The sequence below is a fragment of the Mastigoproctus giganteus genome, chromosome 10 (assembly GCF_048544385.1).
Source record: "Mastigoproctus giganteus isolate SK-2022 chromosome 10, ASM4854438v1, whole genome shotgun sequence".
Lineage (NCBI taxonomy): Eukaryota > Metazoa > Arthropoda > Arachnida > Uropygi > Thelyphonidae > Mastigoproctus > Mastigoproctus giganteus.
The window spans coordinates 182,011,608-182,145,160 of record NC_143584.1 but is presented as its reverse complement, the minus strand read 5'-3'; the positions used below and the strand labels follow the sequence as shown (position 1 = coordinate 182,145,160).

The window sequence follows — 133,553 nt, the reverse complement described above, 5'->3', positions numbered from 1 at the left end:
TATCTTTATGGGTTTTTTAATGTTTAGCTTCCACTTTCCACTCAGTTATCACAAAATCATTTAGCTCCCTGTTAGAGTTTGATAAACTTCTGGCTTTCGCCTCACTAAAGAATCTCTAATGGTAAATGCAGGTGCAAAATACCTATTCAATTTGTCCGTAACTTGAGCAGGATCATCAACATCAAGTGAAACAGTTGGATTCAACCTCTTCCTTCTACTGTCAATATAAGTAAAGAAGACTTTGCTGCTTTTCTTGGTACTCTTTTCCAGAGACTTCCCGTAATCTGCCGTAACTTGTCTAACCCCCTTTGTTACTTTATTAAAGACTAGTTTATACCCACCATTGGCTTCTGTATCACCTGATAATTGATGTACATCCCATGTATTTTTCTTCTCTACATCAAGTCTCACCAATTCATCTGACATCCATTTAGGTCTAAGCTTTGAATAGTATTTCTTAGTTGGTATGAAACGCCTAGTAGCTTCTATGATTACTTCCCTGAATGCTTGCCATTTAGAATTAGCTGTACATACCATTATTAGTTGGTCCCACTTCATAGAATTTAAAAACTCTCTGAAAACCACTGTAGCCACCTACAAAAGCAAAAGCAGCATCCTTCACCATTGACAGTAGTTATGTCTTTAAGTAAATCCCACTCAGCACACTATGATCACTATCACCCAGAGGGTCTTTTACCTGCAGATTCTTAATGAACGAAGAATCGCTGCTGATAATAAGATCAAGAGAATTGCTTCCTCTTGTTGTCTCCCTAATGTGGTGCAGTAGTAAACAGTCATCCAAGAAATCCACAAAAGCTTGCTAATGTGTGAGTGACCAACCCACAAGTTCCAGCTAATATCTGGGAAGATAAAATCCACCATTATAAGACAATCTGATTTAATGGCCCACTCTATTTCTCTAACCATTTGTTTGGTGTATTCATCGCAATCATTAGGCCTATAACACACTCCTACTCTCGTTTTTGTTTTTCCAGTGCTTATGTCACACCAAACTGATTCAACATTGCACTGATCACCCATGTCGACTGGATTTACTGGATTTAATACGCTTCTTAACTTGTTTAATACGCTACTCCCCATATTCAAATTCTGCAGCCCTTATATCTTGTGTGACACTATGTGTCTGATATCTCTACAATGTCTGCATTTGATGATTTAACCAGCATTTCAGATTCATCAAATTTATTTACTATGCTCATAGTAAATGATACATGTGATTATACTAGCGTTAGTGTACATGCAAGTATACGTACATCTGTTCTTACTCTTAGTTAACCAAATAGAGTCCAAGTATTTACCTTTTCCTTGATTGTCCAGAGTAGCACTTGAAATCCCGACTTCTTGCTTTCTGGACTCCAACATGTTCCAATAGAAGCAGTGCAAGAATCGCTTTCACCTCTGCCTATTGGTACTGTTAATCTATTAGTCTGTGTGTCCTTCCTTCACGCTATCAGTTTTCTGACCCACCTAACACTGTTTGTTAGCATCAGCAAATATTCTTGTCCCTTTCTAGTTAAGTGTATCCTATCCCTGTAAAAACAGCCTCTCTTGTTAACAAGCACAGACCACGCTGGAAAAATTCTACCCCATTAGCCTTCCATGGGGTAGGATGGAAGGTGCCTTCAGGGCCGAATTCATTCACAAGGCTCTCATCATATACTCCCTCCTATTGTGTCTGGGGCACGATAGGAGGGACTATATGAGAGCCTTGTGAATGAATTATAGACTCTTTAAAATGTAATCCTAACTCGCGACGTTTTCTCAACATTGCCCTGTACTTGTCATGCAAGTCCTCAGATATCACCATTCGTTCTCTTAAAAGATAAAAGTTGAGTGTTATTTCATCTTAAATAAGTGTTATTTCATCCCTGAAATAACACTCATCTTAAAAGATGAGTGTTATTTCAGGGATGGGTAAGATTGTGGAGTTTTCGATTGAGGATAGGACCATCTCGATAGGAATGGTACTCCTAAAGGGTCAAAACATTTGTTCGTGAGGGGGAAAGCTTGTCTGACTAACCAAGTTAATTTTAATGATGTCGCAAAATAGTTGCTTTTGCTTCAGAACGAATTACAAATTATTTTAAAAATGGCAACCGAAGTTAAATGGTTCTAAATGCAAGGTTTTATATCTAGAGAACAGAAATAGAGAGTTATTAAAAGCTAATGAAAGCGGAATGAAAATTGGTCCAGAACGAAAAGACTTTGGACTTACGATTCAGTCAGACATGAAATTTTCCACGCAATGTAAACATGAAGTCAGAAAGGCTAGTATCTTGTCTATGACCTTTTTAAGTAGAAAGAAGGATGCCATCATCTCTTTGTACAAGACGAAGATGAGACTGCATTTATAATAATGCGTTATGGTCTGGAGGCCAAGCTTGAAAAAAGACATTGAACTTCTAGAAAGGGTTCAGAGAATGGCAACTAGATTGGTGAGAGGTGCTAGTCGATATCCATATGAAGAGTAGTAGTAGGGGTTTAGGAGCATGAGCGATCAAGATCATATTGCTCCGTGTATATCGTCTGTAAATTGCGTGTGTTCCCTGGTCGATTTCTATTTGCTGGAGGCGGAGCCTGAGTTTCTGGGAAAAAACCATGCTGCCCCCGCCTGAGATCGACTAACTAAGCCACGTGTTGTGAAAAGGCCAATAAAAATTCTTCACGTCATCGACGGGACTCAAACTCACGTCTTTTCCATCCGGTGTGTGGAGGACGGCGACTCTACCAACTGTGCTACCCACGAGGGCCCATATGAAGAACGACTTAGAATGTGCGGGCTGCTTGGCAACTGGACATCTTAAGGAGACACCTGATAGAAATGTAAGGTCCTGAAGGGAATCAGTAAAATGAAAGAGGGAAGCATATTTTCATTGGCAAAAGAGAGAAAAACCGGAGGGCAAAAATAAAAAAACTGGGGAGTAACAGAAGGTTGCATCCAATGACGTTTTCCTCCGGCAGTGTATCAAAGATCATTGGGATGAACTGGCTGCCACGGTAGCCGAGATAAAGAGTTTGATAAAGTGCAATGTACAATTTGAACAGTCACTTTTCAGCGATGGGGATAGCACGAGTGATTGGAAAGATATTTTTCCTTTTTTTTTGACAGATGCAGTAAAATCCGTTTCGATGCATCATTTAGCATTATAATACTCAAAGGTCTGATGACGATAACCAACCTTCTCAAGCACATCAGTTCCTGTCATTCAGTATGTTACGCCTTCCCGATCATTTCTTGGACTCAGTGTTCCCTCTGGACTTCTATTCCTTCGCTTGTTGTTAATTGTCGATCTGAGGATGTTTAATTCCTGAGCAATAGTACCCAGGGACATTTCCCCATATGACATCCAATCATCAACCCCATTTGACACTCTGTTAGCTCTTTCCGTGTTCTCATATTTTCGTACTCATTTGAAATAGATTTTGGAATAACCATTGTTTACTTTTATACGGAAAATTGCGTGTGTTCTGTGGTAGATTTGCTCGTTGCAGGATTAAAAAAACCAAGAGTTTCCCGGAGGGAAAACCATACTACCCTCGCCCGAGACCAACTAATTCAGCAATCTTGTGCAAAAGGCCCATAAAAATTACTGTCATCATCATCTACAGATTCGAATTCAGGTCTTTTCCACCTGGTGAGGGGAGAATGGCGATCCTACTAACTGTGCTACTCACGAGGGGGTTTTGAGGAATGTCTGGAAAATTAGTTATGTGAGAGCATCATCCCAGAATGAAGGTTAGAGGAGTGGAAATCGTGGTGTGAGTCGCTCTTCATGGTTTGGATTGGTGCCTTAATTCATACTCAGAGTGGGTCTTAGGGCAGAGCGACTCGGTCGAAATCCTGGGAAGTTGAACGTGGAAGACTAGGCTCCAAATGCGTACACGCCCTAGGGGGGTAGCACAGTTGGTATAATCACAGTCCTCCCCACACGGGGCGGAAAAGGCCTGAATTCAAATCCCATCGGTGACACGAGGAATTTTTACGGGTATTTTTCCCAACGCGGCTGAGTTAGTCGGGTTTAGGCGAGGGTGGCATTGAGTCCTCCCAAAAACTCGAGTTTTCCGTTCAGCAAACAGCAAATTGAATAGAAAACACCCGCAAACGGACATTTTACATGTGGCAAAATATAGCCTAAGTTGCTGATGGGCCTAAAACTCTACAACCAAACTATACGTATACATCCACCATGTAAGTAAGGAGGACGAAATGCGTATGCGCTGTGTCCACTCGCCCTTGCGAAAAGCACAGTGATGGTGCCATAAAAGATCTTCGCGTCATTGACGAGATTTGAATCAAGTCTTTTTAACCCGGTGTGGAGAGGACAGTGATTATAACTATTATGCAACCACAAGGGCGCCATATTGGCATTCACTATTGGTCTGACATTATGACAGTTCCACGCGATTAGAATTTTACTTTCTTTGACCTTGAATATTGCTGCATTATGTTTTCATAGTTGATGGACTTTACGGAAGTTATGCAACGTACTGACAACAAATACTGTATATTCAATTGCTCATTGCAAAGACGACTTACTCTCAAGTCATAAAATTACACAAATGCGCAATTGATCAACACAATTATTCTAAAGTGGAAATCACACCACCATGAGATGGAAAGTCTTTTAATTCACACCCACGGATGAATTAAATATAGAAACTTACTACCTCTCCCTCCCTTCCCCAGCTTGGTATAATCTTCTGCTTAATGATTCTATAAGTAATAATGAAATATATCTTTATATGAAAAGATTAATACATTCGTTCCATTCTTAATGCTGCTTTACTGTTTAAACTCTTTGCAGAAATTGTAATAGATGGAGCTTTATATAAACGAACGGGAATGGAAGTAATTTCTTCTTGGACAGCAAGAACGGACATCATATTCATTGTCCAAATAACATTGCAAGAAAATTGCAAGAAAATAAAAACTTGGTCATAGACGAACAAACCCTGCTAGGATTTTAATTCAGTTTCCTGGAGCTTAAGTAGCTACTCACTGGTCAGGATGTTGTGATCTCCGCTATAGAACTGCTCTTCATTATCCTCTATCGATCAACGGGTCGATTTGTAACCGCAAGTAAACGAAAGCTCCCTTTTGTTATTGGTGAGGCAACAAATTACAAATAACGTGCACGAAGAGAATACAAATGACGGGAGAACACGCGCTTGCAACACTCCCTTAATCTCTTTGTACCTGAAAAGAAATTTTCAGGTTACAAAGAGAGGAAATGCGATTTTCGGGCAGCGAGGTTCCCATCACATTCGTCCCACCTGTGTTGCCAATGTTACTTGACAGATGGCTGAACACACCTTCAAAGCCCGGTCTGAAAGATTAATTGAAACCTATCTTAAAGGCGCCATGGAATCAGACACAGTCGTGCCCATATCATTTTTTTTCTGTGTGGTGTGAATAAGTTCTTCTATAACAAAAGATGTAATTTCTTTCGTCTGGAACACAGCTTAGTTCAAGTCTTGATATCAAGAAATATTAAAGACGTTCCCCAATGGGAAGATTGAACGAAAGAATATTCCGTCTTCGATTTCTGATTATTCGAGAGCTTTGAATTTCTTTGAATTTTTTAGCAATTTAAATTATTTTTATTTATTTATTTTGTTTTATAACTGATCGAAACACTTAAGGCCATGAGGCGTCAATATATGGTGATTGTAAATTGCGCTTAAATTATAGTAACTTTATTTCCCTTGCAGGATGAAAAACAATGCGACCATCACCAGAGAATAACTAAGTAGGTCATGGTGTAGAAAATTCCCAGAAAAGGTCCTTACAACCCAAAAGGGAGTATTTCTGAACTTCGACCAATGATAATTACCGGACCCAAGCCATTTCCACATGACAATAACCACACTATTCACTTTATCACCAGTGAAGACAACAATTTCATTTAAAAACATATACAACTTATGATAATAAGTTTTGTTAATTGTTCTATCCTAATAACGCATACAGCATATGCATTAAACCTACGTTCATCTTCTTTGGTTAAAATTATGGCAGCGCATCCTCTTAGAATGAAGTTTAGAGTTCATACCTTTTCGACAAGAACTCGTGATCGATTTTCCGGTTTTCTGTGAAGGAAAACCTGAGTTTCCGGGAGAAAAAATCATGCTACCCTTGTCTGAGACTTATTAACTCTGCCCCTTTGTGAAAAAGGCCCACAGAAATTCTGCGTGTCATTCACGGGATTCGAACTCGGGTCTTTTCCACCCGACTATCGAATATAGAAATAGCGCAACTGTCTGTATCAATGTGATGTATGGCATATATTGTTCTAGAAACGATGGCCAATGGTCTGAACACAAATCGCAAGAAATAACCCTCAGACGCAAACAGTACTTCTACCATGTTTCACAGTTGAGACGACATACTCTGCTGAATTTCGTTCTCCAGGCATCCGTCAGACCGAAACACAACCACCAGATTGATTCGACTTGATTCGTCATTTCACAACACTACTTTTAACCTTTGGAGAGACCAATTATAGGGACCGATGGGTTGTGTAGCAGGCTAGTCGGCGCTTGTTTGCAGTTCACCCTCTGATGTTTGGTTTGCGTGTTGCATCTCTTCTATTAAGCTATCAGTTCCTGTGTCCTCCCTGAACCCCTGATTGACAGTGTTCAATGAGAACTGACGGGATCTACGTACTACTCTTCCCCAATTTCTGCAGTCTATTCGAATGTTTTCCGTCTGTAGTAACACCATAACGTTTTCATTTGGTAATTTCCTAATCCACCTTTGATCTAGGGTGTTGTAGTTTAGCTGCAATGGTACAAGCAAATTGATTGCTAATATGACATTCTATGATGACCCTCCTCTTTTTGGAAATTAGTTGGTAAGCTCAAAGTATAGACCCATCTGCTATACGAGGGCAACCAGTATTCACCCTCACCGAGAAATATTTTTCATTACATTTTTCCCATCTTCGGATAAACGTTTTCAGACCTCTTGATAGAACTACTCACTTTGATCAGAAAACCAAGCGTTTTCTTCATTTTAGGGAAGAAGCAGACGTCTGAAGTTGAGAGATAAGGAGACTAAGGTGGATGCTGTAATTTTCAAAGCTACACCTGATTGCAAAGTCCATTATGAGAGCAGCCCCGTGAGCAGGAGTATTATCGATTAGGAGACTGATACCTTTGGACAGCTGCCAGCTTCTTTGAGATTTGAAAACCTATCTTAACTTTCTCAGGAGGTTTCTGTAATATTCCCCAATGATCCGGTTGTCTTTTGGGAGATAATTTCTAAGGATTATGCCTTTAGAGTCCCAAAAAACTGACAATATGACCTCGTTGACAGACAATTGAATCTTGGCTTTCTTGGGATTAGTGAAGTTGAGTGTTTCCATTGCTTGCTCATCTGTTTTGTTTCTGGGTCACACTGACGTACCCATTCATCCACCGTCACAATTCGGTCCAAAAATTCATCACCATTCTCTCTTCAAAGCTCCAAAAGTTCTGTGGAACAATCTTTCCTATGAAGGTTTTGAGGACTTATCAAAAATATTTGGACATTGAAAAGATATCACGGAGTTTCAGAAGGGCATGATTGTGGGAACTCGTGAATCCATATCGGAAGCGGAACGTCTTGTCGGTTACTCAAGTTCCACTATGGTTAAGGTGTACAGAGAATGGTGTCGAACGGGTCAAGACACCCCTGTGCCGACAGAATTGTAAAAGGTGGATGTTCCTGATGAGCGAAGGGTGCAGCGCGTTGTAAGCGCTGAATGGCAGGTCACAGTGCGACATTCACATCGCAATACAATATTCCAAATAACAATGTGCGCACCTCAAACATATGAACAGTATATGTAAGAGCGGCACCTAGAACGCTTGTTCAACTCCACCTCATCCCTCTATGAAGAACGGAATCAACTGTAAAAGGGCCAGAAGAGAGAGAGAGAGAGAGAGAGAGAGAGAGAGAGAGAGAGAGAGAGAGAGAGAGAGAGAGAGAGTGTTGTTCTGGCCGCTTGGTTACCCAGAAGCATCAGTCACCTGGAAAGGTGATTATTCAGGGTACTCGTCCACACCACTGGAAGGTGGGCCAGTCCCACGTACCATCTCAAAAGACTCTAGCCCACCTGGGATTGCTAGCAGGTGGGCCAGGATCCTCTGGGGACCCATTCCAGAGGGAAGAGAGAAGAGTAAAAGGAAAAAAAAAACATTCCTAGTGTAGATTGTGGAAAAAAAAAAAAAAAAAAGCTAGTGGTGCAGGTAAAAAAAAAAAAATAAATAAATATTATTTAAAAAATAATAAGTAAAAAAAAATTCAAAAACGGTCATAACCGTTCACGGGGGCCCAAAAGACGTATGGCAAATTTAGCAAGAAACAAAAAAATAAAACAATAATAATAAATAAATAAAAAATAAAATAAAATAACAAATTAAGGAACTTAGCCTTTCTTTTTACCAGTGAAATCTAGGCTGTAGAATTATGGGGCTCCACAGCAGACGACCCATGAGACAGCTCCTCAACGCTGATCATCGTCGATGGTGAAAGCTGTGATGTCAACAACACGCTGGTTGGCCACTGAAGGACTGGAAACAAGTGTACTGGGTGGTTGAGTCCAAATACCAGGTAAAACACGCCGACGGATGCCTTCGTGCGTGGCACAGGCAACATGAGTCCATAGGCTCAACGTGCATGTTGCCCACTGTCCAGGTGGCAGTGGTTGCTCAATATGGGGCATGTTTTGCTGGTGAGAGCTAGGACCCCTGTTGCGATGGATCAGCGTTTTCCTGGTAAGGTCTATTAAAACTAAACTATTATATTAGGGTCACCTGGAAATTAACTTTAAACTATCCATGCGTACTGTGTCTGTACATTGCGTGTGTTCTCTGGTCGATTTGCCTGCTTTGCCGGACGAAAAATTCCAGATTTTCCGGAGGGAAAAAACCTTGCTATCTACGCCTGAGACCGACTAACTCAGTCACGGAGTGAAAAGGGCCTATAAAAGTTCCTTGTCATGGACGGAATTTGAACCCGGGCCTTTTCCACCCGGTGTTAGGGGGACGGTGACTGTCCAGGTACCATGCTACCTGCACAGTCACTAGTGAGGTCTACCGGTAGCTCTAAGATCATGTGCACCTTTCCATGTTGCATTTTTTCCCGAATAGAAACGGGATCTTTCAAGACGGTACTGCGCCGTGTTATCGTGCCCGCACTGTGCACGAGTAGTCAGAGGAACACGGTGAACATATAACCCATCTTGATTGGCCTCAAAATTCGCCTGACCTCAATCTAATTGAACACCTTTGGAATGTTTTGAAACGGAAAGTGACGGATATGGATACGCAACCGTCATCTATTCCGACACTGTGCAAAGCTTTACAGCCATTTACAGCTTTACAGATTCCTGCGGACATCATCAGACATGTAGTGGAGTCAATGCCTAGGGGAATAGCGGCTGTTATCTGTACGAACGGTGGGCCAATATATATATATATATATATAAATCCCTAACTCAAATATTTCTAGGTCAGGGTGAATCCTTATTGACCCCTGGTATTTCTGTCGATCTTCTTACTGCTGGTATGAATGTAGTTCCTTTTGCACCTATTCCTACCATGTGGATTACACAAATTATGGTTGTCGTTTCCAAATCTTTGGAGTGTCTGATTACTTTTGAGAATATAGTTTATATAACATGTTGCTAAATTTAACGTAGTACTAAGTTAATTTTTAATGTTTAATTTTATTTCTCAAGCCCAATACGAAACTCCAATTTTAGCACAATCTAAATTTGTGGGATTTCCGATTGCACTAAAGTTTTTTGAATTAGATTACTAATCCTAAAGCTTTTCTAACAGAGCGAGGGTGCAGCTTATGGAAATGTTTCTAAAGGGAAAGACGAAAAATTACGAAAACAGGAGGTCTCATATCTGCTTTTCTTGTATTTCCTTCGATTTAAGAATTTTTATTTTTAAGGAGCAAAAATAAGTGCTGGCACGCAAATTCGTCATCTCACAGATATCCTCCAAGGAAGAGTAATCATCCGCTATTTTTTGTTCTTATGAAAAGGTGCCAGTAGACTGTACCATTGCGAATCGCAGGGGGAGAAAGAAAAGGGGGAGCAATGGAATTGAGCATGGTTGCTTTCAGGAAGGTGAGTTTAGACACATCTTTCAAAATTTCCTTTTTTATTTTTTAAAACGATTCGTTTGCATTTCTTTACTCCTTTAGGCGTATTTAGAATATAGGGTGCACTCGACACAGTATTCCGGGTAATGAGTTTCGGACACAACTGACGAAGAACAAACTACTGTACTCTTTATTCGTTCCTGCACTGAGCATTCATGATATTCACATACAGTTTTTCTTTCGTTCTAAACTAAATACATTTTATGCATAGGTAGACTTTGAAAATAAATTGATGTACCGAATTTTTCGTCAGAACTATTTCTTTCAAAAAAGAGCTTTTCCAAGCACTAATAGCGAGTGAATTCGAGCGGAAATATTTTCCTTATAGTGAAATTTCGGTTTAAAAAAAGATAATTTGTTATAACGGGATTTTATTGTATTACAATAAGTCGAGGAAATGAAGTCAACGCTTATTTCAAATACAATGACACATCAAATAATTTTGCGCATTTTTAACGAAAAATCCGTCTTTGTTTATTATTCTAAACAATTTTTTAATGTGTGTTGGCCTTTTTATCGATTTTTTTGCTTCGAAAATACGATAGCTATAACCTACATTTTTTCACCGAAAAACGCTTTGAAGTTTAATACATCTCAAACCGGAGGTTCTTTCGAAAAGTCTGCTTTATAAGTTTGAAATTTCCTAATAAACGCAACTGGCTAAAAAAAAAGAGCACCCATACTTCGTAAATAGATGCGAGATTTGAAAATTAAAGCAGTTACACAGACAGCATTAAGGGCAAACGCTTTCATGTTTTCTAAAAAAATTAAATTGTTGAAAAATATTACAACGTTTTTCCAAAATAAAATTAAGTCTTTATGCGCAAAACTTACTATAGACACGACATTACAGGAATCATTGAATAACAAGATTCAATATTTAGATGCTAATTCACGTTCTTGAAGAGTATTGTGAAATAAATCGTATTTCGTGGTAAATATTGTTTAGTACGCGATTTAAGGGCTACCCTCATTGGCGAAACTACCATATGCCAGGTCTGCCATTGCAGGAGGCGGACAGCTGTATTGGTATGATTATTAAAGATCACGTGGGGATCATTCGACAATCTAGCGGGGACCTAGAATTTTGTTTCACCACTGGCTACCTTACATTTCACAGGTGAATAGGATAATGCGTTTATTTCGTGAAAATATTTCATTAAAGGCGCCTTCAAATGGCAAATAAGAAACATTTTTGTTCTTTACTAAAATCTTGTTCAAGAACAGAATTCCAAATTAAACAAGACACCATGTTTGCTACAATTCAGTTACGTTGCCTTAGCTTTACTGAGCTGTCAACATTGATGGTGATCACCATCCGAAATTGTTATTAACGTAATGTTTTCAATCAAGTTAAAGATGATATCCGCGATTTCTTTTGGATTTAAGGCTATTAATTTTATAAATGTGCCACATAAAACGAATTAGCTCTTGGTACCTTCGTCGTAATTAGATACCTACATAGTTTTGCATATGAATAACGCTACAATATTCAAAATCAGAGATAAAAAACACCACTTTTCTTTAAATTATTCTTTATTGTTAACACAATAAATGCACCAGCCACACCTGAGTTACAATGAGCGATCTTCTACATGATTTTTTATTCATTAAGGGCGTTATTTACCGTACAACTTATTTGCCCTCTAATGTTGTAAAAATGTTATAATCAGGATTATGAAAACTTGCTGAACATGAATCATGAGCATTTCTTTGATCTCCTAAAATGTTTTATGGTAATGATTAAAGATCTGGTCTTTGGTTGGTTGGAATGGATTTGATAATTATTTCGACTATACGAGGGACTACAGAACCTGTGAAAAATAACAGCGGGTAATGGTAGATTACTTTTCAGCGTAAATATGCGATAGGATAGAGTAGACAACAGTTCCGAGGAACTACAGTTCTGCCTAGAAGTCAAGTTCAGTTTGACCAGCAGGGAAATAAGTGAAGACCAAATCAAGATGTCGTGATGAAATGCAATCAGTGGAGTTGAAGAGTCAGTAAAGTGTGGAGTCATGCAAATGATGTTATTCCAACTTAATGAGCCAATCTGATGAAAATGAGCTCCGATGGAGTTAGTAAGCTGATCGTAAAGAAAACCAGAACGCAAATCAATCCATGCACTAACTTTGTTTAGTAAGTAAACATGCATACACTCCCACAGCCGTGCTCAAGAATTCATTGATGTTAAGTTGAAATTCATTTTAGACAGTTCGAATGAAGTCGCTGATTACACCAATTTACGAAATAAGAAATTTATATTCTTATCAAACCCCTCCCCTCATTTTTTCCCATTTAAATCTTATTTCGTAATAAATAAATATTTTTTTCAATTAATTTCAATTGCATTCTTAAACACAGCCATATAAGTTTCTATAACTAGTACTTTACCTCAACGTGTTTATATGAATTGCATAAAACCAACTGCAAAAACGTACTGAAATATTTGTCAAAATATTTTATGTAGTCCATGTATTTCCCCAAACGGATCGCATGACACATTGCACGAAATTTCAAAGTGACGATCTCGCATGAGCATGCCTTCTCATCAAGCAGAAAAACGATGTTCCAGTGAAAACACTGGCGTAGTGTCATCCAATAGTTTTCTTCAATTCGTTTGAAGTCACCTCATAAATTATCCATTCATTTACCATTGAGCATCGGATGATTTTACATAGTTAGAAAGTAAATTATGTAAATTATATCGCGAGCTATAAACTTTATTAAAAAAAGTCTCTCGTTTACTTCACTTTTCAGTAAATCGATAAATCTGTTTTTTAAATATTGAAAAAATTCGAAAATTACGTGGTTTACTGTAAACAAAAAGTTCTAGTCTCTTCCTAATTAACATATCTATTGTGCAAGTATCCGTATATTGTATACGGTAGTACTATTATTTCTATTTATCTGTATATACGTATTTATGTATGGTCATCATAGAGAGGAATACGCGAACAGCTCTTGAAAATCAAAAAATGGAGTTCATAATACTCGTATCTATAAACTAAAGGTTAAGACTTCGTTTCGCAATTTCACCAAACAAGAAATTAAATTGAATTCATCCAACCTTCACTAATATGAATTAGCCTAGTCATTTTAAAACAAATGGATTTATCACTTTTACAAGTTTTGTTTTTACTTTCATCCTGCCTCCCAAAAAATCCTGAATTTTTGAAATAATAATAATTCGTAATGGTATTTTAATAGTTGAATCTTTTTTTTCTTTTTAAGAAATGCCCGAATTTAATATTTTTTTCATACCACCGTCATTAAGTTTTATAACCCCCTCACGTAACTTCAATTTTATGTTAATTTTGAAAGGAATGAAGGTGTTTATCCGTTAAGCTCGCTCAATCACCTTTGCTACCGCCACAGATCATGGTTCAGAGAAAATTAAAAAACGCTTTTCTGTAAGAAAACGATGAAACACATTTTCCTTGATAGAAAACTCTCCAACTTAGTTCGATATAAAACGAGTCCTCTTCAGCATCGTAGATGACAGTAATTTTAATCTCGCAAACATTAGTTCTTCGAAGTAACGATCTTCGGCTTCCAAAGAATGGAACCTGAATATCTTACTAATATTGGAATTTGCAAATATGCTTTGATTAATTTATCGATTATATGTAAGAGAATATTGCATACGTCGTCGGAGTGGTGTGACGAGCTTTCTCTTGAGTTTTTTGGAGAAAACGATTACGTAAGCAACTTTTATTTTCTTTCTTTCTTTCTTTCTTTTTTTTTTTTTTTTTTGTAAAAACCGGGAGTGGAGATTGGTGGCTTAGTAAGTCATGTGATTATATTATACCAGCGTCGTTATATACACCACCGAGGTATCCTACACAGAAAGGAATTATACAGTTCTTATTAACTGATTTTTTAAGGATATACCTTAAAGGAAATACAGTGGAAAAACGAAGAAATTTCGTTTGAAATGTTAAATGAATGGAAAAAAGATACCCACATTACGAACAAGGCGTAAGTTTAAAGACAATCACGATATTGTTTTATAAATATTAAATCTTCGATATTTGCAGCTATACACTGTCCATATAAGCTAATGTCAGGTGAACGCATAAATTTATAATACGAAATTATTTTTTACAACGCTGTTATATTTTATGCTGCGAATCATAGGCACTAAGATCCCTCGAAACGCGCTAGCATCCGTCCAAGTCCAAAGCTATAAAAGCCATTGCCTAGTTATCCTGGAAGGATTTAACGGACTCCAACTTAATCGCTAAAGATTAAGTTGGAGTCCTCTAAAGCCTTTTGTCCTAGCTTATTAAGCGAGATTCGCCAGACAGAACTCGTTTAAGTTGGGGGGAAAAAAATTAAGTTGTAGCGGAAGTCGCAATCCATCTATACCACCAGACCTTCACTGCATTCTTTTGTACGCTTCGTTTTATTTGTTCGGTAAATTTAATGAATTTGCGCAACTTTTAATTTTACTAATTTTAATTAACCTACAGCAAAGGAATAACTACAAATTCTGCCGCCAGGTTTTGAGCGGGACCCCTCTGCTCTTTAAGAATCGTACCAACTGTAGCCTTCCGGCGGTGGCAACGTAGTACAGTAGTTACAACCTGACCTAGTTGCCCCAAGAAACGTTTTTATCGATCTGAATAGAACGACCCTATACATTTTTGAAAAATTAATGTGGTTCCTGAATATATGTATATACAAAAGCTAAACATAAAAAGCAAACAATAACCAGGCAGTACAATGCAAGTTATTTAGGGGTTTACAATGCCCGAACCCGCAATTTTTCAGGGAACCCGGCCAAGACCTTAATATTAGCAACTGTTAAGTAATTAAATTCGTTTTTCATAATCGCCAAAAAAAAATCTATAAACTTAATAATATTTATTTTATTAATTTTTTATCGTATTGAACTATTATACGGATATGCGGTCACGCATCCACAAACACGTGTGCAAAGACATGGGGGCGGGACTGTTATGCACTTTGCACCCGAGGCCCGCATTAGCTCTCGACTTTCCTGTGGAAGAGCTATACTGTTTTTATAATCTGGATAAGGATCTTGATCTTCCCAGCAATTAAACATCGGTTTTTCCAACAGCTTTGCAGTTTTTGTTATTATTCTCGGTTACGTATTAGTCGTGCATGGATGAAACAAGAAAACAAACAAATGAAGGTTTAACGTTATTTTTTAACGTCGTTATATCGGAAAATACTGGACAAGTACAAATTATGGAATATAGGAAAATATGAAACATGGGAAAATACAGAACAAATACGAAATCAAATTCCAACAGCTTAAACAACCTACAATTTACTTTAAAATGAATTATTGTTATGTTATTTAATGAGAAACATGCGAACTATAAGCCTTGATGGTGCTTTAAGCATACGCTAGATGATAATTTAATAGATTATGACCAATAAGCTCTTAAAAACTATTATAGACTCCTATCTGACAATAACTAATAAATTATTTGTACTCGTACATAACATTACAGATAATTGTACTTTATTGGTGATAAATTACTGAGTATTGCGATATTTGCTTTTATTTCATAACTAATAACTTCTAGACATTTGCTAGATTTGTACTGTTTTTAAAAACAATTTTAGCAAGCGAACAAAATGACATTAATAGCAACATTATGGTTTGTTTCAGTGTATACGAAAACCGAGCAAAGAAATCAATTTCTTTCTTCTCGTTGCGCCACCTGGTTTTTCGTTTCTCTCTCTCTCTCTCTTCAGAATTATTTGAAAATGTTCACTCGCTTTAAAATAATTATTTTAAATTTCAAAAAAATTGTCGTAATTGAATTCAAGCAAGGAAAAAAATAAAAATATTGGGGAAATAATATTTACGCGTGAAATATTAATGGGCATTTTTTGTTTAGAAATATTATAATTTTTAAAAGCATTTCTAAATTAGAAAATAAAAGTAATTTGATTTTGGAATACCACGATGTTATAACTCATTGAAGTTTTTTTTTTTTTTTTTTTTTTTACTGTTAATGTCTTAAGTTAACAGCAGCGACCACGACTCCTTTAAAATCATAACATGTCGTCAAAGCTCACGTGTATCTTAATTCATTAGTCTGATGTTAAGACTGTATGGGTACTTCATGGTTATTTTTTTGGATTATATAAAAACAGTTTCAAATAAATATTTAAAACCGAATTATATTAAATACTCAAGTTATGCAAAGTAACGTGTCTGACAAGGATACGAAAAGTTTGTACTGTCATTCGACTAATCAATTCTCGTTACATTTCAAGTTGGAAGAACGATTAAAATGCCCTCCTGTAGAAGAATACGAAATACGGTAACAGCCACTAATAGAAATACAAAAATATAGCAACGGTGCTAAATAAGAATCGGAACCCGATGGAGTAAGTCTTCTGGAAAAATCCTGAGTGGTCACAAGTATTTTCTTGAGAAATTAGTCCCGTAGTTGAAAACAACTCATCCACTTTCACTTCGTCGTCTGAGATTCCGGGTTGAACCCTTCCTGACCGTAGGTTCTCGCATGTGGGCCAATCAGTGTGGCCACACGTTGGAAGGTGGTGAGTCATTATCCCTGAAATACAAATATTACATTGACTAGATTTGGAATTACACAATGCTACCGACGGAGATCGGTTCCACCAGTTCTTTGGGTCGCGTGATTGTAGAATACTGAACAGGCCTGGATATGCTGGTTGGTCGAGAATCATTTCCCTGATTACAATCGGTTTTACTGGAAAGACAAAAGTTACATCGGTCAGTAGACTCGTGTCAACAATATGAATGTATTGCATTAATCACTACATTATTATTAAAATGAATGTATTACATACAGTGAATTAGTCAAAATAGTTAACTGAAAAATACGAAGTGGCTGTAATAGTTTTCCATGGCACAAATAAATAAATAAATAAATTGTAATTCATTACGAGAACAAAGAATTGCGAACCATTCGTTTTATATCGTGCATCCGTGTTAATGATTTTTATATTTTTAACGTCAAGTTCATGTTAAGGGTTGCTGATCGGTTAAAAAATTTGTCATGTTAGGGGGGAACCCGCGGACAATGTGTATTATGTCTATAAATTGCGTGTTTTACTGGTCGGTTTGTCTAATTTGTTAGAAATAAAATCAGACTTTCTAGAAGAACAAAACCTTGATATTCTCGCTTGGAACCAACTAATTCAGCCATGCAGTGAAAAAGCCCATAAAAGTTCCTCGCATTATTTCAGAGGATTCGAACCCGTGCCTTTTACATCTGGTGTGGGGAGAACAGTGATTATATCGACTCTGCTACTAGCGAGGAACGGCTTTGCTGATCGGCTAGTGCCTTTCCTAATGAACAGTCAACTAGTCCCCCTGTCGTGCACAAATATTTTCTTGAGAAATTAGTCCCATAGTTGAAAAAAAAAAACTCCTCCACTTTCACTTCGTCGTGGGACGCCTCCGTAGCCAGGTGGGCAGGAGCAGCAGTGCGTGGCACACGCTTCTTGATTAGACCGGGGTTCGAGCCCGTGACCACCAAATACGGAGGAGGATGCGAAAAGGTCAGGGAATGACCACCGCATATTCCCGGAGCAATATGGTTTTAGTTGCTAATTCTCCTAAAAACCAAATAACAAACAACAACAAACAACTTCGTCGTCTCTGAACCCTTCCTGACCGTAGGTTTTCGCATGTGGGCCAATCAGTGTGGCACACAAATTGGAATTGGTTGATTAATACAAAACGTTAATACTACCAGTATACTCCGACAACCGAGTACTGGCGGTATGACCATAACATCTAGAATAGAGGAAATGCGATCCCTACATATGGTACGGTGAGAACCCACAAGGCCTTACGACCAAATTTACCTTGCGAAAGGAAAGTAACCTCTCCAGGGAAAGTCCCGAATTACTCGAAAAACTCTCGAGAAGGAAAACACAACTGCTTTAAATGGAACAGATCTGGCCAATGGAAACAGGCCGCTCTTTGGAAAATAAAATAATCCCTATCTGGAATGTTCGTGGATTCATCCACAAAATGAAATAATAAAAACATTGAACTGAAAAAAAGAGACGTATAGATATAATTGCAATATCTAGACTAAAAAGAAAAGGAAACGATTTCAGATCATCGACAATTACATTATGATTTACTCAGGGGTATCAGAGGACAACTGGGTTTATTAGGAGTGGTAGTAGTGATCACGACACAATAGCAATGCATAAAACAGTACATTATCTTGGATTTATACAGAATAATTAGAATAAATTAATCAATAAAATTTTTAATAATTTTGTAATATATGCACTAGCAGAGGGAAGAGATCAGAAGAAAGAATTCTATGAACTCTTTCGAGATTTCCTGAACAAAACGAACAAAAAACGGTGGCTATAACCTTGATGGATAACTTTATTGTAAGTTGGAAACGATCCGGTTCCAGGATGCGCTGGAACAAGGAGAAGCAATCAACAACAATGAAACATTATTTAAAGATTTCTGCTTTTCCAACAACTACCAATACTCTCTTTGCACACATGTTGCAATAGCAGTAGGGTTTTTAGGAGCATCTACGACTAAAGCCATATTACCCCGTATATACTGTCTGCAAACTGCGTGTCCTCTGAGGTCAATTTTCTGTTTGCTGGACGAAAAACCAGAGTTTCCGGGAAAAAAAAAAAAAAAAAAAAACATGCTGTCCTCGCCTGAGACTGACTAACTCAGCCACATTGTGAGAAAGGCCCCTAAAAATTCCTCACCTCATTGATAGGACTCGAACTCAGGTCTTTTCTACCCGGTGTGGGGAGGACAGCGATCCTACCAATCGTGCTACCCTTGTGGGTAGCATGAAATGAAACTGACAGAGGCCATATTTCAGTAGCAAGTAGAGCAGAATTTACAAAATATGATTTAGAAAATAAGAGAGAGTAGAAAATTTACTTTTTCGAAGAGAAAAGTATCAGAAACCTATATATCAACCATAAATACTGATTGGAAAATATAAGAGGCCCAATTAAGAGGCAACAGATGAAAGTTTGGGATTTAAATAAAAAAAAAAATAAATAAAATTTAGTCACGAACATGGTAATACGAAATAAAATTTTAATTGATAGAAAAAAAAAGCATTTAGAATTCACTAACAGAGCAGAAACACTAATGTTTAACAGAATATACGAAATTACTAGCTCAATTTAGAAAACTTTCGAGAGAAACACGTACAGAAATTTCGAATAAAATGTCAAATTATTAGAACATGATATAACTAGGTCACAAAGAAAGGGTGCCAAAGATTGAAACAATTTCAAGATGTGGGAAACTTAAGCGTTTCCAAAAGAGAATTGCAAATACATTACGAATTGTTATGAAACGAAGAATACCAAACAGGAAATAAATTATATCAGGAAATTGGCTTTCCTATATCTATCAAAGCATACCTTCCACATATACTGGAAAGCCGATTAATATGGGAAGGCGTTATGCAAGGAGTACTACTTAATACGGTATTTTTCCTTTTTTTTCTTTAAAAGGTATTCGTAATTTTATAAGTCGCTTTATTGCGTAGATCACAGAAAAGAAGTCGCCTTTACCATCATGAAATGATGAAAAACACCTACTTTGCTCAGCTTACAAGAAATACGTGACAAAGAATGGGAATAGCTGTAAGACCAAATGCCCTAAGCAAGACACCATAAGATGCAACCCATGAAACCCTCCAGTCAGTGCCTGTCACGAATGGTTCCGACCTGTTTCATGTGGTTTGACTTAGATGTCAAATGCTAATGCCTACTTGGTGTCCACGTGAGAATCTATGCACGAGAGCCCAGTATCAGCGTGACAGTATTCATTGTCACACAGTTTGGTAAATAATGCCCTGGTTCGAAAGAGCACCGTGGAACTAAAATCAACAGAAGGTCATGTTTGGGACGTGTTGGAGTAGCAAATAAAGGTCACGCTGCAAAATTCCAGACTTCTGGGAATTAATCGGACGATACTTGGATAATTACGACAAAATTGGACCACAAATCGTTCTCGAGAATGCATCTGCAGGGTTGCTGTGATCTTTAAAGTCAGTGAAGACAACGCAAATTTTGTTTTTTTGAAAACATTGGTTCAATTTTCTTCGTGTCCTGTTCGAAATCGGTATAACGTAAAGATAAAAAAAAATTACTCTAAGGTTTTAGTTAAACAAAACAAAAAGATTAATAAATACCCTTTGCAACTAAAAGTTGACATTTTCACTTCATTCTTCGTGGTCAGCGTGTCTTTCGTATCTTTAATTCCCGCTTCGATATCCGATTTTACAGTTAATAGAAGGTTCCTTAGTTCATCGTTAGAGGGCGCAAGTCGAAGTGCTTCCCTGATATCGAAGAGCGCTTCTGTATGATAACTGGAAAAAAAAGAAAAATATATGTTAAAAAAAATTATTCGTTATGCATTTTCATACATCCAACGTGTCGTTGTGCTTTGACAAGCTCTTTCAATTCATATACATATAACTCAAATAAGATGTAACCTTTACTTTTTATTTTCAAGTTAATTAATAAATATAGCAAATAAAATAAGATTACACCAATAAGTGAATAAAAATGGTTGTCCCAGCAATACGCATAAATATTCCTACTACTTGGAGTTAAAACCTGGCAGTAGTGGCGCGGCATCTCGCAAGTGCCCTCTCGTTAACTGTTATTCAATAATTAAAATTCTAAATTTTTTTTCTGCTTTCCTAAGTACAGTCAAACTTTTAATGCGATACTTTTTGAAATGGGTTTCTTACGCTTTTCGTATAAAAATTGGGCGTGAGAACCTATCAGGTTCCCCGATACCATTTAAAGGCATGTGAAAAATAACTACGCATTTGACTCCACTTTGAGGTTCAGTAATAATGCGAAACAGTTCCCCCAACAACCCACGCAGTGAGGTTAAAAGTCCAGATGTTGAAGAGCGAAGTCCTTGCTATGACGTCACAGATGGTCATTTTCGAAAACTTCGTTTTACACTTCACTTCCCCCTCATTTATTTAGAGAATTTCACGTTGCGCTCATTAAAGCTATTATAAAAGCATGCTAAAAGTATTCTTACCCAGCGTCTTTCCTGGCGCGTGCACTGGCGTAGTGGGCTTCAAAGGATTCCGACTTAATCTTCAGGGCGTTGTCAGCTGCCTGGATTGCGCCATCAAAGTCCTGCAGGAAACACGCGCGATGTATTATGTATAGCGTTAATCAACGAACACAATGCACCGATTGGTAGGAGAAAATAATTAACACTTCGTGAGATTTATTGATTAGTTAGCTTAGTTATCAGAGAGAGAGAAAGTAAAAAGTATGATATATACAAACATCGTTACGATCAATCCTACCATATAAAATTATATCAAATTTCATAATGGTATTTGGAGTTCGTATCAACAACACTCACCTGAAGTTTTCTTTTTCCTCTCGATAACCCTAGATGGAGCTGGAACTTAATATTACGAAACCTTTGGCTCTGTTCTCCTTGATCTACGTTAGGAAATTTCTTCAGCGCATACTGGTACCGGTAGATGGCGTCCTGAAGCCGACCTTTCTAAAAAAGGGAAGAAGAAGAAGAAGATTATGTCAATAAACTGAAGGACAGCCATGATGAACACGTACAATTCTTGTTCGGCACCAATAAGAAACGATCAACTTTATCGTTCCAGTACAATTATAATGACTTAAAAATTGAAATAATAATTATTTTTTCTTATTTGAAAAGTAACCCACAAAGAAAAAGCTAAGAATATTCTTCACTAACCTTATACAAGAGATTGCCATCACTAAGAAGTTTTTTAAGGAGGAGCATCTGTACTAGTGGCTTCCCTTCTGCCATTAACCAAGTCCGTGGACCTAAGTAGAATTAAATTTTTTTTTTCTAAATTAGATTTCTCTTTAACTGAAACTTGCTTTAATTAAACTTCGACCAATTTAGAGATAATTATTGAGACAAATTTGTAAATTAATTAAAAGGTTATTATTTTTATCAAGAATGCTTCTAATCCACTTAAAACGAGCCCATTAAAAAAAACCCAAAGCTAACTTAAATAATTCAAAGTAAAAATTCTCTGAATTGATTTATAAATAAAATCAGCGAAAGTAAAGCTCTTGATTAGATCAGCAGATTGTAGGAATAACTGAAACGTGGTGCCATCACTACGAAGAGTACGATAAAAGTTTCTTATCTCTTTGGGCAACTTGTGAGCAAGAGCGAGTTCATCATTATAGAGGAGTTTAATTTCCCTCTTACAGATTGGAAATCGCGGTCATGCTGTACACAAATTTCAACACGAAAGAGGAAGCACGAGGGGATAAAATATCCTTGACTCGGTTCTTACCAAGCAGTAAAATAATGACAGTCCAGGAAAAGATAGCGGGGAGTGATCATAATGTCATGAAATGAGTAGTATCCAAGCAAATTTCGATGGTCAAAGGAAAAAGTCAGAGCTTTAACTACAAAAAGGGGGAGACTACGGTGGACTCCGGTATTTGAGTGTTATTAACTGGAATTATTACTATATACTTTGATAATTATGCATTATGGGATATCCTGGAGACTAAAAACACATTCGTTTCAGTTGTTGAGAAGAACCCTTCGAGACTTATTGACAATGCAGCCGAAATGGAGTTGGAGTTGAATTTTGCAGCTATCTTTACTATTGTACCAACGAAATTACTACTATAACAAAACAACTATAAAACCTTATGTAATAACGATAGACAAATCTTATGAAGTTTACCTTCGGAAAATGTGTTGTGGTATGGTGGACTAAATTCCTACAAAGATCACCAAGGTAGAGAGTTAAGCAAGATACTGGGTAGAACTGAATAGGCACTTTTTGACGATGGGAATGATGGGAGTACTTTTTTATGTGAAAACATCTATGGCGGCACCTAACAATGGAATGTAACGGAAATGACGTCACATCCCAAATTACGCTAAATAAGTAACTAACGTTGATTTTATGATTGTGACGTCTTACTATTCTATAAATGAATTTCGTTAACCTCTTCCAAGCCAAAAGGATGTTTTCACATAAAAAAGGAATGACAACGAAGATCTTCACACCATTTTTCTGGACATGAAATCTGCTTTCGACTCAGTCCAAATAACACCCCTTCTTGCCTTACTTGAGAGATTCTACGGGATATCCGGAAATATGCTCGAGATCCTCAATAATTTGCTATCTAGGAGAATGCTTCACTTCAAAGGCGATGGCATTACAGTCACTAAAAGCGTCGAAGTAGGGATCCCACAAGGTGGTTTTCTCTCAGCCTTGCTATTAGCAGCAATATCCGTTCCACTAGTGGATCAAATTCCAGCTTTCCTATCGTATGCTGATGATATTGTTTGCTACTTGCCATGCAAACGCCACGTCGGGGATTCGCAAGAAAGACAAACCTCCTCTGAATCTGTAAACAGCTACCTAAATACATTCTGTAAGTATGCCAAATTTTTTGGCCTGTCAGTCAATCCAGAGAAGTCAAACTATCTCATCTTTACGCCAAGTCGGATGACTTCTACTGATACTGCATCTTCTCTACTTCCGGAATTGGCAGGAAACGTCCTGACTCCCACAGACAGTGTCAAATTCCTAGGAGTAATCCTCGATGCCAATCTCACCTATAAAAAACAAATCCAAGCTCAGCATTCCAAAGCCCTGAGAGCGTTCTGGGGAATGAAAATTGATCTGTGCAAAACGCACAATAAGCAAATAATCAAAAAATACCTCGCAACTTACTTCTGTAGTGTACTCTCCTATGCCGTGGAAGTTTGGTCGGCGGCACCACCCATCGGCCTCAGGAAACTATGGGGCCTCGAATTCTGGGTGCTGAAGTGGGTCAACTTGTGGTCGCAACATATCTACACAACATCTAAATCTACTCTCTGCTGCAACCTGCAATATACGCCCATAGTCCACAGAGCCTGTGTGCTAAAAATAAAATCATTCCTTCATATCTGTGCTCAGCTAAGCAGGTGGAACACGGTTGGTTGGCGTTTGGCAGGCAGACATCTCCGTAGTACCCCCTCCTTGTTCTCAAGGCTCCAGTGGTTACAGAATTTCAAGAGACACTTCCCTAATGTGACTCTGGACACTCTCAACTCGCTCAACATCGACATCGACCTGTGGACTATAGACAAGGCATATCGCGATGGCATCTTGTCCTGCCTTGCTGTTTGTAAGGGACATTTATATAAGTGCCGATCTTAGTTAGCCGATGTCATTTCATGTTCTGCTCAACTTGTAGTCCTTTTTCGGTGTAATTACTTATTCATTTTTACATTTTGATTATCATCTTTGCTTTTATATATTAATTATTATTATTATTTTTTTTTTCTATTATAAAACAAAATCACTTGTATAAACAACGAATTGTAAGATTCCTCTGGCTTTCTGTGTAAGGAATCACTATTGTATAAAATTTATGTTAATAAAGAATCTTATTATTATTATAAAACATCTTTCGTGCGTACAGGGTACACACGCTTTTATTTATTTTTTTTCTTTCTATTCGGAATGATGCCTAATATGTTCGTTTCCTTACATCGTATGTCATTTTAATACTACTAATAATAAGTTAAAATTATTTCTGAATTACTGCAAAGAATTTAGTCAAAAGATAAAATATCATCTCTTAACTTTTAAAATGAGATTCACGGAATTATACTGACTTTATTAGCACGCGCAACTTTTAATTTATATCTGTGGGGTTAAAGTATACGTACACTAAAATCCCGTTACATCAAACTTCTCAGGGGGTGCACAAACCGTTCTAAAGAATTACCGTCAGATATAATTTAAAGAGAATCATTTCTTCAAATTAATTCTACTGCATTTTTTTCGAATATAGAAATAGTAATTTCCGGTGTTTATTTTGCTTTCATATTTATCTTAAAATCAATAAATAAATAAAATTACTACAAGAGTATACGTAGATAAAGATTTCATACGGTTCAGGGCGTATCCTTTCGAAAGCATATTTTATTTATAAGAAATACAACGCATTAAGAACTACAGTACAGAAGATACAACTTATTGTTACTTTTTACATTTTAATATAATAATTTTTCTTTGTAACGTTTAACTCCCCCCCCCCCCACATTAATACAAAAATTCCACTTTGGCGCAATCAAAATTGAAATGTTCAGATTCCACCAACGAATTCGATATCTAATTTTCTGCCTATTCAGTGAACTTCTTTACGAGAATATTTCTAGAGGAAATACGAGAGCTCTTTTGTTATGGTTGCATATCTGCTTCTCTTTTATACTTTTTCTTCACTGGAACATTTTTTATTTCTTTTTTTTTTTAAAAAAAGAGAAAAGTAACCACCGATATCCAAATTCATTATACTATAATTTTTTAACATTTTTCTCTCTCTTTAGGCAATGTTACAGTGTAACATTGCCTAAAGAGAGAGAAAGAAAGAGAACATAACCAAAAAATGTACGAAGCGTGGAAGAGGATGCGATACCGAATTCTTTTGCCACATCTTTTAAAGCGGCCATTTTTTTTTTCCTGCGAGTGATTGCTTCTATAGCCGTATTAACAACACGGACTACACTTTGCCATTAATAAAATTTCAATGTTTTTATAAAAGTGGCATACACACCAAGTTTCGCCCCTCTCCTTAAGAACCTCGTCACTATAACGGCATTTCCACATTCTATGGCTTGATCCAGAGGTCGCAAGCATTTGTGGTCCTCGTGTTCCGTACTGGCCCCATTGTCCAGAAGCAGCTGAACCTACAAAAGAAAAGGAAAGGGATAAGCATATTGAAGAAACTAAATTTTTAAAGTAGAAAGATTTTTAAAAAACTGCCACTTTTTAAAATTTTGTAATTTTTAATGCAGATAATAATATGATCGAATATTAGAATTATAAATCGGGATGGCTGGGTTTACAACCGTCAATTTTCATACCATGGCCGAGCTAGTCGATCTCGGGCAAGATAGCAAAGGTCTTCCCCCAACCCGTTTTTTTTTTTTTTTGTTGTTGTTTTCTTGACAAATTTACCAGTCAATTTACATACGTACGTAATAAATGATGGTGCACGAATACTTGCTTGGATAACCCGAAATGGAAAATGTTCGTTTGTAGCTGCTTTCTATTCAAGTACAGCAATCAAAATATTTAAGTTTGCAGGATTACTATCTTGTTGGAAATTGGAAGGTATTGAATGAACGGCGAGGGACAGCATTATCCAGGATCGCTCCTTCTGCAAAATCCACCCACCCACAAATGCCATTACTTCACTATCATACCACAGAAAAGAAGAACAAATATGGGGGCGGGGAGGTGTAGTCCTTTTCAAGCTGTTTTCCAAAATGACGCTATTGTTTCATATGATGAAAACAGCGCATATCGAGATCAGCAATTTGTTTTTAAATAGACGATGACACACTCGTTTTTAATTAATTAACTGCTCACCTCAAATACAATAATGTCAAAACCGGACAACGATCATTTGAACCTGTTTGATGTCCAGTTGGCTTCCGGTTACGTATACGATGTTCCAGACAGAGTTCTTCGAAATGTTGAGAACTCCTCGTATGCTAAGTCCTACCCCTTTGGCATCCCGCGTTCCTTCGTGGGCAGTACAGTCGGTAAGATCTCCGTCCTCCCCACACCGGGTGGAAAAGACTTGAGTTCGAGTCCCGTCGATGACGCGAGGAATTTTATGGGCCTTTTTCACAACGTGGCTAAGTTAGTCGGTCTCAGGCGAGGGCACATGGCTTTTTCTCCTATAAATTCGGGTTTTCGTCCAGCAAAACAGAAAATTGACCTCAGAACACACCAGAAGCAATTTACAGACAATATACACGGAGCAACATGGTCTTAGTCGCCGATGCTCCTAAAATCCAGCAACCACCAACCATTGGCATCCCGCTGGATGTATACCTATGCGCTTTCCCCCTCTTCGCTATTTTCATAACTAACAATTTTCATAAAATATACTTATTCATAAGTATCCCAATTCCTCTCGTAACTATGTATTATCATAAAATTTTACGCACAAATGAAGAAAGCTCTCCAAGAACGGATAAACTCGCTGTAAGTCGTAGAAACCTTTGAATGGAAGATGCTCACCAGTTGTAAGTCTCCGTGGCTGACGGCCATGTGCAATGCTGTCTTCCCCTGTCGGTCCGTCATATTGATGTCAGCACCGTGGTCAAGAATACACTGGACTATCTGCAACTGACCTTTGACACAAGCCCAACGGAGGGCAGTTCTACCTTCCTTATCCTTCGCGGACAGAGAGCTACCTGAAATCGAGAAGACACAGCTTTAAACATTATTTAAACAAATATTTATTTAAATACATAAACATTATCACCACACACGCTCGAATTTTGTGTGCCGCAATACCTTTTTCGATCAGTAACTCCGAGATACCCAAATGACCCTCTCCGGCGGCTAACATCAGCGGAGTTCGACCCTCGGAATCCGTTTGCTCAAGTTCTGCATTATGATTGAACAACAGCTGCACCACTTCCCAGTGATTACCAACAACGGCACATGCCAGCGGAGATTCTCCTTTCACATTGCACACCGCTACAGAAGCACCGCACTGGAGAAGCGTTTTACAAAGATCCGGGTGGCCGGAGTGCGAAGCGGCAGTTAATGGCGTGTGCCCGCTAGCGCTGTCCCATTTGTCAATATTCACGGTACCCAGGCTTAACAAAAGCTCGCACACCTACAAATAAACAAAGAATGACGTCAATTTTAAATTTTTTGTGGCAAATTCATAAATCGAATTTTGGATCGTACAGTTGCGAGCTTTGAATCAAAGAGCAACTTTTGTGAACCAAAATTAAAGGTCACATTTTTGTAATTTTTGATCCAAAGACATATTAGGAGAGCAGTTCGAAGTGCACCGCGCCTCTTAAGTAAATTCCAATTGATGGAAACCTCATCGGGGTGCTTACTTATCACAGAGGTTTTCTGTGATGGCATCGAGCCGGCCCTGGAACACACTTATACGATCCAAAATTATATTAATTTTAACAAATTAAGCGTTGAATTTTATAAGGTCATATAAGCAGTGAAGAAACGAGCAAAAACTTCGTCGAATCCTTCATCAGAGGTCGCAGAAGAGTAACCACTCACCGACAAGTGACCTCCAACTGCCGCAGCAACTAAGGCCTCCTGGACAGCCTCATCCTTACTTTTCCGCATTTGATTCGCGACAGGCCAGTCGCACTGCATGAAATAATTGACCACTTCGTGATGACCTCTGGAAGCTGCCCACACGAGAGCACAACGTCCACTATTGTCTTTCAGATTGACCTGAAAGAGAAATAATAAATATAATTCGATAGAGCACGAGGATCAAAATTAAGCGATAGAAAATTCGATTTTTTTCAAAATTTACGTATTTTAATATTCATATAAAATACAGCGTCCAGTTGTTAGTTCTATTTTCTCAATAGATGGCAGCACGGTTCGAAGCGATTTCTGCTGAAAACAATATAGTATAGCGACTAGCTATTATTTTATAGCAAATTCTAAAATGATTTTGGAAGATGTTTAGGACACAAAGTGTTAACATAATACAAATAAGAATATTAAGGAAAATCTTCATATTTTTCACTAATTTTAATTGTTATTAATTTTATTCGACGTTGATATATTTATTTCTAGATCAATTATTCCTCGCGCAAGTTCGGTGTTTACCTTGAGCAGAGAAACGAGTACTTACGGTAGCACCACCGGTCGATAAAATCTTAACAATTTCCAGATGTCCTTGTTCGCACGCTAAAGTAAGCGCCGTCTTCCCGGAGTCATTGATAGCATCGCAGTCGGCTCCAAAATCGAGTAACATCGACACCATTGCCGTAAACCCACAGTGGGCTGCCACAGATAGCAGGGGGGCATTATCCAACTGATCAGTTCGGAAGTTAGCATCCGCACCGGCGAGTAGAAGTAATCGATTAACCTTTGGGGGTTTAAAAAAAGTGGTATAAGTTCGAGTGAAATGCAAATATTCGACAATATTTTTGACTCGCGTATTAAATAATATACAGGGTTATTCATTTATCACGCAACTCATCGGTCAATAGGAGGTGACTATGGCAACAGAGCCCGTGACGTTATGGACGTGTAAGATATTTTTAGACATGTCGCGGAAGAATGACAGTTTCATTGTAACAGCGATGGCATTTTAGGCGCATTACAGCATTTATTAGTGCGGTGCGTAACATGGGTTTTTCGAGAACGACTGTTTATTTTGAACCATTACCTCGCATTCAAAAAACAATTAGTTAAGAATGAGAACTTCATTTGCGTCATTAATGAGCATATTCTTAGTAGGGTTGCCACGAACACACTGTGAAGAATGGATGCATGCCTAGAACTAGGCAGGCATTTCCGGCACATGCTTTAACGCTTTTAATCAAATTATGCATTTGCTACGAAACAAAAAAAAAATGTTTTATTACAAAGCGAGTTGCATTTTAATTGGATAACCCTGCATTATAACTTCTTTGCAGTACACATTTGTAATGCCGGTAGGTGTTCTTTTTAAATATAAGTAACAACACAATGCCTCACAAAACCTCCTGACATATTAGGAGAGGCATCTAAATTCCAGGAATATCCTGTAACTTTCCAAAATACCTTAATCTTGTATGATAAGCGCCAAAGCAACTAAGGCTATGTGGCAACAATATTGCGTTTGTAAACTGTGTGTATTCTGTAGTCGATTTGACTGTTTGCTGGACGAAAAAAACAAGTTCTCGGAAGAGCAAAACCACGCAACCTTCTCTTGAGAATGAATAATCAGCCACATTGTGAAACAAACCCATAAAACTTTCTAGCATCGTTGACAGGATTCGAATAGGATCCTCTTCAACCTGTGTGGGGAGGACGGTGATTATATTCACTGTGCTAACTGCGAGGGCAAAACACTTTATAAGTTTTTCCTCTGTTCTTGCACCTGAAAACATATGCAATTCTTCATGTATTCCTTACTCCAAATGTCAATACGTAATCAGGATTTCAAAGTAAACCTCATTATAACGAATATTTCATAGTAAATGTTCGTTGTAACGAGGATTAAAAGAATCTTCGAAATATGTATCACTATAACATTTGGCTCACTATGCCCCCGTTAACGGGGGCATAGTGAGCCAAAATGGGTCCTGTGGCAATCAACCTCACTGAGCCGACCGCCTTTCTCCATAGGAAAGTCTCGATTCGAATACTGGGTTCCATCCACAATGTCCAGGTCCGTGGGAGGTGAATCTCCCTGTCCCACGCCCTCGTGGGTAGCATAGTTGGTAGAAACGGCGTCCTCCCCACACTGGGTGGAAAATACCCGAGTTCGAGTCCCGTCGATGACTGCACGAATTTTATGGGCCTTTTTCACAAAGTAGCTGAGTTAGTGGGTCTCAGGGGGGGTGCGTGGTTTTTTCTACCGGAAACTTGGGTTTTTCGTTCAGTAAAGAGAAAATCGACCACAGAACACGCAATTTTCAAACAGTACACACGGAGCAATGTGGCCTTAATCGCTGATGCTCCTAAAACCTTCTACAGCAACCCTGCCCCACCTTGATCCTTCTGCTTGTTAAGACTAAAGGGGTTTAACAAAAAGGATATTTGCCCATAACTATATCAAACGCGGTTTACAGACACAACAGTGTCGCCTCATAGCTTTAGTCGCTTTGGCTCTTAACACACAAACTAAGTAACTAACTAACGCACACACTAACTGTATCAAATTAAACTTGGGGGCATCTTTATCCAAACTATATTAAATTTACTGACGTTATTTCTACTACAACTTCTGATCCATACCTTTACATTGGGCACATACATGTTTCTATGGTAACCTAAGGCAGAACTTGTATCTTCGGCAGAATGGTGAAGCCAAACTGCATACAGGTCAGGAGGAGACAGCAGTGGCGTGTAGAGGACACTACTTTTCTCACGGTCTTTTTCCTTGTAAATGTTGGCCTTCAGAATGTGGTTCCCTAATTCGAGGCAGCGTTGTGCTGTCAGAGGACGTTCTAGACGAGTCAGACGCAGAGCAATCATGGCATGGCCAAGTCTGAAAGAAAATAAATTTCTCAAGAATTTCAAATAAATAACACCATAAGATATTTATGTGTGATTTAAAATTTGAATAACGCTGAAATAAAAGCGCGTTAAATACTCCTACTTTTATCTTTTATGTTACTACAATTAATAGGCCAGTGCTGCCATCTGTTGCGATTGATATAAATCACGCTATGCGTGCCCAATGATAAGATTCAAAGAAATTTGTTATTGTTTGCAAACCTCAAATCCTCCCTAATACGGAATATTGTTACCTCATCTGGGTTAGCGGCCGAAAAATTTCTGTTAAAACTTCTAGACGCTATCCAAAAGAGCGAAGTCAGGTTAATTAATAGTCCATAACACAAATACATCAAGAGTTGCTGCGTACCCTTCCCACAGATATGTCCTCTTTTGAATTAGCATCTAATTCCACCCTTTTCTCAAATTAGTCCTATCATGTGCCTAACTAGTCAACATTTGACCTTGACCATTTGGCCTGTGATTCAACTCCAAGCTCCCAGGACCCTACATTTATTCTTCCTTGTTCTTCCCTTCTACATCCGTTCTTTGAAATAACTTGCTTTCGCATGCATTTTCTGAAAGTTGCAATCTACAGAAATTCAAGTCCAATGTAGCGTTCCGCCCTATCAACCTTCAACCCACGCATTACAGAATAGCACGGATTTCAATTCCTCCTTCGTTTGAAGCCACACAATAAAACGGGTTGGCAGTTTTCTTCCAGTATGAGCTTCTTTTAACACACTTATGCAAAATTTAAGGATTTCAATAAATTTTCACGTTATCTTTCAGGACATATGCACAAAAGTCGAACAGAAGGTCCGCAAAATGTAAATTTCACAGTCTTCTACAAATAGACTTAAATGGCATTTTTTCACTTTTATTCCTGTTAGGTAACAGAGTACACACCTAATAGGTTTTTCTTTTACAGAACTGTACAACGCGGCATAAGTGATAGCGTCTGGTTGATTGTCAGTGAGGAGCAGTTGGAAGGATGATGGTCCAATCCCCCGCAAAGGTCCACGTTCTTCGATGTGTCCAAAAGTATCATCTCAAGGCTATGAAATAATTCCAGGAGCGGTGAAGGCCATCCACAGGCAATAATATAGAAGGGGACCAATATCTGGCCATAGCAGCGAAGTGCAACAAAAAAATGTTTTCACTCAGCTGACATTGGAGTTCTCATCGTCTTGCAGGCTGAAATAAAGGACGCTCGTGATAGGAAACCTGCCATTTCTGTTCCTCTGACGTAACTACAGAAGGAAGACCATTTACCAAATAGTACAGAGCATCACAACTGGAACACTGAAAGTGGATTAAGATTCTGTTCTTTGAGTCAAGATTCAGTCTGAATAGTGATTTTCTTTACATTTATAGACTCGGGTGCTCGCGATATCATCCCTCCAGAATGGGGGAAAAGAATAGTTTTGGTGGCGGGAGGAATAATTATGAGGGAAGGCACGATCAATAATGACCGCACCACCTTCCACATCTTCGAGAGCGGAACCTCGATTGCTCGACAATATAAACCATAACAAAACCAACTCCAAAAACTGCTGTTAAAGGAAGACCTGCAACTAGGTGGAAGGATGGGATCATGCAGTTGAGGAATTTGTTGGTGGCCACAACAGCTCCTCAGGGAACTATGTGACTGGAAGAAGAAGTGTGGTTGTTCCAGGGTGCAACTGGTTCTCTTTTTTTTTTTTTTTTTTTTTAATTATTCATTCGTAAATCAACTGCGTCTACTGGTTGACGAATTTCTGTAAATTAAATTATCAAACTCTTGAAGGCAAAATTTGTTCTGTTGTGAGTGATAAGTTCGTTGCATTACGCAGGCCGTCGCATTACATAAAATTTTCCATTCTTAGCATTGATGCTTTCCTTATCCTTTGCACATCAGTGTATATTATTAGCCGGGTGATCGACTGTTTCAAAAATCTGTGCCAATCTAAATAAAAATATCCAAAAAGTAACTTAACTATCAAAATATGTCATTTTAAAAATGACAAAACTGCAGATATTGGCAAAGATATTTAAAGCAATATTAATTGCGAATAAGAGAGTTTTTCTAAAATAGGCTAAGGACAAATTTACATTTTTAACAGCATTATGGACAGAAATGTGTTGATCAAGGCTGCTAACAGCGTTGCAAACCCTAGAAATAATTCTCAAAATTCGCAAGAATTAAAAAAACAAACTGAAAAGAATTCGAAACTGCTTCAATTATAATAAAACTAATAAATATATAAGCAACGGACACTTATTTTTGCTTCATATCTCATTTTCAAAGTTATTCAATACACCTCAGCTGCATGGAACAACTTTATTTATGACAGCAACAAACTCTGCAGGTTAGTTTATATCTTAGTATCCTAATTTCCTAAATTAATTTTCATTCTGTTGCAGCTTACCTCACATCGCAAACAAATTTATGATTTTCCATTCCCTCGTGCTTCGTCAGCCATTCTCGTAAAGATGGATGAGCGAACATAAGCGTTCCATCCTTCCTCAAAACAAGAAACTGAGCTCTGATCAATACGTCAACTCGCTCGAGAAAATCTTCCCACAGCAGAGGGTGAGATCTACAGCCTGCATTGATGCTGTGGTAAATCTCTAATGGCGAAGTAGGGCTGAGTGAAGCCAAGCATACTTGCAGTATGGAGTTCACCTAAAATCAGAAAGCTCAATTAATATATTACAAAACAGGCAGAAGTTTGAAGTATTTGGAATCATGGCTTAAATGTTAACGATATTTCTTTTTAAAAACTTCATTAAACGCAGAATGTAATTCTATAATTTTCTAGATTTCATTAAAAATTCGTATATTAACCCTCGATATCCATAAAAATTGCATGTCGGGAAATATGAAACAGTTAGTTAATGCAATATCGACTCACTCTGTCATACGCCTTTTTGGTTGTGAATCTGAGATTGAAGCTGAGTTGGAAGACCTCGTTCAGACTGACGGGAAGCACGTTGAAGTTGGTACTTTTCAACACTAGATGACCTTTCTGTAGCAAATCTAGAACCAATTTTGCATATAAAATGTTGCCTTCACTTATCGATGCCAAGTGTCCTGCAAAACTGTAGAAAAAAACTTTATTATGATAATTAGAGTAAACGTATAGGTATTAGCTTTATACATCACGATGCTTAGAGGATAAATTTTTCTTCACTTTTAGCTACTCAGTGTATACAAGCCATACAGAAAGTTACATCCAATCACATAAAATAGCGAATACATGTTAAGTTAGTGAGGCACTTGCCGGAACATTAATGGTACCAATGAGTACCAGTAATACCAACCTTTCGTAAGAAGATCCTTCCAGTCTGGAGAAGACCGCGAGGTTGATTTTTATCTCCCTGTTCGAAGTAATTCGACGCAGGACGTAATTCTCGATATCCTCTTGAATGTTTCTGTTGCTGGAGTAGGCGTCTAAAGAGATGCGGTGAAATGGCAGTGGTGACGTCACTTCCTGTCGGGATGTACGTACCGTGACCACCAGCTGGATATAAAAAAAAAATCTATTTTTAGAAGTCGCAGAACATCCAACAGGAATATAATACTTTATATGGAACAACAGCCATCAATGTTTCAAAAAGTAATTTTTAAGGGCTACATAGATAGATTCACCACGGAGATTCATCCTATGAAGTGTTATTGTGTCATTTCTTTAAATTTTGTGTTAAGACCACGAAAATTAAAAACCTATGTTTCAGAGGTGGAAAAAAACAAGGGCAACCGAACGTCCTCACTTGAAACCGATTAAATCGCCCCATCTTTTGAACAGACCTAAATAAGTCGCTCGCTTCATCGTGGGAATTCAAATCCGAGCTTATTCAGGCGAGTAGCAAATTCACTCAGCCCGAAACCCAAAGGAAGAGAGCAAGAGAAAAGGAGACAAAAACAAAGAAACCAGACAGAAATAATGATGCGTGAAACGTAAACATACAAACGCACAGTTAATCACCCTGCTTGTGCGGTGATTTAATTTGGTTGTAAACATTTTTGAAAGTCAACTGTATTCAACGATATTTGAGAATGAAAATTTCAAATGTTTAAAACGCAATACTATGATTGCACCTCTAGTATACTTTTACAATACAAATAACAAACATGTATCCACTAGTCGGTTTACTGGTTTTTCAGAACGTAAAAACCTTGCTGTCCTTTCCCGAAACCGACTAACTCGGCCACGAAGTGAAAAAAAGCCCACAAAAGGTCCTCGCATCATTGATGAGATTAGAATCCGGGCCTTTTCCATCTGGGAAGGACGATGATTACAATTACTTTGCCACCAGCGCGGACTTTACTCGAAGGCATGCCCAATTACGATTCTTCTTCTTCTTCTTCACTTTTAGCCACTCAGTATACACAAGCCAAACAGAAAGTTATAACCAACAACATAAAACAGCAATACATGTTAAAAAGTTAGTGAGGCACTTGCTGGAATATTAATGGTACCAAGGAGTACCAGTAATATTCCGGCGTTGGCGATAACTGTGATCCATGTGGATCGCAACACGTACATTTTGGACTGTGACTTACCTTTAGCCAGCTAGGAAATCGTGGAATGTGTCTATTCAGGAATGATGCTATGGTGTCACCATAATCCGGTCTGTGGCTTTCTGCTTCATGAAGACTGTCGATTACCAATAGACAAGGTCGTGCTGGAAGTTTCCCCAGTTTCCACAAAAGTTGAAGTGGTTCTAGAATCCCGTTGACCAATGCTGCTCCAGAATCGGCCTCGCAGGAAGCCATACTCAGTAACTGCTGGTACCTGACAATCACAGACGACATAATGTCACATTAAATAAATTTAATGTGGATGCATATGATAAAAGTTTCGGTTGCTTTAATTATTTAGTACCAATAAGTTGACTTACATTTTTATCTAAATTACGCTATTGTTAAATAACGGTTGTATAAAAACGTAACTTCAGTCCATTTAAGTTTATATTTTGAAAATGACTTAAATTACTAAGGTAATACTGTCCGCTAGCGATTTTCAAGTTCAACCATCCCCACTATCATCACTCCGATAGTCTGAATGCATAATTTGAATATACAGACTTTCACAGGCCAAGCGATTGTGGTCAGTATAATGAACAACTACACAGCCAAACAGAACGAGCCAGCAATTCAGAATGTCTTGTCATGGGCGATTCTAACTTCCCAGATATCGACTGGGACTCATAGTTTGGCAGCTCACTCAGTAATGGAACGTTTTCGATTTTATGGATGACTGTTTTTCAAGCCAACGTGCTAGAGAGGCAACGAGAGACAGAAATATTCTTGTTCCGGTTATCAGCAGTGATCCATCATGTACTAAGAATTTTTAACTGAAGGAACTATTGCTAAAGGTAAAGGTATGGGATTTGGTTTTCGCAAAGGTAATGGGCTTCGACATTTTTTAAACTCTTTTTCAGTTGGTCCAACTGATGTTAAAATTATAAATGACAAATGAGGTGTTCGAATAGGTAATTATAGAGGCCACTAAGCACTTTATACCAACTAAGAGGTATTGATCAAGATGTATTGATCAAATTGGGTATGAGATGTGCTCATAAGATTAGCAGCAGAGAACCAAAATGCACGAGATGATTATAAATTGCCCGGAGATACGGAGTCCTATAATAAGCATAAAATAGCCTGCAATCAAGTTACATATGGGATTAGGTAGAAGAGGATTAGGCATAGGAGAGTTTTTGGCCTTAGTTTGAATAAATTTAAAGACGGTTTGGTTACATTATTTTGAAAGGAATGGGCAAATGAATTTTTTTTTTTGTTTTTTTGTTTTGGTGCTGTATAAGCCAACACTAATACTAATTCATTGCTGTTGTTTTCAAAAGGGGCTGTTTCGTCCCAAGTCTTGATCATTTAATTTTTTTTTTCTTTCAAGCTTCCAAAGTTACAAAGATTCAGCATTTTAATTTCGGCACACCTATGGTCCTACAGACAACAAATTTTCGAAATCGATGAGAAATTTTTAGATTTTTTAAAAATTAATTAATTAGTATATATCTTTTTAATTTTAAAAAATTATATTTTCATATTTCCACATTTTTAAAATATACTAAATATAGTAAACCCTAAAACTTTATATAGAAAACCATCGATTTGTGCAAGGGATACTTTCTAAAAGGACCTCGGGATCGCGATAATTTTTTTCCGGTATTGAAATACCGGTATTAATACAAAAAATACCGGTTTTTCGGTACTAATTTTAAAAAAATATTGTTTACAATTTAATCACATAAAGGTTATAAAATCACTTTTATGTGATTATGACGTCGTTATCTCTACTAGCAAATGTTCGATAAATCATCGATAGGACACCATGCAACATTGCAACCTATCCACAATTCTCGGACAACTTCATGTCTGACCGTATCGTAACTCCCAAGTCCCGTTCCTCCACTACTGACTTTAGTTTAACTCCACCAAGTGAATAAGTTATTTTGGGGTTGCTGTTCCCCAGATGTAAGACCTTGCATTTTGCTAAATTTGAGCTGCCACTTTTCTGACCATCCCGGAAGTCTATCTAGGTCACCCTGAAGAAGCTCTGCTTGGCGGCGATCATTAACTACTCTACTGATCTTTACATCATTTGCAAGTTTACATCTCACGCCCTCCATCCCTTCATAGATGTCATTTAAGATAATCAAAAACAACAGTGGTCCCAATACTGATCCTTGGGGAACCCCACTTCTTAAATTAAACCAATCTGAGGAATAACCATTTATCACAACCCTCTGCCTAATGCCCTCAAGCCATCGTGCTACCCAAATAAGGATTTTCCCTATGATTCCAGCCTGTTCCAACTTATAAAGTAACCACTCATGTGGGATTGAGTCAAATGCTTTGCTAAAATCCAAAGAAACAACGTCGAAATTATTCCCTAAATCCAGCTCACGAGTGACCTGTCAAAATGGCTAACCAGATTCGTTAAACATGATTTTCCCTTTACAAAACCATGTTGTGTATCCTACAGAATTCCATTTCCATCTGAATGATCCCGAATTCCACCGTTGATCATTGCCTCCATGATTTTCCCTACTACTGAAGTTAGACTGGCCGGTCGGTAATTTCCCGTTACGTTCCTAGAACCGCCTTTATGTTCCAATTTACACCAATCCGACGGAATCTCTCCTGTGTCCAGTGATGCTCTCATAACTAGCCTTAATGGTTCAATGCACTCACTTGCCGCCTCCTTTAAGATTATAGGGTATATGCCATCAACCACAGGAGCCTTACTCGCCTGTAGGCGCGAAAGTTCTCATTAAATAATCATTTGAAATTTCAACATCATTAATTACATTTTTTTTCAACTTCACTTCCATAATATCTCATTGACACAAAGGGTTTTTTTAATGTAAATGTCGATGCAAAGTAACTGTTGAGTTCATCTGCAACTTCAGCTATGTTATCTAATACTGTCCCACGTTCATTACATAAGGATCCAATCTGATTTGTCCTTCTGTTCTTTGCATTTATATATGTGAAGAATTCCTTAACTGCACTCTTTGCTCTCTCCCAGACTCAGTAAAGATACTATAGTGAAAATTATACTTCACTGAATAAAACGTCTTTCTCCCTCAGAAAATGATGAACATAATTCAACCATGGAAGACCAACATGGAACAGAACATCAGTGTTCCGCAAAATCATTCCAAAATAAGAAATTGCCTGACTCCAACGAGATTTTAAAAGATGAACTTGAGTCGGAAATTAATGAAATACTTTTAACTATTTTTTCTAAAAAGTTCAAAGCCTAGAAAATATGGATTGAGTTCGTTTACGATTATCTCAGTACCAGAATAGAATCCGAAAGGGCGTTTTCTGCATCTAATCAAATACTATATGTACCAAAATTAGATCCATTTTAAAAGATCATACTATTGATTGCTTACGTTTCTTAAGAGCTCACTTTATTCGGACAGGTAGTGTGGATGCTTAAACATAACTAAACTTTGCAGTAACAATATGTATTTTTTTTTGTTTTTAGAATAACTGTATTTTAATGATTTTTTTCAGAATATTTATTATTGCAATAAACGTTACAATAAATCAAGTAATTACAGTACTTATTTTTTCCCTTACTTTATTGCACCTAATTGTTATCAAAATTTATTGAGAAAAACGTTTGTGTTTGGAATACCAGTATCCCGGTTTCATAAATTAAAAATACCGAAATACCGGTATTAAGATTTTGACCGGTATTGTAAGCCCTAAGTATAATAGACTCAAAAATACCTAAAATAAGGAGGGGGGTGAGTTTCAGACCACGGACTTCTGATGCCACCATGTTCTTGCCACCAAATTTCAAGTAATTTCAAATTTCTATTATAAAATTTGATAAATAAAAACAGTTGGCTGTTTACATAATTTTATTACTGTAAATACTGTAATTTTTTTACTGTAAATACTGTACTTCTACGGCATCTTTGGAGCATTTAAAATCGCCATGGGCACTGCCACAAAAGAAAAGAGTGAGTGTGCTTTAAATCCAGAAGTACTTTTCGTTAGAAATGTGTGGCCTGTTTGAGGTATCCAGGGAAAAAATACTTTGATTACTTTGATAAGATAGATAAAAGAAATAAATGAAGAATACATAGATTACAATTATGCAATTTTCAAGGCTTAGATGGTACGGACTACAAATGGTTGGCAACTAGCCATTGGGAACACCTGATTGAGGTATATAATTCCCTGGAGGGGATCAATAACATGAACAAGTTCAGTATATTTTCGCTAGTAGGAAAAACAAAATCAGAGGTCAAAAATTTAAATTCTTAAGGATGGTTCTCATGAGTTTACCTTCGGAAAACGTTTTATAAATCACCGGAATAAACTGGCTGCCAATAAAGGCGAAGTGGAAAAGGTGGTCAAGGCGAAGAGTTCAGTAAAATTCAAAGCCTAATTGAATAGTAACTTTTTGGGGACGGGGATAGTATGAGTGATTGGGAAAATTTTTCTTTCTTTTTTTAGTAGATGCAGAAAACGTCCACTTCCTTCCACCATTTAGCATTTATAATACTACTACGGCTGAGGATGCTTCATTTACCAATACCAATACTATTTTAATGGTGCGAAAGAAAAAAAAAATTGGGGAACCGTTGTTTGAGAAAAAGATCCACGATGCTTAAATCTGAAAAGATTCAAGCATCGTGGTTATCGTTTATCATTCTCGGTCCCTGCTGCATCAAAGTCTCGGATCTCTTTTTGTAAACAAAACGCTTCCATAATCTTAGTATTTCTTTAGTCATTTAGAAATTCATTGGCCTTGTATTTTAGTTTTTAGTAAAACTTTATGCAAAACAAAGAAGAGAGGGGAGTTGGTTAAGTTATTTTCTATACATTCGAAAATATATTATGACGTTAAATACAAGTAAAGGGTGGGATACTTGCAGATGATTCTATCATTAACGCCAGAACTTACTATTAGTAATTATATAATGTCACGCACACTTCGTTTCCTTGCTCCTTAATATTAAGCAATCTTTCGACCGAGATCAAAATTTTGCAGAGGGCGAAACAAAAATGAACTTTTTAAATTATTTACAAAAAACACCTGCCCGGGAATAAATGCTCCATTTACATGTTACTGAAGGACGAAGCAGTAAAATTCAGACATTACATAAAACGCAAAAAAAAAAAATAAAAAATAAAAAAGCTCACGTACTATAAGTTTCATATTACCCAACAGAGGCTTTAATAATTTTTCTTTTTATTATAGAGGGCACTTGTGAGCACTTAAAAGACGAAACAAAACACAAACGTTATTGAAAACTGCGCACATTAAATCATTTTTAATCAACAGCTTACGTCAAGATATTTTTAAAATTTCAAGTTCGCCTATAATTAAAGGGACGGCGCAATTTAATGCTAACATAAGTATGTAAACCATAACAAAAATTAAACGGTCTTGCGTCAGTTAAGATACTTGTTATACTGTATGTTACAGTATTATGCAAGATGACACTTTTTAAAATATCAAATAAAAAACTAAATATGTTTTAACTTTTTTTTGTCCAAAGTTTACTCCAAAATATTTTCAAACTTTCAAATATGTTCATAATTAAAGTCATATTATAATATCACTGTTTACAGTTGTAAAAAGATCGTTGCATCGGAGTGTGATAAGAATATTGGGGACCACTAGACCAGTGGGCGCCCCAATCTTTGCGAACCCTCGAATAAGTTTGGGCAGCGAATGCATTTAAACAGTTAACGATTTCTGTTAAAACTTTTGAAACTGGTTGAGGTACTGCTGTCATTTCAATTTTCCATTTGCTTCTAGCAACAATGGATATGACACTCCTTTGAGAATCAAACCTAAATTTATGACGTTGCATCTATGAAAAATCCATATTAATTAAAGCCATATTTTCCATAAACTCACCAAGACCTCGTGCTCGTATCTGGAAGTGAGAAACCCGTTTTTTTTTGTTTTTTTTTTTTTTTCCAAAAAGAACATTTTTAGTTAATGTGGAGAACTCTACTTGAATACAGAAATTCTGGTGACAGCTCCACGAATTGTATTTTCGAAGAACTAAATTTTGAGCTGTATTTTCCAAGAGTTCTCCAGATACCTTTTGAAATTTATATAATTAGAAGTAATAAAGGCGGTTTTATTTGCTACGTTCATAACCATGGTGTAATATGGCCTATGATGACGACCCTTCAAAACACATAACAACGTGCCGCATGAGCCTAAATTACCTATCATTATACACGCAACAGACCGAAACTAACCTGGTTTCCTGTAGTACAAGGTCCCTGAATGCTTGAAGATGCGGTGCTTGGCACAACTGAGCTGCTAAACTGTGTACAAATTCCGGAACTGAGCAGGTGGCGCTGAAATCTTCCTGGCAAAAATGATACGCAACAACATGGCTACCCAATATACGGACATTATCTTGGCGTAAACATGGATGGTGGTGATAGTCGTAAATATTGGATGATTCACGGCCAGCGGACACCTGTTCACACTCGAGGCGTTTTGAATCTGCAAAGAATCAGAATTGTTCTTAAACAATGATTTTTTCATGAAGTCTTCGTGAAATATAAATAATGGAAGAAGTCCTTATGAATAGCAATTATTATTTTGGGATCTCAATATCAACTTACACAGATCCTTCATCTGTACGCACATTTCCATGGCCCCCTGTGAAACGGTGGTATTCCACTTTCTCCCGAATGAGCTGAAATCTACTAACTGCAGAATACTCGATGTTTTTCCAGTGCCTGGGTCTCCTGCGATTACCACTCCTCTGGTGTTGGGACAGTCGGAATAAAGAACCTTAAAGAAAAGAACCCGGTAAAGTTTTAAGTTTCATTCTGGGAAATCATCACCAAGAACATTTAATTCTATTCAAATTTTACTGATATGTCACAGCTGATTCACACCAAGTGTACTTGAGGAGCTATTCACAAATAACTTATGTAAGCCCTCACGGTAGTACAGTGGATATAAACGCCCTCCCCCCCGTGTAAAAAAGGCTTCAGTTCAAATCCAGCCAGTAACGCGCCAAAATGTTATTGGACACTTTTTTTCACAATGTGGTTTTCTTAATGCGTCGTAACATATTACTGCGTTATGTAATTTGTAAATGACTCTTTAATATTTATTTTAAGGACATTTAACAGAATATGGCATTTTTTAATGTAATTAAATGATCTACTATTTATACACAAATAGAAAGCCATTTCTAATAGTTTTAAAAATGGCATTAAATAAAGTAGCTTGTCCATTTACAATCAGCACTTTTAAGCAAAAAAAACAAAAAAAAACAACTGAAAAATCATCCGAATACCACGCATTAAAGGCAGGTCTAACTTCTAATATTTGTTATTCTTGTCAGACTAATTTTTTGCATTAATAAATTTTAAAAGCAATGTTAAGGTCATTAATAAGTTTCTATTTTCTCTTATATAACTTTGATATTCGCGGCCACTGTCTTTTGGTTATACAGTATAAGCAAGTGTGCAGGGCCCTGCCCATTAAGTCAAATTATTTTTTGGTGCCCAGGATGCAAACAAGAAAATGCCGCTTCCCCCCCCAAAAAAAGGAAAGGTCTCAGCGTTCATTTTGCCCAACCCCCCAAAAAACATGAAAAACTCTATGTCCATTTCCAATCCTGGAACTGACGTCTGCATGTGGCTGCTTCCAAGGTTTCATCTTAACAAGGCCCTGCATATGCACACTACCCTACCATTAATATCCGGACACTTCTCCATGGATGGGGAAACAGGTCCTATGCATGAAACACGTCACAGAACCTGCTATAAATATGTACACTGGGCTTCGAACAGACAATTGCAAAAGTGGGCATGCAAGATGACACGATTAACAGAACTACCTCAAAAGTTCAACAGAATTGACTACCTCAACAAATGCTAGACGCCGATTAACATGGTGTAAGGAGCGTGAATCCTGGACTGTAGAGCAGTGGAAAACAGTCCTATGGACAGACGAGTCGAGGTTCGCACTCTACCAGTCCGATGGCCATTCCTGGGCGTGGCGAATGCAGGGGAACAGTTCCTTTCTGATTGTATCCTCCCAACAATGAAGTTTGGTGGAGGCAGTATCATGGTATGGGGCTCCTTTCATGGTTTGGCTTGTGCCCATTAGTCGTTATCGATAAAACCATGAATGCTGTGCAATACCAGAACAACCTGGACAATTATGCACTTCCAACATTATGGCAACACTTCGGGGAAGGCCCATACCTGTATCAGCAAGACAACGCGCCATGCCATACTGCTCGAGTCGTGACAGAGTGGTTTGAGGATATGGGTGTGGGAAAGTAGGATTGGCCGGCCCAGAGTTCTAATCTGAACCCTATCGAGCATCTTTGGGATGTATTGGATCGTCGGGTACGTTCACGTCGAGATCGCCCAAAGAACAAAGCCGAACTGGTGGCTGCGTTAAAGGCTGAGTGGAGGAACATATCGCTTGACATTTGTAAAAATGCTGGTTGAGAGTATGCCGCGAGGATTGAAGGCAGTCATAAAAGCAAAAGGTTTCAGCACAAAATATTAAATCACATAATAAAAGCTCTTTTTTGTCTAACGGCAGATGTCGGAATATTAATGGTCGGGCAGTGTATATCCTCAGTATACGGGATGGAGAGACTCGCGTGAATTGGGCTGTAGTGAATCAATCAAATTATTCTATCGAAGTTCTTACATGGTTGTTGATTTTTAGGCATATCAACAATGTAAGCAATATTGCATCGTTGTGTATCATGTCTGTACAAGTGTATGCTTATACTGCGCGGGATAAACACCAGAAAAACCCTACTCCCAATACCTGAGATCGACTAATTACTGTTCGTATGCGCGAACTTTAATAGCTTCAGAAAAGAAAAATTAGTCCAACTTAACCATATATGGAAGTCTTAAGAAAAGGGCTGGTTTGTTTAGAATAATTAGAATACACAAGCAACTAAGGCCATACAGCATTAATATAATATTATGTAGTGGTGGTGGGTTTTATGTTTGCGGGATGAAAAACCACAGTTCAGTTCGGAAGAAAAATCCGTCCTGACAAAAAGATTCTTTAGACTTGACTTAGCCCAGTGGCCAAGAGCGATAGTTCAAAGCACACGCTATTTGAGTGAGCAGTGGTTCAAGCTCACATGACTGCTAAATACGATTAACGATTTTATTCATGATTTACTGTAAATTCCTCTGACCTCGTTATGGTGAGAAAATCAATGGAGAAACAAGAACTTTTTTTTTTTTTTGTGTGTCAGGATGGCCCAGTCGTCTAAGACGCCAGACACAAGGTTAATTCATTCCGTAAGAAGCGGTTGTAATTTCTGTTCGACGAATGTCGGTGTGGGTTATAATCCTACTTTGACAAAAACGATTTTTTTGGCCTAACATAGCCGAGCAGTCAGCAGCTGAGGGTGCAGCAGCACACGCTCTTTGGGTGCACCATGGTTCAAACCGCATGACTGCTAAATACGATAAACGATTGCATTCATGATTTATTGTAAACTTCTCTGACCTGATGGTCGTGCCGGGGTATTAAAAAAGAAAAACTCAGCAAGAATCTTCGAGAATCATGGTAAGAAAAAGGACATAAAAGCTCAACCTTTCAAGAAGGGATTTGAAACCCTGCCTTTTACAAGCGCAATGGAAGACTTTGCGATCATCCATGACAAGAACGATTATTAAAAAATTGAAGACGTAAACGATAATAAATTGTGAATGAAATGATGGGATCCTTGAATGTCAAATTTAGTACCGAAATATTAAAAAAAAAGAATCATCTGCGTAACTGATGATACGGCAGATTTACTTCACGTGGTAGACATCTTTGATGAAAGGAAAAATACAAAAAAAATTCGTAAAAGATGCTTTATGAACTGAATACAGCGACCTCTAGACTAACCGGCACTTTAAAATTTTTAAGATCCCTGTGAGAGTTTTTACAGAAAGAGCCTTAGAGACCTTAGACGAACATTTTCTATTTATGGCACCGAAAATGCGTTTGTTTCTTACGATCTGAAATAGTTGAGGCACCAAAACTTTAGGGAACTATCTATTTTAAAACTCGTTCCGACAGTCTGTAAGTTCCATGATTCACGGACCGGTATGTGTCAAGCGGTTCTGTTCCACCACACCTCGTCCCACATGCAGATGGGATGGAAGAGTGGAGGAATTTGAAGGGCAAGAATGTAGTGTTGGGTTATAACGGAGATAGATGAGATTCCTTAATGAGATTTGAAAGCATCAGAGCAAAAAAAGAAGACAAGCATCCTCCGAATGTCAGAATTTTTATGTTTCTCGCCAACTTCTAATTTAAAATAAGTTGCAGCACAACAGCAAAAACCAGAGCAAAAATCGTACAGAATGAAACGGAGTGGAAGAACTGAAAAAAAAAGTCTGTTATTTAAATCTCCAGAAAGATTATTTTTTATTGGCAGTAAAAAAGCAATCGCCGGATTAAGGCCAGTAGAATCCTCCGACCAATCAAAGGATTTTTATATGTCAACATTTTCGACTCCGTCGGGTGCTCATAAATGTGAAGGCCCTGAGCTGTATTCTCGGCTTTAATCCGACACTATTAGAAGCATTTGGCAGAGCGTCCACTTACTTCTTCTATCTGATGGAAGAGCCACTGTCTTCCCACGAATATTTGCCCTTCAGTTTGAGGAACTTCAAAAAACAGAGGCTTCAGAGTCAGTCGGGACACCTTAGGCAACTGGGAGTAAACTAAAATAAGAAAAACAGATAAAAAGTTATGCATATTTTTATTTGTACACTGTTCAGATGGCAAATGAAAATTCATAAAATTAAATTCGAAATAAATGAAAATTCATAAAATTAAATTCGAAATATATCAAACATTTACCGGCGATGTTTTTTTATAAAATTCCAATATTTTATATTATTATGGAATACTTTATTAATTATTGACATAAAAGTAATCAAATCACCTCAAATATTATTCACTTACGTTTTTCATTAAACTGAATCATTATATCATTCCACTAAATCTAAGGAAACGAAGATATATTACAGAAACTTTAGGGCCTCCAGTGAACGAATCGCCCTGTACTTAAACAAATATAAAACTAGAAATTAAACCAAATTTTTTTTTGCTGGGTTCCCTATTAAAGTTGAATGGGGTCAGCTTTAAATCGGGAACCCAGCAAAAAGTGACGGTATTCTTCAGATGTCAAAGAGAAAGGAATTATTTTCTCAAATAGAGCTCCAGTCTCATCAGTACTATTTTGCAGTTCAATCCATACTTTTTCAAATATTGTGCCATCAAGGTTGGTTAAAGAATTTGGTGTCACTTGGGATAACAAGAAAAGTCTGGATGTATTGCAAGGAGCAGCTCAATGCAGCTACAGAAAACGTTGCCCAGAGGGAGATACGCCACGCTGACTTTATTGAAGTGCTCATTGTTCCCGAAAGACCATACCCAAATCGCAGAGATTGCTTGGCAAGAGCTCGAAGAATACCTTGAAGTTAGACGTCTACAGTTAAAGCTGGCAAAACTAAAACGAAATAACAATATAATAAATTCAGAGAACTACTATTAATAAACTGGAGACCTACTCCACAATACGAAATTCACCAATCGAAACTCAATACATACGATGTATTGGCCAATACTATTGTGCGCCTCCACGATATGGTCTTCAGCACACACTCATATTAACACATTTATCGGTCTCGAATACTGGCAGAATTGCAGGAAAGCCATTTATTATAATGCGATCAGTTCTGTTAACCAACTTTATCATCCGCCCCCCCCCCCCCCACCAATTCTTTTTGAACTCATTTTCGTATGTATTGAAGCTCCTGACAGAACGAGATTGAATGGGGACCCGAGATTGGCAGATCCACGACTGTCCCTACGTAGATTCCTAAACACTGACTGATTGAAAGGTATCTTCAACACTCCTAAGTTTTTACAACAACCTGGAAAGTGATCGAAATAAATTTTGTCAGAATACCAACTACAGGAGGCAGATCTTTGAAAAAATATATACTCAATGATCCAGTATAAAGTAGCATTTTAAAACAGACATGTTTAATGTAAAAGCAAATTATCACTGTATGGTAACAATTAAATTTTCTATAGACTATCGATTTTTTGATACCTTAAGATCTGTTTACTATTTGTTTTTCTTGTATTTGTTATTGTAAACGTCACCCTCCTATTGAACAGCCGTACAGGGGCGTTCACTAACAATAATAATAACTGGGAATTTTGGCCAAGATCTTGGATGCAAACTAAAGTCTGGAGCACGTTTACAATTCTTGTAACTACCTTCCTGACACACCATGAAAACTATTCTAATAGCATCAGCCAATCAACTTGTTTGTTGAATTTCTGTCTCAAATGACAAGCAAATCTACGCAATTCTCACATTAGAGTTTATACAAAATTAAAATTGAGACTTGCCTTTCTCCACTGCAGTGCCACTTGGTGGTAAATCTTTGCCAAAAGTCAACATGCCAGACCATGACCTTCGTTTATCCAAGGAACTAATGAGATCCGGTGTTCCTGGAAAAGAAAGAAGAGAAGACATGGAAATAAAATGGAAATAATTCTCCAGTATGAAATGTAAACATTGACAACGCCAAAGAATAATAAAAGTGAGTTAACTGTTAGCTACCAGAAGGGATAGAAGTAATCGAGCCGGACTCAATCACGGCACTTGTCAGCGAAGTCACGCTGCGATTCTTTAATCCTCTTCGCGCGGGGATGACTTGGTAAGGGTTCTCCGTCTCCGATGCCACTGCAATAGAAAGCAAATGGGAACTCGGGGTATAGAAACGATTAACGTGTGCGAAAAATCAACAGCCTACGTACTTGGCTCCGTATATGAATTACCTGTTAGAGTGGACGCTGGACTGATTTCCGAGTACAAACTAACATCGCTGCTTTCCAGAGAACACCTGCTGGCCCTGAAGTCCTGTATACTGCTACTGGAACTTTCCAATCTTGCCAGTCTTGTCATTCTGTGGCCTAAAAGCAAATCAAGTCTTGAGCCGTTTGAACACACGCTGTCTGGACGACAGGTCAGACGTTTATCTGGAAGAGATTAGTTCATATATTAAACTCGGTTTTTTTTTTAAATTTTCTTTAATTATTTCCATAAAATACTTAATAGTTGGGGGTTCAGTGCGAAAATACAATGTATTGAAAGAATTACTCTTTGTTACTGAACTTGTTCTAAAATTTTTAACTCGGTACTGTTTTAATTGGTCTCTAGCAAAGTGTAGCATTAGAAGCTTCGCTTTTTCGTCCGGCCAAGAGGACAAAGCGACCTTCAAAAGGCAAGTAATTACAGGAACAACAGACAAATATCGAATGCAATATATATAGTTCGACTTAATGTTGTTGTTAAAAAAAACCGCCATCCCATTCCCCTATACACCTCCTTTTGTCGGACACCGAATTAGAGTCGGTTTCAGTGTGTACTTGTGGTGTTTATTCGCCCAAGTACTCCTAATATTTCTTCTCATCTCGTACATTTACTCACAACGAAATAAAATTTTAATAAACAAAATATAAGGAAAGTTAAATTTTCTCTCTAAGTTACCGAACGCAAATTCTCTAAAGTGTTTAGAGGCAGTTTTTCAAGAGTATACTTACAAACGTCTAAAAAAATGAGGGAAACTCATAAAATATTACATTCGATATAAGGCAATTATATTTTTGTGCACGTATAATATGTGATATCTCTGTAAATTAGCATGATGTTTATTTTTTTAAAAACTTTTTAAACCCAGAAACGACACAATGGATGGAGTAGAGTGCTTACATAAAATTTTAATATTTTTAAATAAAATAATTTTTAATAACAATAAAAAATTGGCCTTTCATAGGACCAGTTTGATGGTCAAAATGACTTCTCGAATAAAAGAAGGAAAAAATTGCCGGCTGGCGACCTTAGATCTATTCTACCATACGTTCCGTGATGTCAAAATCAGTTAAATGGAATGGAAAATTCGTGAATTGAATCCCCACTTTGCTTATTTGTCGTCATATTTAATGGAGCTTCTTTTCAATACATCACGTGATTTTAGTAATCTCGTCTTCAGATGGCATGGTGATATGCAAATTAGCATACCGCAGATTTAAATAATGCAATAGTATTTCACTTACTTGTCCACATGGAGAAGTCGCGTGTATCCATTCCAGGTGGACAACTATAATGTTTTGGAAGGTCTGAAAAAGAAAAAAGGGAAAATTATTTATTTACAGATTCCATCATAAATAATATCATTAGTATCTCAGTCCGAAGCTTAAGGTTAATCTCTAAATATTTTTCCGATTACGAAGTGTGGCTATTAAATAACGAGACTACGCGCACAGCCACTACACACCACCAATACGTCCTACCAAATCTATCTGTCAATCAAACATACTACACTGAAGTCTTGACATGGCTACGTAAAAAAAAAAAAAAAAAAAAACTCGAAGGAAGAGGCCTGAATTGTGGAAAAAAGGTTGGATGCTCCATCAAGACAATGCACCAGCACACAACGCCAGAACTGTTGCCAGTTTCTGTTCAAAAAAGATCCCTGTGTGTGAACATGCACCCTACTCGCTAGACCTAGCCCCTAGTGACTTTTGTAAAGTACAAAATATTTCATTCTATTTATTTTATTGCAACAATCTAGTTATTTAATAGCCACACCTTGTAAGCTTAAAAACGCACTTCAGAAATAGAAAAATAAAAGCAGATGCATAAAATAATATCTCTTACCCCTGAGGGCTGCGTACTGGTCGAAATTGGCGGTATTTCTTCGCCCATGGCGTTGCTGGTGCCGAAGCAAAGGGTTGACTGCGTTGGTCTGTTGACTGCAATCGGAGAGTTTTGACGTGTCTGTAAAGAAAGGGAATAGGTAAGCGAAAAATAAACAAATACATCGAAGAAAAGGATTAGTAATCGCCCGTGTGCTCCTCGCATCGTGTCTTCTCACCTTGCGTGATTCCTTTTCTTTCTTCAGCGGCCGCATCTTTAGTGGGTTTCTTGTCCTCCCTTTTCAACGATAAGAAGGATTTCACGCGGCCACTGGTCAGTGTTCTGTTGGTCACAAAGCTGTCGGGGTTCACCTGCTTCTGAGGGTCGTTCTGGGACGCTACAGATCAAAAGAACACGTTACAGACTTGGGTAAGACTGAAGAACACAAATAATTATAATCAGTTAGTGAACATCGGAACGTAAATTACACGGATGGAACATAATTATGTTTACCTTTTCAATTGAAAATTTAGATAAGAATTCTTTAAGAAAAATAACGAGTCTATTTTGTTACATCACTTATAAATATGATGGAATAGAAAAACGGGATATTTACACTCCTTGAAGCACAGCGGACATTGGTCGGTCGTAAAGATACAAGTGTAGCATCTCTGATGTCCACACGTATCTGTTAGCCTTCTTTTTTTACCTTTACCGTATCGAAGATGACACGATGGACAATAGGAGACGCTGCTGTCGTCCTTCAACATCTTGCGCAGCTTGTTCCAGCCTGTATGTAAAGAAACAAACAAATATTTATGCCAAAAGTGCGGGAAAATCTAAAAATTTAAGATGAATTACATAATAAAGCGAGAGATTCGGTACATTTTAGAGCTGGATATTAAAAGATTTATATTACTGATTTATAACCATGGAAATATTTTTAATCCGATAATCAGAAAGTTCAATTTTCAAATTTAATCCTCATTACAAGAACAAACTAGTTATATCTTTTTGCTCAAGTACAGCACAATATTTTTCTTACCAATATCCATTCTAAAGTTTATCTTCACCTCCCTAATCTGTACCAAATGACATCACGCCCCCCCCCCCCCCACCAAGAGCTTCTTTTCCGCTTCATATGGCAGTTCTGTGCTGTTTAAAACAAACGTTCTCGTGCCAGATCCATGAGTCACCATTCACAAGCCCTTTCTGATTTCCAGCAATCATTGCTAGTACATTTTAGCCTTGTTTCAAATGTTTCTGTATTCTAGCTTCAATGCTCGTAGTGTTTAAGCAACCTGACGGTTTTACCAAGAATCAGTGAGTGTATTTACCAACCGGGAAAAAAAATACCAGTAAAGGGAATAGTATTATCTTTCTCGAGACAGGAAACACAGATAAAATAACGCTGGATGCAAATAATTGTTCTGATTTTATCAAATACTAAGTATTCTATAATGAACTCAATTCCTATAAATGGATGGCTCTATGTATTGTTATACAGATAGTCGTTCTCAGAATGGTACATTCGTTTAAGAGAACAACACGGAAACTACAAAAGGGTATTAGTCCGAAGAAGTAAAGCAATGAATCAAAAATATATAAAGTTATTAATAACGATAAAAAATGAAAAGATATTAAGGAAGTCCGAACTCACCGACCCAAATAGTAAATCATCTAATATTGTTTAATATCGACGGTCAGAATAGATCAAGTTATTACCATCGCGATGGTTCTTTTTTTTATTTAGTAAAGAAGCATTTCGTTCAGACAGACCAATATAAGGATCATGATAAAATCGAAATCACAAAGTCGTGACAACAAATTTAAATTAGACTTAGATGCTGAAAAAGTGAATACAAAAATAGAAAACTGCATTGTGTGCCAGCCAGTTTTTTGCACACCAAACATCACGAAGATATGACGAATAACTCAGGAACATCTGAAAGTGGTAGATAGCCCATCTGAAAAGAAAGTGTAGATGCTATCATTGTTCTCATCAGTAACCTGTCTATCTGGTATGGTTGCTATCAGGTTGACACATCAGCACGTTCTCAACTCCAATACACCATCCCAACAGCGCCCCTAAGTGGCTGCATGCAATTTACTTAATAGATCCCTCTTGTTCGTGTGCCCTTTGAACAAAGGGTAGTATCTACTCCCATTCTGGTCTGCTGCTGCCGTCTGAACTTCCATCTTCCTCTCCCATCCTTCTCGTCTATAAATAACCGTAAATCCAGGCAGCTGCACTTTTCTTCTAAAGAATTTTGGAAACGTAGCTGTGAGGCCCCGAGGGAATATTTTTAAGGGAAGGAGATATCGACTAGTAACTGCGAACAGCTAATGCCTCCACTTTGTTTATTTCAAACATACCGTTACGTATTCGCTGTGATTCAAGGTTTTGAATGATGGACAAATGATCTCATATTTCTTTAATGGGGTCAAGCAGTAAAGAAATAAATATGTTCTAAGTAATAAAAAAAAAAAAAAAAAACCAGTTATCTTTTGAAGATGTACACGCCTGTACATCTTCAAAAGATAGTGACAAACTTCGGGAACCTATCTGAGAATCAATAATAAACAAAACATATATATATATATATTACAACATGGGTCCGAATACCCTATCCCCTTTCTGCTGAGTTAAAACTTCCTAAAATCATGATAGCCAAATAAAAGATATATTACCTCATATTTTTGGTGTAAAACAAGAACTTAATTAATAAATTAATTAATTAAAAACGGAGTTCTTTTCATTTGACGGCTACAATTTCATGAAACTAACACAAGAAGGTGATTTTTGTACCCATGCTGGTAAGAACTTGATTTTCCTCAACACGATTCCAAAGTTTGGCAGGAGAACTGTGACCCGCCATGATAGATGTAAATCAAAATTAACACTCTTAGTCAGGCCATTCTTTGGAATAAATGAAGAGGCCAACAGAAAAATAGCTCTGAGTTCTTTTCTGAAATGATGCAGTTCTAGAAACAAGTCCACAGGCCTATGAGGACAGGAGATATTTTTACAGTGTATCTTAAACAATCTTACCCCTTAGGTTACTTCAATATCTTTTGCTAGACTGTCAAACGGACAGACACCAGTTTTCATATTATAGGAGGCTCACTCCTCCCCTCCAAGAAAAAATTTCTGGTAATGACCTTGAGCAAATTTTCGCATGAGTTTTAAAAAGGAGCAATCCTATTAAGAAGAACATAGCATAAAAATTAGTTCTGGAGGCATATGAGATTAAAGTAAGTCCTACGCGCTATAGTCTATTAGCAGAATAAATAAAGTTTCACTAGAAAAATAAGATTTAACTGTATTTATTTGTTTTTAATTTTTAAATCGTAAAAAGTGAGTGCGTAAAACACTTATTTTTCAGTATTTTATCATTTGTTTATCGATTATTAATTTTGTAATGTTTATTTATGGAGGAGAACAGAAATTTTTATTTTTCCCAGGACGCAAAAATACCGCTCTGATTTACTTGTCCGTCTGTGCACCAAACCAACTAAGGCTATCGTGCTGTTTCTGTAAATTGCATATCTTTTATGGCCTGGTTTTCCTGTTTTGGCGAATAAAAAAAACAGAGTTTATGGAGGAAAAAATCACGTGGCCCTTGTCTGAGATCGACTGACTTGGTCACAGTATGAAAATAGCACACAGTCTAAAGGGCAGTGCCATTGCTTGGGGGTCTTCCACTGAGAGGGCCTTGCAATTTCCTTTTGTGAGGATAAAAATCTATAACTGAATATTTTGGAGCCTCTTTAGAAGCTTTGGCTTACGTTTCATCATGTCTTAATCGGATCCTGCTAAAGGGTATAACATTGAATCACACGGGTGCTTATAGGAGACAAGGTTCTAACAATTCTTATGGCAGACACATTAAGATACATTAACATTAATTCAGGCTTTTTTGCCTCTCGTCTGAATTATCCAATTCAGAGATTAACAAAGTACAAATGGCAAAAGCAATTTATTTTATGTTTATCGGCAAGTATCACGGCAGAGTAATTATCCCAATTTAAAATAAATGCGTTTGTTATCAATAACCAGTTGGAAATCCTATTTAGAACATGGCAATCATGCGTGGAAGTTATTCTGTCGCCCATTTTAGATGCCATCTGCGTATAATAAGATGGAGACATCCAATCTTTGTACACAAGAAAGAATACAATTTAAATGAATTGTGAAAAAGTAGGGGATGAAATGGGGAACCCTAGATTCATTAAAAATTTCTAAAAAACTTTCAAAAAACCTTGCCAATGGAGAATACCATCATAAGAAAGAGTGAAAAAATCAAAAAAACTTCATCAATTTTTAGATGAGTAAGTGTTGCAGTATCGAAACCTTGGAGAGATACACGTATATGACATCAAGTTAGTGGATTCATTCAGAAGTCACCCTTAAGAAATTTGCCAAAAACGTAACAGCGACTATTGAATCGTCATTCTGTTTGATAATGGAACATACAGATACTCCTTTAAATTTTCAGGGAAAATTCTTCATTCAAAAGCGGACTTGAAAGAACACAAAATAGGGAGTTTAAGAGTAAAGAAGCAACAGAGTAAGAGTCTAAGAGTAAAGAAGATCTTGACTTCTTCTTTACTCTTAAACAGTCCTGAGATACAGATGGAGTAGTTAGTTAATACGTGATCCCTGATAGAGAATTTGCAGTCCAAAGCAATCGTAGATCAACCATTTTCAGAATTAAGCATTGCAGAAGTTACCCTTTTATAAGAACATTTTAATTTTTTTTTCGTTTATGATACGGATGAAGATTACAAATGAAAATAAACATTGGCTAATGATACGTTACACAGCAAAACGATATAACTTAATCGTTATACAACATTCATCCAACTTCAATGTGGTCCAACAAAACTCATTACAATGTCTGCTGGCAAATGAATGAGTTACAATTTACGTGCAAATATGCAGTGGTAGACTATTAAGCTGACCTAGAACAGACGGTGAACGCACAGCAACTGTCTGAAACTTAACATATAGGTTAAATGTGGGGATTTATTAATAAGCATCACAGCACACACCCGTCGTCTACCTACAGAATTCCAGTCTGGCCACTTACCTGCCAGTTATTTGTCACTAGCATACAAAATAAGAGCCGAATGGTCAATGCAAAATAAAACGCGTTCCAAACGCAATGTGACGTCATTAACGGTTGCGAAAAAAAAAAAACGTTAAAAAAGCAGCTGGCCTGCCAAACACGGGGCGGATTTACGACGTGAGATAGGCACGCGATTACAAAGAAAGAAACCGTCATTCACCACATGCTCCAGTAAATTACACCAACCTCGACACCACGTCCAAACATTGGGGTGGTCTGCCTTTTCATAACCTATTCTAGTTACGTTACATATACCGAAGATGAGGGCAAATATGAATAGCCACTGGGTGGGCTGACCGTGCCAAAGACGCAGATAAACAAGGGATGAGTATGATAACAATTACACTTGCATTTAGGCGCGATGTATATAAACATCGATGAACTCTGATGCTAACCAATGGAGGAATTTATTTGATAACGAAATATCAGGAATGTATGGCAGCTATGTAGAAACAAGGCGGGCACATACCATCCTACACTACTACCAACAAAGTAAACCTCACTGTCATTAATGAACCTTTACAAAAAGTGGCATTTGCTAATTTTAAATTTAATTAAAATCATATTAAAAAAAACATGAATTTTTAATTCTTTTAAAAATAAAAAGTTGCTACTTCTGACTTTTAATCCAGAAAACTTTCTCTTTATCCGATGACTTTTTGATTTGATTTGTTAATTGATGTGTTTAATTAAAACTGATGCCAAATTAGTCTTTGTCCTGAGATAAATTTTTATCAACTACATTTTGAAAATTCTTCTGCTTCTATAAGTAACTTCATCGTTTGATAAAAATAATTTTTAATACATATTTTTTTAAAAAACAATCATTAAATTATTAAGAAGATGGAGAAGGAAATTATCATATAGAGCACCTCCTCTCTGGCTGCCGGTGAACAGTTTAGTCCGCCGCATCCCATTAAGGAACAACCCTCTCGCCAGCAATCTTACTTACTTTGCTTGTCACTACGCCTTTTCGACTATTCATGCATGTCTAGTGAGCTCTTCGGAAAGGTCAGAACTCCAATACAACGATATTTGGAGTGCAGTTCCTTCTCGCACACGCAGCGATAACACCCGGATGCCGCCAACTCCCACGGTGTCCAGACAGAGCTCACCGTGGCGACGATACATACATCTCTTAGTTAGGGGTGGGGGATTGGACGTGCGTGGCTTGATAGAACGATGAGAACTGAAGTGGTACAGTAAGTGAAATCACAGACATGCATTCAACCCGAGTGCATATTTATTATGTAAGCGTAGGTTTGGCACGAGAAAGAATCTTGTCCGCACATACTTCAACAAGAGATCGACGGCGAGAGCAAAGCTCACACATCTCTAGATGGAATGCATTAAGCGATAGACGAACTTCGTGAAAGTGCTTAATGTTGTTTGTTTGTTTGAACAAATGAAAAAATCAAGGCCACGCAGGCTCGATATATCTTGTTAGTGAATTGTACGTATACTTTTGGGTGGTTTGCATGAACGTGGAGAGGAAGACCTTATACCTACACCTGCCCTGAGGTTGGATGAATTCCTCTTTCAAAAGAATGATAGGGTGACATGTCCAGTGCGCTACCAAGGTGGACTGAATAAATGTGAGACTTTGAGATATTTGCTATATTTCGCAATTAGGGGGTTCTCACTGACAGTGAGGATGAAATAAAGACGATTTCTAACGCAGTCCATCGTGAAATGGCTGTCAACTAAAACAAAGCCACTAACATTGAACTAGTTTCGCTGTGTGGGACCCTCAATAAAACTATAATCTTTGCATATCTTTTTAAGTTTTACTGCCAAACCGCCGCTGTTTATTTGTGGGTATTTTGGAGTAAGTGGCATATCCCGAAAAATGGGACTAAAACCCAGGGAAACAAAACACCATAAAATACAGTTTAAGATAAAGATGGGGAAAAAAAAAAAGTAAATAAAATAAAATAAACCGGTATTATCGCTGCCAACAAGTTAAGTCACTGTGTGTAGGGGTGTGTCATATGACCTCTGAAGACCTTTATTAACCACTAAATATGGCTTGTATTCGATATGAATGTGTTAAAAATTTCCAAACATTTCAAAGATCTTCGTTTGTTCCGAACAAATCTTTTGCAACCATAAAATTGTTCTGACAGCAGAAAAAAAAAAAAAAAATGCAAACTAAATGATAATGTTATTTTGTAAGATTTCTCCTAAAGACTTATTACACTTTTCCGTTAGGTTCAAAAGATCTAATTCAATGAAACATACACAGTGGCGAACCCAAACGAGCTACAGCACTGTTGCAGTTACACTTTGAAAGCGCAATCTCAGAAAAAGGAACAGCCATGTTTCTAATTAAAAGCAAACGTTGCGCAGTAGCATGATATTGTGCCCACAAGATAAACAGATGTAGATATTTAACGTAAAAAAAAAATAATAAATAAAAATGGTACAGTAATGAAGGTCAATTTTTCATACTCACCCAATTCTTTCATCTTCTTTTAACCAAATTGTAACTAGGGAATAGTGAACCTAGGAAACTGTCCCCACTGCGCGCATCCTCTCCCAAAGAGACTATTTTTGCTCACGTGCTCTTCAAACTACAGAGCCTAACCGCCAACACAAACTGGACACCAGATGTGAGCTCTCTGACTCTCACGCCGCATCTGCTGGGAAACCTGCCCCGATCTTTCCTTCCTTCGCAACTTCCGCTGTCATCCGAGATTTGTAATCACGTGACACGCTATTCGTCAGAGTGGCGGAACAGGCAGTGTGAGACCCTGAGGGGGAGAGGGGAGGGGTAATGTTTTCTAGTGGGGAGTGAGAATGGAATGAGGCGTTTGACAGTCACAGCCTGTAAAGATCGCCGACTAGCATAGAGTAGCAGGGGGTAAGCACAGCTCGCGCTCCTCCCCAAAGCGAATATCTGGACTAGGTTCAAGTTTACGGCATAATAACGAGGTCAAGACGAAGCTAAAGGCCGTTAACGATCCAAGAGGCTTTCGTTTTTTTGAATGTCACTAACTAGGTTTCCGACGGTGAACTTCCTGGACAATACATTAACTCCCCTTTACCATAGAGCAGCTGGTTTGGTCGGAGTCACGATAATCGAACTTCAAGTAGTAATTTCAAGCATTCCCGCTTGGCGAACAGTCACGTGCGATCGATCCCCCTTATAAGATACGCGGGGGAAAAAAAGAAGTCATTAGTCTTGAATCTGTTCTAATCTGGGAACAAAAATATGAAGTTGCTACTGTTAGTAAACACAGATAAGAACTAAGCAGAACGCAAAGCTATCTGTTTCATCTCTGCTATCTGCTTTCAACTGGTGTACGTTCATTACATGTAAACGTGCACTGGATCTGTGATTGGATCTCTGGATTTGTTTGGCTATCTGGCATGACAGTTGTAATGTATTGTTCACTAATTTTACAAATTCAAACGGTAATCCTGACTGATTGGAGCCATTTATACTATGATCAAAATCTAACTTCAGCTCTACTCCCTCCTCTCACCCCTTAGGAGCTAGTTCGTAATTAAACTAACTGGTTTAGACGTTTCAGAAGTATTCGTGTATTTTAGTAATGGAATGCAAGGATCACTACCAACATCTGCCCTTTATTTTCTACTTCACGTCCTTGTCTGTCCAAATTATTGCGATAAATTGTTCAATTTATATTAAATACTCTTTACAATTATCACCAAAAATATTCAAACTCCCTTTGGTTCCACTTCCTTATCTACTGATGAGGCTGCTTATGCAAATCAGGAGCAATAAAAATCATTAAAAATACATCGCTCGTTAATTCTACGCGCTAGTAATTACGATCTATATCGCATCAATACACAACTAATCGTAAAGAACAATGACATGATCTTTAAGGTTCAGTTGGCGAGCTCCTCCCTGGTGGCAAACTGGAATACCGAGTCCCTAAACCTCCCCCAGTTAGAGCAGCTGGATTTTTCCATTAGGGTCACGACGCAGCCCAAGGTGGTAATATATACAACCCCCTTTTCCCCTTCGAAAAAAGCCATTTAGTGATAGGGAAAGGATTTTCAGAAGAACTGACTTCTAAGCGAAGTTATTTTTACTGAACACATTATAAACTTAATCCTCAAAGGATTTATTGATCTTGTTTACTTTATCGAAATTAAGAAGTAAGGCGCGATGTTTTCTTTTCTTTTTTTTTTTAATAAAGCTGTTTCTAAATACAAACTTTAAGGTCAGTGGTTAGAGTTATCTCAAGAATTCTTCCAAAGTTAAGGTGATTAATGGACTATAAAACAGTAACCAGTTTCTTGAAAGACTATCTTCTAACAGGCAGTCCTAGCACGCTGGACTCTCATATCTCAACAATTCGTACTTTATTTCAATACGTATATTATAACATATGAGCTTTCATTTCAACTGATTTAAAACATTTTTGTTGCATTTTAGTTTTTTAACTGTAATTACTTTATCGTAGTAAGCTGTATTATGAATCGGAACGTCACTGGCGAAGGGTGGGTCCTGGATGTGAAACAGGTGTGCTCCTGTTGTCGAATTTCCAAGTAATTTATCTTAAAATGCTCTTAAAATAGATTGAATTCGCATCGATGTATATTTTTCGATAAACCGTCTTCTTCCATTGAAAATCCTGGTGATGCCATTGTCTAATTTCTTAACCTTAACCGAAAGGCAGAGAATTCTAATGATTATTATCTACCTTTAGCGAAAATTCCATCAGCTGTACCATCATCGCAAAAACTTACTGGAAGCTTAAACTTTAAATAAAAAAAAATGAATATTTAAACCAGCAAGTTCCATCAGCTTCTTCAAATACGTCCTTTTAGGACGCATTTCAAGAGGACACTAAATAATAAAAAAATTGCACAATAGAAATGATTTGCGCAAAATCTAAAGGAACGCAATTCATTTGGCGATCTAGAAACGTTACACTTATCCACCATACCTTCCGCAACAAAAGATGTCACCTTCGGAGCCGTTCCGCTTTGATGCACAGAACCTGTCGGACCATCGGTAGCTGGCGATGTCATCGGTTGAGAAGTAAACTTCATTGTGATTTCTCCCTTTGCAGGTGTCAGCACCGGGAGGCGACAAGGTCAAACTGGGAACTACTCCGTCCGTCAATTCTTTAAAGCTCACTCTAGTAAAGAGCAAAGTATGGGGGGAGGGGGTACACAAAGAGATAGCATCCCGTCGTCCTCTGCGTGCTCAATACGCATCACGACGTCATTACGAGTTAGTAGCGACAGCCAACTACATTAGGTTTACATGTGCGGTCCGATCTGTAGGTCCATACGTAATGGTTGGAAAGGAATGATAATTGGCACATTAGTGGTGATTGGGTTCAACAGCTAGCCATTCTCTACAAGTGCTACTAATATACACTCCCAAATCCTTCTGTGTGGGGGAAAGGAGGAAAAACGATGTAACCTTAATTATGAAAGGAAACCTGAAACATTCTAACGTCCAAAAAAAGGTTAGGACCCACAAATCCAGAATTCCTACATCAGCAATCTCACAGCACATTATTTATTGTATTTAAGCAGTCTCTGCCAAAGTTTGGCAACGCCGCTGTCTAATATACAAATAATTTACATAAGTTTATTCTAATATATACCCTCCCCTGTTTTTGACCAATTAGGGTGGGAAAGATCCTCTAAGATGACACCAAAATAGTAAAGCGATAGAAAAATAAATACATACAGAAAACAGTTCCAAGTCCAGTTTAAAGTGTCCGAGTCCAAGAGTTATAAATAATTGTCAGCCCATTTCACGGTCCACAGAATCATCAACTGGCCGTGGAAAAATCTTGCAACGCTGGAGGTGTCTCAGTCTACACCGTTTTATCTCAGCAGCACAAGGAACTGCTTTCCACAGACTCTGAGTGGAAAGTATCCATTATATGCTCCTTTCCTTTGTCTCCGCGGCCGCTCTATTTATTCTTCTTTCTCTCCAGTTAATCTGTTACTCGTTCTCAAGCGCCATCTGTTTCTTCGTCCCTGTTTCTTCATTATATTCACGGTGCATCGTCTTAGATATTCTGCATCATCTTTAAATCTTTAAAGATTATGCACAAGACTCAACAAGTCTGTGAAGACTATTCAGAGACCAAGAAAACTGCATAAGGTTCATTTCGGGAAAACTTTTCGCGGTGGTCTCTGACATACGTTATTTTTTGGAACAAAGTAAATATTTTTCTGGAGGCTACAAGTTCCAATCTCACATAAAGATGTCGTAAAGATAATCTGAGAATCACCATTAAAAGCAAAAAAGGAGAAGACGAAGAAAAAGAATATGAGAGAGAATGCTAGCTATTTAGGCTGATGGGTGTGGTCCAGAACTCAATAATTGAACGAGTAAATCAGCATCAGATCCAAAATATAATCTGAAAGGTTTCCTCCACTGAAAGCCCTTTCACTATTAATTACAAGCAGGCATTCCTATGCGAACCTACGTCTGTTTTTGAACAGCAAAGTAAAGCGGCAAAACTTAGGCACGTGGGTCATCGATATCTGCTGCTTATATTTCCGAGAACGGACAATTAAACAAAAGAATAAATGGAATAGAGCGACAAAAACGAGTCATTTGTTAACCCCAGAAGGCAAAAGAATTTCTGTTCGCGTGCGAGTGTGCGTGTGCTTGTACGTACAGAGACCGCCTACGGGCATTTGGGCTCGTGCAAGTCCCACCGAGAGCCAGATCGCCACCTGACAAAAGAGTGGTCTATCATTAGAAGCAGTAGTTGTGTATGTCAGGGGCGTTTCTGTGTGCCCATACAAAAAACATCCTTTTTCATCAGTACCGATGGCTAACGACCAATAGTTAGCAGTTAGATGCACAAATCCAGCACTCTGACCCCTCCCCACCAAATAACACCTTTCCCCCACCAAGGTTTATTAGTAACAAAGATCTTCATTGTCATCGCTACTTCTTTACTTATATATTCATTGTCGAACAGAATACAGACTTCGTATTCTTATTTTATTAAATTGTATTCTGTTATTTTTAAGATTGAATATAATTTATTTTTAAAAATAACATTAAATCGCACTGTAAACCCTATTTTTTCATGTGTATATCAGTTCTAAGTCTTGCAGAATAATTAAAAGAAATAAGTGAGAGTAGGTTAGGAACTCGTTGAACTCGTTATTATCGTAGTTTATTAAGAATTCTAAGATTCGTAGTAGCATTTTACAATTAGTGTGCTGACCGAAGAATTAGCACCAATTCTATATGATGAGGTTCGATGGCTGGACTTTTGTTTGTAGCAGAGCAATTTGATGATTTTTTTTTTTTTTTTGAATGCTTCCGTCTTTGATTAGAAAGGAGACATTAAAAGAAATTTTAGGATTCTTTTGAGAGAATTAAGCCTCTCTCGGCAGCAGTAGACGAAACACCTTTCGGGTGTGATTTGGAAAACCCTGACGAATGGAAGGATACGACAAGGTCTTTTGTGCGTGTTATCCGCTGAGATTTGTTACTGATGGTGACTGAAGTTGAGTATTTTCACTTAACGAGAGTTGGTATAGATAAAATTTGCCATGAAAAATGTATTTCCATGACAACATATTTCTCTAAACTATTTAAGGATGAGTCATGGATAACTGCTGTGTTATGAAGCACAGACAAGAAAGTATTTGAATGATCTTAAAGATAAAAGATATTTCTTGGCTAAATGCCTAAGGGTATGAAGGAGTTTACTTATGCATGAGTAATGGACACACACACACACACACATCTTTCCTACTACCAAGGTAGTTTTAATTATATCTCATATTGTGAATACCTTCACAACGAGTTGCCATGGTATTGCACTACCTCGAATAAGTAACGCTTCACCTATGGAGAAGACTATTGTTACTTATTCTCGGCGGATACCACCACCCATATCTTTTAGATTAAACCATGCACACCATCAAGCATCTCTCATATTGTGGAGTTATACTTCATAACTGGGTTGTCACTATTTCAAGCCGACCGGGCTAGCCGAGTGGGTAAAGTACCTGCCCGGCAACCCAAAGGTCGCGGGTTCGATTCTCGCCTCGGGCTTGGATCAAAGTACTGCAAAAACCTTAGGAGGTGCAATATGGCCACAGAAGCCAATGCGCCAACAACTACCAAATCAAAAAAAAAAAAAAAAAAAAATCACTATTTCAACAACAGGGTACCAGCCCACCCACCGATGAGAAGCCAATGAGCTTCGAATTGGTGCTGTCTGAGTGGTGGTGGTATCCGCCGAGAATAAGTAACAATAGCCTTCTCCATAGGTGAAGCGTTATTTATTCATTCGAGGTAGTGCAATACCATGGCAACTCGTTGTGAAGGTATTTATAATATGAGATACAATTAAAACGATTCATTAAAACTACCTTGGTAGTAGAAATAATGTGTGCATTACCCATGCATAAGTAAACTCCTTCATGATCTTAAAGATGTCGATTCTCCTTCTCCCATTGATCCGCGTTGGCGCCACCAAATGTTTTGGCTAACTACGTCAAGGAATTTTATGTTAAGCGATTATGGTAATAAAAAAAACAAAAAAAAAAAACAGTAATGATAGCTAAGGCTGCCACTTGGGAGTCTAACACGCCGATGGATCTGATATTCAGGTCCAACTCAAATACATTAAATTTAGACAAAATCTAGTCCAAATCTCGGATGTAAAATTTCACCAAAGCTGGTGAAATTGTTAGCAACCCTGTGTATAACTGCCACGTGCAAGGTCTAAAATCTTGACTATCTTGACCTGATCCTAACTTCCATATCGTGCACCACTGCTATCCCCATCCCCCGAGAAAATGCTCAACTTCGAACATGATCGGAATTGAACAATTTCAACTGCCAAATGTTTGCCACCCTACCAGTGATCCAATTGAAACCATGTTCCTGGCTAGCCCGATATTTCTAAACAAACAAAGGTGTATACAGGCAAATCACGCTTGCCCTATTGTGGGTCCAACTGGATTTTTTCCGTGAGGAAAAGAGGAACTTCGACCTTAAACAAACGGCTGCACGAGCCGTGGAAGCAGTTTTAGGATGTTGCGAACAGGTTCTATTCGAAAGCCTTGTATCATTTGGAAATACAAGAGTGAAGTGAGATGATCAGTAATTATTCTTGTAGGAATAAAATCACTTTTTTTTTTTAAATTCCACATTAAATTCTTGTCCTTTATCTAAATTATAATTTTCCAAAAAAAATGTGCGAGAGATGTTCAGGACAGGAATATGCAGCATAATGCAGAGCACGTTGATCTTTTGAACCACATTCACATTAAAACACGTATCGAACACTTTTATGCTGCAAGCCATTAATATCCCATCTCAAGCTCCATCCAGTAGATTAAGTGACCAGTTCTCACCTTGAAGATATCCACTACTTCACACGATTTCAAACTGAGTTCTGCGGAATCCTGGGGCATCGAAAGAGCTTGTTGGGGTTTCGTGAAATTTTTACTGAGAGAGAGACGTGATTGTATGATCTTTATTACTTTTCTTTCTCTTTTTTTTTTTTTTTTTTTTTTTTTGTAAATAAAGAAGGATAAATAACGTAGAAAACAGTCTACGATAAAAGTTCTAAAATAAATTGCAATATTTTAATGCGGATTAAGAAATATCCAATATTTAGAGACGTTTAGAGCAGTTTTTTTTTTTTTTTTTCCAAGTGTGAAAAGAATTGCCTCCTGTAAATTTTTTTTTGCCACAAGGGTTTTAAGGTTCCTTAAAAATCTCTTTTATGACAGCTTATACGCAACTATTTATCATGTGGTGTGTACCAAAAGTTAGAACCCAAAGAAAAAATATTCAATTAACTCTTAATTCCCTTATTATTCGAATTGCATGCCATGAATAACTAAGTACATCTGTATGAATTTTAATTTAAGAATATCGTTTAACGTAGTTTGAAAACCAGCATTACAGGCGTTTGTTTAACTTTATGAACGCAATTTGTTTCCCCACTCTGTGGATTCCGAATCTGAGTACTGTAATTGCTATTGCTCAATAATGTTTGTCAGGGTTATCCACTGCTTCTAAAAAAGTAAACATACCAAGATACTTTTCCATCTCGCCGGCAGATGGCACTTCCTACTAACAGCTGTTTTGTCACTGTTTTCAATTACCCAATGCATTATCAGCATCCGGGCGGCATCTTGAGCGTTCTTGGTCTCAGTAAATATAGCACTGACGCAATGGAAGTGCACAGCTCACGTATTGTGTCTGACAGTGGTCGATAGACCTCCGCTGAAAATGTCGAAGACCGCAGCTTGGCATGTGCTACTGTCGCCACTGTACGAAGTTCTTACGGTGGCGAGGGCGCTACCCATTTTTGTCGACACAACTTGTTCGAACACGATTTTACAGATGCCTTTTTCTTTCCCTCTCCCCAAGCGACAGAACGTAGGCCTCCATACAGTGTGATCATACAGCGATGGATACGTGGTATGAGGATCGAGATGGCAGTACATGACAGATAACAAAACAAATGACAGAAAATAAATAAAAACAAACTTACCAATGATAATTCGAAGCCAAACTGAACTTAAACGACTAAAAATTCCGAGAAATGCTGTATTTTAAATAGATATTAAGGTCAGTAACCCCTTGGTCGTGTCACATCCTCCCCGTCTGCATCTCAACCGCATTTTTTTTTCTTTTTCTTTTTTCCCGAAGAAAACGTGTAGCAAACATTTCCTGTACCAAAACCGCGCAGTTTAAAAATAAACTGCACCGTTCAGTGAAAGCGTATTTTATTAAGTAAACTATGGAATCGTCGTTTCAAACAAGCCCACAATTTGAATTGCTAAGCAATTTTTATATGTAATATGAATTTAGTCAGACAAAAGCACCTTAAAAACAGAAGTGAATGCCCAGGATGTGCTGACAGACAAACAGTAAACAGAACCCACATTAATTAAAAATCAAAATAAGAACAACTACTTTACAACAAGGTACAGAATAAACGATGATACTTCAATGGAAATCTATTTAGAGTGGCCAGACCTTAACTCTAAACCAGAAAAATCATAACTGACGACTTTTACAAAGGAACTTAGAAGGAATGATATCAAGATCCGCATTAATGGGAAGTCCACCGTTGCCGAGCTTGAAGAAAAGCACAAATTCAAATCACCAAGACAATGGTAAGGTGATTTTCTCTAATTATATCTAACAAAATTAAGAACCTCAACCTGATTGCCCTCGACACCCGCATCTCTCCAAACTCGGCTGTATCCTCGCACTTAAAAAAGCCCTTGCTAACTGAGAGGTCCTTGGGTGGATAAACAAGAGGACGACTTATACGCCATCGACCAGTCAGGAGGATCAGTCGCGTATACGAGACATAATGGCATTTACAGTGTCCATTTTAAAGTCTAAGAACTGACGCTGTAGACTGACCTTGAAGTGGCACGCGATGTTACACTTTCACGCAATTTGAATTTCTTGGTCACAATTATTACCAACTGGATAGACACACCCAACCTCTTTTAGCGGATTTCTGCCGAAATCAGTAACTTCTGTTTACACAATGCCATCAACACACAGGCAGGATATTTCCCAATTAACGCAATTACAATTTTTATTTAATTTTATTTATTTATTTGGTGGGGGGAACTGTACAAAAGTCAAGTTATAAAGACCCTCTACAAGCCACTAACCCAGTGGTTTTCAACCTTTTTTTAATAACGGCACCCCTAAGTAATTTATTTTATTTTGCGGCACACCCACCATACTGTACACCGTTTTATAATGAAATAAACATATAAATTTTAAAAAATAATAAGTTTAAGTAACTTAAACCCAAATTACGTGACACCCCTGGAACGTTGTTGCGGCAACCTAAGGTGCCGCGGCACCCCGGTCGAAAACCACTGCACTAACCGAATCGACTAAGGATGCAGCGAGAATTTTGATTACGTTCATTGCCATCTTCTCGCGGTAGCACAGTGGCTATAATCACCGTCCTCCCCATATCGTGTGGAAAAGGTCCAGGTTCGAATCCCGTCAATGAGGCGAGGAACTTTTATGGGCCTTTTCACACTGTGTCTGAGTTAATCGGTCTCAGGCGAGGATAACAAGGTTTTTTCTGCCGGTAACTGGGGAGAAACACGCCAGAGTAAACACGCAATTTACGGACATAATACAGAAGGGCCTCGGGCATCCCTAATATAAAATTTGAAATAATACTGTTGTTCAGTAAAACTTAACATTAAAAATTATTGCGTCTAAAATATAGTGTAGACATAATTAACCCCTGTAAATAGCTCTTGTTTACTCTACTTCGCCTAATTAAATCCATTGGGTATAATCGAATGTACTTTCCCTTCTTCTTAATTAATTTATTAAAACTATACAAAACTAAAAATTATACAAAGCTAAAAATCCATTACCATTTCATTAGAGAATATAGCACGCTAAAACTAAGTAATGTAAGCAGCACAAGAACTACACCTGAAAATGCATAAAGACTAAATAAACATTTTTATAAAACGGATAACAAGCATATATAGTAAAATACAAAATACAACAAAATTATGACATCCTAAAAGTATATAAGCCTTCGTGATCAACTCAGAAACTAACTGCAAACATTTGTCTATTGCGAAAAAAAAACATGTCATTTGCAAAATACGCAAATCGGTGGTGCATACCTCATTAGTATGACTTTCCTGATCGCCAAGCAAAGCTCACAATGGGTCCCCTCGCATCATTAATGAGTCCTGGTAGCACTGAAGACTCTCTTCCAGTGAGTAGTTCGTGATGTATATAAGGATTTTTTTCCCGAAGGTGAGGAAGGGGAAGATAACGACTCAAAATTTGTCTTCTCAGAGTATACTATATATCTTCTATGGAATTCAGGTCTATGAACTTCTAGACGACTCTCCATTCAGAAAATACTTTCAACCTGAAGTCCTCCGCCAGTTGTGCTCTTATGATGGAGCGTGTGCTCGTCATTAGAATGAAATGGTGAGCGCTATTGCATTCTCCAAAAAAAAAAAAAAAAAAAGAAAAGTCTACTATAGGGTTCAAGGATGTCTTTGCTATATCTCACAGCGGTCACAGTTCCTCTCTCGAAGATAGTAACTTCGTACGTGTATTGCATATTATTCCTGCCCAATATCAAACCGCCTCCTTCGTAATAGTCCTTTTCACTGATGTTTATAGCTTAGTCTCTCTCTCTCTCTCTCTCTCTCTCTCTCTCTCTCTCTCTCTCTCTCTCTCTAAATGAAATAAGTCGAGCATCAAACTGTAAACTGAATCTGGACTCATCCTTGAAGATCACATTGGATCATTGCTCTTAGATCCGATTGACATGTTATTTGAAATGACAAAACAAAACGACGTCAGTTGACACAAGCTTCTTCTCTGCAATGAGGTAAGAGCTTACACAATACAATTCGATGGGAGATGTTCCTCTGAGAAACTGCCAAATGGGAACACTGACATCAGTCTCCCCATGTCGTCTAACGGTTAAAATCGGATATCAATCATCTACTGGTGCAGTGACCCTTGGTTAACCTTGCCCAGTTCGGGATACTTCTATCCCCTGGAACTGTTTCCCCATTTGGAATATCTTACTTGGGTGGTCATTCAGAACCCTAACTATCTCCGCCTGTGAGTGGCTCTCTTTCATCCTGCTGACAGTTCACCATCGCAAAGGTTCACTCATGTAGTATGCCTTTGTCAAGTGACCATGAAACGTTCCCAGACGTACTTGGTATCCTCGCAACGACTGAAGTCTCACTTCAATTGTGGAACCGCTCTATTTAAAACTGTCCATATCGGCATATCACAACGATGTGAATGCGCTCATTTGCATTTGCATCAGTTATTTTATCTACATGCAATTCGGATTCAATTCCGTGTTCAATTCGGATTAAATTCCGTGTTCAATTTAAAAAAGGGAAAATTTTTTTTTTTTTTTTTTTTTTTTATGTAAACCCCAAACACGAGAAGACGAAAGAAGATATTTGTTGACATTGGACTTGAACTTCTGTAGACTGTAATTTTCAGGAAATACGTTTGAAGGAAGGTTGTTCCAGAAAACGGCAGTTGAATGAATAAATGAGGAAGATGAAAAGTTGGTTCTGTGGGTTTGAAGTTGGACAGTAAATGGATGTTGGTTGGTGGCGGCACGTGTTCGGACTGTTTTGAAAGAGAGAGCGGGAATTATAGAAGCCAATTCAAAAGAACAGTGCCCATGGAAGTATCTGTAGAAAAGGCATGCAGCAGAAACAGTAAGTCTACGAGACAGAGAGTGGAGAGACTCTGTTAGAGATGAATCATTAATTAACCTAACTGCCTCTTCTAAACAGAATCAAGAAGCCTGAGACAGGTTTTGGGGGAACCACCCCAGGTGTGGGAACAATATTCCATGGTAAGGCGGATTTGAGATTTGTAAAGAGTGAACAGCTGTTTGGAAAAAAAATAACGCCGAGAGCGAAAGAGAAAACCAAGTTTTTTAGATGCAGAGGAAGTAATATTTGTAATGTGCTTGTGCCAAGAGAGATTAGAAGTCAGGGTAATCCCCAAAAGAGATATATCATTTTGCCTAGAAATCGGAGTGTCACCAAAGATAAGCATAGGAGCAAAAGAATCCTTTTTGCGAGATATAAGACAAGACTGAGTTTTAGAAGGATTGAAATCAACTAAGTTGTCTTTGCCCCACTGGAGAATTACCTGGAGATCGGCATTTAAGGAAGCAGTAGCAGATTTTCGAGAAGTTTAAGCTGATTGAGTAGGACAAGGTTTCTCAAAATGGAAAGTGGAATGCAATGTGCTATCATCGGCAAAACTATGGATAGGATTTCCAGTCAATGGAAGAAGGTCATTAATATACAAGAGGAAAAGAGTGGGGGAAAGAACTGAACCTTGGGGGACACCATCAATAGTGGAGAAGTTAGAAGACAGAGGATCCACCATCACCCTCAGTGAGCGATCAAAGAGAAAACTGAATAACCAATTACAAAAAACAGTTGGCAAACCATAAGATGGAAGCTTGTTAAGAAGACCTTTATGCCAAACACGATCGAAAGCCTCTGAGATGTGAAGAGCAACTGCTTGTGTTTCACCAAACTTTTCCATTGAATTAGTCCATAAATGGGTAACATAAGCCACTTCTGGGTACCCACTTAGCTACCCAGAAGCATCAGTCACCTGGACAGATGATTCTGGGTACTCGTCCACACCACGGAAAGGTGGGCCAGTTCCAGTAGATAGGACACCTATGGTCTCAGAGTATGAGACAACAACAAAAAAAAAAAAAAAAAGAATTTCCTTCTCTGGGGCCCTCCCCAGAGTGGGGGGAAAAACCCGAAAGGAAGAGAAAGAAAAGAATAAAAATAATTAACTAAGATAACAAAAAAAAAAAAAAATAAATAAATATATATACTTAGTATATATATATATATATAAATATTGGTTTTTAGTATATATACACATACATACATACATATATGTAGATACTAAAAACCGAAAGGGGGAAAAACCGAAGGGGGAAAAGAGAGAGAGAGAGAGAGAGAGAGAGAGAGAGAGAGAGAGAGAGAGAGAGAGAGAGAGAGAGAGAAAAGAAGAGTAGATCTTCCAGTTGTGCAATCATTAAGAATGGCAGCATAAAAACACTTCTTTAGCAAATACCTGGAACATCTGAAACTTACGACAGTCTCTTAAAAATATAGCTTCTTCTCCTGGAGCTATACTATCAAGAATTTCACGTATCGCTGTCCTGGCATTGTCATATATTCGACATTCATATAGAATGTGCCGCCAGCCTTCCCTGACCCCGCAAAAACAAAGGTCCGTGTTACTTAGTCTTAATGCATATAATTTCTCATTCATTGACCCGTGCCCTGTTAACAAAAATGACGACTGTAAATTAGGTGTAAACCAATTGCGAACTTTTTTATCATTCAGAAAAGTCACGTTCGGGATAAACAAGTTGGTCACTCTTCCAGTAGGTATGGTATCCCATCTTGTCTGCCATAAACTGATTATTTCATTCATACATCTTTTCTTTTCGCCTCTACAGTCCTGCAAGAATAATTTCACTGACACGATCTGAGGAAACGTCGACATCAGAAGTTTTGAAACAGTAATCCGACCAAGGAAAAAAAGAAAAGAAATCTCGCAGGTCATCAAATTTTGCATTCTTGTAATGCCAAATAATACGAGGTTAGGAATAGCCATGAGGTAAAGGCTCCATTGAAGAAGAGACAATCACCAAGTTGTGATATGAGGTGCCTAAAGGACCTCTCACTTGGACTGTGTACTTAGAAGGGTTGTTTGTAAGAAAAAGATCAAGCGTGTTGGCTGTATGGTTAGGATTGTCCGGTATTCATGTAGGTAAATGAACAATCTGTGGAAGGTCATTAGTAATTGCAAAAGTCTCAGCATCTCGACCAGCTGGGTCGGCATGACTAGAAAACAGAAGCCAGCTGGAATTGTGAACATTAAAATCACCAAGGAAAATTACCTCACTGTTAGGAAAGTTGGACTGGAGGAAGTCATAGAGCTCCAAGTGATTAATGGATTTGGGAGAACGGTAGAAACAACAGATGAATTTGACACAATGAGGTAGAGAGATTTTAAGCCAGAGAAGATTGAAAAGAGGAGATTCCAAATTACCAAGTCTCTGACAGAGAATATTGGATAGATATATTCACCTTTGAGGCAAAAGGAATCATACAGCGAATAATTTGGGCAACTGAAATGAGCAGTAGTTGAATCAACCGATAACTGAGATTCTGTCAGAAAACGTACATGGGGTTTGGCAGACTGCAAGTGGAAATGGACATCGTTGCGATTAGAATTGAGACCACGTATATTTGTGAAATGAATTAGGAAGTGCTTGGGAGGTTTAGATCTTTTCGCAGATAAGTTTACTCTATTAGTTTGACAATTCATGGTGTATTCAATAGTAAGAAAAAAAAGTGGGTGGGACATGCTGTATGAAGTAATGAATTTTTGGATATGGCGTACACATGGTAAGAATATACCCAGATCCTTGACATAACGTGACTTGGACAATGCTCCCCGCATACACACTACTCGGCTCCCTCCAGTCACTATCTGGCAGAGTAGAGGTAACAAGATTATACACTAGCTGATCCGGAAGCCTCCTAGAAAGTTACCAATAGGTTCGGTCCGGTGTACTAACTAGCGGCCGGTCTGCAAACACCGTTTTAGAGCTGTACCCTCGAAATGTAAGGAAGATTGAATCTTGCCATGATGTCCATCATAACCTCAAAAGTCATCAGTCATACTGAATGATGGAAGAGATGGGGAAGGGTTGACCGGAACTTAGGTCTGGAGACTAAACATGGGTTCCACCCCTTCAAGCCTCCAATAAGCAAAGTGGTGGTATTGCACCACTTGATGAGAGTCATCTACCCCATAGTATTGCCTGATAACACAGAGAGGCGGCATTCCTCCATGTGGTGTGGGCGCCACACCTTGACCCCTGCTTACGTTGGTTCATATCTCGATGGTCACTCACATGTGCTCGTGCATGGAGGTTATACCCAGGATTACTAACAGTCCCACCATCGTGAAGGTGCAAGCAGAGTATCTGGCTGTCACAGACTGTCCGGGCTTCGCCGAAATTGGATCTCCTTGACTTGAATATCACCCGAATATCAGTTCCATCAGCGTTTTAGACTCCCAGGTAGCTAGTGCAGCTTGTCTGACATATCTGAGATGCACCGGTCGATGAGAGTCATCTACCCCCTAGTCGGTGACATCCTCAAGGACCATCAAGGAAAATGTGCAGTCGACTATACCCTAACTTTTGTCAACTAGTATATCCTTCGTTACCAATCTTTATCATTTTTTTCATCTGTATATTTGCATCACGTATCAAGAACATTGAACAGAACAAATAAACGGAATTCATTCATCCATCTCTTCATTATACTGTATATGGTAATAAAGTTAGGAATATTGTTGGCTCATAAAAATGTGACTCGCAATTGTCTTTTTGTAAGAGAAAGAACGTGGTACACCAGCAAGTAATCATAGCAATTTAAAAAACAAAAAAAAGTATTTCCCAATCAAGGAATAACATTTGTTTCATGTAATTTCTGAATTTTTTCAGACATGCGCCATAAAATTAACGTATTCGAGAAAGATTCTATCGGAGATGAAAAATTCAATGAAGGTAAAACCAGGGCCATGGTTATTTGGAAGGAAAAGTAAATTTTTAAGGAAATCCCAAGGTCTAATAAAAGACGGATGATATGGGATGAAAAGTTCCATTAGAAATAATTACTATCAGATCTTTTATGAGCAACACCCTCTAAATAAAACCGTGCGCTTTAAACATGTAATCCGATTACTAATTTTCATTTTTATTTTATTATTATTTAAATACTATCTTATTTTCTGAGCGGACACTCCTTTCTCACTACTCAATTAAATACATTATTAATGGAGTAATGACGGGATTATTGTATTCTACAAATAAAATGCAATAATAATCCACAAATGTCTTATTATAGGTAATTAAGTTTGTCCCTTAATGAATGGAGCAAGTGGGAGGAGAAACTCACCATGGGGGATCAAATTTTTAAATGAACTAGATTATTATTTGCATCAGCATGTTAGAGAAATACTAGGAATAAAAATATTTTAGACCTAATCATTACCCACGAACCAAATGATAATACAGGGCTCACAGGCAGGTACCATTAGCAGGAAGTGATCACGCAGAAAGAGGTCGCAGTTAAAAGTAAAGGCATGGGGTTTGAATTCCGGAAAGGGGACTATCACAGTTTAAGAGGCTAGATAGCCTCTATCAACTAGGTAGATAGTAGAGGGAAGATAAATACATTAGAATTATGGAATATCTTTAAAGCAATTTAAAGGATTTTTTTTCCCAAGTATGTTAATACAAATAAGAAGAAAACGAATCAAATAGGATCATTATGTAATGGGTGCGAAGAGGTAGAGATCATGATGTTAAATTTTGCAGATGATGTGAAGATTGGGAGAATGGTTAATTATCAGCACCAAGAAGCGCTCCTACAGGATGTCTTGAATAGACTTCAATAATGGTCAGAAAAGTGGAAACTATATTTTAATACAACAAAATGCAGGTCTTACACTTGGGGAGCAGCAAACCCAAAAATAACACCTTTGGTGGGATTGAATTGAAAACAGCAAAGGAAGTGATTTGAGAGTTACGATACGATCGGATATGAAATTCTCCAAGCAATCAATAGGGTGCCATGAGCTCGGTTCGATAAATCATCGATAGGATACCATAATCTCGGAGAGCTCATGGTATCCTATCGATGATTTATCAAACATTTGCTTGTCGAAATTGGAAGATCATAATTCTACTGTATAAGGCAATTGTAATACCACACTTAGAATGCTCTGTTCAAATATGGTGACCGCACCTAAAAAAGGCATCAAGCTTCTTGAAAGAGAAGGTGGAAAATGGGCAACCCTCTTGGGGAGATTTGGAAAGGGTATTCGCACTTCAGAGGGAATTGATTGAGATCTATAAGGCGATCTATATTGAGATCTATAAGGCGATCTATATTGAGATCTATAAGGCGATCTATATTAAGATCTATATTGAGATCTATTGAGATCTATGAGATTTATAGAGGGGATAGTAAAATGAATGAAGACGAAATTTTCAGTTACAAATAATTCCCGAACAACGGCGCCACAGATTAAAATTACCGTGGATTGCAGGAAGTTTTCTTTCAGAGAGTTAACCACGTGAGAAGGGAAATATATTAGTTCTTGATTTTATATATATACAGGGTATCCTTGAAATAGACGTCGATATTTATTGAGGGAATGAGTTCAGTAAAATCTTCTTCAAGAGTGTTTCCATTTAAAATGGGTTTCCTCAGCCTACAAGTTATTTTTTGGTAGGAATTTTTTCCCGCCACAAAGTGCGGTTCAAGGTATCTTGATCAGTTAAACCTCGAGATGTCATGCACTCCCATACTCCATCCATCCATCCATGTCCTCCTAGGTCTTCCTCTTCTCCTTCTTCCTGGAGGTACCCATTCCAGGATAGCCTTTGGATATCTGGTTTCTTGCATCCGTGTTACATGTCCATACCATGTTAAACGCTTTTCTTCGATAGTAGCAATAATATTCTTTTTCACTTCCATTTTCTCTCTTATGTCTTCATTCTGTTTTCTGTCTCTTCTAGAAGTTCTTGCTGAGCGTCTCTAAAATTCCATTTAGTTGGACAGCAATTTGTTTTCCCCTCGCCTATTCAAAGTCCAGGTTCCGCTCCATAAAATAAAAGACTGCACAATTGTTTGAAATATAAGTTTATTTTATTTAGAATATTTCTGCAACACAGAACAGAATTTAGCATGCCCATAGATAGCCTTTCTGCCGTCTGCAATTCTGCAGTTCATTAAAATACAAGAAAAGTCTACACTCAGTTTGAAGTAGGAGCAACGGATTTTGAGTTATGGCGTTAAACAGATTAGTGATGTCATTTCCGCTTCTAGCGTTTTGCGAACATCACGAAGTGGGATATGCAAATGAAATCGTTGCACAAAATGTTATGTAAATTGCCGTACTGTATTTTTTATAAAACGCTTCATTATGTACATGGCGAGTAGAATATGCAGACATTCACTTTGTGTATGGTATATGAGAAGGAAATGCTAGAGTTGCAGCCATCGAATACCAGCGTTGTTTTCCAACAGGGTGATAACACCCTAATTGGCGTGTGTTTGTCAACGTCCACTGAAATTTGAGGGAATGGGGTACAGTGGAAGGGCATCACGACCGAAGCCGGCTCCAATCATGTTCTATACAAGCAGAGGAAGAGGTGCTGGATATCGTGACATTAGATCCTCCACCAGCACACGAAGAATTGTTGCAAGAACAGGTCATTCAAAAAAGGAGGCCAAATGGACATAATTCAAAAATGGTATTCAAGTATGGAGACCGCATCTAAAAAAAGACATCGAGCTTCTTGAAAGGGTCCAAAGATGGGTAACTCGCCTGGTGAGATAGGCAAAAGAGCGTCCATATCAGGAAAGACTTCGAATATGTGGGTTGCGTTGCACAGCTTGGAAACTAGGAAGGCTCTGAGGGGCAAATGTAAAATGAATGAGAACGAAATTTTCACGGTTATAATTGATTCTAGAAGTAGGGTGGAGATGTTTAGATTGCAGGAAGTTTTCTTTTAGCCAGCGAGTTATAAATTACTAGAATAAGTTACCTACATGGTGGTAGAGGCTGACAGCTTGTGGAAATTCCGAAGTCAGCTGGATAGTTACCTACGGGAGGAGGGAAATCATTTCCCGGAAATGCATAGGTTGTCTGTTTCCTTTTCTTTTCTTATTTATTATAATTTTTTATTATTATATTACTCTTTTTTTCTTTCTATCTTTCTTTTTTTTTTTTTTTTTTTTGGCTGGTGCAGCATTGACCTTAAACGGTTTGGTGTACTGCGTGAACACGGGCTGTATGCATACTATATACAGGAGTTCACGCATTGCAAGCAGAAGATTCACTTGCGCTTCAGCAATTTTGTTTATGGATACGTAATCGTATCAATAACAGCCCTAACTTTCTTATCAATATCTTGTAGGCCGACGAGGCAACATTTACATGAGATGGGATATTCAATATGCACACTCTGCCTACATGGCCGTGGAAAATCCTCACACCTTTCAACAATCCCGTTTTCAAGTGATGTTTAGCGTTAATATGTAGGTCGGCATTGTAGGCGACATTGCTAACACTTCTGGAAGATGTTACTTTAAGTGCACGTGCCAATATGTGGTTTCAGCACGATTTCGGGCGACAAGTAAGAACATTGGATTGGTCGCGGTGATACCATCTCTTGGCCACCACGCTCTTCTGACCTTAACCTGTTGAATTTTTATGCGTGAGGTTTACGCCATAGAGGTTAATAACTGAGATGACTTGTTAAATCGCATCCACGAAGCTGCCGGGGCTATTAAAAACAACACAGTGCCACTCGCTGTGTAGAAGCCTGTCTTCTATCACACGGCACTCATTTCGAACATCTTTTGTTATATTTCTTTTGATGATGCTTCATTTTAATTGCAGTACTAATAAAATTCATTTACTCTTGCTGTACAACGTTATTGGGTTTCTGAGTGCTCTTCAATTCATAGCTAAATTTTAATCAACGAACATTTATTGTTTTGGATTTACTGATCACAATGTACAGTTCAAGTAACATTATTCAGATACTCAGTTATAATTAAAATAAAAAAAAAAAACATTACATAAATAAAACGTTTCTAATTAAAGTAAGCTTTTTCATAATGATTGCTTTTCATAAATTTACTATTATATGCGTTTTGCATATAATAGTAAATATAATAGAAGCGGAAATGACGTTATAATATGTTTAGCGCTCTAAATCAAAACCGGTTTCTCCGACTTCAAACTGAGTACAGACTTTTATTGTATTTTAATGGAACCATTCCCTCAATAAATATCGGCATCGATTTCAAGGGCACCCTGTATATATATTTTATTTGTATTTATTTATTTTTATTTTATTTTATTATTATTATTTATTTTTTGTGTTTTGACTAGTGCAGCAATAGAGCCTTTAGCTCCCTTGTACTATACTACTAATACTAATGCTAATATTAATTAACGAAACGTAACTGTTTGACTTCTCATCAGCTGAAATACGTGCCAACATCATCATGGTCACTTTGTCTGGTGTAATGACTGGATGAAATGCAGCGACTATATGTGAAGGCCATACAAGAAGTCACAATGTGGCTGCTATGGTCGTCAAACTGTTGGATTCATTGCTTCTTTATTTATTTTGCGAAGTGGACAAAGTTCCAGAGAGCAGCTGAGAAAGAATACCGCCTTTAGTTTTCGGCGGTCAACAAATCCCCTTCCTTCTCAAAGTGTCGGCCGAAGACTGAAAAAGTGTCAAATGATATTCTTTCTAGCCCGGAACTTTGGAACTTTGTCCATTAAGCAAAATAAATAAAGACGCAACGAATCCAACTTATGTAGAACCTTCCCACACTATAATTCCATTCCATAAACTTGTGCTATGAAGTGGCGCATGCGGATTCATCACCTTTGGGCTTGTACATTACATCATCCGTAAGGAATGGCATGGGGCGGAATTCTTCGAATCACGGAACCTCTTTTCAGTTATATACAATTCGCCGTCGGTGACCTCTTTGAAATCTTTCTCTTTTCTTATCGTTGTTTACGGGTGCGGATACAGAATATCAAATCGCAGTTCCGGCTACAATGGTTTGTCTAGATATAGGAGGGTCAAGGCTGTAGCTGAAGATGGACATTAGTTGCAGCACACTCTTAATGCATTTGCTGTGTGCAGTTCTAGCTAATGGTTTATTTTTTCTGAATAAACCAGTGTTTGTAACAGTTTCCTCCTCACCGAACGCTTAGCTGAACCACGTGACGTTAGAAATCCTGTTTTGCATATGCTGATGCAATGCCTGCCTCAACCTAACTGTTATTAATTTGAGTATTACGACTTATTTTATATACATTTCTGGTTGCCATATATATATATATATATACAAGGCTATCCGACACACTTATGTTCTGATTATTTTCGGTATATTAATAAAAAAAGAAGAAGAAAAAACTTCGTAAGGAGGGGTGAAATAGAAAACCGGCGAAACGAAATAATCTACGTATATAATTATATAAAAGCTCAACAAACCGATTCACTTTCTGCCTCAACCTTAGACATAATCTTCAACACCAAAGGAATTTCAAAATCAGTAATTGCATAAGACAACGGCAAAGATACTCACATGACTGTTTCCGAAAAAACTTGGTGATAGGACGAAGCAAATCCAATCCACAAGTCCAGACCATGCTGGTCAGCAAAAGAATCAGCAGAGAATGGCCACTGGCCATCCTAGACACGTGAAGAGAGCCGGGATTGTAAGCCTAAAGAGTAGCCGTGGGGAAGAAAATGCATCTATTTAAGGCATGAAAGGGGTGATTAGAGCAAGGTGGCCTACCGAGGGCAGGGCCACGGCGAAAGCAACAAGGTGGATTACTACATCTAGGGACGAACTAAGACTGTTGACTCGGCACGCTGTTGCTAACGTCTTAAGTTGGATGGGGATGCCTAAAATAACCGATGACGGCAGGTTATCGACCATACAGGTCATGGTGACGGGTGAGGAAAGTCAGGAGACGACAGGCAGACACATACACGGTGCGCTTTCATCCGCTGGCGCCGGCTCATTTTTTTAGTCTATTTCAGCTCGCAATCACAAGGCTCCCCCTCCTTTGTTTCCGAGTAAAGCAAGGATTCCTAGAGACAGCGAAGTTTTTCTGCAAGTGTTTTCTTCCTGCGTTCCGTGTCTTTAAAAGAAGTTAATGGAGGGGGGAGTCAAGACAGAGGAAAAACATCTAGGAAGTCGCATCTGTAGGTTGTGTTAGGCTATGTGTGTGTGTTAAGCGGCAAAGAAACTAAGGCTATGAGGCGTTAGTATATTGTGTCTGTAATTGCGTGTATTCTTCAGTCAATTTTCTGTTTGCTACATTTGTAGACAGGATTAAATTAAAAATTGAAAAGTGAGCACACACTTCAACATATACAGTACTCGTCAATAATCCTTCTCCTTGTCTTCTCTTCTCATTTGGATTCTCAGCATCTCAAACAGTCATTACTACGAGTGAAATATGTAGCAACCGTAGCATTTACAAGCTAAGTAACGTAGTTGCAATTTGGCGGCTCTCCAATGACTTGCCTTGCAAAAGAGAACTTGGCTTTTAGTTTCTGAAGAGAGTAAATAGTAAATCAAGTTATCTACAGGGGTATACGACTTTATATTACATATTTTTAAATCCTATTCGCCGCTATAACCTACCTGAAATTGTCTTTCGTGAGAAAATCATCTATATAGGGATTCCATTCGCAAACCACATTACATGAAACTTTACTGGTAAAAGGTTAAGAGAGATGGTTCAACCCTCCAATCCTTCATTTATTTATTTTTATTTATTTTTTTTAAATTATTATTATAATTATATATATTTTTTGATGGATGGGAAAGAATCTCAGACCTTTTTTCTTTATATTCACACAACCATTTATCCTCATAATGATTTATGTTTAATTTCCATAGCTCTTTCAAAGCACAACCAGTGAAAGGGTATTACGCATCCTAAGCCAACCTCCAGTGTTGCATTCGCCAACGATCAATTTTCGAAAATTAATATTGCGCATTTATATAAATAAAAAATGTTGCATTTATAATTAGATATTTACTTCACAAGAAAACAAAGAATTTGATACTGGTTGTATATGTAAGAGATTCGTAGCTGGCATTTTCGTGAACGGGTGATAACCACCTAGTTGCCTAATATTATACAATGCATTATGTTTTTATATTAAAGCATATCCTATTAGCATCTACTGCGCTATACAGCCTTTATAGTACAGTACTGTGGAGCAGTCCACTATGACATTTTAATAGTAAAGTTCTTATTCCCAAGATAAAAAGCTCTGGTCTATTTGAAGTACGAAAAAATAGAGTTACCGGAGCAAAACCTTGCTGTCCACGCCTGAGACCAATTAACCCAGCTAACTGAGAGAAATAAGCCCATAAAAGTTCTGCGCGTCTTTGACCTTGCAATCCGGCCCTTTTTCATCCCGCGTGGAGAGGACTGTGACTATACCACTGTGCTATGGGCACAGACTATCCTCGCACCACTTCTTGGAAATTTAAGTTCATAATGCAAATATCTACACATCTACGCCGATATTTGTGTCATGAACTTTTAACTATATACCGCCTTCCTCTATATACAGCAGTGAACCGCTATTTTTATTTTATTTTCCAAAGAATATAAACGTAAATATTCTTGTTCATGATAATGAATGTATTAATGTAAGTTCCCCACAGCGCTGACAAAGCTAATTATGTCACACGCCTAAAAATGCTTTAGCAATAAATACCCTTCATTCCCTATCAGCACATTCTATCATAACTTTATGTTGCAACTGGAATAATTCAATGTGATAAAACACCTTCACAGCAAGTCAGAAATTGGACGATTGTATTTCGCTTCGTTGTCTTCTCGATTACAACATAATACTGGTTTCCGATTGCTTTGGATACATGGAAACGTGACACAACTGTGATGAATTTAAATTACGAAGAATAAAAAATAAACTTTTTTTTATATGGCGCACTCCATATCAGCCAAAAAAGAAAAGAAAAATAATTAATACACGTCTTGTGGACTCTAAACACCATTTTCCCATTTAAGGGTTAAGTTTTTCTATACGCTACAATTTAAAATGATACTTACCGAACCTGCGCATGCGCGTAATCATTGGAACGCCAATAAAACAATGAAATGCCTTGTAATTCCGGTTATTCCAATCCGTTTAATTTTATTGAGGACATCTGAGAAAAAAATTGCAGAAATTTTCTTTCGCTTTGTTTTCGTGATCACTGGGTCGTTTTTCTGTACTGAACATGCGCAGTGCCTTTTACTAGGATACAAAAGATAACAGCACGACTGTTCAAACAAAGTAACAAATGTAGCAAGCTAGGTGAAAGGCCCTCGCCGGGGCTAGCAGAGACCTAATGAAACCAAAGAAAAGGTTAAAAAATAAAATAAAATAAACGCCGAAAACATAAAGTAGATGTAAGGGGACTAACTTTACACGCATGTGAATGAATTTAATAAAAATAAAATTGACGCAGGATGCCATATGCCAAAAACGCAAAAGATACTGAGTACAGTCATTTCTAAAGATGTAAACATCTTTGGAAACTACTGCTTTTCAGATCCCTGACCTGTTGTGAACTGTTTAGGTACGGGTTTCTAAAACTTAAAAAAAAAAAAAAAAAAAAAAAAGAGATTGTTTTCCAGGTTAGGTGCGCACGCGTTCGTCGAAGCGCTGCGTCGAGAAGCCAACTGGAAACAGGTACTTAGAGTTAGAGGCAAGCTAAACTATACGGTTTATAGGTCGAAGGGATAAAGCGAAGAGAGAAAGAATAAGGGTACCCACGCGATAAAGGAAAGAGTATTCGAGCAAGGTAAGTTTTAATCAACGCAACACCCCACTCCTGATTTTAACGGGATAAGTTGAAGCCATCAGCTAGCAACCGAAAAAAGTGTCAAATATTAATACCGTATATAGAAATGTGTGGCAGTTCTCAGGTGTGTCGATGACTGACAGATTTCTTGTTTCTTTTTTTTTTTCTTTTTTTTTTGACAGAGTCATTGAACGAGAGTTTATTTATAGGCTCAACGTTCTACGTGTGTTAGAGTCCCCCCTCCGTTCAGTGTTGGGATAGGTAAATATTTATTACTTGAATGGAACGTCGCACCTTTGAATATGTTTATTTTTAGCCTACTTTCCAAAAATGGAAAGTGGGGGCTTATGGGACCACTTCGTCTATGTATACCTTCCCCCTCTTTCTAACCGCTAAAACGTTTTATAATTGCAAACTGATTCGAACAAATTTATAGGAAATATGAAGGGGTCTAGATCCCGATGGAATTATTATTTCGCTCCGACATCGTGAAAAAAGATGGCGGCCATTCAAATTATAAGCATCATTTGTTTAGAATTCTTGTGCATACAGCTCGATCCAATTTTTTTTTAAATTTCTATCCGCTATTTTTAAACAATATTGATATTTAAAAAATGTTGTTTTTTTTTTTTTTTTTTTAATCAAGATAGTAAACTATTATTTCAATCGTCTGCGGATGAAATAGAAAAACATGATATTCATTTTCAGTTATCTTTAATTTTATTTTATAGAAGTTATATATTTTTAGCTTTCTTATTTTATTAACTTATTGAAGAATCTGTTTATTTTTTGACACTTAATATCATTTTAAACTGTTAGTTTCGATGTTTTTTGAATTGTTTAATTTACAATTTACTTTCAAATATTTTAGTGCTGCTGTCCTAAATATTTTACAGTAATAATTACTTATTCGTATTCTTCATAGCTAAATTTATTTCTTTATGAACAATAAATACTTAGTTCGAAATTTCACCGCCAGGGGTTAAGCACTTTTATTCACTCCCATAAACAAATTAGCCTTTGGTTCCGTTATAAAAAAAATATATAAAAATAAATAAATAAAGGAATTCAAGTGTTTGCTTGTTGTGGTCTTATTCTTCATCATCAAGATAAAAAAGCTTGAAGCGGTATGACTAACTTCAGTAACCATTTTGATTTAAATGGATTTAAATGAAAAAACTAATGTTCACATTGAAAACAACTCTGTGTGAGCTTTAAGGAAAAAAAAATAAATAAATAAAAAAGTGGTGGAAACACTCCATTTTTTTCATTGTATAGTTTTTGACCTGTTTAATTAAAATAAAGTTTGGTTCCTGTCGTAAATTTATTTTTATGCGTAACTGATGTTTTAGTGGTGTGTATAAATTACTCAATGTACATTATAATAATATTTTAATACATCCTGTACATTGTAAGCTCGTTATTAATATATGTTTTTAAAATACATTGCATTTAAAGGACTTTCGGCAATAGCGGACACCCCTTCCCCCAATTAGTCCGTTCGAGTCAAATCGAGGGCCTAATGTATTTTTTTTTTTTTTATTTTTTTTTCTGAAACAAGTGGCTTCCGAATAGGCAGGCGACCTATTTCAAAGTCTGATAGATCACGCGTTCGTTTCTATATTCTGGATTCAGATTACTACAGTCGAACAGCCTGTGCAGTCTCTATACTCAAGGCGCAACACGTCATCAGCCCATGTCACAGTTTTCTTTGCATCTATTGCCTTTATTTGCATATCTTCTGCCTATAACTGTCTTAATACAAAGGCTCATAATTTTTTGGCCAGTGTGTGTATTTAGAAAATTATGAAGTTTAATGGCTATTCGTATGGATCTCCTTCAAAGTAGTTTCTAGCTTCTTTTAAATTTACTAACAGTTCGTGTCGTGTTATGAATCCTGAGTAGTTACAAATCTGTGACATTTCAAGCGGACTATTAATGTTGGGAAGAAAAAAAAATCATATAAAAAATAAATATACGGCGTTTGGCTGTTAAAGGACCATAACTATGGAGTGCTTCGCAAGAAATTCTTAAATGGAAGGCGCCGAGTGTACAGAGGTGTTGTCATGATGCACGCGCCAATTCCCTGAACCCAACTTTTCTGGCCGTTTTCTTTGAATAGCATCAGGCAATCGGAGGAGAACTGCTCTGTAGTAATTGTGCTTCGCTCTTTAACCAGTAGGACAAAATCGTAAGGAACAACGCCCTGCAAGTAAAAAAACTATCAAAAACACGATTTTCGCATTTTATCGAGATTGTCTTGCTTTTTTGGCCTTGAGGATGAGATGTTCACAAGTGAGGATGAGAGGCACAAAATTCACATCTGGTGAGTATGGGCTTGCAAACCCAGGGTCCTAAGCTGGATATCACCATTCTTCTCTCTCTCTCTCTCTCTCTCTCTCTCTCTCTCTCTCTCTCTCTCTCTCTCTCTTTTCCCTCTCTCTCTCTCTCAAGGTAACTTGGGAATTTTTTTTTTTTTGGCTGGTGCACCACAAGCCCCAGGCTTCCTTGCACCATATGGCTAATAATAATAATAATAATAACAATAATAATAATGTCGTAATCCATAACCTTATATCGTAATTGACAGATCCCACAATAAATCCAATTTCACTAGCAACTTCGAGGATAGCTAAATATCAATCATTACTGATCAGATCACGATTGAATCAGTGGTTTTCAAAGCGGAAGGGCGGCCAGAACAAAAATCATCTTGACGGTGAAGTAGCCCTCTTTAAACTTTGCGAAACACTGAAAAGCCATGGAACGTTCCATAGCATCTTCTTCCAAAGACCATAGAAATTCACGAGTTTCTGTTCCACTTTTCCTGAGGAGTGGACTGGCCCAGGCTGCCGAGCAGCGATCGTCGTCGAGGACAACAGCAAATTTGAATGATCGACTAATAGTCATGACATGACAAGGGATTTAAATGGGATCATGGAACCGCTGGGACCAAACCTGCCAGCCAGCCAGACCCGGATTTTTCCTGATTTGAAACAAACTTTGATGCAAATTTGCTGCTAAGTAAAATCATCCGTTTATAAAATTGCGACGATACTCATAAAACACCCTTTATTCAACTCGTGCTAATGCAGACCGAATACAGATAAATAGCTGTATCTGTCATCTGAGTAAATGCAGATAAGACACCAAACATGTTGCGACAAGTCGGAAATCGCTATGATGTTGAAATTTCAGGATAAAAAAAGTCAGCAGTAGTCCCCGGAACTTTCTGATCACACCTTATACACTAGTGCGCAAAATTTAAGGACCAGTCAGGTTTTCGCCTGTAGCTTCTCATAGGAGTGGCCTGGATATGGGAAAAGCATACCAAAGGAATCTTGTGAGGTACAGAAATGATGAAGGAAACAACACCGACACAACAACGGAAACAAAACGGTACAGAGGGACTTTATTCAAAAATGGCAACGTAGCACTGGGTGCCATGATACAGATGCATCACTGCCAAAGATGGAACAAAGGGAAGAGGTGGTCCTCAGTAGGAGATATGGCCACCCCTAAAGTCGATGCAGGCTTTGCACCACCTGTCCATACTTAGAACAATGTTACTGATAAGTTCTTGCGGTAACATCGTCCATTCCTCTGTCAGCGCCATCTTCAGCTGGTGAACATTTTCTTGTGGGTGTGGACGTGCCGCTAGGCGTCTCCCCAGAGCGTCCCATATGTGTTCGGTGGGATTTAGATCGATGGGAACGTGCAGGCCAATCCATACGAACAATGTCCTTACTTTCCAAAAGCATATCAACAGCTGCAGTTCAATGGGGTGTGGCGTTATCATCCATAAACACGAACTCGGGACCAATGGCACCTCGGAACAGACGCGCATGGGGAAGGATTATCTCAGTACAGTAGCGTGCACCGGTTACAGTACCGCCTTCCAGTATCTGAAGTTGTGTACGTTCATCCAAGATAACGCCTCCCCAGACGAGAAGACCTTGACCGCCATATCGATCCCTTTCAGTGATGTTTACAGAGTGATACCATATGCCAACCTCTCGCCAGATCAGCTGATGTCCAGAATCGCTGCTGAGACTGAATCTACTCTCATTAGTAAAGAATACCTTAAGTAATGATTTTGTGGTTGTAACTTTTAGCCGAGTGGTCAGGAGCGGAAGTGCAGTAGCACACGCTCTTTGAGTAGACCGGGGTTCAAGCCCCTGACTGCTGAATACGGTCGATCTGCCAATTCGCACTGGACTAGCGTGGCAGATTATGGTCCGTTTTCCCTCAGCATGAATTGTTGAGGAGGCTTCCATCCTACAGTGGGTTGATAATGGCTGCACTTTTTTTTTACCTTAAGTTTTGCACACCAGTATATGCCGACGCCTCATAGCCCTAAGTTTCTCGGCGCAAATTGAGGAGAAATTAAAACCATACATAGGCTTCTCCAAAAAATGAAATAAGAAAAATCTCATGATATGTATCGAAAAATAATCAGGATCTGCACATGTAATATTCATTTTCTACTTTTATTAGATAGCATAAGACGGAGCACGAAACATGCCTGTGATTTCTTTTTTTTTAACTAGCATCCTTGTGTTTTCGTGAAATAAAGTAATTCATTTGGTATAAACAGAATTTATTTCATCTTCTCGTGAAAAAGAGCATTCTGATTAGATTTACTAAAGACACACCTCAGTGAACATCGTGTAGGACTGGTTTAAGAAGTAAAAAAATCAGCTGTCCAGGTTATTTAGCTGTGATTTACTATCTAGTCAAACGATAACGGACAATCATTTCACGGTTAAAACCTTTTCCCTGAATTTTCTCGATGGTATCATCTATTCTGAGAGTGATAGTGAACGTAATATTTTTGTTATGACATAGTCACGCAAGCGCCCGATTGATAATAATTCCTTTTGGCGATTATGTTCCTAGAAGTAATTTCGATAAATACGGTAATGCACGTAATTCAGCACCAGGAAATAAGCACTTAAAATCAAAAGGCTAGAAATACTCCCCCCAAGGACGGTACAGCATGTAAGCACATACATATAATTTGCTCTCAAACTAGTCTCATCACATAAAAATTACTCTTTCCCACACTAGCGTGTTTATCTTTGATTTTTTATTTAGTGAAAGACGTTGCATTTCGATAATGAATAAACAGCCAAACTTCTTTCCTCTCACACTCACTCCTACGCACCCTTAGCTGGGAACTCTCCAGTTACACACTTAATTAAAAATTAAAAAAAAAAAAAAAAACACTCTTTGACAACGTTGTTATGTCTTATTTACATCTTTTTAAATTTAAAAAATTTCAGGAAAATTCCGAGCTAATCTGAAAAATCTTTCTTCCCACAGTGGCCATCTCTTTGGAGCTGATGATCCGAAATGGAGAACGTTCTTCAGACAACGGATTATGCTGTTCTTGCCCTGACCTTGATTCTGAGTGTAGTGGTGGGCTTGTACTACAAATTCACTTCGAAACAAAAGACCGTCGAAGATTACTTCCTTGCAGGTAGGAAGATGACCATTTTCCCCGTTGTTCTATCCATCGTTGCTACAGCACATTCAGCCATTGCTATGGTCGGAAATCCTGCAGAAATATACACATACGGCACCCAGTACCTCCTCACGGATGCAGCAATGATCATAGGAGTGGTTATAGGAGCATTTCTTTTACTGCCCGTGTTTTATGAGATCGGAAGCGCCAGTGTCTACGAGGTAAATGAACACACTGATTCTATAAATTTGATCTTTTTCAACAGAAACGTGTTTTTGAGACTAATGATTTCTTGAGCCCTTTAACGCATCTCTAAGCATTATTAATTAATTTTAGATGGGAGTGGGGCTGTTAAAGACGATTCCAGGTTTGGCCACCCTTCCACTGCATGTTCAGATGAAAACATCGACAGGGTCTGGGAATTGTTCATAAGCTAGCAGAATAGTTGAATATAAGCAAAAAGAATAGTCACGGAATTTTGACTGAGAATTTGCATGGAAGCAACGAACTGAGTCTGCATATCTATTCATTAAAAAAAAAATCAGTGTTCTGGAAGTTTTGGGATATACCTAAAGTGACCACAGATACCGTCTTCAGAGCGTTTGTACTGGTTTAACTAATAATTTAAAGGACCCATAAAATCATTGTTTACGACTATTGAATTTATAAAATTCAATACTAATTTACAGAAAAAGTTCAGTTTTATTACGATAATAAGGCTTAAAAATTAACATGAAGCGCAGCGATATTTATGGAATGAAACTTTCTAATTTATTTATTTATTCATTTAATGCTCATTACCATCGGTCTGATATTAACGACTGACCAAATGTTAGAATTAGTATAATCCTACCACTGTCAAAGACACTTCCAGCTGCGACTGTCCTCCAGATAAGTTAGTTAAAGACTGTCAAATTAAACTGACACGGGATTTTTTTTAACCACGTGACCATTTGTGGCTAATCAGGTTATAAGTAGTTGCAGATATGTTAACTATTTTTCAGCTAACATAAGGTCTCTTTTTAAACTCTTTTTTGTTTTTGCTTTTACAGGCTCTTGCTTTTCGCTTTCAAAATCGCATATCTCGTTATAATACGGCCGCGTTATAAGTAACAGTCACGGTTTGGGTTAGAGAAAATCTGATAATTTTTGATATACCTTGCAATATACAGGGTGTCTTAAAAATATTGGTACAAACGTTTAGGGGAGGTAGGCAACATCTAAAGGAATGTGAATCGCATAGGAACCCATAACCGGAAACGTCACGGGAAAGTAGTAGCAGAGGCACAAGAAGCAGAAATGACACAAAACAGTAATTAGAGGCAAACATTTATTTGACATAATATTAACAATGGAGTACAAGATGGATGCATTTCATGATGCTACAACAGCTGCTCTAAGGTTCCACCATGAGACGCGATGCATGCGTGACACCGATGCAGCATGGATTGGCGGACACGGTCGAACACACCTGGAGTTTCTTTGACAGTAGCAGCAGCGCAGACGAGACTCGCCCCGAGATCCATTTCCGTCTCCACAGGCGATTCATACACGATAGATTTGAGGGCCCCCCACAGAAAGAAATCAAGGCTCGATAAATCGGGTGAGCATGGGGGCCAGGCAACGGGTCCACCACCGCCAATCCATCGACGGCCAATCCATCGACGCCCAAAACGCCCGTTCAAGTGGTCACGAACACACCTTCCATAATGGGCAGGCGCCCAGTCATGTTGAAACCAAATGTTGCGTCTCACATTTGCTGGAACATCGTCAAGTAACCCTGGTAGAACTTGTTCAAGAAAGATCCGATATTTAGCGGAGTTCATGCGGGATGGTAACAGGTATGGGCTGACTAAGCAGTCACCGACCATACCTGGCCACACATTTATTGCGAAGCGATGTTGTGCCGCATGGGGGCGCACACTGTGTGGGTTGTCGTGAGCCCACACACGAGCATTGCGCTGATTGAATAAGCCTTCCCGAGTGAAATAAGCCTCATCCGTGAACAAAACATAGGCTGGAAAATTCAAGTCTTAAACACTTTCTTGGAGAAACCACTGCGCAAAAGCCACACGTGCAGGATGATCTTGGGGGAGCAGTAACTGAACCCTTTGGAGATGAAAGGGGTGTAAGGAATCGTCCTGCCAGACACGCTGTACACTGCAACGAGACACTCCTAAGGCAGAGGCAACGGCACGTGTGCTGGTAGTAGGATTATTCTGGATGGCATTCAACGCACTTTCTTCCATGGCGGGAGTTCGCGTCGAACGTGGGCTGATCGCACTACTCTTGTTATCTCTAAATGACCCATACTCGCACAAATTTTGATGCACACGCTCAAACAAACGGTGGTCCGGTGGTCCTGTCTGGGAAGCGTTTTCCATAAATTCGTTGAGCGGCTCGTCCATTGCCCTCTTCTAATCCATACACTAGGTGCATGTCTGCCAACTCACAGTTCGTATATCGATGCATGCTCTTCGTGCAGTGACTGCTGCTTGAATGAGTAAACCAGAAATTTTCCCTCTCGCGAACTGATGAGCGACGTGTACCGACTTACGGTGACGTTTCCGGTTATGGGTTCCTATGCGATTCACATTCCTTTAGATGTTACCTACCTCCCTTAAACGTTTGTACCAATATTTTTGAGACAACCTGTATATTTTATATTCTATAGGAATTTATCTTGAAATATTCCTCTAGATTCAAAAGATGCAAGATGTGGCATGCAGATGTAAGCCTTTTCCGGCTGACCTTAAAATTTCTACGTATATTAATAACAATGACTGCGCTGTTTTGTCTAACTAACTATCTCTTTCCTCCCTTAAAATTGTTACTACTGCTACATAGCCTTACTGCCAGTATTGGGTAAGTTGCTGGAGAGGCTGGTTCTTGCGCGCCTGGTGGCCCGCTATGGTGCACATGGACTGGCAGCCAGCAACCAGTTTGGATTTAAAGTGGGGTCCTCTTCGGAGGATACCATTTGTAGTCTAATGAACAGCCTGGTCGATATGTCCTGGGCTTGTTCATGGACTTTAGGGGAGCGTTTGATGCGCTGTGGTGGGACAATGTTCTGTGCAGGGCTAGAGCGTCCCTCTGTCCGGGAAATATTTACCGCCTTCTGAAAGACTATTTTCAGGAAAGGCAAGTGATGGTAATAACTTCCTTCACCGAGTGTGTTAAGGAAGTGTAAAGAGGTTGTCCACAAGGTTCAGTCCTGGGGTCAACTCTTTGGAACTGGGTATTAGACGAGTACTTTAGTTTGCATCGAGTGGATGGCACGGGAGCTGTGGCTTATGCAGATGACTTAGTTATTCTGGTAAGTGGAGATTCATGCCGAATGATAGAGGAGCGAGTCGAAGCTTTCCTATCCCAGGTCTTGAGTTGGGCTGACCTGCATAAGCTGCAGCTCTCCGAGGAAAAATCTGTTGCCGTTCTGCTGAGGGGATGCCTTAGCTGGAATAGGCCGCCTGTTTGTCGCTCTGGAGATTTTTTCTCTGAGAGTGGCGAAAAGAATAAGGTATCTGGGTGTTTGCCTGGGAGAGCGTATGACCTTTGTAGCATATGCTACATACATCAGAGACAAAGTGAAACGGTTGTATGCCGAGCTCCGGCAAGTGACTCGCGTAGATTGGGGTATAAAGGGGGAGCGCCCTCAACCTCCTTTATGATAATATCTTTATCCCAATCTTGACTTACGCGGCTGGGGCTTGGGGAGGGTCAACTGAACATTCACACATCCAAAGGATATTGTCTTCAGCACAAAGGTTTGCTCTTCTGGGAATCACCAGAGCTTGCAGGACTGTGGCTACAGACGCGTTATGCGTGCTCGCTGGTAAATTGCCGGCTGAGCAAGTGGTGGTGCAGTATTCCTTTCGGTTTGCCTTAAAAAGAGGGATCTCTAGGGCGATTTTTGGCGCAGGTCATACCCGGTGGGGCAGCCGGCTGTGATGCTCGATTTGCCAACCGAACGAAGGCGAATCAATGCTGAATTGGAAGCCATCTGGGAGTTGCAGTGGACCAATTCTGAGAAGGGTCGGCATTTATACGCGTTTATGCCTTCGGTTCGTATCGTGAGGCGAGAGCGACGCTCCTTGCTCCGATTCGGGCTTGCGGCCTGTGCTGTTCTTACTCGACATGGCCTGAAGTCAAGGCTGTTCCACTTGGGGTTGTCTCCGAGGAAGCAATGTGCTTGCGGAGAGCCTGAGACCGGCCTCCACTTGCTGCTGGTGTGTCCGTATTATGCGGATATAAGAGTTCAGCTGGAGCGAGGGACGCTCGCTCTCACTGAAGGTAATTTAAAGGAATTGTTCAAAGATAAAAATACCTTCGGGTATTTTTTGCAATTTTGTAAAATTGCATATAAGAGAAGTAAGGCGATGCCAAGTTAGAAGTAGCGACCTACCTCCTCGCGGTGGGAACGGTGACTCGTGGTGTGGGCGTGATTGTCCCGTCCCCTCCGCGAGGCCAAATGGTCGAAATAATCTAATTGTTTGTTTTTTGGGTTGACCAGTTGGTCTTTGCGTTGTGTTTAAACCTACTGGACTGGTAGAAGATGAAATGCGAACGAGAACTAAGTCGCATATGGGTGAGAACCCAGATGGCGACTTAGGATGGAAGCTCACTCAAATGATAAAATGACTATTGCTATATAATAATAATTATTATTATAATTATCATCATTAACAAAGAAGTACCACAGTCAGTCAGTCAGGAAGTCCCACAACTGGAGAACCCCAGGAATAAATAATATCCACAACTACTGATACAAGAAGTTCAGTTGCACACAGGGAAGCAGTTCACCCAGATAATGCACCCTGACACAATCCCAGCGTCTCTGACTCAAGGAATAACCTAACTGAAGGCTAAAGACAAATACACCACAAACCCGGAAAAGTACAGACTAATAACCTCCCTCTCTCTCCCAATAATGTGCAAGATCCTAACCAGCTGCATAACTAAGAAGATATCGGACCACTTGGAGAGCCAGAATTTCATGGCCAAGCAACATAACGGATGTAAGCAGATGAGCACAGGATGTACAGAGTATTTTCGGGTCTAACGTCACCAGGGATTTACCCCATCTCGGCGTATGTTCTTTGTATCGAGGACAGTACGCTTTCAAGGCCAGAGGTGTAAAAGTGTGTGGGTCGTGTGTTGTGTAATATGTTGTGCCCCTTATTCATCTGGCTTGTTAGCCGCCAGGCCCCTGTTGGGACCTGACGTTTACGTACTCCGCCACGTGGAGGCCAGACAGGTGTTCCCTTAAAGTTTGCTCTGGCAGGTCCTGCCACTTACTTTCCTGAGATTTCAGTGGCTAGGACCTAAAAAAATAAATAAATAAAAAATAATTTAAAAAAATAAAAAAATATTCTTATTTTCTTTTGGGCACAGATGGTATATTAAACACTGTATAGAGGGGCTATAAGGGATATGCGCTGGAAGTGATAAGATTTCCTAATAGGTCGGGCATGAATTTTGATGTTTTAAATTTAGATGTGTGGGGCAGGCGCTGTATAAGGGGAAAGAGATGGGAGGGGAGGCGGAAGACTGGGGGATTGGAAATTGGAAGTAAGAGATTGATAGGGAAGATGACCCCTGTTGATATAGTGGGGCAAGCCCATGCCCCACCAGAGGAGAAAGAGGGGTGGCAGGAGGGGGAGGAGACAGCACAGGATGTAAGGAGAAATTGACCATTGACGCTGCAGTTATGGAGTAAGCCTACAAGAAGCACCGCAACTTGCACACGGCCTACATCGACTACCGCCAGGCTTTCCACTCCGTGCCCCATAGCTGGCTGATAGAGACGCTGATGATATGCAAAGTCAAACCAACACTGACGTACTTCCTAGAAGCAACCAATGGAAAATGGAGACCACCATCAAGGTCGCGAACATCACGACCAGACAAATATAAATCAGAAGAAGACTCTTCCAGGGAGATGCCTTGAGTCCACTACGGTTCTGTCTGGCACTGAACCCACTGTCCACCATGCAAGTACGGATATATCCTAAAAGTTTGATGTACATAGATAACATCAAACTCAATACCGCAACCGAGAATCAACTCCAAAAGCTACTATTATTAATTATTATTATTAAAATCCGTTTATTATAAATAGCAAGTATTTGCTTTCACCCCTTATACACAGCCGACCGGCTAGAAGGGTGTACAAAATGCAAGAATTGCAATTATATACAATATGAAGGGTGTACAAAAATCAAAAATTACAATTATTTACAGTATTTACAATATAAGAAGAGTGTACAAAAATGCACGAATACAATTATTTACAATAATTTACACAAGTGTGTATATTTACAATATTGTTTAGAAATTCACTCATTGTCAAGATTATAGTTGAAGTAAGCAGTGCGCTTCTGAGATGCTCTTCACTCTGTACTGCTTACTTTCGGAGTATTTCACAGGGTCTATTGTCAATGAATTGAAAAGGTTCACTGCGTTGTTTGGGAAGAAGTTCTTCAGACAGCACAGGTTGGAGAGTGTAGAATGCAATGGTAGGTAGGGACTGTCATTACTGCGTCCAGCACGTGGAGTAGAGATAAGTCCTCGAAGACTGGGGGCGTCAATCACACCGGTAAGCATCTGAGAAAGAAGAAGAATATTCCTGGATGCAATGTGAACTCTCCAGGGAGTGATATTTAAGTTGGTATATAACACAGCCCTGGAGATGGTGAAAGCATTGCCCGTGACCCTGTTCATCCATCGCATTACCCAGTACTCGACTGCGAGGAATCTATTTATATACGACGTCGGGGCAGAAGACCAGATTGCTGATGCATACAGTGCGATAGGTTGTAGGCACCGCTGGACGTATCCTCCGACTACATCGACGTTCAGTAACCCCGTCAGCTCTTGTCGAATTGCCCACATCGCCGAGAAAGTCTTCGTTTTCATGGTCGAGAAATGGTTCTGAAAAGTGAGGCCCTCGTCCCAAGTCAAGCCGAGGTCGGTGTGAGACTTCACTTTCCTTATCTGCACTCCATTGTGATAGGCTGTGATGTCATTTTTTATTCTCTTTTTTGTAAAGGTAAGTTGAGCTGATTTTGATGCATTTATTTCCAGACCTATTTGCAGTAGATATGTTACAAGGCTGTCGATTAGGACGGAGACTCGCTGATTAGTCAGGTGAGTTTGTTCAGCTTCTTTAGACGTTATGTATAATTTGAGGTCGTCTGCATACGATGAGAAATCAGTATACCTTGCGAGGAAGGGTTCAAGGGCAGCGGCGAACAGTACACAGGATAGGACACCTCCCTGTGGTACTCCTCTCGTTATACTGCACTCCTGTAGAGTTCAGCACTGACATCAAGATGTAATTTGGCCTAAACAAATGCAAGACCCATGAATTGCATCAAGGACAGCCAGTCGGACGAAACTACTAGCTGAAGAGAGTGAATCCACGAAGTCAAAGACATATCAAATATCTGGGGATGATGCAGACCCACCAGTTAGAACACATGGAGATCAAGGACGCCTCACTGAGAAATACCATCAGAGACTCAGAACCCTGCTAAAAACAACGCTGAATGGTGCGAACGTGATCAGAGCCATAAACACACAGTCCCAGTACTAACGTATTCCTTTGGGATCATAGATTGGGCCAATACCAACTGGAGGAGATTATGACATCGAACGGGAAAATGATGACTAAGAGGCGCCAACACCACCCGAAGCCGGCCATCGAAAGACTGACCATAGCTCGTAAAGTAGGAGGGAGGTGATTGACTGACCTCATTGAACAAGAGAAGAAAGCGATTAAGAATCTGCGGGATTACTTCCAGGAAAACACGGCACCAATCTACCAGGCTATAAGAAAGATAGACAAACAGTACACAACACTCAAGCTCAACAAAGATACCACACTCACACAGACAGAAGAAACAAAGACAGAAAGATGGGCGAAGAAGACACTCCATGGCAGACACTACAATGAACTTCATCAAGACTATTTTTTTTTTCTTTAGTTTTTCTGTTTATACTTCAGCAAGACAATCAAGTCAGTAGAGTTTACAATAAATCGTCAATACAAATATTTATCGTATTTAGCAGTCACGGGCTAGAACCTCGGTCCACTCAAAGAACGCGTGCTATGCACTCTCGCTCCTGACCACTGGGCTACTACGTAGACAAGATGGCTTCCAACGCTTGGCTCACGAACGAAAGGCTCTTTCCCGAGACCGAAGGATTCATGCTCGCCATCCAAGACCAGGTAATCAACTTCAAGAACTACATCACCAAAAATCCCGGAGATGAGACATGTCGACGATTCCATCTAGCCCAGAAACAATCCAGCATATCACCGCAGGATGCAGTGTGATCACCCAGACGGAGTACACGACCAGGTAGCCAGGATAACACATCTGAAGCTATCGCAAAAATACCAGCTGATCAAAGAAAGATTACCGTATTACAAGTACGAGCCTCTGGCCGTACTAGAGACCTCTACTCACAGACTGTACTGGGACCGCACCATCATAACGGACAAGACGGTTCTGCACAACAGACCAGACAACACCTATTGACAAGGAGAGACAGCTAACTACCTGATCGACAAAACAATGCTGCCCAACAGCAGCAGCAACCTCCAGAAAACATACGAGGAACAGATCAAGAAATATTCAGACCTAAGAGAGGAAGTCAAAGATATGTGGCAGGGAGCAAGAAATGACCATCCCGATCATCGTGTCAACCACAGGCATGGTGCCAAAGAGCCTCCATAAGAACCTAGCAACAATAGGCCTCCTAGAGAACATTTACAGGGAACTCCAGAAATCCACGACACTGAACACCTGTAGGATAGTGTGAAAGTTCCTCGACAAACAGAAATAATAACAATAATAATCGCACACAACCATCCCATGCACTTGGTACCAGTACCCGTCACGGGGCAGAAAAATATCATAAAAAGGAGAAAAGGTATTTTATAATAATAATAATAATGATGACTACGCTTTTTTTTTCTCTCTCTCTCTCTCTCTCCCTCTCTTCTTGCTGTCTTTTATGATCAATGCATCGGTGTCGAATATTTCCTGCTGTTAAATATGCGAGTCATTATTCCTAGGCATAAGACAGCATGGATGTTAGTAGAGTAGTCTCGGCAGCAAAGGAAAATGGTCAAATTAAAAATCTTTCTGACAAATCACATAATAAGTAAAACTTAACAGTTGAAAAACGTTCTTTTTATATGCCTTCAGTAGCAATTCCAGAGTGTGTGTGTGAGGGGGGGGGGTAAACCAGTTAAAGGGAGTGGCTAAAGCAGTGCATCCAGGGAATCATAAAGCTTTAATCATCGTGCAGCACTAAAAAATCTACATTATTTTAGACATAAGAAGGAGGGGGGTAGCCTATGTAAGGGCCACAGGATACTCATATCCTGTGGCCTTTACATGGGACGCCAGTGATGCCATTTAAAGCATAAATCATAAATAAATAAAGATATAAAAGACGCATACACATCATTTAGTTCACAGATTCTAATGAATACGAATGTTTAATGATTAATTAAATGTAATGCCGAAAAATTTAAAGTCACACTTTTAGAACACTCGAGTTATCCAAGTATAACACATAAATGAAATGGAAAAGCATGTCATACTTGACGAAAGAGCAAATTATATATAATTATATAAGCAAATGGAAAGCATTTTGTACTTGGCGAAAAAGCAAATTACTAATTACAGTAACTAGAGTTTTTACTATAATTTACTGTAAAATTTACGGTAATTACTAAAAATATAAACAAAAGAAACACAGACTGTGTTTTTACATTGTCATTATTACGTAATTTTATATTCTTCAAATTACAAAGCTTTTTATGTACTTTACATTCGAAAGGAAATAATTAAAAATAATAATAATAAAAATAATAAAAATAAATAAAATATAATAATAAATAAAGAAAAAGTCTGCTACAAATGTCCCAAACATCTCAAATTACGAAACAAATCACCACAAGTTGCCTTCCCCACTTCGCACTACAGATAAAGAGCACCGATCCCTAAGCAGGAGAACAAGGTCTTTATTATTAAGCTATTCCTATTCGGGGATGGCTGGGGTGCTATCTGATAGTCACACTGAAATGAAATGTACTTGTTGTTGTATGGTTTTAGAAGCATCAGCGACTAAGGCCATATTGCTCCGTGTATATTGTCTGTAAATTGCGTGTATTCTGAGGTCGATTTTCTGTTTGCTGGACGAAAAACACGACTTTCCGGGAGAAAAAATCATGCTACCCTCACCTGAGACCGACTAACTTAGCCATGTTGTGAAAAAGGCCCATAAAAATTCCTCCCATCGTCAAGGGGACTCGAACTCGGGTTTTTTCCACTTGGCTGGGGAGGACGGCGTTTCTAATAACTGTGCTACCCACGAAGGCAGTACGTACTTGTAGTCCGCAACATGAGGGTAGCGAGAATGACAGAACAAACATTTCTAACATACAGTATCTCCAACAGGAGAAAAAATGGCACTAACGCCGATGTATTTTGCATATTACGGTTGTGCTTTTGGGGTTCAAAGGACATGGGAAAGTTCACAACAGTAGTAAGCAACACGACTCGCTTCATAAGAGCGTGCACTCCTAGTGAAGTTACGTAAACGGTAGCAATATAGCAGCAGAAATACCAACGGCAGTGAATCAATTGGAAAAATCGAATACCACGTTAAGTAAGACAGATAATAAAGAAATTGGAGGAAAGAGAGAGCTTCGGCATGGCGCATGTATGGGGCGGAAAGCCATTAAAAGCAAGCGTGGAGGAGGTCGCAACTGGCGAGAAGAACTTAGCATAGCCTAGCTCTGTTGCACGGCAATTGGATATGCCTGATTCTCAGCATGGAAGGTATTAAAGAAGGTGATTCGACTTTATCTGCATGAAATTCACATATCGCAAGAGCTTAAAGTGGATGATGCAGATAACAGAAAGACATTAGTTCTTGCCATGAATCCATGCACGAATGATCGCATGCATGACAGGTATGTGAGAGGGAATGTGGCAATGGAACATCCTCTGGAGCATCAGTCTTCATTTAGGTAATTTAGGCTTGATGGACAGTATCCTACTCTGCTGGAAACCTTCATCATTTCTACGCTCCAACAATGGAGATGGCCAAAATTTAACGTATTTATGCAAGATGGAACACCATCATACATTGCTTGATACGTTCAAAACACAAGCGGATGGGTCAAAAATTCTTATCGGGAAAAACTTGTAGCGGCCTCATACTAGCGTTTATGGCCATAATGTGAAAAAGTGTGGGGGGGGGGGTATAACAAATAACTAGAGTAATTATCGATCATTAATTTTGTAATGAATTTTAAATATATTTTATATAAATAAATATAATTAAATAGAATTTCAAATATAATTAATATTACATCTAGCAGCATCAATACAGTTAATTTCGAAGCTGGTAAAGCAATGGTTTTCAATCTTTTTTTAATAACGGCACCCCTAAGTAATTTATTTTATTTTGTGGCACTCCTACCCAATTTTCTACTGTTAGATCCGATTCTCTCTCTCTGTGTATATATATATAATATTAAAAAAATATGTTATATGATAGTTATTACAATAATATGACTATAAACAAAATTACAATTCATAATACAAATTATATATATATATAATAATTTTATTCTTTATATAGAGGAATTAAATAAATATCAATTATAGATCACGACAAAATTAAAAAGTACCGTACACCTTTTTATAATGAAATAAATATATAAATTTAAAAAAAAAAAAGTTTACGTAACTTAAACCCATATTACGTGGCACCCCTGGAATGTTGTGGCGGCAGTCTAAAGTGCCGCAGCACCCCGGTTGAAAAACACTATGGTAAAGGAACAATTTGAAAGAAAAAAAATTACTTTTTTTTTCATTTCATATAAAATGTGCGGTTATTATGATTATGCATTTTTAAATATTAATATATCATTGTTTTAATTACTGCTTCATTTAATTCGTTGTTTATTTTAACTTTTTAATTCAAAAGAAATTATAGTAATATAATTTAAGAATAATATAACTGATAATGATATTGATTCAATATAAAAAATTAAATAAGTACACATGAATCAATTCATATTTTAAGAGCGAGAAATCAATAAAGGAATCGTATGCCACAGCCACAATTAGCATTAGCATTAGTCGAGGCATATAATGCCAGAAAGCAAAAAAAAAAAAAAAAAACCCTTCCCGTTTCACCCATCCATTCACTCCAAATGTTTGTCTAGTTCTGCCTTGAAGTTGTCGACCTCCACAACGACAGATGGAAGTTTGTTCCAGCAATCAACCACCCGCTGGCTGAAGGCAAATTTCCGCACATCTATCCTACATCTGTCTTTCCTCAATTTGAATTTATGCCCTCTCAGGCAATTATTCTGAGCAAGAGGAAGAATCCCATCAGCATTGAGCCTGCTCGAACCATTCAAAGGCCTCCAGACGCTGCAATTTGCAGAACTTAAGCCTTTTTTGGTAACAGCAACCCTTTGTTCCATTCACCAGTCTCGTTGCTCTTCTCGGTACTCGTGCAAGTAGCTTTCAAGGTGTGTCCTGATCATTTGTATTTTTGTGTTTTTGTATGGGCGGCTCCTAGAACAAAAGTTCATCTCCGCCTCGTTGCTCTGTTCAGTTTTTACAGACTCTGTCAAGATAAGGCCAGTGCGTGTCATGCAGAAAAAAAAAAAAAAAAAGGTGTTCATCCCGCACAGGATCGCGGTCCCGTGCCGGTTGAACGGGATAGTGGAAGAGGACGGTAAGAGAGAGAGAGAGAGAGAAAAAAAAAGTTTTTCATTCCTCATGGGAGAAAGTGATGGGCCAGAAAAAATTTGCCTGTGAGCTTTTGTGTGTGTGTTCTGTAGCGTAGTATTGTATATTGTGTTTTGGCCTTTTGGCTACCAAGAAGCAGCGATCACCTCGACAACCGCTTCAAGGTACTCGTCCCTAGCCGTGGGAAGGCAAGGCTTTCTGTACTATCTGCTCGCCCTCCTCCCTGGGGAACGAGTTTCCCTGGGAGGAAAATGAAATAAGTGCAAAGTGAAGAGGGAGATGGAGAAGAGAGGAAGAGGATTCCCCCGGCCCAAAGGAGCCCAATCCAGGATAATTGTTAGAGGGGAAAAAAATAATAAATAAAAAAAATTTTAAAATAATAAAAATAAAAAAATAAAATAAATAAATAAAAATAAAAGAGAGAGGGTTTACTGGCCTGGCCTGGGGAGCCCCAGCCCAGGGCAGAGCGCGAGAGAAAAAATAATAATAATAAATAAATAAAACCATTGCCTTATATACAATACAAGGGGATAATCAGCTTCTTATACCTACTAGCAAAATTCCTGTAAATCATTGACAAGACACCGTGAGCTACTCTCGCAGCCTGTATGCACTGCTCAGAAAACTTCATATCTAACTGCACAATTACCCTCAGGTCTCTTTCATTCTCCACTACCATAAGTATAGTACAGCACAGTTGGTACGTTACTCTGGAGTTACTGCTACCCATATGCAACACTTTGCATTTGTCAATGTTAAACTTCAGTTGCCAGCTCTCAGCCTATCTGCTCAACTTTTCTATATCCTGTTGCAGTAGTGTACTGTCATTAACAACCCTGCCAACCTTCGTATCGTCTGCAAACTTGAACATTAACCCTGATATACCTTCATCAATATCATTGATATATACAGAAAACAACAACGGGCCCAACACCGAACCTTGGGGAACTTCACTAATAACATTAGTCCACGAAGAGCAGTGTCCATTGATTACCACTCTCTGTCTTCTCCCACTCAACCATCCCTTTATCCATAGCAGCAACTTGTCCTTAATGCCATACTGCGCCAGTTTGAACAGTAATCTTCCATGTGCACAGCATCAAAATCAGTATCAGTATCAAAATAACAGATCAAACAATGGTTAACGAAACATTAATATAATACTGTATTTAAATTTGCTGTTGCAACAGAATCAAAATTCATTAAACTACAACACTACTTTCAAAGATATAAAGATACGTAGCTATATTTATTTCAATGTGTGCACTCTCAGGAATCACACTAACTTTACACATCAACTGCTAAATTAAACTAAATTTTACAGTTTTTGGGTCTAAGCTCATATAGGTTCTCGAATCCATGGGTGGTTCAATTAACGCGAATTAAGAGCATAAGGAGTTAACATTCCACAATGCAGTGGAGTCCGTAAAACCTACACAACCGCCTCTCCCATCCCACATACTGTACCGAGAAGTCGCGCTTGTCGTAATCACACTACAGAGGCCACAGTCACACTACAATATGTATGGTAGCCGCTAGCCGCAACAGCAACCTGGTGGTGCTGCTTTTATCAAACAAACCCTAACAGCGTTGATGAGACTGCTATACAAGCAAACAAAACATTTCCAAACGACTTGAATCATATATTACTGTGGATAAGGAAGATCCATATTTTTCTTATTATGATTTTTGTGCATTTAGTTTTGATTAGTCAACAAATAGAATGTATCGGAGGTCAGAGCGCCATATTAAAAATCACATCGGCTTCCGGCCCACTGGGGTTTCCCTGGTAAGTCTTATGGCCAGTTCGCTTCTGGTTCAAGACCTTTTCCAAAGACATTCCACCGATGATACAAACTGATCAGCCGATCATAGCCAACATCGTGACTACCCGGTTCCGTCGCCCTTACTGCATGTGATTTTTGGCGGTGAGAGTACCACGATCGTATCACGGTACCCAAGGGTTATAGACCATACTATGGTGTGTTATGATACGACCTGTACCCGCACTCGTCATGTGACTGCCATCAATTGCAACATGTTAACGTGGGCCATTGAAAGCAGTGGGACCCGCATGGAACACATCGTATGGCAAGCACTGAATACGTTTTGCATTGAATCCAGCAGCATATTTTTTCCTTCTTCTAAAGACAATAGCGCCATATTAACCACTGGTGATATATGAACTAAGCTGTTTTTTTCTGCTGCTATCTTCACCATGTTGAATACACGTACACTAAATTTAACTTCAGTCTGGCCATTAGATGGCCCTCCACACAGCTCTGAATAGGGATATTTTTATTATAAAAACCATGTATAACATTACAAATATACCTCTACTTGCAGAACACTGCTGTTTATTTCGCAAGAGTAAAACAACTCATAGTGATTTACTTCAAATATATGAGATGTTTGATGCATTTTAGCAAAGCTGGTTTATTCATTCGTTACATATAAAATTATGCTTTTCACTATAAGTACGCTAAACATAGTACATTAGATATATAGGTCACAGGGACGCCTTCTAGGACCGGGTGTAAGCTCTGACGGATAGCACAGTAGGTGTAATCACTGTCCTCCCAACACCAGGTGGAAAAGGTTCAGTTCTGTCAATGACGCGAGGAATTTTTACGGACTTTTTTTCACAACGTGAAGTTTTTTCTCTGGGTATCCGGTTTTTAAGTTCAGCGAAACTGGCAAATCAACCACAGAATATACTGAAAGGACATAATTCATAGGACACCTGGTTCCTGGGAAAGGCGACGCTGTCACCCCTCTCGCCGCCAGTGGACGACCCAACCGCTTGGCAAGTATATAGGTACACTGCATTCACGCAGACGGTAATTCGATGTCAGTATGGATAAACGTCGTGAGTTAACCGACTTTGAAAGAGGGATGATAGTGGGTGCCCGACGCATGGGTCACTCTATCGCGGAGGTGGTACAGACTGCGGGTTTTTCGTCTAGCAAACAGGCAAATCGACCAGAGAACACACGTAATTTACAGACATAATACATAAACAGCTATATGTAATCATTTACGGGCGATCCTAATATAATAATTTGATTTTTCTTTTTTTTTTGTCACCTGATAGCATTAGGTTGCTTTGGCGCTTAACACATACCCTCGTGGGTAGCACAGCTGATAGAATTTCTCTCCTCCCCAAACCGGATGAAAAACACCTGAGCTCAAATTCCCTCAATGACCTTAGAGGAATCATTGATGTATTTTTCACAACGTACCTGAGTTAGTTCGTCTCAGGCGATAGTAGCGTGTTTTTTTCTCTCCTGGAAATTCGAGTTCTTCATCCAGTAAACAGCAAATCGACCACAGAACACATGCAATTTGCCGACATATTGTATACGGTGCAATATAGCCTACGTTGCTGATGAGCCTAAAACCTTACAACAAAAAAATAAATAAATAAAAATTATGATATTATTATTATTATTAGTTTATTTATCTAACACCCCTGTACAGATATTATCTAGGAGGGTGGCTAATACAGACATCCTACAACAAATTAGATGGCAACATTTGAAAATCAGAAAATACATAAGAATAAATAAATCAATAAATACACCAACAGTCACTTGACACAAAAATCGTTCATTACAGATGATCAAGAGTTCATAGGCACAAATTCCACAGAAGTGTACACTCTCCTCTTCATTAAATTTGTAGTGTATTATACAAGTCTGCTGCTATCAGCTTCCTGTAGGCTTTGTCATGGCAGTACCTGTTCGGGTCGATTTTGAAGTCTCTAAAGAGCTCCAGAGTATTGGCCCACCTATCTGCCAACATCAGGTGGGCCAGGATCCTCTGGGGACCCATTCCAGAAGGACAGACAAAATAGAGAGAGGAAAAAAAAAAAAAAATAAAAACCTTTATCTAATCCACTTCAGGCCCAATGGCAGGGGTGCTGACCACTCTATATGATCTCCTCCTTCGAGCAATGACTTCCGTAGCAAAGTTGTGAACAGCAGATAAACGTTCATGGGTTAGGAGTAACTGGTCTAAATGATTTTCAGATATTGGGATGGTGTTCACTAAACCTTGCCTCAAATCTTCGTACAGAATAGTCAAAAAGTAGGTGCCTCCAGTTTTCCTTGGCTCTGCAGTAGCACAGGTCAGTCGTGCAGAGGCCTAGTTGGTGCACTTTTTCATCAAGAAAACCATGTCCTGTAACCAGGAAGGAAGTCTCCATGGTGAGAGAAAGCCAGGATTGGACAGAATTAGAGGATGTAAAGGTGACATCAGGAAGGAATCTTCTAGTAACCACCCCAACCTGGGATGTATCCCAGCAGGTCTGCCAGATATTCACTAACTCGTTGTAGCATCTGGCTTTCTCAGCTTTTGGGTCGGTGTCCAGATCAAGCTCGATGTCAAGGAACTTAGTGGGGATGTTGTTTTTAATTCTAAATACTAGTCCTCTGTACGCGACATACAGATCCAGAGGAAGAGTTCCAGCTATGACCTGGATGGCTGCTGTAGATACTGTTCTGCAAACTCTAAGGATAGCCAGTAGCACTGTACGTTGGATAGAACTCAATCTGTCTCTCATCTTGACCAAGCCAACTCAGTGAAACCAGGCAACGGCTGCATATGTGACGATCGGCAGGAAGACTGCTTTATAGTAAAGACGAAGCGTCCTCTTGGAAAGGCCCCAGTCAATCCTGGAGATACGAATAATGGAACCAGAGAGCTTCTTGACTTTTGATCTAAGATGGGTGATGTGTGGCAGGAAGCTCAGTTTGTGGTCAGTTACCACCCCGAGAATGGTAGCGTCAGTAACTATGGGTAGCCGGATTCCAGAGATTTAACCTGTGGTGGATGCCTGGGATCTAGCTTGTGCTTAAAGAGCATCCTTTTGGTTTTACTTGGGTTAATGCGGAGTTTATTCAAGGCTTCCCAAGAGGAGAGATCAGACAGGCCCGGATTGGCGTTACGTTCAATAGCACTCCTAGATTTTCCAAACACAACGATCGTAAGGTCATCGGCAAAGGCTACAACTTTGGTGTTCTCAAAGGAGCGGAAGAGCCAATCCTGTAGAACTATATTCCACACCACAGACACTAAAACCTTAGAACAAGCAACCAACCAGTTTAACACATAACCCCCTCCCCCAGTGTGTACCTAACCGTTGGCAGATTTTACTTCACAGTGAATTTCTCGCGGTTTCGTGGGGAACCACTGGGACCGCTTAGAGATATATACAATGTCCAATATGTAAGTATAAGTGTTAAATACTCAACGCTGAAATTATTTCGGTCCTGTACACCCCTGTTGAAAAACTAAAGGAAGCATTGAAAAGAGAGTGCAATATTTCTAAATGGTATGAGGAGGATGAGGGGGAGATTAATCAATGCAGAAGATCGAGGGAAAATAAGTCGCTAGTAGATCAGATTCGTCTTCAGATGATGAAGCAAAACTATAAGGATATAAGAAATGAAAATAAGGATGGACAGAAGTTGCGACCAATTGTTTTAACATGGAACCAGATGGCACAATTATCATTTTGGTCTGAGGCTACTTTTCTTCTACTTTTAAACTTATTAGAATCAATTTTGATCTCATTAAGCGCGTTAGGATATATGCATAATGCGCCTCTTATCTTCACCATATCCATCTGACCTTCCACACGCACCATCTCACCTAAACGGATAAAAGCATTTTCATGAAATTTTATATTTGGGCCTTTAAGAAAGATTTGTCGAGTCATCCCAAATTTCATTAAAATCAAACTAATATCAACCGATAATTATTCTAAATTTGTCCGTCCATCTGCAAGTAATAACTCCATTCCCAAGGGATGGATTTTCAGAAGGATTTTAAAATATTTGTCGAGAAAGATTTGTTAAGGCAACCCAAATTTCATTAAAATCGAACCAATAGAAATCTGATAATTATTATTATTTATTTTTTATTTTTTATACATATCACATAGGTTGTCCATATATTGTATATTGCAGCTAAAGCAGTGGATACTATGTTTGTTTCCATGCGCTGGTTGGAGGAATGAATGGGCATCGTGGCGGATGCGCAGAAATGAAAATTTCTCAGTTCGCACATAAAAGTCTAGTTTTTTTTTTTTATTACTATAAATGATGAATTATTACTATTTAGTGTTACAGAAAAGGATGCTTTTCTGAATTGAAACTAATAATACTGTATGCTGCTATTTTCAGTATTTGGAAAGAAGATATGGCAAAGTCTCGCGAATATTTGCCTCCATCTGCTTCTTAGCCAGTACGGTGAGTGTCAATATTTTCGGAATATAAAAGTTTATTTTCATTTCAATTTATTTTTATTTATTTATTATTTTTTTTTTTTCAAGTGCTTAACTCTGTCTGTCAATTAATTTTAATAGGAAATATTCATTACTTAAATAATATATTTCACATTTATGTCGAAATTATTCACATCTAGTAACTACTTCTAATAACTGTTCTAGTTTCATGATTACTGCCAATTAAACTTTATATTTTTTCCCCCTTGTAGTTGTTTTACATTAGTGTGGTCCTGTACACCCCAGCAATAGCCGTCAGCGCAGTTACTGGAATAAGTAAATTGGTTTCTATCGTAATCTTGGGATTCGCATGCTCCCTATATTCTGCAATCGTAAGTATGATCAGCACTCGTTTAATACACTTTCAATGCACATATTTATTTTGCAGTACAGTAAGAAACATACGGCTTTACTGAATAGACTAACGATATCTGTAGATGCCACTGCTGGTCTTATAAATTCATGCAATTGGTGGCACAATTGCAAGGCTTTATAAGACCGTTAAACAAATAGCGCTTAGCGAATGGCTAAAGTTAAAAGAAGCCAAGATTCTTCGTATCAGTAATTAGTATGCAAGAGCAGCATGCCAAAATTATTTGAGACAGTTACACAACTATGTTACATTAGCAACAATCTGTAGGACCCTCAGTAGCTCAGAAGGGTTATTGCTTTCTTAAAGGCGACTACGATGGACTGAGACAGTATTTAAATTCTATACAGTGGGACCAACTGATTATGTTACCAACAGCAAACTCAAAATGGGAAGCATTCAAGGAACTTATCTTGGAAGCTACTAGGCTTTACATACCAACTAAGAAATATTGTTCAAGGTTAAGGCCTAAATGGATGTCAGATGAACAAATGAGGCATATGGCAGAGAAGAAACATGCATGGGATATATACAAATTAACACATGACACAGAAGCCTATGATAGATACAAGTTGATCTGTAACCAAGTTACAAAGGAGGTTAGGCAGGCGAAGGCAGATTACGAGAAATCTTTGGCAAGGGATGCAAAGAAAAACAGCAAAGAGTTCATTACTTATGTAAACTCTAGAAGGAAGGAGATGAATCAGATTGGTCCACTTGATATCGATGGGTCAACTGTTGATGATCCTGCTCAGGTAGCTAACAAACTAAATGAATATTTTGCATCGATATTCACACATGAGGAGTTATTTAGCGATGGGAAAGCCAGAGGTGTATTCAACTCTAGCAGTAAGCTAGAGAATCTTGTAATAACTGAGAAGAAAGTGGAGGAGAAATTGTTGAAGATAAAGAAAGGCACCTGGGGTGGATGGGATCTATCCAGTTATATTAAAGGAAGTAGCAAAGGAAGTAGGCAAACCCTTAGCCATAATTATGAGAGCTTCCTTGGACTCAGGGGAAGTACCCATGGACTGGAGATGTGCAAATGTGACCCCAATTCACAAAGGAGGATCAAAGGGCGACACAAGTAATTATAGACCTGTTAGTTTAACTTCTGTTCCTGGAAAATTAATGGAGGCACTGGTTAAACCAGCACTGCAGGATCATTTAGACAAGACTTCAGTTATAGCTCGGACGCAGCATGGTTTTGTTAAGGAGAAGTCTTGCCTGACCAATTTGATTGGATACTATGATGCAGTCACAAAGGAACTGGATGCAGGGAATAACTTTGATATTATATACTTGGATCTTAGAAAGGCTTTTGATACTGTTGCACATGGAAGACTGCTGCACAATTTGGAGCAGTGTGACATTGGAGGCAAATTGCTGCTGTGGATAAAGGGGTGGCTGAGGGGGAGAAGACAGAGAGTTGTAATCAATGGACACTGCTCATCGTGGACTAATGTTATTAATGTTATTATCCCTCAGGGCTCAGTGTTGGGTCCATTATTGTTTTCTGTATTCATAAATGATATTGATGATGGTATATCAAGCTTAATGTCGAAGTTTGCAGACGATACAAAGGTAGGCAGGGTTGTCAAGGACACTACTGACACTATGCTGCTGCAACAGGATCTGGAAAGGTTGAGCAGATGGGCTGAGAGGTGGCAAATGAAGTTTAACATTGACAAATGTAAAGTACTACACATGGGAAACAGCAACCCCAGAGCAACGTATCAACTCTGTGGTACTACACTGACAGTGGTAGAGAATGAAAGGGACTTGGGGGTGGTTGTGCAGGCAGATATGAAGTTCTCTGAGCAATGCAGACGGGCTGCAAGAGTAGCTCATGGTGTATTGTCGATGATATATAGGAATTTTTCTAGCAGGGATAAGGAGGTGATTGTTCCCTTGTATAAGGCAATGGTCAGGCCACACCTAGAGTACTGTATACAGGTCTGGAGGCCTCATTTCAAGAAGGATGTAGAGCTGCTGGAACGAGTACAAAGAAGGGCAACAAGATTAGTGAATGGAACAAAGGGGTGCTCTTACGAAGAAAGGCTTAAGTTTTGCAAATTAGTGTCTGGAGACTAGGCACCAGCGAGGTGATCTGATAGAGGTGTATAAAGCAGTGAATGGTTTGAGAATGCTCAATGCTGATGGGATTCTTCCTCTCGCTCAGAATAATCACCTGAGATGGCATAAATTCAAATTGAGGAAAGACAGATGTAGAATAGACGTGCGGAAATTTGCCTTTAGCCAGCGAGTGGTTGGTTGGTGGAACAGACTTCCATCCCTTGTCATGGAGGTTGATGGCCTAAATAAGTTTAAGGCTCAGCTGGACAGGTATTTTGAACGAACAGAGGGGTGAAGTGGAAGTGGGTTTTTTTTTTTATTTATTTTTTTTTTTTTGGCTGATGCTGCATAAGCTTGCTTTCTTGCATCAAATGCCTCTACTAATGCTAATGCTAATGCTAATGCTAGCTCATGAGAGACTGGTGCCAATAGTTTCCCTTAAGTAAGTGAAAAGCGCAGCGAATTTCTAAGAGACTCATGAGGATAGTTTGCGCTTTCATTGGGGTCCAGATAAGGAATCTTCAGTGCAATTCTGAAATTTCCCATTCTTCATACGAGTTTCTTACTAAAATTCATAAGGTTTCCTTTGTATTATGGAGAAATGTGTTTTCATAGTCCAATTTGCATGCAGTGTGGACTGAAAACTAGGTATAACTCAAGGGAAGGGCGAAACCCCTGCTCTTTCCACCTGAGGTCCCTAACCTCAGTGTACTGTGTCTGTAAACTGGGTGCATTCTATGACCGGTTTGCCTGTTATACTGGACGAAAAAAAAAAAAAAAACTTTCCAAGAGTAAAATGCTCCCCCGAAATCGACTTATTTGGCCAAGGTGCGAAAAGAAGCAATTAAAATTCCTCCCGCCTAGAAAGGATTTGAATCCAGGCCTTTTCTAGACTACTGAATTACCTGTCCTGATTGAAACTCGGATTTCTCCAAACGAGTGACAAAGAGCGAAGCAAATACTATCACGGAGAATCACGTGTTTCGTGATGATGAGAAATATTATTGAGAAAGAAAGTCATACGCACTGAAAATTAGTGTGATTTAGAGTTTGAACGAGTCTCGGTTCTTGGTGTTTCACGATGATGAGAGGATCAGAATATGGAGAAAACTGCGTGAATTCTTGGTCCAGTCCTGCCAGGTGTAATAGTGTTGGACGGTGATTATACCAACATTGCTACCTCGTAGGCAGCACAATTGGTATAATCACCAGGCCTTTTCTAGACTACTAGACTAGTACGATTTTTTAACATGAAACTCGGGCTTTTCGTGCAGCAAACAGTAAATCGACCACAGAACAAATGCAATTTACAGACAGTATATACGGAACAATATGGTCTAAGTTGCTGATATGCCTAAAACCCTACAACAACAACAGCACACTGGGGCCATTCATACCAGTGGAGCAACATTTGGATTCCAGAAGTTATTTAGAAATTGCTACTAACCAGATGCACCCCTGCATGGTTGCAGTATATCCATCAACGAACGAGTTCTTTCAACGGGATAATGCGACTACTTCACAAGACCAGAATTGTGCAGAACTGATTTCAGGAATATGAGAGTGAATCCAGCCTACCGCGATGGGCCTTTCAATTCACATGTCTCAGTCCATTTGAGCACACTTGTGGAATGAGGTGAAACGAGCTCTTCGAAGTAGAGATCGATAACCATCCAATTTAGCCATTAAAATTCATTTCAACACCTCGTTGAGTCCATGCCACGACGAATCCAGGCTTTTCTGCAGACTAAAGGGGACGCATTCGCTATTAGATAGGTGTACCTAATAAATCGGCTAATCAGTGTATACTTTACATTAGAGGTTCGGTCTTGTATTATATGACATTCTCTACGTGAAGGCAGCTGGAACAGTTCGTGGAGTCCTGTCAAATATACGCAGAAAACTGTCCGAAGAGAGAAAGAGGTGCTATTATTCCATTTTATAAAGTAATTGCGATCTCGGACGAGGGCATTAAGGTTTTTCTCCCAGAAACTCTGTTTTTTTTTTTTTTTTTTTTTCATTCAGAAAAACAAACAAAGAGACCAGACAATCAGCCAATAAATAACACTTGATGTACATCGGCTACCTCTGAGGTAATTTGAAATGAAGGGACGCGCAATTAAGTGGAGAATTTTTCGGGGTTGACTGTGCGCAAGCTTGCTTCGTTGCATTATTTCACCAATATCTAATAGTAATATAAATTTGATACGCGCCCATTTTTGCATGAAAATATGGTGTGATATTTCTTTTTCAGGGTGGGATGAAAGCTGTACTTTGGGCCGATGTCTTCCAGTGTCTGCTCATGTTTTCTACTCTGTTTGCGGTCATAATTCAAGGTTCGATGAACGTTGGTGGATTTGGAAACGTTTGGAAGATCGCAGATCAAGGACGACGGGTACAATTTTTTAAGTATGAAATAACATATATTGCCCACATCTCTTTATTTTATTATTTTTTCTTTCTACCAAGTTACAGCAAGATTATTTAGCAGGTGCCCAATAGCCGTTTCAAAATTCGAGCACATCAGGAAGTACTGAACTCATCTAGCTAAAGTCATCATAATATTCTAGCAAAAATATGCCTACGTCACGTCACAGATCATCATCTCACTTTCAACAAAAGGTGGAGTCGCTTGTTCCAATTTCAATCCGTTTTATACATAATATTTTTGATGGGTTTACTCTTGTCCATTTTATTTTTTGGAAATTTATCACTTTATTTCATTTTTGTTCGCGAAGTTCGAATTAATTTCATTTTATATACCGAGAGGAAAGCATGACGTAATAATGAAATTAAAATTAGATTAAATCAATTAAAACAGTTAACTTCAGTTTTAAAAGCAGAAATTTATTAATTCTGCGATGTTGAGAAACTCTACACCCAGAACATTCAATAAAACTAAAACTGACGACGTTTCTAAGCCCATATTGGAATTATATCGGTGAAAGAGCGTAGCAAATGGAGCCCTTCAGGGATCTTTGGTAGGCCCCCTTTTATTTCCAATCTTCATTAAAGACAATGACGAGGAACCATTGGGAAACTCACTATTTGCCGATGATTTGAAGGTGGAAGTGGTTAACAACCTGAATTAGGTTATAATGATTCAAAATGATTTGTACCAGCTACAAATATAATTAGAAAAATTGTAATAAAGGTTTAACTACTAAATGCAAGGGCTTTAGTTTCCTAAAAATTCTCTCCCGTTCGTTTACCTTTTTAAATTATTAATCATTACATATAAGGTCGAATATTAATGAAATAATTTAACAGTTGAAAAAAATGCATATTTTACATTTATGTGGATTAAAAATAAAAACATTAGTTTTTGATGGATTAATACAATATTAATTATTAATTACTCCACCAAAACATACATAAAATATAATAAATAAATAAATATACTGGCGATAGATTTTCTATTCTCATTCAGCCAACTAATATTCTGAGACATTCATCTTTCGAATCACTAAAAAATAAAACAAAAAACGAAAATGCATTGTACTATTACTACAAAAATAAGCTGGTGATGTTTAAGTAGTTTTATAATCATTTGATCATTATCATATTTTAATAATTTAGAAAAGATAATGTGAAACGTTTCTTGTTATTTTTATAGTTTTAATCCAGATCCCACTGTTAGATATACATTTTGGAGTGTGATAATTGGAGGCATCATCGACGGATTCAGATCATTTGCAATTAGCCAAGCCCAGATCCAACGCATCATGACTATAACACCGATCAGCAGAGCCAGATGGTAACTACGAATTTTTTTTTTTTTTTAAGTCATTATGCAAAAATTCAAGAAGCAGTAACTGATAATAAGAAAATATATAAATCATAGTAGTGGTAAGATATTTGTGAAATTGTACTGGATTTCCAGAATTACTTACCGTTGCATCTGTCTGATGAAATAAAAATATCTTCTCCGGGTTTATTAAATTTAATAAGCCCTATATTGGCTGAACGCATTTGAGAAAATTATATACACAAATCAAGTCTTCTGACACAGATACAGCCAAACGAACAACGTTCAATGATTTTAATTAACGCGTAGTTCACAATCGATTATGGAGATTTGCAATATACTCTCATAGACTTCACTTTTTAAATAAAGTTTAATTTTTAAAATTATTTTAACTTAATTATATTATTATTATAAAACTAATTAAAAATTTGTGATCTATTTCACATAAGAATTCACATATCAATTCAGCATCATAATGCGCAAAAAATTCACATATCACTTAGTAGCGCAACAGGCATTTTCGTGAAGGAGTATGAAAATAATTACATGTTTAATTATTTATTTGCAAATAATCAAACAATTAAATAAATAAATAATGACAAATCATTGAATAAATTTTAATTGAAAATAACATAAGGCTGTAAATTATTGCAAGTAATATTTAGAATGTCAGTTATTTTTTCTCTTTTTTGGCAGTGTCCTAAAATATTTTTATTTTAAAGGTCATTATTAATTGGCGGGCCACTGGCTTCAAGTTTCACTGTGGTGGCCGGAATCGCAGGAATTGCCGTATATGCTAATTTCTATCAATGTGATCCAGTGCTAAATCCCAAGGACCCAGTCACAACGAAGGACCAGGTACGAAAGAAAGCACCACAATAATCATTTTAAGATCATTGCCTCTCTAAAAGTTCCAGTAGAACCTTGAACACATGCCCGTTTGTTCAATACAGGGGAGGGTTGGTAGGTGGTTTTAATGGGTTTTTTGGCACAAAGTTTGGCAACTAAGGCCAAATTGTGCCTGTCAGGGAAGGGCCAAAAGTAGGTTAACTGTTGCTCATTTTGTATAGATTTACAGTCGTTATATATGAACTGTGTAAGAGAGAAACACATATAGAAAAGCTAATTCTTTAGGTGGTGAAATTGTTTGTCTTCACTGTTCACACATTTCTGGAGTCTGTCTGCCACACAATGGCACAACAATCTGTTTGCATTCAGTTCCCGAAAGATCAGTGATAAAGTGTTTTAGATTGTCTATAATTTCAGCCATCCACCCTGTCCTTAATGATGATGATGTCCCCCCCAAATCCATCGGTGTAAGGTTTAGTGACCATAGTGACACTTATTATTATTATTAGCCATATAGTGCAAGGAAGCCGGAGGCTTATGCTGCTGCACCAGCTAAAAAAAAATTTCAAGTTACCCTGAGAGAGAGAGAGAAAGGAATCACCAAGAAAGAGAAGAATGATGATATCTAGCTCAGGACCCTGGGTGTGCCAAGCTCATACTCACCAGATGTGAGCCCCTCTTATTGACCTATCCACCTTTGAAGAAATAATAAGACAAACACTTCTCAAGATAATGAAGCAAAGCATACTGCTGGAAGAACAGTTCTGCATGATTAGGTTGCTGGTGCAGTTATGGTATGATATCTCTCAATATGTTCAGATGTGATATCGAACTGACTGTGTTAACAAAGAACACAGGCCCAATGATTTCAAAACATGAAATTCCACTCGTTCTTAACATCTGGTTGGTTAAGTTGTTCTTCTATCACGATGTTGGGGATTTCGAATGGCCAATACACAGTTGTGCCTGTTGACATGATCTGACAATTTGAAGCAAACTTCATCAGACCATATAATCTTCTCAAACTAATTCAGCATGATGCTGCAGAATTAGAAGCATTGACTTGCATCATCTTCTAACAAATTGTGTTTTGGTCTCAATCAATATGGCTTGAAATGGTTTACTACAGTATATTCCATCAAAGAATGGAAAGTTGGCCGATGGAACATTTACATTTAAAGATACAAACTGAAATTTTTAGCTGTTTTGGACTTTTAAAGAATGCTTGTGCCACTAACTTTTTGTTTTTAGTGGTAGTTGATAGCAACAGTGGCTAAACCACCATATTACCAGATCCTTCACTGTGGGGTAGCCCAAAGAGTTGAGTCCAGATTATTGGTTTGGCAATCATTAAAGAACAGGGGAAACCTTCTTGAACCTTGTGGGGCTCTCAGAATTTGTAATTTCACCACTGTAGTAAACATTTGTTGGCCACTCGTTGCTACATTAACATGATCCTGTCTGTATTTGTCATGAAGTCTGTACATAAATAGCGTGCTTCGGGAGTTGTGGTGAAGACTTCATGCTACTTCTTCCACAGAAATTCTGCATTTTCAAGCTTTCAGTATTGTTTGAATACCCATGTGCATTCATCAGCTGTCAAATTCCCAGCCATCACTGTCTGCATATTATCTATCTGCCAATAAAAAGGGGGGAAAATAGTCAACTATTATACCTGTACTGTGTAGTGCCTACTTACTTTTTCCCCACCTTGTATATTATAGAATTCATACAATTACTTAATGATTTTCATTGATTATTTAAGACATTTTTCCTTTTCATAATTATTCCTCGAGTAACAAACCTCTTATCCCCATCAGCTGCTGCCCTACTTCATTGTGAAAGCCTTCTCAAAGTTTCCAGGGATTGCAGGATTCTGCTTTGCTGGTTTGTTCAGCGGAACGCTCAGTTCGTTTTCTAGTTATTTAAATTCCATCAGCGCCACAACAGTTGAAGATTTTCTGAAACCCTCATCAGGAATTATGAGAAGGTCGGAAACAAAGGCAATGATTGTGGCCAAATTTCTCGGTAAGATTTCAATTAAACAATATTTGTTCATGCAAAATTTCGAAAAATTTATACATACAAAAGCACTAATAGCTAAAACTTTATCTATTCTCGTTTGATTTCCACCTTTTTCTATCTCCCACCCCTATTTTACAGTGTTGTTCTATGGAGGCTTGTGTACTCTTCTTGCCTATTACATTGGTAGTTTCGGAGGTGTTTTACAAACTGTCATCTCCATAGGAAGTATCTTTACAGGGCCAGTTGATGCAATTTTTCTACTCGGAATCTTTACTATAAGGACTAATCAAAAGGTATGTATGATTGATTTTAAATAATTTTCCTTTAGGACTGGCTTTGATTTTGAGGTAGCATACCAACAAATATGTGATCTTTACTGTCATGAAAGAACTCACAACTCATTAGTTGCTGCAAGCTGTTTTATCAGCTGTGCTAATATTGAATTTCAAACTCTTGCCATTATGCAACTGTCCCAGAGTATAAACTGAAACCCCTTTAAATTATAATTTTTAACATTAAAATTATTAGAATTGTATTTGTACAAATGTTGATCCAGAACATTATTTCACTTTTAGAGTTTCGGTTATTTTTCTTTGTAGGGAGCACTAATTGGAGCTTTGTGTTCTATTGCTCTGGTTAGCTGGATTCAAGGAGGATCCATGGTATTTAATGCTATTGAGAAACCATTACCTGTGTCCATCAGTGGATGCAGCTCCGACAAGAGAGACATAGACACAACAAATGTTACAGCCATATTTAAAGCTCCTAACATTACTGGAAACGTGGAAGATGTACCTCTTTTTACTGAGGAAGATGAAAGGTAAGAACTTATTTTTGTAATAGAAACAATCTGGGCCGTTTTAATGCATGGGCGAACCCGGCGGACGCCAGGGGCCCCGACCTACTGGGGGCCTCACTTGTTGATCTTAAATAATTTTTTAAAAGACCCTCTATCCCATATGTTACGTTGCCGTCGAAAGCACCGCAAACATGGAATATAATGATATACTAATAATGTTTTTGGCTTTCTTTAAATAGTTTAAAGTTCCGAAAATATTAATATTTGGAAAAATAATTAACAAATTTCATTCTCACTTATGATTATAAATTAATAATATATTTTATATATATTATTAATATATACTGTATATATTATGTAATTATAATTATAATTTTTAAGTGTCCGCTACGCTCCGTGCAAAGCTTCTCGCACAGTGATGGAGCATAGTTTCCAGTAGCTCTTTTAATATATAGGGTTAGGAATGCGACTAGAAAAAAATTAAAATTTAAACTGAATAGGGGCCACATCTGGAAATAAGCGGGGGGACAACAGTTCTTAAAACGGCCCTGTAAACAATATGAAATATTCAAAAATGGTGCACATCTAATGAAGAAACCGAATTTGTGTTTGATCAATTCATTTGACTCTTGCATGTTACATAGTAGTCACAATCACTATCCTCCCAGATCATGTGAAAAATGCCTGGATTGTAATTGCTCTTGATTATACAAGTATATGCAATAGATATAGTAATGCAAAGGCCAGGGGTGAATTACCAAAACATGGGTAACCTGCCCCACTTGGAATAATCCTTCATTTCCCGCTCATGGTTTCCCTTAGGAGAATAAAAGGTAAAGAACATTTTCATTCTGAGTCATTGTTACTTATACTAGTATTGGCGAAATTCCTTTGGGAATGTATATACATAAACTTATCAATAATAAAACTAAATTAACAGTTTAATATTAAACTAAAATTGCATACAGCTAATATATATTTTAAAGCCCACTCCACTAACAGCTGTTAAGAAAAATGCAGAAATATAAAAGCTTCTAATGATATGCTTCTCTCCTGAAGTAATTGTTCCCATGGTAGATCTCCACATTTTTAATAAAAGAAACTAGTTTTTCCGTGCAGAGGGGCAGATTCAGACTGTTTTCTATTATTTTTAGTTACATTTCTAGGTGGGCAATGTAATGACACTATATGATTGATAGTAATTGAAAATTAAGCTTGAATTTTCAATCAGCCTTTATATATTATACACGCAATACAAATAATTGCCATACAACTTAATATCATAGAAATACACAATATTTGTTCCAATTTACTCAGGCTCTTGGGGAGGGGATGGCAATGCAAAAAAGTAATTTTGATATTATATACTTAGATTTCAGAAAAGCTTTCAATACTGTTCCACAAGAAAGATTGTTGCACAAACTGGAGCAATGTGGGATTAGAGGCAAGTTACTATGGATAAAGGGTTGTGAGAGAGAAGGCAGAGAGTGGTTATCAACAGGCACTGCTCTTCTTGAACTAATGTTATTAGTGAAGACCCCAACATTCAGTTCTCAACCTATCATTTTCAATACTTATTAATCATATTGATGAAGGCATATCAGGCTTAATGTCAAAGTTTGCAAATGATACAAAGACTGACAGGATGGTTACTGACAGTAATCAGGATATACTACTATTATGTCTATAAAAATTAAGATGGGCTGAGAAGTAGCAAATGAATTTAACATTGGGTAGTAGTAATCCCAGAACAATGCACCATGTGGTATCACACTTAAGGGAGTACAGAATGAAAAATACCAGGGAGTAACTGTGCAGTCAGACATGGAATTCTCTGAGCAGTGCAGATGGGTTTTATCAGTGATATACAGGAATAAGGAGGCGATTGTTCCATTGTAAAAGGCAGTGGTTGAGCTTCATCTTGTGTACTGTACACAGATTTGGAAGTCTCCTTTTAGGGTGTGGATCTGTAGGAATGGATGCAGAGAAGGGCAATAAGATTACTGAAGGGGTAAGGTACTCACACCAAGAAACACTTCAGTTCTGCAAATTGTAGTGTTTGGAAACTAAGTACCTGTGATAGCTACCTTGAGATGTTTGAATTTGAAAGGATTGAGTAAACTAAATGTTGCTAGCAGTGGCAGCTTGTGACTGATGTACAGGGGTGCTGCTTCTTAAAGTTACATTAAATTGCCTTAGTTATAAGACATGTAGACATAGATAGTAATAATAATAAGCAAGTTAAAAATACTACAAAACATCAACTGGACAATTAGCATTAACAGACTTGAGTAATCTTGAAGTTTTCTTTAAAAATAAAATCCATTCTTTGATTTTTATTTGTTGAAAATGGATTAATAACGTTTTCATTCAAGTTTGGTGCACTGTTCAAATTGGCACTGCTTGTTTCACAGTTCCTTTGCCTCATTTTGTCACCTCTGAAAAATGCAAATTGGCAACCTGCCAACTAGGCATTGATTGAACCACTGGGACAAAAATGTTGAACTGCGTAGTGCACAGTTCCGCCAATGGTTAAACTTCAGAGTTGAAAATGATTCCATGTTTTTATTCGTTTATTACTGAAATGATTATTGGAAATAGAGGATAAGTATACTATATGCAAGACCTGCTAATAAAAATTGCATTGCACTGTTCTTCGCAAAATTTCATATAATTCCATTGACTGCATATTTAGATTTAAAAAGCTGGGGGTGCAGCAGTTCCGCAGTGCCCACCAATGAGTCATCCCTGGTTGCTAGTATCCTTACTCTTGCTCAGACAATATGGCTACTACAAGAAAGCTTATACAGTATCAGTCAAAAAAAAAAAAAAAATGAGCCAACACTTCTCATATGACTTGTCCATCCCTTCTAAGTTTGTCTGGTTCTTCCTTGAATTTATTCAAACTACCCATTTCCATATTTGACATTATATACTTAAACAGCAAATAGAAGTTTGTTCCAACAATCAACAACCTGTTGGCCAAAGGCAAAGTTTTGCACATCTATCCTGCATCCAATCCTCAATTTCAATTTGCTTTTAGTTAATTATTGGAACAATCTTCCATATGGTGTTGCAGAAGTTGTTGGTAGTTTGAATAAATTTAAGAAAAAATTAGATGAAATGGGTGGTGATGGATTTTTTTTTTTTTTTTTTTGGCTGATGATGCTTGCTTCCTTGCATCATTTGCCACTACTAATATTAATAGTTGAATTGTTTAATTGTAAACTCCTCTGACTTTGTGGTCACACGGGAGTATAAAGTAACCTATTTCTTATTTGATGGAACGTCTCAATGCCCAGTATTCTGAGTTACAAACACAACAAACACCATATTCGCTTAATTTGTTATCCATGTTTTAGATAGAAAAATGTTTCTATTTGTCAATCTGAAGGTTCCACAATATCTTGAAGATTGCAAACAGCATTTAGAGACACTGAAAAGTGCTGATTTTTGTTATTTCCCACAGTTATATGCTAGTTAGCTCGTCAGAAATTTTGTTTTTTTGTCTCTAGGACAAAGTTTATTAATTTTGAAAGATGCTATTCACCATAGGGTACATTTTTTTTAAAAGTTTTAATCATCTGATAAAGCAGGAAAACTGACCATAGAATATATACAATGTACGATGAAAGTTCTTCAAATTGGAATGTCTTAGGTGGCGACCTGGAGAGCCAAATTCCAGAAAAATCAGTCAAAATTGAAATGAAAAAGATGAAAGAAAAATACAAAATAACTAAAATGACATTAAAATTTTCTACTTTTATGGGAATAATGTGAATTATAATGCATTTCTCCACATTTCTGAGAATTTATTAATACTTCAAAAGGAGCTCACATCTGGTGAGTATGGGCTTGGCATACCCAGAGTCCTGAGCTGGATATCATCATTCTTCTCTTTCTTGGTGATTCCCTTTCGCTCTCTTAGCATAAGCCTCAGGCTTCCTTGCACCATATAGCTAATAATAATTATAATAATAATAATGTACGCAGTGGTTATAAACTTTTAAAAGTTAACTTGAAAACCTAGGTCATATCAAAAAGTCACTCTGACATTGTTGTAACAGTATAGGTTTTTTTTTTAAACAATACAAATTAATTTGAAATTTGACCACCAGGGTAGAGAGTAATTAATTAAAAAAACATATCAGAAAGATAAAATTTCACTTAGAATTACAGATAAAAAAATATAAGGGTGGTTCAAAAAAGTTCATATTCCAACACACAGCAAAGCTATTTTTATTTTTCAACATAGTCCCTGGCCACTACAATTCACTTCTCCCACTGATGGTCTAGTGTCTTGACCCATTGGAAAAAAATGTTCATCTTGGTCCTCCAACCATGCACCCATAGCTAAGCTATGACCACCTCAGAATCAAAGGCATATCTCTTCCGACAGCTGTTATCCTTCAGTTTGGGGAACAAATAAGTCACTAAGTGCAAGATCTGAAGAATAGGGTAGGTGCTGATGCAACTGAAATTCTGCTGTCTGTATTGCAGTCATCACAATCTGAAAGGTGTAACTGGGTGCATTGTCATGAAGGAGCAAGAAACCGTTTCGCAGTTTTCCACACCGCTTTTCTTGATGGCTTCACCAAGTTGCCTTATGAATTTGCCACAGTATGCACCAGTGACAGTGGCACCATTTCCCAGGCAGTCAATCATGATGATGCCTTATGCATCCAATAAAACTGATCCCACCACCTTGCCAGCTAACAGAGCAACACAGAACTTCTTGGAAGGCAGAGAACATGGATGCTTCAACATTGGACTTTGTTTTTCAGTCTCGGGGTCAAAATTTAATCCATTGTAATAATCTGGGACCACAAATTTTATGGATCCTCATGTTTACAAACTCAGCTATATACCTAACAGTCATTTGTCTGTTTTGCATCACTAGGTCATCCACATGTTTAATGCATTCCCCAATGGTATTTTTAAATGTTGTACAGAACGATCTGCACATTCACCCAATTCTCCATCACAACAAAATTCTCTGTGCCACTTCACAAATGTGCAATATGCAGGTGTCATATTTCCCAATGTTTGTCATGAACCTCCTGTGGGGACATTACTTTCAGAGACAGGTATTTTATCACTGCCTGTACTACTTTTTTTTTTTCCATTTCAAAAATTTACTATTCCTTAGTTCATAAAATCACCGGCAAAAAAAAAAAAAAATGGTACAGAGATGTATAAGATGTGCTACCTGCTGAAAAAATACTGCACAATCATATTCACTAGAAGTAAGTTTATTATAAAATAATGGTGAACAAATGTTCACCATTATTTTATAATAAACAATCAAGGTGGGCCGCATTGTGTTCTCCATAGCTACCCTCATAATTTATGATGGAATGTTCACTATCTTTTTCAAATTTGAAGGACACAGTACTTAAAATCTGAAAGAAGGACACTGCTCATCGTGGACTAATGTTATTAGTGGAGTCCCTCAGGGTTCAGTGTTGGGTCCATTATTGTTTTCTGTATTTATAAATGATATTGATGATGGTATAGCAAGCTTAATGTCCAAGTTTGCAGACGATACGAAGGTTGGCAGTACACTACTGACGCTATGCTGCTGCAACAGGATCTGGAAAGGTTGGGCTGAGAGGTGGCAAATGAAGTTTAACATTGGCAAATGTAAAGTACTACATATGGGAAACAGCAACCCCAGAGCAGCATATCAACTCTGTGGTACTACACTGACAGTGGTAGAGAATGAAAGGGACTTGGGGGTGGTTGTGCAGGCAGATATGAAGTTCTCTGAGCAGTGCAGACGGGCTGCAAGAGTAGCTCATGGTGTATTGTCAATGATATACAGGAATTTTTCCAGCAGGGATAAGGAGGTGATTATTCCATTGTATAAGGCAATGGTCAGGCCACACCTAGAGTACCGTATACAGGTCTGGAGGCCTCATTTCAAGAAGGATGTAGAGCTGCTGGAACGAGTACAGAGAAGGGCAACAAGATTAGTGAATGGAACAAAGGGGTGCTCTTCGAAGAAAGGCTTAAGTTTTGCAAATTACAGTGTCTGGAGACTAGGCACCAGCGAGGTGATCTGATAGAGGTGTATAAAGCCTTGAATAGTTTGAGCATGCTCAATGCTGATGGGATTCTTCGTCTTGCTCAGAATAATCACCTGAGAGGGCATAAATTCAAATTGAGGAAAGACAGATGTAGGATAGACATGCGGAAATTTGCCTTTAGCCAGCGGGTGGTTGGTTGGTTGGTGGAACAGACTTCCATCCCTTGTCGTGGAAATTGATAGCCTAAATAAGTTTAAGGCTCAGCTGAACAGGTATTTCGAACGAACAGAGGGGTGAAGTGCAAGTGGTTTTTTTTTTTTTTTTTTTTTTTGGCTGATGCTGCATAAGTTTGCTTTCTTGCATCAAATGCCTCTACTAATGCTAATCTCATCAATTATTTAAATTGCTTCTTGTGATGCTGATAGATGACCACCTTTAGGCTTAGAAGTTAGGTGGCCTTCTTTGGATCCTTAGTATTCAAGTTTTTCTTGAATTAATTAAATTTTATTTGCAATAAAATTTAATTAAAAGTGCTTTATATTCAAGCAATATTTTAAAATGCATTTGACTAGCCTTTGTTACTTAAATTAGGGCTACAGCTTCAAGCTTGTTTATCCTTGATTAAGAATAAGACCATGGCAAGCAAACAATCAACTTGTCTGATCCCAGTCATTCCGTTTTATAATGAATGCAAAAGTTAATTTATTAGAGTGGATAATCACTTAGCCCCATGGTCAAATTTAAAACTAATATGTTATTGTTTAAAAAACACACATGCATATTGTTTGTTATTTGGTTTTTAGGAGCATTAGCAACTAAGGCCATATTGCTCTAGGGATATGCGGTGGTCATTCCCTGGCCTTTCCACATCCTCCATATTTGGTGATCACGGGCTCGAACCCCGGTCTAATCAAGAAGCATGTGCTACACACTGCTGCTTCTGCCCACCTGGCTACCGAGGCACCACACATACATATGCTGATTACAATGCAAAAAAATTTTTAAAAAATTATCGATATGATTTAGTATTCAAGCTATTAATTTTTAAATAGGTAAAGACTGATAACCAACCCATCTGTAGTTTAGCAAAATTCTTTAATTTTTGATGTGGGGTCAAGATGATTCACTCTGAAATTTTGATAAGCATTGAATCTGCCTCTCTACAAAAGTTTTCCTAGTTTGGCAAAAATTTCAGCTTTCATCTTCACTTAGGGGGTTTGGGGAAGGGGAGCACTGATTGCATGGTTTGCCTAGGGCACCAGTTTCTGGTAGCTAGTTTAGGGCCATCCCTGCTCAATGAATCTAAGAACTTTAATTTAATTTAATAAACTCTAAAAAAACCATGGCACAAAGAAGAATGAAAGTTAAGACAAAATGTCCTGTTTATTACAAAAATGAGAATCAGCTATTGCTAAAGCAGTTTGCCTCTGCATAAAATGAAAAACACAAAAAACCCGATGATTTGAACTGCAGTGGAGGAGAATTAAAATATCTTTATTCTCTGCAATAATGGTTTTTATTTTTTTATAAAATCTTACGTGTTGGCATAGTTGAATGTGATAAAAGTATTGTAATTATTGATTTTTCCCATTTTGAAAATTTCAATTCATCACCAGAACTTTGTAGTAATCATTTGCAGCCAAAATCCTGAAGCTTACCGAATACACCAAGTTGGATGTGTTGATAAACTTTAAACTGGCATTTGGAGTGATGATTAATTTATCACCTGGCTGCATGAATACTGGGATGAGAAAAATTGAGAAGTACTGATATAAGGAGTTGTGAATAAGTTTTTTGTGGATTGAAAAGTTGACATCTGCTAAGGAAGAGCAGAGAAAATATCCACAGTCAAATTTTAGAATTAGAAATAAATTTCAGGTTTAAGGTTAATAAAATATGTTCAGTGGCAGAACTACCACACTGCCAAACTACAGGTGGTGAGGGGTAAAGAGTCAAAGGGTCTGATGGTTTACTTGTTATGGTTGTTAAAGAGCCCATAGGGGTGAGGCTAGAATTTGTAGTTTCAATACTGAGTATGTTCCATTTGAAATAGAAAAATCCAATGCATTAAAAAACATTCTGTGGTGTTAAAGTTTTCCTGAAGATATCTCTCTTATTTTTTTATTTTTTGTGAGCAAAAAAAAAAAAAAAAGGAAAAAAAGGGAGAAAAAAAATTAAATAAATTGATACTTTAATTAACACATCACCATGTGGAAATAATAAAACAAGACAATAATTGTTTTTTCATTATTCTAGGTACATCTTTCCAGTTTACAGGCTATCCTATTTGTGGTATTCTGTAGTGTCCCTCACAACAACTATTGTGTTTGGCTACCTTGCTAGCCTCTGTTTAGGTAAGTGCAGAACACAGTATGAAAACTAAGATGCTTTAAATTTTTTTTTACAGCTATCTGAGAATGAAAACTAGAACTGTAAAATTTGAAGCAATTCCATGGTCTTCTACTGAAAATTTGTTTATCAGTTATCTTCACATTCAAGAAAATGCATGGTTTTGATTTCATTGTTGATTAGAATGAAAATTTTGATCAAAGTAGAAATCTGCAGTATCCTATTAGCTGCTTGATTCTCTTGTTTCTCTTCTCAGTTGTCTTTTAGTTGTCTGATGCTGCTTGACATTACTATCTTGATAATGAAAAAAACTATCTTCTGCTTCGGCTGCTGCCTCCAAGTGCTATTGGAAGATAAGAAGCTTGCTAGAGAGTTTGATAAACTCTTACTTTGATACCTTCACAAATACTTTTACATATTTGATGTTCAAATCAGGAATTTAAACAAATCACTTATCTCCCACTCAAGCATTTTCAACTGAAACTTTGAGTTTATAGATATTGATGAAATCTGCAATAAGTTTTGTGCTCGTTTAAATAATAAACTCACTAGCTAGTAAAGGTACTGAGGTATTGTGTATCATTCTTTGCTAGATTACGGCTAGCGTGAATGTTAGCTGAAATGCATTACCATTCTCATGTTTTTAATATGGCTATTGAAATAAAATCAGATCAACCACTACTTCATTGAAATATGAATTCACAATTCAATTAGTGGTCATATCTTGTTAGAAATATATCTGCTAACATTCCAACTCAGACCAAAGATAAAAATAAGAAGTCTTTCTTGGATTTCTTCAAAATGTTACTAGTTATGTAAAATTATGAAAGTTACTTTAAAAAAGTAAATAACACTGAACACACAGTGTAATACTCATGTTTAAGAAAAACAAAAAAAAAGTAATTTCGATATAAGGTAAAAATGTTATAAACAAAATAAAAATATATAATTTTTAAAAGTTCTGACTTTCTTGTGGCAGTACAATTTAAAGTAGTTCACAAAAGGACTGAGAGAGAAATAATTGTCGCCCCTTACATTTTTTTTTTTTTTGTTTTTTTGCAGGTAGCACCAAATCAGTCAGTCGTGAACTATTGAGTCCTGTTGTATGGAAATGGTTTGGTCTAGCAGATACAAGTACAAATGAAGCTAACCAAGTAATTCAATTTTGATATTAGTTATTATAGAGGAATAAGTATTTAATTGAGTTTAATTTTCAAACATTACATAAAACTACTTGGGTTACTTAGAATGAATTCTTTATTAAAATGTTACTTAAAATGAATTATTAAATATTCCAAAGGTTATAACGTAACATTTCACTTTCTATTTATGAAAGTCAGGCAAACAATACACAATTTCTATTTCTATTTTAGTAATAGGATATTGCAAGTGTACTGTGTGACAAGACAAATATATAGCAGAATATTTTTACTTTCTTTGTAGATGAAGCCAGTGAATACTGGAGATATACCTGAACACAACCAACAACAAAAGGTGGAGTCTAATCAACAGGTTACCTGACTATAGACAACTATTTAGGACTTTTGTTTACATGGGGTAGTCTTCAATTTGTAAATAGAAGTTGTAGTGTTTTTTATTGAAGCTAGCTGTTTTTTGCAGCTCAGCATCTACTTGTACATAACAATAATTATTAAAATAAATTTAAATACATAAATACTGAATTTAATATTTATGCCCACAACTGAGAAAGACTCATTGCATCTTTCAATGTAGAGAGTGCATTCCTCAAGTTACAGTTCAATACCTGCATAATGACTTTCCAAACTTATATCAAAATATATTTTATGAACTTTAACTCACTATTGGAACAGGGATCACTGCTATAATTGCTAGAGATAAACATAAATTATTAAAAATCAAAGGTTTCAATTCTCAATTCCAATTAATAGTTTGAAAATTAGGCACTTTAGTGTACATTCTTCTATATAAGAACTAGATGTGGTAAAAAATTTCTTGGAACAATTTTCTAAATTAAACTTGAACTTACTAATTATTTGTTTTTGTCTTCTTCAAAATAGTTTCCTTTGGCAGCTCTATATGAAGCCATTCTTTTCTGCCTCTAAAATTGATGTCATTAGTGCCCTTAATGTGTGCTGCTGGACTTCCTTCAAAAGTCCAAAATGTGTCCATTTGAGAGAAGTTTAATGCTTGGGAGCAGAAAAGTTAGACTGAGCAAAATTAGGGGCAGCCCTAAACTAGTTACCCCTGATGTAAGCTGATGTTTTGGTAAATTGGGAAACATTTTTCAAGGTGGCTGTATTACTGCTTTTTAAAATTGCAGATGGGGTCACCTTGACCTCACATCACAAATTAAAAAAGAATTCCTCTAAAATATTTATTTTTACAGTAAATACAAAATCATACATATTAATAAATTCTCAAATGTGTTCAGATAAACTCTGAAAAGTTTTAGGATTACATTCATAAAAAATCAAAATCTTAAGGAAAAAAATTTATTACCATTTAATCTTCAAAGCACATCCCTCATAATTCGATACACTTCTTTGCATGACAGCTTCTGGATGGCTCTGTAGAATTGATCTTGTAGAATCCTGTTTAGCTTCTTTGTCATGCCGGTTTAGATCCCTGAAATGCCGTTAAAATGATGTCCCTTCAGGTTGGATTTCACTTTGGGGGAACAAAAAATAATCAGCAGGAGCCAAATCCAGACAACTGGGGGATGGTGAAGCACTGTAATGCCCTTCTGTGTGAGAAACTGCTTGATGATGGTCACGTTGTGTGAAGGTGCACTGTCGTGAAGAACCACTTACCTGACTCGGCTAGGTCTGGCCTAACGTGCTGAATTCTTTTCAACAGTCTGTCCATCACTCCTCTGTAAAATTCAGAGTGAACTGTCTGTCCTTCCAGTACAAATTCTTTGTGCACAACTCCTTGCCAATCAACAAAAATCACTGACATCGTGTTGGTTTGAGACTTTTGGAACCAGAGTTTCTTTGGCCTTGGCAAATTTTCTCCCCCACGCAGCTGATTGTCTCTTTGTTTGGGGTTCATATGCAAAACACCAGAATTCATCGCCAGTTATGTTTTTTTTAAAAAGTTTGGACTTGTTCCTCCTGTTCCACTATCAATGAATACAGTACAAAACGCAAGCACACCTTCCTTTTTTCAAATCTTTGACAACAATAGAATGCATGGTATCCTTCCTGATGTAAAGCTGGTCTGCTACCATTCAGAGGGACAGATGACAATCTTCCATTAACAGCTGCTGAACTTTTCTGATAGTCCAGTCCATACAATACTGGGATGAGTGACCACTTGGTGCATTGTTCTGAACACCTTCACAGAACCACCCATACTAGTGAAAAATCGTTGCTTCATCTTGATAAACTGCACTCACCACTGAAACTGTTTCAGTTGCACTTTTTCCGGCTTTAAAACAAAATTTTATCGCCACCCTTTGCTCGGTCTCTGAACCCATGATAATGTGATTTTACTACTCCAACTTAAACATGACTTTCCAGTAGAATGTCTTTGTGCACACTGATGAAACTTGGCACAAAGCCAGTTCAGCCTGATTGTGAATAGTTTCAACAGTGGCCAATGTAGTATCATTTAAAAAAAAAAATCCATCCTAAAACTTTACAGACACATCTTGTATACAGAAATTGACATAATGTCATCTTTATTATTTTATTTGTATATTTTTCACTTTTTTCCATTTTAATTTTCATTTTTATCTCCCTCAAATTTGGCACCTTGAGCAATCACCTGATTCACCTAAACAGATTGGCCTAATGACCTGAATAAGAGATTCTGTTCTGAGATTCATTACATAATTTAAAAAATTATGTAATGTGAATTATGGGAATTTACCCATAATTCACATTTCCACATGAATGGCTTGCCCTGATTTGGGAGTAGAAAGTTCATTCCATCCAAAAGACCTTGAAATCAATCAAATCCATCAATGATAAAAGTACTAGAAGTCAGAAATAAACTCATTCTTGTTTGTTTGTGGGTTTTATAGTGGAAGGGCAAACATGGCCATAATGTGCCTACCTATGGTAAAGTTCAGTGCTCTGTTTTTTATCAATATGGATTACGATTGAAGTTTACGGTTCATTATAGAGTTGCATCTGTTTGAAGAAAGAAACGATTTTGTCCATGTGTGGTGTATCTGCTAGGAGATGAGCTATACTCAGAGTATTCATTGATGAAAATGAGGCAAAGAATTTGTTGCTCACTGTTGTAAATGAGGCAATCAATGAGTATATGCTGGACTGTAAGGTGGGTGTTGCACGTTTCAGGTTGTGCACTGTGGTGGGACAGTGGCTGCAAGCAGATAACGATGTGCCATATGTGTGTGGCCTATCTGTAATCAGACTAATACGATTTCTTCATGTCAGTTCTCACATATACTAGATCTCCACATTTTGAGATTTTTTTTTATACCAAGTAGCTTGTTTTTTTGTATTTGTCGCCTCACTATATTGTATGAAATCCTGATTAATAGCTAATAAACAGAATTAATTGTCATTGCCTTGACTCTGCCAGAGTGTTGGCATTGTTCAAGACATTGTTTCTTTGTGCTTATAGTCAAGATGTAGGTGTAGTAAAAAATTGGTCTATGGAATCAGTAGTGGTTTTGGCAGCTAGGTCGGCCTGTTTGTTTCCAGAAATTCAAGCATGAACAGGGATCCAACAAAAGAGAACTTGTTGTTTCTTCTGGTTTAACTTAGTCAGCGTATTCCAAATGTCTAAGTAAGGGATTACCATTCTTTGTATTCTGTTGTATAGCTTGGATATCACTAATGGAGTCTGTATATATAACACTGTGCATTTTTGGTTATTGAGAGTTTGTAATTTAAGGCTATGTGGATAGCACAGAGTTCTGAAGTATAACTGCTACATTCAGTAGGAAGCTTCTTGGATATGATAACCTTGAGAAATAGTGCTGCTGCACTAATATGATGGTCAGTTTTAGATTCATCTGTGTAGATTGGTGTGTACTGGCCATGCTGGATTCTCAGTGTGGCATGCATTTGCAGTATGTTCTGCTGGGACAAGGTGTTTTTTTCCCCAGGCTGCAAATGAAAGGTCCCACAGCTGTATATGATATGTCCAAGGTGGGAGAACCCATTCTGTGGTGATGTGAAAATAAAGACAAAAATACACAACTATGATTAATAGTACTGTACAGGACTAACAAAATTGGTCTAGTGATGTAAACCAGATTAAGTGCAAACTGATATATATATATTTTAACTCCTCTGATATAAATGGACAGACTCAAAACGACCTATGTTGTAGTGCCAAACATTTCCATTTATGACATGCAATGTTGTTTCTAGGACATATTGAGTATAACACCAAATACAGCCCCATGTGATTAAATTAACTAATAGCAGCTTACCATCATGGGTATACTGCCATTAGCTTGGGTAGCAGCACAAGTAACTGCACAATAGTATAACTCTGTCCTTCTACACCATATGGAAATAGGGGTTTAATTCTCCAAGTTTCAAAGACTATGATTACTGTGTGGAATAAGCATTCTAAGTGCTTGCTACTCCACTTACAACATATACAATGCTCCACTTATAGCAAATACAGAGGGCAGCTACCTTTAATAATGAAAATTGCCAAGCAAACTATCATTTACATTCATTTATGGGCCATTTCACTAACTGAGGAGTGGCTTGAATTTTTAATTATTTTTAAAATTTTCTTCAGCGCCTTCAGAAAACATGCAGATTCCAAATATGAATGCACTCCAATTATCACTTTGGACTACAGAGGACTCTGAATAGGGTAGCCTAAATTATGAATGTCATATACATCGCAGTGAAGATTATGCAATTTTATAAATTTTATTTACATTTTTATTCATTTCTGCACTGATAACACAACCATTTAACTTTAACTTTTTTTAACTTTATTAAAAAAACATCTGAAAATGCAGTGTTAATCCTTATTCAGTTTTATTGAATAAAGATACATATTACTAGTTGAACCTCCAAAAACTAGCAATCTTGGTGACTTGAGCCTTTTCAGATCTTGGAATTTTCCAGATTTCAGGTGGTCATGGTAGTCATACAAGACGGGTAAAAAGTGCAAAAGTACTGAAATGTATTGTACACAGTGTTGTACTGTATTATAAATTGTACTGCACAGTATCTCCAACATCAAGAGAAAAGTAATATAAATACACTTTTTCATTCCTTTCTCTAGGTCACCATATGCAAAGAATTTAAGAAACACTATGTTCATCTTAACATTGAAAACAGTTGATGAGCCAACATGAAGGTTCACAAAACTAATAAAATAAATTTTCTTTTATACTCTGACACAAAAAAACATGGGGTCAGAAGAACATACAAGATAGAGAATATATGGGCATTATCATATTTAATAGTATAGTGGTAATTAACATATGGTTTGAGTAACTCCGTACTGGCAAATTAACTACTCAGCTACTTCGCTGAAGTTTCACTCTAGTTTTTTGAACAGCATATCTTTTTCCACACAAATACTGATCTATTTTGAACACTGTTACTGCAGGTCAAGTATACTGGTAAAATGGATATAGACATGGGAAATGCTAATGTAAACCAAATGCAGATGCCATACGTACATACAAGTGGGAGTACTGCACAGTAAAATATAAAATACAATATACTACTTGGGTTGAAGATGTTCAAGTGGTTTGTTGGATTCATCCATTTTCCTAAGAACAGCTAAATAATGGATTGCCAGATCTTGGAAATTCAACTTCTTTTTAACAAACAAAACATTACCATAAAATAAAATTATTGCTGTGATATTAAACTTCACATTGGACTCACTGTATTAATGTTTTTTTTGTTTGTTTTTTTCACAGAGATCCTTCAGAAATATTTAAAAAATGAATTTCATAACAGCTGTACTCTATGCTTTGACATTAAGTAATCTATCTCAAAGTGTATCTTAAAGTTGTGACAACAATATAACATAGTGATGAGTATCAACTACATATTTTAAGTTAATAGTTCTCAAAAATAAAAGTTTTGGAATTAAATTTAAATGCAAGCATTGAAATGATTTAAAAATTGTTTCCTTTCCATTTCTGCATTCAATTTCTATGTCTTGGGGTGTTTTGACCATCCAGTGATAACGACCAAAAGTCGGCCAACAAAGGAGAAGGGAGAAAAGTGCCACTAAAGATGGAAATTAAACACAGAAATACAATTCTCAAATAGTTCCTTCATTATGGAGCACAACTTGTACAACTTTGTTGTTCAATTGATATTTACATATGCCAGTAAACGTCACTATAACAGTACATATCACTCTATGATAATTAAAAAAAGTAACCTTGCTGCAGCTCATAACTACTAATAGCTCACAATGCAGAGTGTAGGACTAATATCCAAATACAGTTCCTGTAAAAGGAAATTTGAGATACAGAACACAAGTTGTTGTTGTTATTTGGTTTTTAGGAACATTAGCAACTAAGGCCATATTGCTCCCGGATATGCGGTGGTCATTCCCTGACCTTTCTGCATCCTCCGTATTTGGTGGTGATGGGCTCGAACCCCGGTCTAATCAAGAAGCGTGTGCTATGCACTGCTGCTCCTTCCCACCTGGCTACGGAAGCACCAGAACACAAGTCAAACGTACCACGACATACAAGATGTGTTATAGTGCAGTTTCTGAGAAACAGTTCAGCTGTTTTGTAAGTTAATATTTATTTACAAAGAAAACATAAATATTTTTTTTGTAAATAAATTGACTAAATTGACTAATAAACTAACAGGTATGTGAACAAACAGCTATAACTTTGTGGATCATGAATTTATGCATCACAGCAGGGTTATGGTCATTGTTGTAAGGTATTAGGTGCATCAGCAACTTAGACCATGTTGCACTATATACACTGAAAGGATAGAATTCATGGGATACCTGGTTCCTGAGCAACGCAAAGCTGTCACCCCTCTCGCTAGTGGACGAACCCACTGCTTGGCAGGTATACAGATACACTGCATCACTGCATTCCCGTAGACAGTAATTCAATGTCAGTATGGATAAACGTCATGAGTTAAGTGACTTTGAAAGAGGAATGATAGTGGGTGCTCGATGCATGGGTTACTCTATCGTGGAGGTAGACAGAAGTTGCACTATCCCTATTTGACAGTATCA

The 133,553-nt window shown here is 37.9% G+C and overlaps 2 protein-coding genes across 3 annotated transcripts; one reads left to right on the top strand and one right to left on the bottom strand.

Moving 5' to 3' along the window:
• Positions 1 to 16,157: 16,157 nt before the first annotated feature.
• On the bottom strand, positions 16,158 to 79,638 carry LOC150079597 (protein TANC2-like). 2 transcript variants are annotated; one of them, XM_090383758.1, is made up of 26 exons: positions 79,347 to 79,638; positions 51,074 to 51,247; positions 50,696 to 50,854; positions 50,479 to 50,598; positions 49,875 to 49,937; positions 48,597 to 48,797; positions 48,379 to 48,501; positions 48,165 to 48,266; positions 46,341 to 46,459; positions 42,362 to 42,533; positions 41,987 to 42,239; positions 35,777 to 36,008; positions 34,534 to 34,733; positions 34,125 to 34,311; positions 33,639 to 33,895; positions 30,967 to 31,219; positions 28,871 to 29,107; positions 28,279 to 28,458; positions 27,538 to 27,865; positions 27,259 to 27,434; positions 25,781 to 25,913; positions 21,927 to 22,018; positions 21,570 to 21,716; positions 21,234 to 21,334; positions 20,365 to 20,541; positions 16,158 to 16,902 (listed from the first exon to the last, which is right to left on the bottom strand). In XM_090383758.1, exons 1-26 carry the CDS (start codon positions 79,450 to 79,452, stop codon positions 16,779 to 16,781), a joined length of 4,416 nt encoding a protein of 1,471 aa, XP_090239884.1. In that variant the 5' UTR covers positions 79,453 to 79,638; the 3' UTR covers positions 16,158 to 16,778. The 2 variants fall into 2 exon arrangements, with proteins under 2 accessions (XP_090239884.1, XP_090239885.1); XM_090383759.1 differs by lacking the exon at positions 79,347 to 79,638 and adding an exon at positions 56,542 to 56,578.
• Positions 79,639 to 82,510: 2,872 nt separating this feature from the next.
• On the top strand, positions 82,511 to 126,947 carry LOC150079596 (putative sodium-dependent multivitamin transporter). Its single transcript, XM_090383378.1, has 13 exons — positions 82,511 to 82,601; positions 87,927 to 88,289; positions 107,048 to 107,113; positions 107,361 to 107,480; positions 111,849 to 112,003; positions 113,211 to 113,351; positions 114,065 to 114,200; positions 116,012 to 116,219; positions 116,355 to 116,509; positions 116,816 to 117,036; positions 125,301 to 125,398; positions 126,456 to 126,547; positions 126,837 to 126,947. Exons 2-13 carry the CDS (start codon positions 87,957 to 87,959, stop codon positions 126,912 to 126,914), a joined length of 1,803 nt encoding a protein of 600 aa, XP_090239504.1. The 5' UTR covers positions 82,511 to 82,601; positions 87,927 to 87,956; the 3' UTR covers positions 126,915 to 126,947.
• Positions 126,948 to 133,553: the final 6,606 nt, after the last annotated feature.

Coding starts and splice junctions, on each gene's coding strand:
- LOC150079597 (XM_090383758.1), bottom strand. CDS start 79,452: ATGGCCAGTGGCCATTCTCTGCTGATTCTTTTGCTGACCAGCATGGTC. Junction 42,534..46,340: donor TCTTCCATCAGATAGAAGAA/GTAAGTGGACGC, acceptor CTTTTCTTTAAG/GTTCTTTATTCCGACTGTCC. Junction 27,866..28,278: donor CAGTTGGAGGTCACTTGTCG/GTGAGTGGTTAC, acceptor GTTTATTTGTAG/GTGTGCGAGCTTTTGTTAAG.
- LOC150079596 (XM_090383378.1), top strand. CDS start 87,957: ATGGAGAACGTTCTTCAGACAACGGATTATGCTGTTCTTGCCCTGACC. Junction 107,114..107,360: donor TCTGCTTCTTAGCCAGTACG/GTGAGTGTCAAT, acceptor TCCCCCTTGTAG/TTGTTTTACATTAGTGTGGT. Junction 112,004..113,210: donor CGACGGGTACAATTTTTTAA/GTATGAAATAAC, acceptor TTATTTTTATAG/TTTTAATCCAGATCCCACTG.